The 108089-nt window shown below is 38.9% G+C and overlaps 2 protein-coding genes across 2 annotated transcripts in view; both read right to left on the bottom strand.

Moving 5' to 3' along the window:
- Positions 1-2839: 2839 nt before the first annotated feature.
- On the bottom strand, positions 2840-76835 carry LOC120543823 (glucocorticoid receptor-like). The gene is made up of 10 exons (XM_039777100.1): positions 76694-76835; positions 73256-74496; positions 29218-29387; positions 27876-27902; positions 20025-20141; positions 12717-12935; positions 10857-11001; positions 8672-8802; positions 6186-6343; positions 2840-5738 (listed from the first exon to the last, which is right to left on the bottom strand). The coding sequence occupies exons 1-10, from the start codon at positions 76697-76699 to the stop codon at positions 5586-5588; spliced, it is 2367 nt and encodes a 788-aa protein (XP_039633034.1). The 5' UTR covers positions 76700-76835; the 3' UTR covers positions 2840-5585.
- Positions 76836-107268: 30433 nt separating this feature from the next.
- The window catches only part of yipf5 (Yip1 domain family, member 5), a 7774-nt gene continuing 6953 nt past the window's right edge, over positions 107269-108089 (bottom strand). Inside the window, exon 6 of the mRNA XM_039778286.1 lies at positions 107269-108089. This exon is cut by the window's right edge and continues 426 nt beyond it. The gene's annotated coding sequence lies outside the window, so the exon portion shown is untranslated.

The raw sequence follows: 108089 nt of genomic DNA on the forward strand, positions 1-108089 counted from the left end.
TACTATAAAATAGTTTTTTTTCGACATACTATACTATGGCTTTTTTCGACATACTATACTATGACTTTTCAACCTACTATTCTGTGGCTTTTTTCATCACTTTTTTCGACATATTATACTATGATTTTTTTCGACATACTATACTATGACTTTTTTCGACATACTATACTATGACTTTTCGACCTACTATTCTATGGCTTTTTTTCGACATACTATAACTATGGCTTTTTTCTCACTTTTTTAGACATAATACTATGTCTTTAGTCATTACTTTTTCAACATACTATACTAGAACATTTTTATCACTTTTTTCGACATACTATACTATGATTTTTCTATTTTTATGATTTTTTTTTAATTTTTTTTTAATAATAATATATTTTTTTTTTTTTTTTTTTTTTTTTTTTTTTTATTTTTTTTTTTTTTTTTTTTTTTACATACTATACTATGGCTTTTTTATCACTTATTTCGACTTACTCTACTATGGCTGTTCATTATCACTTTTTTGGACATACTATACTATGACTTTTTTTGACATACCATCTTTTGGCTTTTTTATTACTTTTTTCGACATACTATACTATGGCTTTTCTATCACTTTTTTGGACATATTAAACTATGGCTTTTTATCACTTTTTTGACATAGGCCTACTATAGTATGGTTTTTTTCAACATACTTTCCTCTGGCTTTTTCAACATACTATACTATGACTTTCTTATCACTTTTTTTTTACATACTATACTATGACTTTTTTCGACATAATATACTATGGCTTTTTTCGACTTACTATAATATGGCTTTTTCATCACTTTTTTCAACATACAACTTTTTCATAATATCCTATACTATGACTTTTTATAACATACTATATTAGGGCTTTTTTATAACATACTATGACTTTCCATGACATTTTTTGACATACTTTAAATTTATTTTTAGCAAGTAATACGCAAATTTCCCAAAATCTCCAACTCTTTCTTTAAATGATCTGTCTATATACTTAAGTACATATAATTATCAACATTTCCTGGTCATTTTCAATAACTGAGATCTGAGAGAAACAATAAAACAACTGGAGCGGAGCATTGAAAAACAGGAAACTTTATTGTGTAAGATGTTGATAAATCAGTTCTTCTGAATCTCCAGTGATGACAAAAACATCATCCAAGTTGTTACCAACACAATGCCAAATCCAATGTCAAAGAACAACACAGATAACTCAATTCAACATTTAATCAAATAGGTGAAAATATTGACACTGACTACAGAAGAGGAGCAAAACAAACTATTGTTTTTTAAACAAACATTTTATATTTTTTGTTTGTTTTTACATTGGATTACATTTACATAACTGAAATACGAACAAAACAGACTTCATTGAAAGTCATAGCCATATGTACCAGTGAAACATGGTCTGCCCTTAATCTTTAAAGATAATATTTGCATGTATTTTATACAAAATAGACTTTATCAACCAGTATGAGGGTAGTGCAATTCCGTCAAGCTCTGGTAGATTTGCTTTCACACAGAGATTAAATTTTTTTTGTTTCGTTTTCTATTTTAAAGTGACCAGTAAATCCTCAGAGCAATATACATGGGATTCAAAGCCTGGACCTTTACAAAAGATACTTTTCAAATAAAATAAGAAGTACTAGAAGTTGGATAATAAGTGCTACTTAAAATGTAACTGCTTGAATACTTCTTTTTATTTGTTAAATCTTTTTTTCCTCCTCAGCTTTGGTCACTCTTATATAATGCAATAACCTCCTCCAGTTCGTCTCACCTTTCATCCTTCCCTCTCCATCGTTTCCTTAAAGCTTTAAAACAGTGAGCATTCATATAGACTTTCCCATTGACTCGTAGAATTTACATTTACTTCACAAGACAAACATCTTCAACACTTTCTAATGTATTCAATACGTCTACCTTTATCAAACACAAACAGAAAAATATTTACTTTCTTGACTCGTTCAATGTACAAAAAGGATTGGGTAAAATTATTCATATCAAAGAAGATCAAACTGATGTATTCAAAATCGCAGAAAATATTGTCTTTTTTATTTATTTTATTTTTTTTTTTTACAATAGATCAATCTCTAAAAGCATTGATATTTGTTAAGGGTTTTTCTATTTCCTGATTTAAAATTGTATTTCTATGGCTCTCGGTCTCCCTTTCACAAGGCCTTTACATGTAGTTGAAAGGTAAAAAAGAAAAATGTATATAGAGGTTATGTCCATGTAAAAATATTTTGTAATAATAGACACTGTTTACATTGCACTGGATATGTCGGCGCTGCTATATACAACTATGGCCATTTAGAAATGAGCAGGGATATGGTTACATCTACACGCTAAAGCTGGTTTTCTGAAGCACCACCACCTGGAAAACAACTGTATTACTGTATGCAAAAGTCACCCAAATAAATTTGACAGTTAAGTCAGATTTTCCACTAGAAAAATCAACATTGACGTGAGCGGCATCAATCCCCACAAGGCTGAGTTAGCGAGTGAAGCTGAAAGCCTGCAGTGTACAAGAAACAACCCTGCTGTGATTGGCCATCCTTTGGCAGAATGGCTGATTAAATACATGATGGCTCTTATTGAATAGTGGCTTGTATGCGTCCAGAGTCTACTGTGCTGTTAGCTGTAAGTAACACAAATGACTGATCTCTATGGCAACCTGCTTCCTGGTCTGTTAACTGCCATTCAGAGTTATGTGCTGCGGAGGGATGAGTACCATTCAGGGTAAATGGTTGAAAATCTGTACGGTAGACATTATAGGCAGAGGGGCCTGGCAGCTGCAGTTACAAGAAATACTAAGGATAATAAAGGAGGGGGCAATGTACAACTGCACCTTTAATGTACTTTGCTTTACAAGCATCATGTTCATATTAAGTGTAAACCAAATGTTGACCTCCTCCACCTGTTTGACAACAGCATATATTACTGCTTACTTTGCAATTTCAAAAATACAATATTTGTGCATCTCAACAACAAAAATCATCAATGATACACTTAACTTGGATGATAACAATCAGTACTTTTAAGCTGGTGTAGGTGTGACACTGAACAAAGATCTTTCTCATAAATGAGCACTCTGAAGCAAAGTTACAAAAAAAAACTAATGTTGAATCTTAACTGAATAATCACTCTTTTACATCTCCAGGAAAAGACTTATAAAAACTTGATATAACATTTGGCACTAGTGGAATACATACAAGTGATGAAGTCACTCATAGCCTTGAACATTGATTCACTAGTTATTGGGACCAAACTGCATCTTCTTCCAAAATTACTTCAATTTAGGAGGTGAAATCTTGTTCCATCAATTATAGGTGTATGTATTTTTACATCACATATACAAAACAAATGTATGTATGTATATAAATTAAATGTATTTACCTTTTCAGCCATGTTGAGCTCAACAATTTAATAACCCCACTTCCTATGCAATTTGAGGTGAAGCTGATTAAAAGGTATATTTTATCTAAAATGGTATTTTGAGTGAAACAATACTTTTGTCACAAATGTGTTTTTGTTTACCTTTTAGGAGCAGAACATATGTTCATGGTACCTTATTATGAAAATCCAACCAGTCTATTACTTCTGTTGGTTACAACACACACCATGAAATAATTTCCATTCCCATTTGACCTTATTGGGATTGGCCAGGTAAGTCCCCATTTTAAAGTAAAGTTGTTTAAACCATTTACTAAACTAGAACCCTAGCGTAAAAGCAGCTGGCAATAAAAGGACGATTTTAACTTTAAGCCAGGTTTTCTTGAATCATTACGGCTATGTATTAACACACAGATGCCTTGGATATTTCTTTCAAAGGCAATTTAGTTTTAAAAACCCATATGTGTGATTGCATCTGAATAAATTGCAAAAGTCAGTTAACAAATTTGATTCCAATTAACAACTCACTGATTATACTGAGATCTAAAAACATGTTAAACACCGCCCCGAAATATTACAAAACATCAGATAAGCCTTGTTTATTCCAGTAGTGTCCATTTAGCACCAATGTGGTTGCACTTTCTTATAAGCTTGTTAAAGTATGTGGCTGTGTATTTAACATTATATGTGTTGATATAATCTGGGTACTGAAACTTTGTATAACAATGTGATACTTTTTGGGAGATGCAGTATATATGTGTGTGTGTGTATATATATATATATCAAATATATACTCTACATGAGAAAAAAAGACACATAAAATATATTTTGGGACATGAACAGCATTTTTTGTTTTATACTTTCCCTGTTTTTTTTCTGTGAATTTGAAAATGCAAAATTAAGCTATGTCAAACTGCTCTATGCATTTCTAATCTGTACCATAGGCTGTGTTCCTTACATGCATATCTGGGGATCAGGACAAAAGAAACGGCTGCTTGGAGAGAAAGCTGCTAGCGTGGAAAAACAAAAACAGAAACAATATGTCAAAGTTAGATTCTTATGCAAAAAAAACACCGTTCAGAGAGGATGGCTATGAAGAGCATTAATAGCTAAAAGGCACTGTTTTTCCCTTCTCAGTTACATCCTGTGTAAACGTTTTGTTGAGTGAATATGTCTGTGAATACTTTGAATGTTTGTGTGTGTGTGTGTGTGTGTGTGTGTGTGTGTGTGTGTGTGTAAGCGTGACTTTTGCATGTGTGGTCAAAAATGCGTGTCTGCATAAAATAAATGAATAAATTCCTAGAGCGTTTCTTCCATTGGTCAGGTATATGAATCTGATGCATATCTTTTCAGAAATGTTATCTGATTCATAGCTTCAAACTGTTAGTCCTCAATGTCCTTGGGTCCAGAAGAAAAAATATTTTTCCAATTTTTTTGTGTTTTTGTTTATCCCCTTCATCACCAACAGCCCTCTGGAAACCACAACAAGTGAACACTCACTACATTCTCTGCGCATTGGAGCTAGGGAGGGCAAACAGAGACAAGCGGGGCAGGTGAGCAGAGGTACAGTAGGCTTGAACTTGGAAGGAGCTTCAATAGGTTTCTAATCCAGCGAGTTGGACAGTATATAAGGTGTCATGTTGAGGATGGAAAGGTGTTTCCAGGTGTTGGCTTGTCAGTAAAAACAGCAATAAAACACTAGAGTCAGGAGAGAGTAAGAAGCAGGCGGCCAACAAAAGAAACAGCATTAGAAACCTGAGGACAGGGCCCTGGACGGAGGAGGGGGTAAGGGGGCTAGAAAAATAAAAAATAGATTGCCTAAAATGCATCCTGCCCACAGGACATTCAGAGCAAACACATTTTCCCTGGAGAACAATTTATTCTTGGTTAGCCAAGAGGAAGGGCTACAGGTCGGTGGTAGGGTGTTTTACCGAAATTTGGCCCAACCTGGGACCAGATTGGTAGGTGTGAGGCCACAGGTATTGTGCTCCATGATAAGGCTGAATGGCTGAGGCTTGGATGGGCATGGCAGAACTCCTAGAGAGGGACCGGGAAAACAGAGGAATCGAATGCGATGGGGGAAGCAGGACAAGCAAAGGCTTAGGGCTTGGGGCGAAAGCTTGGGGCCCCAGAGAGGTACACGGGCAGGGCAGGATTTAAGGCATTGCTTCACATTTTAAGGCAGTCATTTCTGATGAAACAGCAGAGGCTTGACGCTCCCATCTTTGAATTTTGGTATCTGGTTGGTGATGATCTCTGCCAGCATCTCTGGGAATTCCACACTGAAGGTTTTATTCACAAAGGTGTAGAAACAGATCTGGAGAAGACCCTTGACCATCTGGAGGAGACATCCAGGGGGGACAAAGACACAGTCAGATTAGGATATAAAAAAACATGTTATGTTACATGCAGGATATTCTTAAATTAGCCTTGATTCTGCAATAAAGAGGCTTTACAGAGAGCAATTGGTAGAGAGTGCTTGTAACACATTTGACTGGAACATACAGTAATGCACTGGATCTATGTGTGTATTCTTCAGGGTTTTACTCTAATCAGCATGGTGCAGGGAACTCAGTGGAACTCCTAGTTATTGATGCACTTGAACCGCAAGATATGAAATAAAAAGCCTGGCTGAAATGAAAAAGAAGAAGCCATGGTAGACTTTTGCTATATAGACATCTGCTTTCCAATCTATAATATGCAACAAATCTTATATAAAACCAAGAAAAATATAAACTAAAGCATGCAGTATATATCAGTGAGTGTGTGTGTGTGTTTCTCTCACCTCCTGCATGGAGTCCAGTAGCTTAGTTAGCTGGTAGAAACGCTGCCAGTTCTGACTAGCATTCTCCTCTCTCTTGACGATGGCTTTTCCCAGCTCCTTAATGTACATCATCCTGATCTCGTCAAACACTGCCTGGCTCTTCAGGCCTTCTTTCGGTACTACACACACAAACATCAGCAGACGCAGCAACGTATAATACACACACACACACACACACACACACACACACACACACACACACACACACACACACACACACACACACACACACACACACACACACACACACACACACACACACACACACACACACAGAGATACATCAGTGTGACTTGTAAAAAACATGTTTTTTGTAGTTAGAGCACCTCACAACATCAGTGGATCCCTTATAACAGCAAATGAACTAGTTTAAAATCCTATCTGGACATTGTTGTCTTATATTAGGCTGGCAGGTAACACAGAAGCACCCAAATGTTGTCAAGAACAAGAACAAGAACAATAAATGCACTGTGTTTCTGCTGTTGGTGAGTAAAAGCAGTCTTCTTTATCTTTTTGTCTTATTTTAAATGGAAGAAAAATTTGATTGTTAAGTGCACTGAATACCTTACAATGTACCCATGTAATTTGCATGTAGACATTTATATATATCTGCTCTGCCATCTGCACAGCTGGTTATGTGAACAGCTGGTTATGCACATTTAAACATCTGTCTCAAACTGAAAATCCATCAGTACTTTGCTATTTGTGTTAGTCTGTCCTTTACTCTGATCTCTGCTGCAACAAACAGCGCAGTACATTAATACTTCATTAAAACTTACTGTGTGGGACCCCAACAGAGACCCTTAGAGACGCTGGCTAAACACACACAGATGCATGCACGCACCTCCTAACCAGAATGCTGTAGGCAGTGGAAAATATGCAAAACTAAAACGTAACATCAATAGATACTGTGTGTCCCGTACTGGTGTGGCCTGGATGAGAATCTAAGAGGAGCAGTAAATGTTTGGACACACACCTCATAAAAATCACAACCTCTGCAAGTACAATGTCATTTAAAGAACACACAGTGACGATTTTAACTGGGCTGGTCACTGCTAAAAAAAAGCTAAAAACCACAAAAACATAAATATGCAGTTGTCATAACAACCATGTCAACACATCACAGACTCCTTGTCAGTGTGGTGTCTGGCATTGGGCCCAGACAAAGCCAGAGTAACTGGCCTAGAGATTATGCAAAGCCACAGAGGGCAGGATCGGGGTGAAATACTGTCCGATTTACATAATCAGATAAATGGGAGATACAGCAGCGCAAGTGCTAACTGGCCTCTTCATTATGCATGTTCAGGTTTGGCCGAGTGAGTATGAGTAAAGACAAATTGCCTTTCCTGCTCTCTGCTCTGATTATTTAGTATAAAATAACTACATGTGTTATTTTTATTTAACAGAGCTTAGGGTGTTAGCAGATAAAGGCTACTATGACCCATTTGTGTGTGTTTTTTAAACAATTATTTAAATTATGTGGTGCAGATGTTAACTCTGCTGAAACTGAAGTCTGTCTTTTGAACTTAACACATATGTTTAACTGTAAATCAAATTGTCCCATCGACTTTAATTTTCACTCACATGCATGATAAATTATTAAAACAGCTCAAAGCAGTTAGTATTTCCATCACTGAGGGGAACAGATGGAAATAGCTCTCAGGTATGAAAATGCAAGCAGGGCTCAGTATGGAAATGTCATTTCCTCTGCATAACGAGCAAATCGCCTCTAAAGTGGATCCTTTTCCCTGTCATTCACAGAGAATAAGGTGGAAGAATGAATTCTCTCCTCCTCAGCGTAATTACATAATGGTGATAATAATACTTTTATATTGCTTTTATCATGCTGGAGATTTGATAGGTACTAATTACATAGCTGGACTTACACTGTCATTTTACATCAGGCTCTTCAGAAAGAAAGGACAGTAAGGGCTGCTGAACATTTTACCTGTATGCTCTACCGAGTAAGAGTCCCTTCTCTAACAACCTTCACTAATATATACATAGAGTACTTAGAGTAACTCAAGAAAAACACTGCCAACACATTTAAATAGATTAGAATCAGAGAAGTGTTGGTATCCACCTTTTTTTTAAACAAAATTCTGGGTCTTGAAGTAAACACACTTGTCATTGTAACCGCAGGGGTTACCAAATCAAACAGGACTGAAACCATAAGGATTGTAGCTCAAACTTTACTCACAAAGCTAAAATAATCACAGGACACCACACACGACATGTGAAGGCGTGTGTGGTAGACGTTTTCACTCAACATACTAACCCTCTATGACAAGCCTACCTCACAATGCAATAAAAAAGCTGAGCAGTGAAACATAGGTGATACAATGGAAAAGTGATTTTGAGATCTGTTTAAATCCCAGAATAATCGCATGTTCCTGACGTTTAAAAAACGCTGCTGTGATTTTTCAACGAGAAGTGTGTTAAATTACCTGTACTGAGCAGTAACAGGACCTTCATGCACAGGTACTCGTCATAGGACACCTGCAGTCTGACAAACTCATTACAGATTTTCAGCATCTGCTCACACTGGTCGTTCATGAAGGGCAACTTCATACGTTCTCTGAAAGGAGGGAGAAGTAAAGAAAGGGCAAGGGAGAAAGTAGAGATGAGGGAGAAGTGTAGAACATTGGGAGACAGCGGGGGAATAAACAAGGAAAACAAAGACATATAGATTACACTTAAAGCTCTTTCATTCATCCTGTTATTCAATTCTAAATAAACAGCCCCAGCAGGGACGCACTACAACCGAGCAGGGGGATACCAGACTGGTAAATGAGCCCTGATGGATTTTCACACCTCACTTCCACTAACACACAGCCCACATTACTTTCTACCTATAAAATATAATACAGCACATTCTTCTGATACATAGCCTTGGATTTAGAGCCGTCTATTCATTCTGACCATCTGCAGTGCTACCGGCAATGACGTCTTCACCTATCATATTTATTTTTACCCCTCTCTGAGTTCACGTGTCCGTTGAGAGTGGCTCTTCACAGACCAGACCTACCCTTTCCACGTATTTCCAATAAAGAGGATGAGCTGTTAGCAGATTGTCAGAAGCAAGAGCTCAGTGTTTGTTGCACTTTTGCCACTCACTACAAAGTGTAAAAACATCTGGGCAAAAGAATACTGCACTTCTGACAAGTTCTAAATGGTCCCATCAGAGTCTATTGTTAGTCTATAACATAACAATAACATATGTAACTTAAAAACAATAGTCATGACCAGAACCCCCGCCAAGTACAGTATTTAGCAGATCAAAGAAATGTGTCAATAGCACAAAGTATTGAAAATGATCGTTGAAATGTCCTTTGATCAAATATGTCTTGATTGAAATCAGAATTTAGCAAACATCATACTGCGTTTTATTTAGGCTTTCGTAGAAAAACATGTTTTCGTTCTCCAAGTAAGGTACTGGTACTGAAATTGTATCACATTGGTACCAATATGGAAAGTTTGGAATGATACCCAACCCTACATGAAAGCTGTAGTTGTTGAATATTAATAAAATAATCACTCTCTCTTGGTTAAAACGATAAGGTGATCACCAATGTGTGAAGAGGTTTGACGGACTAACATCAAAGATAATGGATAATGTTTCACCTCCGCAAGTATTTAAAATCTGACTGTGCTATAAGAACAGACAAGCTAACGAGAGATGAGCCTCTGCTTTATCCTCTTTCCTCCAGGGACTATAAAGACTGGTAAGCACAGAGACTTCTAAGCACAATCAATTTCTGCAGTCAGTGAGTCTTTAAGTAATGTGGCTTTGTAATTAACATATTGCAGTGGTACCTGAGCTGTCTCCCTGTAGCTTCAAGGTAGCACAAAAGGTTATTTACTGTATGATATCCATAACATCAAAAACTGTAAAATGAGAATTTCATTATCTGGGGTTTTGGGACACTTGGTATTGAAACAAAAACGGATACAATTAACTGGATGAAATTAACAATGTATTACTTTTTCTCCCTTAAACTTAAAGGAATATAATATCAATATTTTGGAAATGCACTTGTCAGGTTTTTTTTTTTTTGGGGAGTTAGAAGATCAATACAGCGGGAGGCGATTAGCTTAGCTTAGCATAAAGACTGGAAGCAGGGGGAAACAGCAAGCTGGCTCTGTCTTAGGTCAGCAACAAATACTTAAAGCACGTAACTCCCTGTAAAACCATAAATGTAGTGTGCTTCAATGGTGATTGTAGGCATCTTCTTAAATGTTTGACAGAGCCCGGCTAGCTGCTTCCAGTTTTTAGGCTAAGCTAGCTGGCAAATAAGCCTTCAGTTCCCCTGTACTGTACCACAGCCTTTGTCTCATACTGTAACTCCACCATTGGCCTGAGGAGGGTGCAGACAGCCATGTGCTTCCTCTGATATACATTGTGTCAACGACTGCTTCTTTTTATTTGATTTAACAATTTAATGCAAAAAACTGCCACAATTGCAATATACTGTAGATGCAGCGCCTAAAGCCAATGACGTGACTTCTATTCTAGCCAAGCTGAATGATGAACTGACGGAGGAGTGCGTAAGCCAAGTGATAAAGTGAGACCAACACCCTGAAATGAGCAAATATATGCATAAATATACAACAGCTGGCCATGGTACACACTTGTTGATGACGAGATCAGGGGCGAAGCAGAGCATGGTACCGTTACACTGCTCATAGGACCTCCAACCGAGACTGAAGGACATGAGGAAGAGCCAGGAGCATTGCAGCAATGTCATCTGGTCATCCAGGTGCAGGTTGCGGAAACCTGGAAAAGTCAGATAAAAGGTTAGAAATAGAAACATTTTTACATTTGAGCATTGAGTTGTTCTTTAAATATCATTGGTCAACTTATTTTTCAAAACATTGCAAGATGATAATGATTTACTGTATTAGGGTGAAGGCTGCCTGTAATACAATTCACCTATTCTGTCTGTATTATTAAAAAGCACAGCATAACATATTGATTTGAAAGAGATACAGAAACATTGAACAAAAGAAAAAGGAATCGCTCAATACATCATTAAAACATATGCCTTGCTTATACAAACACAAACAAAATAGGACAATCTAGTTAAATAGTTTCAAATTGGAATTAAATGCAGTTCAGTGGTTTCCACACTGTCAAAACTATAAAAGTAGAACATCACATGAAAAGTCCTTTCACATTCAATTTGTTTTAAGCCATGGCTTTGTTATATAACCACCCCTTCACTACCTCACTAGCTGCCAGCTGTGGACAATGCACACACTAACATATTGGAGCCAGATCTGTCCCCCATCATACTGTCACAGACAGAGAAAGCAAAAAAATAAATGCTAATGTTACAGTTTGTTGAGAGGTTTTCTCTGAAACATCTGATCTTAAATATTTGGTGTGACCAATAGCAACAGTGAGAAGAGAATATCTCCAAGCAAATACTTGGAGCGATTATCAAATCATGTGCCTTCTTTCTCCTGATTAGAAACTATCATGGGTGGTTAAAATTCCAAACTATTTGTTTCTATTTCAAGTTATTTGGGAAAACAGTAATATATATATACATACATACATACTGTATATTACTGTATGAGGAAAAGTCAATATTTAATGCGCACACATGCAAAACCATTACCTTTAAATATGTCAAGATGACACAGACAATACATGCAGAAATTTGAATTACTTTGAGATTAAAAAGGGAAATTAAACATTTTCTTTACAGAGATAATGATTTAAGCAGGTTGTAAGAACATCTTTATGCACATTCCAAAAGATATTAACCTTGGTGATGACCTGATCAAAATCAAAGTGCTTTGGAGAGGTTGGCTTTCAAAAGTAACTGTTTCTTTGATAAGCCACCATTGTACTCTTCTTCTGTCTGTAATTATGGATTCAGCTATTACAGAGGTCACACTTGTTATTGCATGGTTGCTCTTTGGCTCCACTGCCAAGAGGAATAATGTTGGGGGGGGGGGATAACCATGATCAAATCAGCTACACAATGGCTCCTTCTGTATCTGTATGATTCCACTTTATCAGCTGGAAGCTGCAGTCAAATCTAAAGAGCATCAATGTTATTCATCTGACTAGAATAATGTCTTAACACCTGTTCTAACCACTAGAAGGAACATTGTGACATTATGTTTCTTTCAAGATAACTTGCGGCCACTCGTGATATTATATATTAATATTCATTGAGGAATGCTAACAATGCTGACAAGCACATGACTGGTTAACTGAAGGGCAAAAGTGAAAGCTATGCCAATGTGCACTTAACGTCTCGTCAAACTGCAAGTTTTCCATTTGATCTAAAAGTGATGTAATTTCCTCTACCAGCTGCATGTATTAAAATCACAAATGACTTCATTTTCCATCAGTGTCTCGGCCCACTTTACTAGACAATAGTCTCAACTACAAGCTGGAAATACTACCAATGACACAATTTGCTTGAGCATCTAAATCAAACCAAAGGCAACACATGGTAAGGAGCTTTTTGTTACCTGGCAGGGACTTGGCCCACTTGACTGCAGAGATGACCTGCTGTCCCCCTAGCCTGTTGAGAGTGGTCATCAGCCGCGAGGAGGTGTCAGGCAGTGTGCTGTCATAGCCCGAGTAGATTACCTCTGGCTCGATGGCCTTAAGCATAGACAGCATGGTGGGGACGACTGGGGACGGGTGGGGGGGCCGCGGCACTTTCATCATCTTCTTGTTTTTCCTCGCTGGAGAACGGGGCGGAACAGAGGAGGAGAAAAGGAGGGGAGGAGACATGAAAACGGGAACCAGGGAGTAGTGACAGTGGTGTTTTCTTTTTCAGGCATTAAAGAAATGCTCCTGGTTATTGCGAGTGGGTCATTATTGGAGACTAAACTCTGACAGGGGAGTGAAGTCCTTGAATCACACAATACTCTTTGGCCCCGTCCACACGTACCAAAACGGTCTTTTTTTACCCGTCTTCCCTGGATTCGTTTCAAGAATAGTTGCGTCCAAATGAATCCACTTGTAAATGACTCAATACGCTACTTCATATGCCAGGCCTATAGGCGTAGCTGTTTCTGCTACAGAAATTCACCAAAAAACGGAGAAGAAGAGCATAGTCACTTCCACTTCCCATCATAACATGACTAGCTAGCTAGATTATCATTTTCTCTTAATACATCCGTGGACTATAATAACTTTCACCACTGCTCATTTTATAAAGGCTGCCGCAAGAAAATGTGTCTTTGTTTACGTTGAATAATGTGCTGTTGGATTGCTTTTTATTTTGCATGATTGCAGCGCGCTAGCAGCGAGCTAACGTTAGCGCGCTAATGTTCGCTAGCTCTAACATCGGCAGTCAAACAAACATAAATGATCCATGAATGATGTCTTTTTAATAATCTATACGTTTTTCTTGCAGTAGCCTTTCTACAATAAGCCATGGTAAAAGTTACTATAATCCGTTCAGGGAGTTGATAAGCAGACAGATTATCTACTTCCACTTTATAAACAGATAGCCATAGCAGCTAACGTTAACGTTACTTCGCTGCTGGAGCGGTCAGCTACTTTAGCAATGTTTAACGTTGGCTACATAACGTTAGCAATATATCTTGTGTAGAATCCAGAGGGAAGGGTCAGGGAGCAGAGACACAGTATTTAGATGAAGTGAGCTGCTTTGACCATGGAGATGGGACATGCTCGCTTAGCTTCACCGCAGTTGTGTGCGTCAGCGGCCGTGGGAGAGGGTGTAAAAGAGGGGTGTGGCGATGACATCATCAATACGGATTCGTATTCACCATCCAAACGAAGCCAAACGAGAGCCGTTTTCGGATTTTTTCACCCTGAGACTAGGATTCAAAAAAGTGCGTTTTCAGGCAGTGCGTTTGCAGGTCGGCGCCAAACAATGCAAAATGTGCGTTTGCACAAAAAAACGTTTCCGTGTGGACGGCCCCTTTAATTCGCAATAATGACTCACTCGCTCTACATTATCCTGCTTATGCTAATTACTAAAGACAGCAACTCTAACTGTATTTTGTTCTTAAAAATCTGCAAAGCGTCTGATAGCTAAAGGCTTTAAAGAGTACGGATGCCTATCAATACGCTGTTGCAGGATGGGTGAACGACACCGAGATATGGCACTAGAACAAAAAATATATATACTGTATGTGATAACCGCACATCACCCATGTTATTTTGGTTGTGGTTAAGTCTAGCTTGATCATGCTAGTAGCTTAGGGTGACCAAACGTCCTCTTTTGCCCGGACATGTCCACTTTTTACGTACTGTCCGGGGGGTCCGGGCGGGTTTTATAAATTCATGAAAATGTCCGGTTTTCACTGTTTTTCATGGGTATATTACGCGTGTACTTAAATTGAGTGGCGCTTTGCACAGTGTACTATGGTACTTTGTTGTGTGACGTAATTCCCGAGCGGCTGCTTTGTGGGCGGCTCTGCGACGACGCTTACAGGGACTAGAGCAGAAGCGGAGCAGCATTGTACACAAAATGCTGCAGCGTTTCCTGCTAAAGTTTTCCCACCGTGGTCAGAAAACACAGGGGAGACACTTTGTTTCTCTCGCTATGACTCTAGAGTCGTACTCGCTTCGCCGTCACTCTCCTTAATTCTCCCTCGCTCTATCACCACTCCCCACACACACAGACATGCCCGCTCGACACACACATCAGCGCACAAGTATTAACATCAGGCTACGGTAAGCTCTGCGTGGAGCCTGCGTACAACCATAAAACAAGACTTAGTGCAGCTTCACAGTTGAACTGCAAAAAAAATGTCCCCGACGTACCGTCCCGGTCGGGACCGGTTGATGGGGAGGCGGAGTGCACCGTGTGCAAAGCTGGCACATATGTTTTAGTGTCTTTATTATATATCTTATTACATTGAAAAGGTATTAAGACATATTTTGTTGTAGCTGGATTTTCTAACACAGAAGAGGTCATATTTAGAACATTATTTCATATTTATTTATTTTAAAAGAGAGATATTATTTTGTTACAGGTTGTTACAGATTTTATTTTATTACAGAAGTTATTTTTGCACCATCGAGGCATAATAAAGCATGTTCATTAACCATTAATTAAGCCTGTCTGAATGTCTCGAGGCCGGGCCAAGTGTCCTCTTTTTTGGAAATCAAAATATGGTCACCCTATAGTAGCTACCGAGTTGTTAGTTAAAGGGCTAACAGCTGGTTAACATTACAGAGTTGAATCAAAAAGGTATTTTTGAAACATTTGTATTCGTAGAAATGAATCAGGAACCACACTGGAACACACAGAAGATCTCAGAAATATTTATACAAACTGTTTTATCGGGTTAAATGATTTTTTACTTTATTAGAAATGTTGGAATCAAATCAGCTGTGCCGGTGACGTATGGGAACTAAATCTGTCTACTGAAAAATATTTTCTTTTTCACCAGATATCTTAGTTAACAGTAACAAGATTGAGCTAGCTAAGCAGTTTGGTGTTTATGTGTGCGGGATCTACTGAGTTTGGGAAATCCCACGATCTCTACAAAGCTAACGTTAGCTCAACTGACTGGCTGACTAATGTTAAACAGGGACAGGAAACCGTCTCTGTTGATTGAAGTTTGGATGTATAGTAGCTTCTTTTTTTATTTTTTACAGCTATCTTAGTTACAACACGATTGAGCTAGCAAAGCAGTTTTTGTATATGTGGTATTTATTTAGTTTGGGAAATACTACGATCTCTACAAAGCTAACTGGCTGGCTGACTAAACGGTTACCAGAAATTGACTCTGTTGCTTGGAGTTGGCCGTCGAACTTTCTCCTTTGGGATGGAATAAAATTGTAGTCGGGGTCTTCTTATACGAGCCAAATGCACAGCATATGCCAGGCATATTGTTCAAGTGTGTTTCACGTGTCAGTCTGTGGGTTGCTATGCTGTGACCGGACACAAAAATGGCGGCGACAAATCACTGTGACGTTAGGTGGTCCCTATGAATTCAGAAATAGGAGACCGTAGAATGTTGTGACTAAGCAATCAGAATCCAATATTCAACAAAGGTGTAATAAAATAAACACTTTGTCAAAGATTAATAGATGATAGACGTTTTCACACCTGTAGTTTGTTTGCTTTGATCCAAATCAGTTGCCGAGTTTGTAAACTTGGAGTGATATGCTCCCTCGGTTTGGTTTGGTTTCACACTTGGAAAAATCCAAGCGTACCAAAATGCGCCATTACAAATCACGCAAGAACGTCCACTCCTATTATTGGTCGGATGTGTCTGGGGGAAGGAGCAAGAAAGTAATTACAGGAAGAAGGTCCTGTGTTCTGGACTAGCGCTTATTTCTTGCATCTCAATGGTCAAACCAGCTCATTTCATTAAAATGATCAGACATTGTTTCGCAAGAGACGTTACTACATCTGCTCTGGTCACCGAGACTTCGCTCTGCTCTGCCAGTGTCTGTCTCCAATTTTAGCGGCAGCTGGTTTGACCACGGAGATGCGAGTGACGGACGGCAAGCTTGACCGCAATCTATTTCTGTGATAGAAACACTGCAAGCTGCTACAGTTTGCTGCTCTGCTGCATCACAGATTGCTGAACACAACTGACTACAGGAGACATTAGCTCAGACTTGTGGAGTATGTATAGTAGGTGCAGTTTAAGGTCAGATCACGTTCTCACCACAAACGAACCACTCCAGAGTTCGATTGAAAGCGTACTGAGACCACCTCTTCAGGCAGGTCTCGAGACGCTTGTTTGGTCCGCTTTTGGTGCGCACATGAGTGCGAATGCATGCATTCTCACTCGCCCTGACGAACCGCACCAGCAGGACAAACAAACTCTAGTGCGATTCAACCAAACTAAACGAGGCAGGTGTGAAAGCACCCTTAGATTATGGTTGCCACCAGAATGAATTTAATGGAGTCATGTAATTCCTCCAGAGAGGTATGTATTGTATGGTATAAATGTTCTGCCTACAGAACAAGGAAACAGCCAGATGTTTAACCTAGCAGGCTAACAGAAACTAAAACCTGCATCATAGGGCTGCAACCAAGTATTATTTTCATTACTAATTATCTGCTATGTCTTTTCTCAATGAATTGATTAATCATTTTGTCCATAAAACGTCAGAAAATAGTGCAAAAAAACATGTTTGATATTTACGACTTTAAATCCTGTAGTGTGAAAGGAACAGTGATGGAATGTTGAGCAGAAACCTGCAATGCAGCCAATGAGAGAGCGGACCGGGAAGCGTCACCAACCAGATGTTACGTACTTGTGTTGAACAGAAACATGGCTGCCAACAATGTGCATAGAACGTTTGCCTCCCGAGACAAGTGGACAATTGAAAAGGAGGACAAGCTTGTGGAATAATGGCAACAGTGTGAGTACGTTTTTAATGACTGTGCCAAAAGACGTACCAAAACAGAACAGACAAGGAAAAAAGTTGGGCAGATTGAAGACATCCACAGTTACTGTATGTCTGTGGTCTCCCACTTTTTTTTAAATTAGTTAATATTTGAAAATCCTCTATTGTGCACCTGGCATTACTAGATTAAATCCATTCTATTTCTTAGAGGAAAATTGTATTTACATTTTTTTGCAGTTTCTCTTGAGTGCAACAACAGCAGTAGCAAATTTCTGTGTTCTTTATGAGCACATGTAGACATCGTTTTGACATTTTCTCTCTGGTTGAGAGGTTACCATGACATTTTTTGTCTTTGTTAATTTCCTCTCCTGCCGTTTCTATAGCAACTAAGAGCTTTTCTGGTGGGAGTTTGCTGATGCGCTGATGTCCATCAAATCCCTCTCCCTGTCTTTCTGCCTATTCCTCTGTTTATTAAAGTACTTTCACCTCCGTCTGAAAAACACTGCACTGTTTACATGTAATTTCACTCGACACTGACAGCAATTTCATGCCCCAAGTAAGCTGAAATAACCCAACAACCAAGTTCAAAGCACTTAAGCAGTTGATGTGCTTCACCGGTTACTTCCTAAGTCCATTTTACTAAACCTTGACTCGCTTAATTGCTGCTCTGTGTCCTAAACATTTATCCCTTGAAGCAGAATTAGGCGAAAGATCACGAGATGATCCAAGGCTGTGGACTTTACAGTGGATTATGCATTTATCAATGTGTGTCAAGAGGTGGCGCTCTCATTACTGCCTCGCCTGCATGCCAGCACACGTGTACAGAACAGCACAATCGTAGACAATGGCGCACACAATGGCGCACACATACGCACATGTTTACAGTTGAGTGACTAACAACATCCGATCCACACTACAGCCTTTGTAACTTTATAAGCTATATTATTGTGGAATATCTGTACACATTCAAGGCTTTCCTTAAGAAGCCCTATTTTCCAGAAAAATATTGGCACTGCACTGGGCTACAGGTCATTTATTCACTTTCAATATATTTTATTTTAACTTTCTCTAATCCACAGACATCCAAACCACAAATTCAAAAAGGATTTAAAAGTCCACAGGTGATCTGCTTTCATCTCTGTCACTATCTTGAGAAGCATTGTCTTTTAACTAAAAGTGAAAATCACAGATTTTAGAGTAATAATACCGCCACAATATTCCTCTGGCAACATAATTATTACTTAAGAGGTAAGAGAGAGGAACAAAAAAAGGTAAAAGCTAAGACTTAAGGCAGAGAGCAACTTTTTTAGATCAAAATATCAATATAGTAAGTAAAAGAGGTAAAAGTATGTTTCAGTGAGAATTCACAGTGTGAATGTATGACTTACAACATTGCTGTAATTATTAATGTTATCATCTGACACACATCTGTTAAATCTGTCTTTTCCACTTTCATCCAAGTAAAAACATTTGGTGCACTTTGGAAAAAAAAATACAAAAAGCAAGAAACCAAAATAAAAATAAAACAGAGCATATTTGATTTAACATGATTAAACAAATCTCAACTTGATAAGACGTCTGAACAGACGGGGTATATAAAGTCAGTGTTGTAACGGTAATCTAAATGTGATATGATAGATGACAGAGTGATAGATTCATAATAGTTGGAATGCTACAATAACAAATAACTAATATTCACTTCAAGCAATCAGCATTGTGTTTATAGAAGTATTCTTATAATTAAGTACAATACAGTGTTAAGCAACAAGCATGATTCTAAACATTGCAAAGCTTAATTATTCCATGTATTGTGTTTCTCATGAGAAACTTCTCAGATAGTCATTTAAGCAGGAGGTGTGGTTGCTTACTTTCCATTAACTTGGGTGATGGTGGTTTAGGTAGAAACCAGACATGCACAAGGCCGTAGTGGAAAGAGTGGGTGGCAGCGCTGGATAGCCAATGACATGTACCCTCAATACAGTAAAGGGGAATTTCAACAAGCTACTACTTAAAGACACAGTAACATCAAAAAAGTTCTAATCCTGTCTCATTGTTACCAAATATACGATGCACTAATTTTGTATACAGACATTTATCAAATCAAATGTGGCTCCGTTCCTGGGGGCTTGAGTGAATCCCACCCATTATCATCTAATATCACACTTGACCAGTAACTCTTGGCAAAAGTTTTTGTTAAGGTCTATTTTTTTGTTTCTCCCTCATCCTGCACCTCCTGATGTAACGAAGTGGGTGGGGAAGGTGTGGGTGGAGGCTAAAAAGTTGCACCCCTTTTTGAGCAATCCATTTAAATCTGCAGGATTTGATCAAATCCCTGTTGTAACTACTCTACTCACATAATCTGTTTCAGTTGGAAATACCTCATATTATGAAAGCTAAATCCACTATAACTGCTGTGTCACTGTGACTTTAAAGTCTGTTTTAATGAAGCCTACTCTGATTTAAAGATTGGTCCAACTATTTACCTTCCAAGTTCATTCCAGCTTGAAGACATTTCCTGAAGCGGCAGGCTGGACAGTTCTTCCTCCGGATCTTATCAATGATGCAGTCATTTCTCCCTGCACACAGGTAGTTGTGCTGTCCTGTGAAGGGGATAGGGAGAAAAAGAAGATGGAAAAAATGGAAACATATTAGCTAGCTAAGAAGGTATGAGAAGGATTAGCCTGAGCACTACGTATTATGACCACACTAATCACCTGCTGATTCTATAGTAAGCCTGACAAGCCTGTTGCATTCCTCTGATGTTGACAGCTTCACTTCCTCAAGTCTGCACTTGAAACACATGGCATAATCCACGATAGTGTACAGAGCTCTTTCAGCCCAGACAGGGTCCACACATTCATATTGTGGCCCATGTACTAGAGTCTAAATGGTCCACATTTGTTTCCAGACCATGAACACTTTCCCTTTCTCATAATAACTCTTTTTACTACCAGAGTATGAAAGCAGTACATGATTAGGATGTGGGAAAACAAACCAGTGATTAAACTGGGATTAGATTAATTTAATCTGACAAAGAGGCAGCATTAGATATTTGAAAATATGGGTAGACTCCATCAAACATTTTTAGAAGAAATGTTTGTCAGTGACAGCAACGCAATTCACGGTAAACAGGCTCGACCAAACCTCTTATTGCATGGGACTATTATAAATGAAAGTTTTTACAGCCTTGACAGAAAGTTTTGACATCATATGCGGGGGATTATGTTAGTAAATTGAGTAAACTACAGACTTTGCTTATCCCGTGCGAATGCTATGCATGAAACACAGACGTGAGGGGGTAATTTCTAAATCGCATGAGGTCCCCTGGTAATACTAGTCCCATGCGAGTAGGGCTTTTGACTTTTAATATTTAGGGATATTAAAGAATAAAGCTGGTGATACTCTGCATTTCACAAATGTAATGAAAAGACCAAAACCAACAATGTCTGTTAATAGTTTCTGACTTTCTTACACTTCTCTTCGTTTTTAGCCCAAAGCCCTTTTGTTACTATTTAACATGTAAATCTTTATAACCTAGTCACAAATATATGATTTAATTCATAATCTTTTCTTTTTTTTTACACAACTGAACACTGTAGTTTTTAGCAAACATTACTGAAATAGGAGTAAAGAGTGTATTTGTTGCAGACTATTTTTTGTTTCAGATTCAATGTGCTAGTGAGTATTTACACGCTACAATACAGCAATGCTACAGTAAACTTAAAAAAACCCTACTACTCTTAACTAATGTGCAGACAGGGTAAAGGTTCAAGACTATGAGTAATTCATTCACTGAAGACAGGATCAATGTTATCTTCAGAAGCCTGGCAATTCATTTTGCTGTTATATGCTGATAGTGCCATTTTTGGGCAACACTTGTGTCATCTTTGTACTGATATCAAACTGTAGTGCTGTCACAATATCAAACAGATTTAAATTTGCACTGCTGATGAGTTGGTTGGACCAAAAGACATCCATAGTATTTGTAATAAAGGGAAAACATTCCTGAGAATAAATTTAAAAGGCATTAATATTGACAGTTAAATAAACACAATATCACAGTGTGCAACTTTTATTTTATTTTATGTGTGATGTGACCATGTCAGTTCAGTAGCATTAGCCTGGGACACAGTGCAACAGTGTCTTGCTTTTATCACATACTGTACAGTACTTGTGTGGCAGAGCCTGAAGAGTATCACGTGAATCTTATCTTTCCAGCGTCAACACATTCTTTTGAGTTCAAACTGAGACATAATCAATCTAATAGACAAAGTTAAAAAGATGTCCTGTAGCATCATGCTAAGCATGCCATGCTCATTTTTTAAGTTTCACTATAACAAATTTGATTCAAGCACACAAAAAATAAAATGCAGACTAGTTTTTCACTTCTACTCACGCACTGTTTAACAAATTGACAGGCGATCTGTGCTGCATTTAACCTAAAGTTGAACTATTTTCAATTTTTTCAGCTTAAGCTCTGCAACGGAAGAACACCAAATTGCAACGCTCCTCTATGAGTCACATTCTTCCAATAAAAATGTTGAGTTCACAAGCACTTCTTATTAAGGAGCATATGCCCTTCTGGGTGACTGGATAACTAAATTATAGCATACTCCCTCATCGCCAATTATTGTAGATATGGAGAGGTAAGATGGAAGGCCTGCTCATTAGTCACTTCTAGCATAATAGCATTACTCATTATAGAGCAGACCTACATAGCTATCACACTGTGAGTGGCAGAGGATGCAATAAATAACCGCATGGAAACCCTGCAATGTGCAATATTCTAAATAGATACAGAGATCATTATACTGGATAATACAATAACTAGTTGTTACTTGTTCTGCATCTGCCACTCTCCAGCAACCCTTCATTTATTGTACACACGCACTGAGAAGTTACTGCATGATCGCAAAAAAACACCACTGGCTAAAACAAGACCTTACACAAAGTCAACAGTGTCTTGACGAAATGCCCTTTGGGACCATACACATTGTTACTGATCTTTGAAATATCATGTGTTTGATGCAGCTTTTTGAACTAAAGGGCATTCAATATTACTGCTGGTGCCATTTCATAGAATGTCAAAATAATAAAAGATACAGTGTGTAATTGTTTTTTCTGTGTCACTCATCCTGGAGGTGCATGGACATGATAGCAGGATATTGTGCTATACATTTAAAATGATATTTCTAATAAAAAAGTAAGAACAACCTTTGAATTCAGAAAAGCCTTATTATTAGCATTGTGTTCATGTGTTTGTGTCTAGAAGTAAATTCCATAATAACAGTCTTGCGATCCTTAGCTATTGTATGACCAAGCAGTGCAATAATCAAAACCAATCTCAACAGCTGGCAATCATTGGTGTCAATGTTGATATTGAAAAATCTGATGGAAAATATTTCCTTTTCATGATGAAAATGAGATGACAACTTTGAACTTTTGAAAATCACAAAATGTATTACAATTACATTAACAAATAAAAACTACAGAGAAAGATGCATGAATAGACACATTTTACAGATTTTTCTTACTTCAGACTTTCTTATCCTGAATTATGCCACCTAACATCTCTTTAAAAGTGAGCAAAATTACTTGACCATGTTTGACCTGCTGTCCCTGCCAGCAATGTCAGCTGACACATTAATGGACCTAATTCATCTACAGTCCCAATGAAAATGAATTAGGCTGTCAACCGTCAATATTTTTTTGAAGATGTTAACAAAAAGATTTTTATTTTCATTAATGTTATCCAATGTTTAAGATACTTAGACAGTGAATAGTATTTCAGTAAAAAAGTGACCGAATCACTGCAATGCAGAGCACAAGTAGCTACAATAATGCCAAGCATGCAGCAAGAATAACGGTGAGTGACCGGCTATGTTTATACAGCCAGAGTGTGTTAGTCACACCTACAACACTGCACGTGTATCTTCATAACAACCAAAGACAAAAAAATGGCTAGTTAATACTTGAAAGCCTGGCAAAAACTTATTTTAAAACTATTAAATTGATGAAAGAAAAGCACATACAAGAGACCAAATAGAAAAGGTCCAGGTTTGTGACTCTCATGAATATTTCCATTAAGGCTGAGAAATACAGTTCTGTTCAATGTTACTACCTGTACAGTATTGATAACAACATACATTTTAAAAAGGTCCCATGGCATGAAAATTTCACTTCATGTGTTTTTTTAACATTAATATGCATTCCCCCAGCCTGCCTATGGTCCCCCAGTGGCTAGAAATGGCGATAGGTGTAAACCGAGCCCTGGGTATCCTGCTCTGCCTGAGAAAATGAAAGCTCAGATGGGCCGATCTGGAATCTTCTCCTTATGAGGTCATAAGGAGCAAGGTTACCTCCCCTTTCTCTCATGGCCCACTCATGAGAGAGAGACATCATGGCTTTCAAACAAGCAAAGTGGCAGTTGGTCAAGGCCACACCCCCACTCTCCACCTTGCCCCCCCCCTCTCTCCTACTCAATAGCATTTAAAGCTACAGACACAGAAATGGCACATACTAAGGAAAGCTCATTGTGGGACTGGCTCTAATGGCTGTAATTCTGCACCAAGGCTGAATTTTGGGAAAGAGACTTCAGATACAGTATTAAGGGAGCACTGAGGCCTATATAAAAGCATCCAAAGAGCACCATGTCATGGGACCTTTAAGTATGTATTTATGTCTGAGCAACCACTGTTCATACATTGTATAATGCTGGCTGTCAGACCTCTGTAACTCTGGCCTGTGTAGTTACCTTTGTAACAGTGAGTCAGCTCATATTCAGTTACCCTTTATCATGCAGTGCTTTACATTATTTTGCCCTCTTCCTGTTTGCTCACAAGCGAGTGAATACTGAGCCTAATACTGCAGCCTAAATGCATGTACTATGAGCACCAGCAAACACTGAATCTGGGACATCAAGCAAATGATTAGCTCAGCTTAATGATGCTTTAGAAGAGCAGCGCCCTATGTTGGTGTTGGCTGGAGCTAAATAAATTCTGTAATCAAGATGGAACATACATGTCTGTAAATGTACTGAACATAGTAGTGTAAAACTAGTACGGACTACTGTAACTGTAAAAAAGCAGTGTTAGTTATTTAATGCCCACTTCATATACTGTATATAAAAACTATGTTTATATTTATATTTGTGGCAGAGGCATTTTTCCTCTAGACATTTATCAAAATAAAAGAAAGAATCACCTTTGGAATTTAGGAATACTCATATTTCTCATAGACTGATAATTACTCTAATCTGCAGTTGGTAATGTGATGGCAAAATAGCAGCCTGTGGGTTGCCAGTTGCAGTCATTACTGATAACACAGGAAGTAATTGCAAACAATGGCGTAAACAGCCATCTGTGGTGTCAAAAGTGCCAGCTGAATCACGCTGATATCCTCTCTCCCTTATCCTGCCCTGATCTGCTAACAAGGGGCCTGGCAGCACCCATCAGCACTGGTTGGTGAAGCCTCAGGCTGGGTTTGTAGACAACACTAGCATGTAGGGCTGCAACTGATGTGCGTTTGCTCAGTTGGCCAGTGGTTAACAATGTCAACTCATAGCAAGGAGGTGCAGAGTTTGAACCTGACCAGATAATTTCAATTCATCAATAATTACTAGTTACTTAATCTGTCTGTAAAAGGAAGTTATGACCAGCAAATGTTCTTAATAATTAACCAAAACAGCATATATATAATTATGTTTAAAAATAATAATAATAATAATAATAATAAATATATTTATTTTTCCCCAACTACATTTTTTTCTGCCATGCAGCAATCACAAAAAACATAACTGCTTTGTAAATCAAGACATTTATTTTTGCATAAAAGTTACCATAAAACCACTGTTTCAACACCTAACAAAGGCAAGAAGATGAATTAATTTCTGTAATGTCTCCAAACCCAAACATAATGTTAGATTAGTTGAGGAAAAACACTGGGGAATATTGTGGCACACTGAGCTGTACAAACAACTGTGGAAAGGTATGTTGAAAAAAACAATTAATTATTCCAGATAATTCCAAGATAATTTTAGGTCAAATTGTTCCTTTGGGAAAAAAACTTTGAAATAAACACAACAAATAGTACTGTTAAGAGTTACTACTGAGGGCCCTATCTTGCACTCAGCGCAATTGCCTTTGTACACCGACGCATGTCTCATTCCTATTTTGCACCCGACGCACAGTGGACTTTTCCCTCCACAGACGCACGTCGGAAAATTAGGGAATGTATTTGCGCTCCCGGGGGCGGTTCAGCGAAAAGAGGAGGCGTGTTCCGGCGCAAACGTTACTTTGTGCTATTCTGCAGTTTCAGAAAACAATTCCGCCACTGACCAGGAAAAACCTGGTCTAAAGTCAGTCGTGGCTTAGTCTAAAGTCAGTAGCCGTTTATTCAGATGCTATTTTAGGGGCGCATGCTTGGCCATAATGTAGCGGGGTGCAATAACGCCGCATACACTTCTCTCATCTACAGCAGTTCCCCACATTTTGAAAACCATACATAATTACAAAGGAAAATATTACTGAAAATGCGCTTCATGTGTTTGGATAGATCAGGAGGCACTTACAGTCCTCAAAAAGTCGCAGCATTCTTTGTGGCTTGTTGTGTTTTACACATTTCCATGAATCATGGATGTGTTGATGACATAAATGAGGAAATATTAGAGGACTTAAGGAGACGTGATGTTGAACTACGGTGGGATTGGACACTCCGGCGGAATCTGGTCCGGGAGTAATAGTACGATGCCTCTGATGGAGCCGGGTGGACGGAGATGGAGTGGGGGAAGAGGAAGGGGCACAACAGGTGCAGGTGGTGTGTTTGGAGGCCCACGCTCCATTGCTGCAGCAATCCTCTCCAGACTTGAGGAGATGCGCCCGAGCGGCCGCAGCAACATCGCACACCGGCCAAGACGGGCATTTATTACTTTGCCGCATCTCGCGATCGGCAGCTCGGGCTGGGCGCGCCAGGCAACTACGGTCATAATAGCAATCCGCCATGGAACAAGCGCCCTGCTCTTAAAGGGAATGTGAGATGACGCTCTGATTGGTTTATTGCACGTTACGCCCAAACCACACCTAGCTACTTCAGACCAACCCATTTTAGATTTGCGTCGGGCGCAAGAGTCATTTATCCCGCCGGTATAATAGCAACAGCGCCCGAGATCCGCCCACAAAGCTACTTGCGTTTTGCGTTTCATACTTGCGTTTCAGATCGTTAAAATAGGGCCCTGAGAGTGCAATTAAAAATGTAAATACATTGAATTGAAAATTGTGCAGAGACAGGGGAAGTAATGATATTGAAGGTATTATATTTACTTACCGGCAAAAGCTAACAGTTACGGTCTTAGACTCAAGTGTGCTCCCTAATGTATATAAGATACCTCTGTTACTTAAGAGTGTTGAAGAGAGGTTGTGTTTATTATTCCTAATGCTGAAAACTATGGGCTGCAATTTATGTTTTCTTCTTCTTATGTTTAATGTGGGTCTCACTCATTGCTGAAACACATTATAGACTTACTTATCGTTGCTGTTCAGTAAAAACCACTTGATGTCTAAATTTGGTGATTTCAACATTTTCAGATATAAACTTACTTTTTAAATTACAAAAAAAATAACATTTTAAAACCAACTGGATATTCTGAAAAAAGCAGTCACAAAGCTGAAAACAGGGCTTCTGTTCTTAACTCGTCAACGTTTTGGAAATACAGGGTTTTTAGAGGACTACTACGTTATGGTTACTCTAGACTACAATTGGCATTTGAAGTTAAATGATATTGCTATCAGTTCCATCAATCCAGCAAGATGTTTTTTAAGCGCAGGAACCTTAAAACAGTTATCAGTAAAAACAGTGAGACACACATAGTAAATAAAACACATGAAAAGCACAAGAGAAGTTGAGAGGTGATTTTTGACATCAGATCTCAGGATAGGAGGTTAATGTGGGTCAAGTGCAAACGGCCTAATTAGAGACAGGGTGTGATTGCAATTACTGTATCTGCCACCCATGAGGATGATGAGGTGGAACATTCCAAGCAGAGATTGAAGAGCACAAAATCACTCACGGGCAATTTACACTGACTTGAATGACCAGATCAGAACATTTGCATGCATTGACAGATAGTTGGCAGACTAGGCCATGCATGAGTCTAGGCAGATTGGTCATATTTCAATGCTGAAGGAATACAGCGACATGGGCAAATCAAAGGTGATATTATTAACATTATCATCATCATCATCATCATCATCATCATGAACATCATCATCATTACCATCATCATCATTATTATAATTATTATTATTAATTTGTATATTATTAAAAGTGCATTTATTTACCATCTGTATTTTGTCGTGCTCTCCATCCTTCACCATAGAGACAATGACAGGAGAATGGGAAGGGGGAGAAAAACAAAAATAACAGATGTTAACAGAACTTTCTTAGTGCTACTGTAGGCAGCTCTTTTCAAAATACAACTTACGCTTCACTTTGAGCGCTTGACATTTACATCAGAGCCACATCATGAAAAGCTGATATGTAAGATAATGGTCAACAATCATACAACTCAACAGATTAACTGTAGCAGATTGTCGAGCTCAAATCAAGTGTTCATATCTATAATTTTACAATGAATCTGTATTATTGTTTTTACACATATTTTAGGAACAGTAGCCTCAGATAAATGTTTAAATGTACATGCATGAGGCTAAAAATGACTCCAAAGTTTCCATCATCAACCACTAGTCATGTTTTAGTCCTGAACTGTTCCAGAAATCACCTCAGACTCAGAGTAATGAGTTCACTAACTATTTGTTTAAGTAGCAGTGTTAGGTATACAGATATAGAGGCAACAGATAAACATAGTGAACGTAGCCGCAGAATGAAAGAAAGACACTGTTGGTCTGCTAATTGGGACTTGAAAACAAGAGATTAGTGACTCATTTATGTGCATTTAGTAGCAGTGTTTAATAATAAATAGAGTTGTTAATTTATTGATCACATGACCTGCATGACCTGACCATTGTTGATGAATGCAATAATCAACGGAACGGTAAGACACTCCTCAGAAAGCCTTTTCAAACTAATTACACATCTGTGGAGGCATCTTTAGAGACAGAAAATGAAGAACCAGAAGCAGAGAGGGAGATGGAATGCATTTTTTTTCCTAACATAAATTACTCTCCGTTTGTCAGATTCATTCCTGCCTCTCCCATCTCTAGAACTTGTCAAGGCAATTAGATTTAAGACAAGCCTCTTGATGCACAAACTGCCTGACAAGAGGGGAGGAGGTGACATGCAAGGTCAGGACTAAGACTCAAACCCACAATAATGCATGAAGATGATGTGGGTGTACTAAAGCTCAACAACTGTTACCCTACTATTCCACTCTGACCTTGGATTTCTGAAAATTATTTAATTTAAAAATGTTCTGCTGCTTAAGAGAAACAGCAGAGATGTTTCATTGTTGTGCAACAGCTTCTAGAGCTGATTATATGCAAGTCAAATGAATGAGAATCTTTGGGACAGAATGTAATTTATTTACATACTTGTTCTTAATCTTTTTTCTTACAAAGATTTGTGTAATAACCATCATTCAAAGCTAAATTTAGTTTTGGGCGTTTACACGTGTCATGTCTGAGTGACTGAGTGAGTGGATACAGGTAGGTTTGTGAAACCAACCTTCGACGGCCCTCTTGAAGAACACTTTGCAGCTGCCGCAGGTTACAACCCCGTAGTGGCACCCAGAGGCCTCGTCTGAACACACCAAACAGATCTTATGCGTCTGCCCACTGGGCTTGGATTGGCTTGGCACCACAGAACTGCTGGTCTCTCCTGCTCTGGTTGACAAGCTGAAATGCATACAGAGAGAGAGAGAGAGAGAGAGAGAGAGAGAGAGAGAGAGAGAGAGAGAGAGAGAGAGAGAGAGAGAGAGAGAGAGAGAGAAATATGTGAAGACCAGTGAGAAGCAACGATGTTTACGATAAAACCAAGGCAGGCTGCCGGGGGCAGGTTTATGGGTATATAGACAGCCTCAATGGTATGTTGTACTGTTGCTAGGAAACATGAAAACCCTGTGGACAAATCCGGTCGACTAAGGGAAAGATTTGAACGGACAACAGATTTTGATTGTGCTGCTATTTCTCTGATCAAAGTCTTTTCCTGTGGTGATCTGGACAAGGGCTTGAATGACCGTGGTATTGTTTAAATAATTAAACAATAATGTATTGGCATGTACAGTAATTCTTGCAAAAGATAATCATCAGAAAGGCACATAACTGGAACTTGTTCTTCTCTACACAGCACAATGATGCAAACATAAGATGTTCAAATTGACTTTGTGATATAGGCTAGTTGATGGTTTGTTAATTTCGATGAGCTCGCTGATCATTTTCTCATTAATGCTTAATGTCCAAGCAAAGAAGTCAAACCCAGAAAGCCTATCACTGGCGAGAGCTCTTCTGTATGGTAACTCAGCTCTAAATTGTGTTACTATGAACATTAAAGGCTTGTTTAAATCTTTTTCACAAACACACACACACACACACACACACACACACACACACACACACACACACACACACACACACACACAGTTATTATCCCCAACTGTCTATACTGTTATTAGACTTAAAGTAACCGAGACACCTGAACTGCAGTGTGAAGCTTAGGCCTAACTAGGCACCAACACCAATTTGTCAGGTGTATTGCATGCAAAGTGCCAGCATGTGCACTGAGAGTATTTTAGGCTTAAGGGGCGTGTTGTGGCCAAATAGACTCCAAGCTATGGTTAGACTGACACTGCTGTGTAATCCATGACAAGAATTTAACAGCATTAGAAGGGCTTAAATCTTTTCTCCCTTGTTTGTTTTGGCAGCACACTCATTGGAATGTATATGAGCAACACGTTACAGAGTTGGCTTGCAAAGCTTGATAATGATTTAGCATACAGGCCTATAGATATCTTGGTGCTTAAGCTGTATCATAATGCTCCAAGTGTTGTTGCAACCCATTTTCTCTACCTGGCTTTCAAGCTACAGAGCCATGTTTGCCAGACAGGAGTGGAGAGAGTATATAAATGGAAGATGTTAGTGTCCGTCTCAAAGACCAGGAGCTATCCCCATCCATTTTCCCAAACAAGCACGACCTAAATTCACAGTGACCAGAGCCTCATGGTCATTGGAAAGACGACACTTATGTAAATTGGACTGTGACCAAAGTCGGAGTAGAGGTGGTGTATCTTGGATGACGTCCAGCTGAGAAGTTTAGCCATAGCTAAACACTGAACTAGTCAAGATCATTCCCAACACATGCAGATGGTTTCAAATCATGGCGGATTCAGCCAGCTTAACTTTTGGCAGTGAACTAAAAAAAAAAAAAAATGCAATCACACTGTTTTGCAGATGGCTTAAAACGGAGGGGGAAGATAGAGCAGGTAGCTTGTTCAGTCTGGAAGAGGGAGCATGACCCTCACAGTGATGATTATCTGTACATGCATTTTGGGAGATGCTAAAACACATGAAGTCTAACTGAAACTAGAAAACAAGAAGTACAGCATGGTGCTGCTGCAATAACAATGAGAGGAGGATTAGCTTTGTGAACTCAAATAAAAAAGGTTTATTCAAACATAAAACCTAGCATGATGCACGACTAACACCTACTGTAAATGGTTATGTATGGCTCATTCTGAAACTTATCGAACCCACAACTTACTTACAGCCACTTACGTAACGGTTTTTAAGTCTCCAATAGCGGTACATTAACCAACCTCAACAACACTCTGAACTACATTTGACACCCAAATTGAATATACAAACCAATGTACCCAACAGTCATTTTCACCTTGTGCAATTGATTCTGTGCCTACTGTTAACTGTATGATACATCACAGACTATGTCATGCAAGGTAGATTGAATGGTTCATATGGTTTTCCATAATAATTAAAAGGATTTCCCACAGTAATTACATTGCTTGGCACTGAAACTCACTACTTCAGCCCCCCCTTTATTCTGACCAATACACACTATGGTTAGACTGTATCTGCAACATTGGAACTTTGCAGATTTTGGCAGACGCTTGTACGGGTCTTAACTCTGGATTGTCAGTCACGCAGCAGTAGGGTATTTAAAGAAACAGCCCTCTTTGAACCTCTGCTTTAAGGAGTATGGTGTCCTGCTATGTGCTCATCTTTCTGGCTCTCTTATCAACTTAAGGCCGCTATGGCTCGATTCAAGTAAAGATGCTGTGAACACTAATTATCGGGCAGTGCTTGACCTGTGATGGCTCTGTTGGGATTGCTCAGCCACCGGAAAAAGAATAAAGACTGCCAGTGAAGTGGGAGATCCCATGACACGAACCCACCAAGTGAAGCGTGCAATTGCTTTTTGTTTTTCAGATCATTAGACATTATTAGTAACAACTGCACTGCAATACTTTAATATTTTGTCTTAATGATCTTTTCTTCTTTCTTTTTTTAATTGTCATTTTTAGAATTGTAAAGTGCATTGGAGAGCTAAAAAATGTTGCATGTTACACTATTCTATTCAATCATGACTTAACATGCTGGTAATGTAAAATGACCACAGTGTGGTGTTTGAATGAAACATTGTTAACCCCCAGGCTACTCCTGCTCTAACGCACATGCTCCTCCCTTCGCTGAGCCAACAAGTGTGGCTCTGAGCCATGCAGCGGAGATTCAAGCCTCATTAGAAACGCCTCCATACTGGACTAGAGCAAAAATGAGTGCGTGCTGATAAACAAGAGCACATCACAAACAAACGCATGCAGCGATTAACACACAAACAAAGATGTCTACACATATGTAGAAGTCAGAAGCGTAGCAATCCAACAAACACACCCGATCATCAATACTTTCAGAAGATATGAATAAAGACAAAAAAACAGGTTGCAGTTCAATGCCCTTTGCCGATTTATCTCCGCTCACACTGCTCTTGTGTGTGTATGTGTGTGTGTGTTTGTGCGTTCCCAATCTAAAAAGCATGCCTCCAATCACTTTCGTTACTATTTTACTTCTACAATCACCTCTTCCTGTGTGTGAACACATGCTTACAATATGTGTTACTGAGAGGCTGTGCAGAAATGTTGGAGGGCCAATGAAACTCCAGAACAAAAACAAGAAATTTAATCCTGCTGCAACAGACAGACACAGCATGTGCCTGCAGGATTTTGTTAAGAATGCACAATCCTCTCTATCTCTATGCAAATAGTATATTTATAGAGTGCACCATGTACAACTGGAAATCAATTTTGTCCCCAATCTCTTCCCAACGACTCAGTTTGGAATCAAACAGTGCCTCCATTTTATTCCACTGTAGAGAAGTATAATTCAATAACCACGAACATGACAAGTGTTAATTTAATTTACATCACAATATAATTAAACAAGAGCATCTAGACAAGTTATAAATGTGTAATACATTTTCTTAATGGCACGTTACATGATAAGGCGGTGGAAAAGCACTAATGGCAGTCCACAACAAACAAAGTGTCCCAGCAACTATGGAGGGAGACTGTCAGAACTGGGCTAACCTGCTGTGTCACTGGGGAATCGTATACCAGTGGCTACAGTGGGAACCAATGAGAGGATTGTTTTTCCATTAACTTCAAAGCTTTTGTAGGCCAATGTGTGGGAGCAGAAAGTATGAGATGGGCGGTGGGAAAGTGATGTAGAATATGAGAACATTCACAGTGCTAAGGCTTGAAACAAACATGGAAACTGACTGACTTGGCCAAACACATTATATGAGACATTTGGGGAAACTAATGTAAGCATTAGTGTGGTTTCTTTTTTCTTTTATTAATATAGTATATATCACTGTTGAGTAAAAAGTCTTGCAGCTGTTCTCTTTGATAATGAAACGTCTAGATTTCTATGAGAACTACGTCTAAAACCATTGCATACCGTTAGAAAATATATTGTCTTCTAAATCTAGTTCTGCAGCACTTTTGATGTTGTTTGGATGACTAATTGTTTCTGAATATGATTAGTAGTTATTTTAAATTCCCATTGAGAAAGCCTGAGTGGGTAGAAAAGATTTCTTATTCATATATATATATATATTCCAAGCACATTTATCTTCAATGAATAGTTATGATTTCATGTTAGTTTCTGCAAAATATTTTGTGTCATCGTTTTATGGCAACCTTGGCACATAATGAACATCTTCCATGCTCTGCCTACTCTCTGATAATGAGTGGGTTCCCCTAAAGGCCATCCATTATCAGAGACCCATAGAGAAGGGGGGAGGTTGGGGGTGTAATCTACATTCAAAAGGGAAAACATGACATTACTTATGTTCCTCCATCTTAGGTGTACACACTCAATTTGTAGACTGGGATGATATTTATTGGACTGTGTGATTTAGTTATATAATAATCGATTAGTTGTTTTCTCAATAAAACATCAGAAAATAATCAAAAATGCCCATCCCAGTTTCCCAGAGTCCAAGGTGATGTTTGCAAATATCTTGTTTTTTCCAACCATGACTCAAAGATATTCAGATTACAATGATTTAAAACAGTCAAAAACAGCAAATCCTCACATTAGAGCTAGGGGTGTGAATCTTCACTGGTCTCATGATTCGATTAGGATTATCCTGTCAACGATTCAAATCGATACGATATCATGATGCATCACCTCCTTAATATTAATAACAAATTCAAGGAGTCAGATATATAAATATGTACTCCTCTTTTTATTGTATCTGCCCTTAAAAAAAGACACCTGAATGTAGTGGAGTCTGAACACAGCAGACAACAGACAAAAGGCAAAAACAAAAAATCAGGGACAAATTAACAAGTAACATCAGTAGGCTATAATCACTGTATCGCTGCATAATCATCCACGTCCGCATCACGAGGCATCGATGCAATGATTCATCAACACCCCTAATTAGAGCAGCTAGAACATGCACATTATTGGCATTTTAGCTTGAACAAATGGCTCAAATGAGTTATCAATTAAACAAAATTGTTTCTGATTAAAATAAAAAAAAAGAATTTAGGATAAAAATGTGACAAAATAAATGCAATATAATTATTTGGTAACACTGTGCAGCCCGATCGCATCAACCCATTATGTAAAAATCTGTTCTCTGACTTTTTCATATTTATTGTGCAATTTTACTGTACTTTTCCCTTCCTGCCTTTCCCTACTCTCACTTCCCCTCTCTCCATCACATCCGTCTCTCTCACTGACTCTTTCTCTCTCAGCCTCTCTCATTGCTCATTCCCTCTCTTCCTCTTTCCTTCACCCTGCCTCATCTGCCAAGGTTATATAATATTCGTATTACTGCTGCTAGGGCAGTGTCCCCGCCCCGCACTCAGCCTCTCAGCCAATCGAGTGTCGCTACTGGCAGGATGGAATAGGTCAGGCGAGTCATGGGATTATCCAACCCACCTACCCAGAGACAAGCATACACAGCATACAGTATGTGTATGTTTTCTGTGTGTATCTCTAATAGGAAGCTTGTATGTGCATGTGTGTTTGTATGTGTGTGTGTGTGTGTGTGTGCGTGTGTGTGTGTGTGAGTTAATTTGGTCTCTGAATTACTGAGTGGAGCCTTTGGTTGCTAGAGAGGAGCACAGTTATAAAGCTACCCTTGTTTCAGAAATCATCATGTGACTGTGTGATGGCTCCCTCTTTTCTTTTTCTCCCGCTAAACTCCAGTCACCCACCCACCCCTCCTCACATCTGAGAGTCTATGTCTCCTACACAGTGCTGTCACTTCAAACATCATTTCACAGCATCAGCCTATTCTTTTCGCTTCCTCCCAGGTAACTTGAACAGTTTTAATTGTTTTCAACTATACACAGACACACACAATTACACTGAGGCAAGTGCAGTTTATTAAAATTCTACATTTACCTGACTAGGACCTTTTGGCCATGCAATTTATGATTGTTGCCTGCCAGAAACAAAAGGCGGAAGAGCGGTTATGTTTTTATAGACCTGCAAAACCTGTTAGCGCGGAGGTAGGGGTGGATGGGTGAGTCAACAAATTGTGTGACTACCTAAGAGTCAACACTGGTTTCTTATGTCTCTTTAACCTTAACCAAGTAGTTTTTGTGCCTAAACATGATGGCTGTAGATCAGAAATCAACTGATAAACAATTCTGTAATGCTGCTAGCAGCTCAGAATACAATCATGTAGGTATATTTCAAAGGCAATGACAACCTACTGTAGGTACAGTATTTTGTCATTTAGTTTGGAGGGCTTGTTGATTGAGGCAGTAATTTGTCCCTTCCATTTCATTTGTCTACATTCACTTCAATGCCATCCAGCTCAGAATCATTCAGAAAAACGATGCAAATTGAATCGTATAACCCAAACAATTCAGTCATGAGAAGGAACCTTTTCATCCTGCCCAGCTCTTTTTGGAGCCACTGTGTGATAAGTGAAGGCCAGTGTGAGCGAGGCGAGTCAGAGCGCAGGAGAAGTGAAAGCTCAAATAGGGAAAAACAAGTTTACAGTTCAGCCAAGCACTGTGACTTCCTTTCAAGTACAAAGTGACAGTTGATATTTGTGCCATCCCACTAATGTTATTTTCTTATTTTATATTGTGCAGCACTCTCTCTCTGTGTCTTATTTGTGTTTTGTAAAACACCGCCACAGATCATAAAGAACCATTAGCATAGCAGCCACTGACATCTCATTTCCACCATGACTGGCAGTGAACCAGACAACTTTTTAATTCAGATTTTGAATTAAATCAGTAAATGCAGTCTGCTCTGCCCCATTCTTTTTATCAGGCCTGAACACAATTTTCTTACTTTGGATAAAACTAATGTGTACATGCATTGTTTACAGCAGAGCGCTCAAAAAGCTTACCTAAACTACGCTACAACTAGTCTATATTGACGACGTTCCACTTCCGGGATTGTTCCTGTGCCACTCGAAATTTCGCCGGATGACTGTCTTTTTAGGCTGGATGTCCCTCACCTTCCGCTTTCTTTGTGTTGGCATTCTAATCTCCGGTGGATTCATGAGGACTATGGTTAACTGCTCCTCATATCTCTGCAGGGTAAATCCAGACAGCTAGTTTTCTGTTGCACGACTAAAAACAACTTTTGAACGTACACATTCCACCAAAACAAGTTCCTTCCCCAAGGTTATTTTGCAGCGGCACGGTGGCTCCATCCGGTGCTTAGCGCCACCCATGACAATTGTGATTGGTTTAAAGAAATGCCAATAAACCAGAGCACGTTTATCTCCCAACCCGGAATGCTGTAGCCATACCCTCCTCCGCAGCGCTGTGGAGGAAGGTCTGGCAATGCGAGACTATGCTACAACAGTTACTCTGCAGTAAGATGAAGATTTGTTGCGGCTGAGTAGTGACTGCCAAATTTACTTAAATTTGCTTTTATGCAGAGTAGAAGTGCCACTCCACATATAAATAATTGACAGATTGACAAACTGCCATAGAGATCCAATATGTGCCTCTTTCTGGAAGCGGACAAGAAAGAGAGAAAATGAAGCTTCAAAACTGAGTGACCTGGCCTCAAGGCTGACCAATTAAATATCTCTGTTTATTTTCTTTCTGTGGAATCATGTTGTGTTGATCAGGGGATATTGTGGATATTGATTACAGATAATAACAAGTGTATTGTATTTAAAAACTGATAAAGCAGGGTTATGAAACATATGAGGATTGTTCAACATTACGCCTAATATTTTCTTCTGGTTTAATATGACGGGGATAAATGTAATAATTTAACACGTGAGTTTGCTCATGTTTAGGATATAAAAATCATATTTATTTCAGACATACAGCATCACCCAGCAAAGTCCAGCAGGAGGCTCATTTCTTTACACAAGCTTCAGTTATATATAGAGAGCCCAAGACAAGAATGTGTGTAGGCATAGCAGAGCAGCCCAGAAAACAACGGATCAAAAAGCTAAAAAGTGTGTTAACGGGACAAGAAGACAGTAATCTATAACTTTGATTTACAAGACAATGTCCGGAACAAAAGAGAGCAGTTGAAAGCAACTTAACGTGAGAGACAACTTCTACTGTTCCTCTCTGAGAAGGGTACGGTTTAGGCTAGATGAGGTCACATCTAAATCCCTGAAGCGTAGCTATGCTGTAATGGAATGTGGAGCTTTACAGGAAATTGGGCCACATGGTGTAGACCTCATGCAGCAGAGTGAAGGACAATGGCACAATCTTTCAAGTTTATCCAGGAACTGGTGTTAGTATAAACCAACACCAGTTCTGTTCTACAACAACACCATACCAGCATGTTTATCATGAAGTTTAACAAGATACAGATGGTCAGTCAAGCTGATAACATTTCAGAAAAAGTGTTTTCTAAAGTGTATACATTTCCTGTAACTATTTAAAGCTGTCGTGTTTACATTTGTTTGGATTTATGAGCAGTATTTCCTTCACCAAAATACCAAAAAAATGTGGATATGGACTGAAAGGATTGTTGTGAGCAGGTGCATTTTCTGGAATTTAGGACAGTAACACTGAACAGAAATGAATGACTGATTTGCTATAAAACTTTGACTGCAACTAGAGCTAATACAATTAGTTGTTTAATCAAATGATCAACACAAAATTTACTTTTGGTAATTGATGAAATTGTTGAAGTAACTTTCTACGTAAACATGCCACAAATATTCTGGTTCCATCTTCTCAACTGTGAATATTTGTTTATTTGTCTTCTTTTATATTAATATATTTTATTCTGAGAGCCTTATTTCAGTTGCAGCCCTAACTGCAGCCAACCATTATTTCCATTATTGATGAAGATATTGTATTTTATTAATCAAAATTAATTAAAAGCACCCATACCAAAATAGTGACAAATACCCATCCCTCTCACTAACAGCCAAATTAATACAAAGTCTAAGCAGCAGCAGCAGCTAAAATTTAGCATGAAGCAATACCCAGCATGTATTGGGTATTTTTAGGTCTTAAATCAATAAACGATCTTGATTTGATTATTAGGGACTGTAGGACAGAACGAGTTGGATAATCAATGAATTGACCAATCACTTTTCAATCATCATTTAAATTGTACTTTTCATTCATTAAAGCTAACATTTTCTGAATTGTTCCAAGACTATAAACCCCACCAGTCTGGTACAGCATTAAGATTTAAACAAATGCTCAGCATTATTTGAAGTCCATCTTTGAACAGTGTCTATCTTTCGTGTGTGTGTGTGTGTGTGTGTGTGTGTGTGTGTGTGTGTGTGTGTGTGTGTGTGTGTGTGTGTGTGTGAAGGGAACCTTCAATTGCTCCCTGCAGATTCGATTTGCTGCTGACACATTGTGTGCCTTAAATCAGATAGATGGCCAGGGCCTGAGGGCACAGAGCACCCATTTCCCCTGGTGCCCTTATGTAATAAAATAATAACTTAGCACCTTAATGCTTTGGCCCCCAACAAATTACCCATGGGAAAGTCTTTCCTCCCCCTTTCACCCACTCTTCCCCTGTCTCTTACTCTCTCAGTCACACTGACTGAATAGACCACTTTCTTTTCTCACCAATTCAAAATGTCTTACCACAAATGTATTACCTATTAATATCATAATGCAGTCATAATGGTATTAAAAATGGCAACCGTGACAATGTAACCAGTGGGGAAAAAAACGTTATGTTGGACACTGTTTTGCCACAACAACAATTGCAGCAGTGACATGCAGCATGTAAGCCAACAGCTATGACAAAACAGAAAGCTTACCACAGCGAAATAAATATTTATCGTGGTCATAAACATGTAAACTATAATGATATCAACATCCTGTTGGAAGGGGAAAGATTTCTTCCTATCAATTGAAGTCTAACAGTCTGGGCTAAAACTCATATCCTCACATGAAACAAGAAAATACATCAATGAAAAAAATACTTGGTTGTTTGCCATTGACGCTAAATAAAAAAAAAAGGAAGTGTAAAGGAGAAAATTGCTGTGCAGTGCTGTGGTGAGAAGAAAAAAAATGTTTGGCCTACATTTACTGGACCAAAACATATAAAAGGTTTAAACATACAACACAGCAGAGAATGATGGCTGGGGCAGAGCAAGTATTGAATGTCAGCCCGCTATACACAAAATACAGTAGAAGCCGAAACTGGATATGTGCACCCAGTATCACCCCTGAGCTCTGGCCTGAAACAGTTTATGAAAATAAGTGTTTTTGTCTGAGGAAATGGAGACGACAACTAGCTAACATTACTGGCTGTTAGCATCAAGTGAACGGACGCCAATGACTTCTTTCATTCAATTGACATTATATTGCTGCCCGCTAGCAACCAATGAATAGAATTGGTTCTAGCATCAACCAAAGCATGGTAGCTTTACAATTGATCTTTTTTCCCCTGTACCGTATCTCGGCTGAGATTATGTACTTTAATGTTGTTACATTCCTAGTATTTCCATTGGGGTTAGTGTGGACAGGCCTAAAGCCTTTGGGTGATTGTCTTTTCATTAAAACTTAAATTATAGTAAGGCAATTTAAGTTCACTGAGCCCAACCCTAGTGTAGTCAGTATTCTGGTCTCTGCTGAGTGATGATGGAAAACAGGTCACACATACAGGCAGGAAGGCATGCAGGCAGAGCTAGTAGGCAGTAATGCAGAGAAAATGTCCACAGCAGCAGTAACATTAGCAGAGGAGTGCATTGATGTCTTATGCTGACTAATGGAGGGTTACATTTGCATAGGCCCACCATCTCTTTACGCAAAAAAGATTACTGTAATGAAGTTGAAGATGCAAACTGAATGCTGCTAACAGACCAAAGACAGGCAGTACAAGCGCAGGTTACTATACAGGGTTGAAACTAGTTTCCTGTCACAGAGAAGTCTGTCTAAGATGACAACACAAAGCATGGAATGAGAATGCAGCGTCACATCCAGTCAAACAGCCCAGAGGCAGTTAATGCCAGCACATCCAGCTCGAGAAGTTGTGCATGGAATGACATATATGAGTATATTTAGGTTTCTCATCATTCATGTGCAACAGTAGCTATAACTATAACTATACTTTATTTCTTAATGGTTATCAGAGGTTAGCATGGAAATGCAATTCTGCTTTTGCAGCCAGCTCTCAAGTGCTACTTACTGTATTTATAAACAGTATATTCATATACATTATACAGTACATAATTGGCTTGTTAGTTCATGCGAGCAGCTGAGCGGTTAACAAATATAGCTCATAGCAGATCACAAACTGTACATGAAGGCACTGCTTTTCTAACATTTGGTTCATCATAAAAGTGTGTGTTCTCTTATGAGCATTAAAGATATAAGTCTAGTTTTGTGTGTCCAAGTGCACAAAAATAAACAATTACTCAGGTTTTTTTCTTCAATGATGGTGCTGCAATATAAAACTTTACTAGCTCATGTTTCAGCAAAAGGCATCGTGACACAAATTAAAATAATTAAGTAAACTTAAACAAGATTTTTTGATCCTAAAATGCAATACATTAACTCTCAAGCAAGCAAACATTACATACATGAGACTGACAGGAGCTTCTCAATGAACCCTGAAATCCTAACTTTGGCAGTATTTTGGCTTTCCGAAGAAAACATTTCAAATATGCAATGGACATAACCGATGTATTGAGATGCCTGCTGACACTGTGTTTCCACTGAGGTGTAAATAGGTGGAGGTGTCTTTTGTGGTCCACCTGTCTAGTGTAGTGTGATTTTGTTAACTCGTTTGGCCAGAAACTTAATGACAACACCTCAAAGTCCACATCATTGTTTAGATGCAATTAACTGTACCATATGCAAATTTGGGTAGAATGATGAAGGCATGAAGTGCCATTCTAGGGCGGGTCATGCCTTCGTCATTCTAAGAAAAGAAATATCGCATACAGCCTAGTTGCTGGATGATTAATACTGATGATAGGACATCAGTATTATTTCATTCTCAGCACAGAGTCCAAGAAACACATTACAACTTTAATATATGTAGAAAAATAGTTTGTTGGTTTCATTTAAGTAAGATATTCAATCTTTAGATCCATTTAGGCTACATGTAGTTGTTGACAAAACTAAGGAGTTCAGTGTTAGGTATATTGCAATTCACTCCCAAATATTTTATATAAAGACATTTTTAATCACCTTTTTAGAATGTGTAATATTAAACCCTGTTGTTCATTTTCACCTTGTAAATGATGAATGATTATTCATCTGTAATACACTTTTTTTTAAAGAAATCTTTATGTAATTTTAAAATAAAATAAATGTTAGCATTAAATAAATCTTGATTGTGTTTGGATGATAAAGAGAAAAAAATAAATCAAATTTTAATTTCCTTTCCATTATAAAAACTAAATTCTGAAAATTGTGAAGTTTACCTTCCTCCAGGCAACTTTAAAAAATTTTTTTTTTACTGTTGTCTCATATGCAACCGACGTATTCAGTGTTTCCTCTGTGTTGATTTTGTAGTGCGGCCCACCATGGCAAAATTTCTGCCACCACGGTAACAGAAATAGGGCTGTACAAAAAATTTGTCGCAGTTGCCTTTTAAATTATCCTGCCAACTTAATGCACACATTGCAATTTAACAACAAGTAGAACTATTCAGAGGTTGTTGTTGTTCGGACAGACCTGCCCCCACTGCTAAAACAAATCCTAAAGGAAACACTGCATATTTATATCTTACAGTAATATAGGCCAGAGTGGCTAAGCAAAACAGCGCTGCACAGCTCATCCAAACTGCAGGTGAAGCCGTGTGGTAGAAATAAAACTAGAGAAATCATAGGGTTTAGAAAAAAAACACACCATGGTTGCTCATCTATTAATTATATATACATTGTTCTGGACACCCATGCAAATTAATTCATGAATATGTTTGATTTGACTCAAACACATCCCAAGGCACACTGAAAACAGTACAGTCGTGTGCATTCCAACCAAACTTAAGTTAAATATTTATCATTTATTAGAAATCTGAAGCAATGTCTGTTTTTAATGGCTGTCAAAGTGCCTGCTAACACTTATAAGAAATATTTCTCTCATAATATTTTTGCAAATCCATTTAAAGGTCCAATATGTAATATTTGTACTGTAATAAATCCAAAAATGACACCAATGCCTCATCAGATATTAAGGAAACATGTTAAACTGAAATACTATCTTTTCTGACAACAATGCTAATTTCAGTATTTTTTCTTTTTGAAATTTACATTCCGTGACGGAATTTATGTTTATGTTTTGATCTGTGTGTTGTTATCAACGGCCCAGTTTGACAGCCAGGCCGGGTTGCCAGATATACCTGTAAAAACGTAAATCCAGCGCGCTACAGCTGTAACGTTAGTACAGCCATGAAAGCAGCAAACAAACAAAGAGGTTCAATGGAGATAGATTCTACCCGACCTAAAAAAAAGAAAACAGCATGTTTCTAACAGTTGCGTGACCAGAGACATAACAACCCCCTGGTAAATAATGGAGATGTATTTGAAAGATGGAGACAGCTTAGAGCCCAAAAGGACGCAGAGTTGGCTTATTTTCTCCTGAACCGGTAAGCATTAGCTTCAGGCTAATTTATCACAGCTACTAGGGACGGGCATTTTTGTCATTTCAACATTTGTGTTCTCACATTGAATTATATAGCTAGAGTACCCGAGTTGGTTACTTCGCAAAAACAATTGAGACACAGCCAGTAAAGTGATCCCGACTGGTCCTACTAGCGCCGCCATGCTAACCCTGCTACCTGTTAACGTTACGGAGAACCAGGCAAGCAGCCCACGGCTGTTTACAGCGTGTAGCCTCGTCAGCGGCTGGAGCCGACAACGGTGAGTTATTTTAAGCCCGCGAGGGGGCTGTAAATCGGAAAGAGAGGACTGTGAGTTTGCAGTGTGTTTAGCGATTTTTGCCATAATTCTAAGCCAATGAAGTGTGTTCCGTCGGTAAGGTAGTGGTATTTTTAGCGTTTGCATTGTAATTCTAAGCCGAGGAAGTGTGCCTGACTGGCGTGTGGAGAGGACAGTGAGGTTGTTTGTTTTTAGCGGTTCATATACTGTAATTTTAAGCCCGAAAAGTGTGTCTGTCAGTTGGTTACAGAGCTCCGCGTGAGCACGGGCTTTATGACTGTCAATATAGCCAGCATCTACCGTTAGCTACTCTGCTGTGCTGTGGAGTAATGTCTGGCTATGTGAGAAAAGTGTCTAGCAACGTTGTTGTGAATGCTGCGGTCTCAGCCTGGCAACCCCGTGAACTTCGAGTCTGGGCAGGAGGGGGCGGGGGAAACGACTCTCCAGTATTTTGAATTGGTAGTGCAGTAACTATTTTAACCGCTAGCTGCCAGTATTACACACAATATTACATATTGCACCTTTAATTTTTATGTTTTTGAGTTTGATCCCTGCTGCCTTTTCTCTCCTGCCATATTCCCGTGGGTGACATCACAGAGGCAAAGGAGATTTCACCTTAGTCCATAAGGGCACCACGCACGCGCACACGCACACACACACACACACACACACACACACACACACACACACACACACACACACACACACACACGATGAAAAAGGCCAATTATTAACCCAGAGAAGTACACTAAACATATCTTCATTAAGCCTCTCATCCATTCCTCCCTCAGGTGAAATACGAAGGCAAAAAGCTGTGGTGTGATCCAAGCACTTAATGAAAGGAGAGTAAAAGTGAAGGTAGTAGAAAGTAGAGAAAAGAAAGCACACTTACTAAGATAAGACTAGATAAATAAATTAGGGGGAAAAAACACATTTTGAACACATTTTTCCCAGATTTCACAACTCAAGATTTCATAAACAGCTCTCCCTATTCCGACCTTATTTAAAGACAGCAAGTGAATGACGATAAAGGTAAACAGAGAAGAGAAGGAAGAGGAGATAAAGAAAACTGAGTGAAGACAACATTAATCAAAATGCTAATCTCAACAGAAATTGGATCATTTAAGACAAGAACCCAGGGCCACTGTCCTCCCTCACCAACATTTCAGTTTCCAGAGGAACATGAGCTTCAGCACTGATCTTTGGCCTGCCTAAGGGAGACAGGGGTCCTCCAGATGTTAGCTTTCACTCAGGTGAACTCATTGACTCATGTAAAAAAAAGAGCAGGGAGGGATAAAGAGCTTGATAAGAGCTCTGGAGAGGTGATTCAGTTGGCTCTGCTCCTATTATTGTAATCCAAACAACGACAGATATAGCACCAACAACAAGCTCACAGCATGTAAGGGGGAAATTACCTCTGCCTTTGTCAACAGCGCTGATAATAGTGCATGTTTGCTAGAAAAGAATAAAAACATTATTGGTTTGTTTTTAGATTCCAAAAAGATTGGTGCTTGCTCAAGAAGCTAATGTGAAGAGCTTTTTTTGAGAACATAAATTAAGGAAGTCGTTTAGAATTTGTTGAGAAACAAAGTATTGGACAGGCAGCTTCAAAATTGTAAAAATTAAGTATTAGGTACAAGTGAATCTCCACAAATTTCCTCCTGCCGGCACAGCACCAGCGAACACGTCATCTGCAGCATTGATTTAATGGAGGTAAACAAAACAATTAGTGGTTAAAGTAGCATTTTTCACCATGGGTCAACATTAATGGAGCAACAACAATAAAGCATGGACTCCACAGAGCAGTACATCAGAGGTGAGCTACAGAAACTAATGGCCTCTGAGTGTAACCATAGTCACATACTATTACTTTGTATTTTGTTGTTTATGTACTGAAAAAAATAAAATTAAGTATTTTTGGCAGAATAATTCAACTAAAGGATATCACATTTCGGTTGTGGCTTCAGTATTCTCACAAGGCTTCAGTATCACAACACAGACTTCCTCTGGAACACACACACACACACACACACACACACACACACACACACACACACACACACACACACACACACACACACACACTCTTCTTAACTGTCCATCGTGTTCGATGAAGACGCTCCAGGGGTGGGGGTGGTGGGGTGGGTTCAGCGACATTGCCGCTGGTGCCACTTTTTGTGGGCGTAGAGTCCGATCCTTGAGCCGCACACTCGTCCGCAGATGGAGCAGGGGAAACCAGATACCAGTGGGGTACCAGCCGCCCGCTGGTGTCTCTTGATGCGCCTCTCGGATCGTTGGTCTTGGCTGATTTGGTGTATTTGAGAGACTACAGTAGCACAGGTGACCTGCCAGGCTGATCTATCGAGTGCCAGAGATTCAAGCTGCGTGAGAGGGATGTTCGCTCGCTTTAGGAGGTCCCTGGTGTAGTCCTTAAAGCGCCGCTTTTGCCCTCCAGCGGAGCGTTTAGCGCCCATTAGTTGACTGTAGAGGACTTGACGGGGGAGGCGGTGATCAGGCATGCATATGGTGTGACCTATCCAGCGCAGATGTTTTTTGGCCACCGCTGCTTCCATACAGATTGAGTCAGTATTGCGTAGTTACAGTAGTTACGATTTATCCTGCAGATATCTGAGGAGCAGTTAACCATATTCCTCATAAATCGGCCGAAGTTTAAAATGCCAACACAAAGAAAGCGGAAGGTGACGGACATCCAGCTGAAATGAGGGACATCCGGTGGAATTTACGTCGGCACCTGAACAATCCCGGAAGTGAGACGTTGTCAATATAGACTAGGGCATAGTCCACACATGTCAACAGCCAAGCAAATATATTTTAAGAACACGGCCTCCCCCTCCAATACGCATTGCATCTGAAAAATGTTTGGAGAACTGGCAAGCACTATGTTATCGTTTTATAATTTATTTTTCCATTTGACTGTACTTTAATGGATTTAATGGAAAGGGTGGGATGGAAGTTAAGATCCCTATTCTTCTTTCAAACAGCACTTCATTTTCTGATGTCAGATCACCTCTGTTAGCACAGGTGGGTGTTGTGTCCGACTGCTTTTGCAGTGTTTTCTGGGAGGATACTGTACATCAAAATAGATGATAAGGCAGCCAAACAGAGGTTTAAAAGACAAACCTAATCTTAACCATATGCTGACGCCTCAAAAGGGACCAGACGAAACCCTTACAGTGCACAGAGACAGTGTTTATCCAATAAAGTGTGTACAGATGATCGGTCCCAAAACATTACAGACCTGTTTCCTTTCATTTACAAATAAAAGCCTGCAAATAAAGCTTATCTACTGACTGCAAGAACTCAAAAGGCACTGTGGCCAAATGATACGGAGTAATCTGTGTATGGAGGTGTTAAGATTGGTTAGTTAGAAGTTAGTAATTATCAGCCTATTTACAGCAACAGTGTTAACATTATTGAGACAAGAGTGGAATATAAATGAATGATTCCCATTTTCTCAGCTCTATCAAAAACCTATTTTCCATGCCATTAACCCTGTCCATCACAGCTGTATAGAGCTCAAAACTGATTAAAGTTTAAACTACACTAAAATAAGCAATAGTATATGCCCAAGTACAATGACATTTTACACCACCACCTCTTAAGGGCGAGTCAACACTTTTACATTCAATAAAAAAAAAAAAAAGTATAATAATTTTGCAAATAAATATTCGGTTTCAACTTATTTTATTTCGAAATAAATTTGACATCGAAAACAGGTTTTTTTTTTCCCCTTTTTTTGGTTATTTTTTTTTTCCCTTTTAAACTTTTTCTCCTTTTTTATTTTTTTTTTTTAGCTATGGAAAGCCGGGTGATTTCTTTAACACAGAGCCTGTTCCAACGCTAACTGAAAACACGAATTTGTATTTAGCGAAACTGTTACAAGATACACAAACAACATAGCCTACTGCATTTCAATGTTATTGATGTAAAAAAATACCGTACTGTCAAACAACAATGCTCTGGATGGATATAAAACGCTCCTAAATTACCAGTGCAAAAAATGAACGATGTGTAGAAAATATCAGTTTCTTTAATGAAAGGCAAAGGTACACAAGCCTGTGTACATAAAAACTTAAGTAGCAAAATTAACAATAACTCCCTGGGTGCATTTCTACGGACATGACATGGAGGAAAAAATGAAAAAAATAAGTACTGTACTGTTTTGAGAGATATCAAGTTTTATTTGCGATATATCAAGTTTTATTTGCGAGATCTCGCAAATCCAACAAACAAAGGCTAACCTTATTAGCTAGCTAGCGGAGCTAGCGACATAATGATTACATCTCCTTGGTTGTCTAAATACATCCTTCGTTTATTTTGATAAGCATTACTAATTACTACATGCCAACGTGAAGTGTTATAATGAACATTGTCGTTGACTGCGGCGCTAGCCTGCAGCTAAGGCTAACCTTAGTAGCTAGCTAGAGCTACTAGCTAGCTACTAAGGTTAGCCTTATTGTTTGTTGGATTTGCGAGACCTCGCAAATAAAACTCGAGATATCGCAAAACAAAGTCAAGATCTCGAAAAAGTGTTTTTTTTCCTCCATGTCACCTCCGGGGCTCCGTACATTTCTGATTTGTGTCCTACTAACGATACATGGAAGCTAAAGATTATGTATTTTAGAAAATTGACAACTCAAACTACAGTTTAAATGAATTAACCTTTGAATTCTGGGTTAATTTGGGATAAATCCATTAACTACGGCGTTGTGTTTTGTTGCTACAGCTACCGGTTCAAGCCAACGGCAGCTGAGGCTTATGGGTGTTAGAGCACTACTACTACTCTAACACAAGAACAAATATGTAATCTGTTACAATCAGCCAGAATTCAAAATCCACAGTATGTGTGACAAAAATAATCTCAACTCAAAGGTCAATTTGGTAGTTAATTAGTTAGTACTCAGTCAGTCATTTATGATTTAGGAATTATTTATGTAATAGGTATTATGGTATTTAGAATCACAAACCATGCACAGAAACAAATAATTAAAAGTGATGGCCATAACATAAATCAATACTATGTTAAGGAACATTAGGTATGTCAGTAAAAGAAAAATTTGCGATGGGATTTACAGTGCGGAAAACTATTTCTGGAACCAGGAGCTCCTTTCACTTTGTAACCCTATAGTGACCTTTAACATTTTGTCAAACACCTGTTCGTTTACAGCAGCCCGGATATGATCAAGCCAGCCAAGCACTGAAGGATATTTATGGCTATAATCAGTGGGCCTCAACAGGTCCACATTCATAATGTTGTATGCTTGCTGGCCTGTACGAGTAGCCCCAAATTCCTCAGACATAAAAAAATTATAATCTAATCAATCTTCCATTTTGGACGGTTCACTGCTTCACTTCAGAATGATAGTTAAAAACTTGACCCTGGAGATCAGTTCCATAGCAACGGCACTGAGAAAACAGCATGACTAAGTGCAGTGGAGCTGTCTCACTCACAGTGTTTTTACACCAGTATCAGCCTGCTGACAACCAGCTGGCTGTAAGCAACATAATAAATTATTGTTGACTACAAATAGGGGTTAGCCTTGGATTATGTAGAATATGTAAATTTGCATTTAAGTATTGAAACCAGGGACTTTATAAATTCAACTTTGTTATTAAAGGGGTGATAGAATGCAAAACTGATTTTACCTTGTTTACAGTTTAGTGGGCAACTAGGACATACATAGAACCTCTAAATCCCACTGACACCTCTTTCCTCCACAAATCTCACTATTTGAAACTGCCTCTGAAAACGGGCAAATCTCAACGAGCCCCATAGTTGACGTCAACTATTGCGGCTCCTCCTCATTTGGCTCTAGTCTCTGTGTTTGTCATGCCCCAACATTTGCATAGGCTACACAACTGACCTGAGATCAGTTAGTCTTCTGAATCTAGGTCATGCAGATCTCAGAAATTGTATACATTGTTAATCTGTTATTTTACCATTAAATTCACTTCTGAGACTTTTTTATAAGAGAAATCAACTATGTAGAGGTCAAATATGGGCCGTTTTACGAAAATTGATGTCTAATTGCAAATTTTGTCCGACTGTGTCGGAGTTCAGCGGCCAGTGCTGCCTGGGTTGTTGCCTCGCCGCCCGGCCTGCCTTCCTTCACAGACCCCGGCCTGTTGTGAGCTTGATTGAGCTCCGTCAAGGCTGGCAACCCACAGCACTCCATACCCGTGCAAAGTCACCGTTTTGGGCTAATGGACTACGAAACGCCGCTGCTCTGACAGAGCGCAAGGGCCTGCAACTCTCCTCTTCCTGCTATAGCTAAATGCCCGGTGTATGTGAGTGAAAGAGCGGTCAGCGAGCTTGTTACGCCAGCATTCTCTTACCACATGTTACTCTTTTAATGTGTGTAATTATAATGTGTTGAGTTATTTAAACAAACGATTGGGGAAATAAACGCCGCTTGTCCGTGAGTCTCATTGATAGAGCCTGCGGTTGGATGGAGCTCTATCAATGAGAGCTAGCTAGCCTCCTCTTAGAATTCCTCTGGAATTCACAAAAATTCATTAACTTGAAATCGGACACCGTTGTTAGCTTTATAAGATATTTAGCTAGATATTGTATATGTGGCGTGACAAAATTCAAACTGTAAATATACTCGAATTCCGACCAAAAATGAAGCTAACTAGCCGCAATCTTGTACACATAGGCTTGAAGGGACAGTCGCAGCTAACGAAACCCTTACAGTTCACAAATATTCATTAACTTGAAATCGGACACCGTTGTTAGCTTTATAAGACATTTAGTTAGATGTTGTATAAGCGGCGTGACGAAATTCAAACTGTAAATATACTTGAATTACGACCAAAAATTAAGCTAACTATCCGTGATTTGTAACTACACAGATAGGATTGAAGGGACAGTCGCAGCTAACGAAACACTTATTCTTTACAAATATTCATTAATTTGAAATCGGACACCGTTGTTAGCTTTATAAGACCTTTAGTTAGATTTTGTATAAGTGGCGTGACATGTGTGTAACATGTGGTAAGGGATTGCTGGTGTAACAAGCTCGCTGACCGCGCTCTCACTCTCACACAACGGGCCATTTAGCTAGCAGGAAGATGGGAGTTGCAGGCCCTGGAGCTCTGTCAGGACAGCGGCGTTTGGTAGCTAGTCCATTAGCCCAAACGGTGACTTTGCGTGGGTATGAGGTGCTGTGGGCTGCAAGCCGTGCCGGAGCTCAATCGAGCTCACAGCAGGCCGGGGTCTGTGGAGGAAGTCAGGCCGGGCGGCGAGGCAGCAACACAGGCAGCACTGGCCGCTCAACTCCGACACACAGTTTTACCAAATTTGCCATTAGCCATCCATTTTCGTAAAACGGCCCATATTTGAGCTTAATATAGTTGATTTCTCTGAAAAAAGTCTCAGAAGTGAATTTGATAACGAAACATTGCAGTGTCTGGAATATGAGATTCTGTCGCGTCTCTAATGTGTGTGATAGAATGTATTGGGGATTCGCTCAACCTATCAGCACGCGTCTCTAATGCGTGTGTATGGCGATTCGCTTAACCAATCAGCGTGCGTCTCTACGTGTGTGTACGGGGATAAGGCTCAACCAAGCAGCGCGCAGCTCATCTAAATATTCATGACCATACCATATTTGGAAGAAAAGCTCTTGTTACAAATAGGGCCAAAACACAGGGATGCATAAGGGCCAATAAAATATCAACCAGGCCATTTTCAGCCCAACTAATGTTACATACCCCATTAGGAGACCATAAGGAACAGTGTGAAATGCCCTATATAATAATTATATCACCCCTTTAACAAATAAAGCAGAAATACCAAAAAATATTTTCAACTGTAACATCCACCACAATAAAACCCTACAAACCATCTAAGATGTTATTGGCTAAAATCACACAGAATAAAGCTGACCAGAGGCTAATGTACTCTGACAAACACCATTCACCATTTCTGTGCAAGAGGGAGATGGAGAGAGAGAGAGAGAGAGGAGAGAGAAGAGAGAGAGAGAGAGAGAGAGAGAGAGAGAGAGAGAACAAGTGACGAAACAGTGGTGAAAGAGCACAGAGAGAAAAGGAGAAGAGAGTACAGGGGAGAGCAGATTGAGGAAAAAGGGAGAGTGTCGGCTGTAATTAATGGATAAAAGGCTGATCTACCAGTGAGGAGGGAAATGTGGATGAGAGAGAAGAGCAGCCATTAGAACAAGGCCTCTGACTGTCACAGGAGTTTAACTAGTTTAATGTGCGAAGGCAGAGGAGAACATGCAGCAGCTGAGCAGGGACAGCATTAATCACATAAAGACACAAAACAGCAAAGTCCAAAGCTGTAAAAGTGGACAGGACATCTGATTAATGTTTGTTTTCTAGGGAAGAGAGGGAGAGTTTACATGATGTGAGTTTACATAAAGTATATGCAGCATCATGCAATTTAGGCCCCACTGTGCCAGACTTTCAGCAAGGATCAGTAAAAAATAATACCTTTTTTCACCAAAATTAGCGAGTTCATCCAAGTTTTTTAAACATGGGTAAACTCACTAAAATTACCTGACAGACTCCTTTCCCGTTGTTTTTATTTTGGTGTGTCCAGTTCAACGTCACAAACAAAAACAGATTTTTTTTTCCTGTGACAGCTTTCCGATACAGTGCACACAACTGCAAAGTGCCGCATAGAGGCCAGTGAAAATGTTACAGTGGTTACTTCTTTTTTTATAGCGGTTACATGTTCAGTCTCTCTTAAACTTGGTGCGGTCTAATGTGATGCTCGAGTGCTGCTTAGGCGGAGATGGACGGAATTTGTGGCTGAGATGACAGAAGTTACAGATGTCACAGCATCGCACCGGGAAAGGGTTGAAAATTAGCGTGTCCACCTGGGTGTCCTGTTTCCATCACTGCCGATCGGACCTAGAGCCGATAAATACCCATGCCTACTGCAGTCATTTGTCACAGGAGTGAATGCCGATTGTAACATTTCCCATTGCAGACAAAAGTCGGACGTTAGTGGATGTTTTCTTGCCAGTGGGACAGGGGTATCATTGATATCACTGTATAAGCTGTGTGGAGTTTTACATAGTACAGAGTTTATGAAACAACAATTTTTAATCGAATAGTAAAATGGAATGAAGATGAATTGACAACAATTGATAATAAAAACTATTATTTAAGTTAATCATTTATCAAGCAAAAATGCTAAACATACATTGGTGGAAACTTTCTAAATATAAGGACTTGCTGATATTTGTGTCTTACCATTGAAAATTTTATATCTTTTTGTTATGGACCGATCATTGGAAACAATTTTGGCTTAGGGGAATTTTGATCAACATTTTTCACTATTTTATATGACAATAATAATAATAATAATAATAATACATAATTGTTTGCTGTATAGGTCTGTAGTACTCACTGCAAATGTCAACAATCAATACTTTTTGTACTAATGCTTCTCCTGGACCACCAGTGTTATGTCTTGCCTCCTTTTTTTTTAAACTTGTTTTCTTTTAACTTTTAATCACCTGAGCAAGGGCACATTTTTTGTCTTTTTTGTTTGCAAAAAAAAAAAAAAAAATCAACCACCAAAAAACACAAAAAAAAAAAAAAAAAGGTTTTAGCCGACATTTAGCTACTGAGAGATCAGAGAGAGAGAAAGTTCAATAAAAACAGTAGTACAGTTGTTAAGCAATTATGCTCGCTGCAAACAAACTGAAATGACAGAGGAAAAACAGAAAAACAACGAGAAAAAGAGGGCTGGAGAGCAGGGAAAAAAAGAGAAAGAATGAGGTGGGGAAAGAGTGAGAAAGAGGAGAGTGAGAGAAAGCATCAAGGAAAACGCTGCAGACAGATATAGAGAGAGGCTTGGGCCCAGCTGCGTTATGGCCCATTTACAGTAGAGCTTGTCGGGCTCCTCCTCCTCTTCCTCCTCTCCCAAAGCGACAATGGTCACAGAAGGAACAAGGAAGAATTTGTCATTGTTGGAGCCAGAAAAGACAGCGGCAAACTGTGTCCACTAGCTGGGTCATGTATGTGTGTGTGTATGAAATGTAACCATACCGTTTTATACCAACCGTTTTTATGATTACATTTCATACACATGTACTTTCTTATGTTTTATTGACTAGTTTTCATTAACTGTGATAAGATGCAGTGTTGTAGTACTCGAGATCGGTGTTGGTCTCAAGACCGATCTTAAGACAAATTTTTAAGGTCTCGGTCTCGTCTCGGAATCGACCACATTTTTACTCGGTCTTGTCTCGAATAAAGAGGACTCAGGAAAGAAGACCACAGCTGCAGGGATTTCGCAAAATTGCCTGTGCATTGTCTGGTATAGGCCTACAGTATGTGTTAAAACTTGCAAATGCAACCCATAACTTGACATAAATAAATTTGTTACTGTAAACTCCCCTCTCCCTGCCCCCTTTGCACACATTCCCAAGAAAGTGTGTGCAGGAGAAAGGAGAAGAAGCTCTGGCTGTCTAACACAAATCTGGTCTTGGTCTTGACTCGGTCTCAAACCCTCAAAGTCTCGGTCTAGGTTTAGATGGTCTCGACTACAACACTGATAAGATGTGGTAAGAACACGCACAGCTAAAACAGTGTGTTTCTAATACTATGGTATTAATATTTAATCTGACTGAGTACTATTGTACTTAAACATTGTTGTTCAAGCCACATTGGAGAGGAAATGAAACCTGCATGCTTTAATTGAAATAATTCAAATGTTAGAGAACTGATGAAAGAGTAATACATTAAGATATTGTAATATAACAAAATAATTAGACTTTAACTATATCTGCTAAGCAGACAAAAAATATGTTTATATCATGAATATTTCTTAAGTGTATTACCAAAAAATAAGTTAGTTAAGTTTAGCACAGACTAACTACAGTCTGAGCTGCTGCTGTCAGCAGTCAGATAGTCAATATACATAATCCAACTACTACTACTGTTTATTTATGATCTATGTAACTTTTTGTGCTAAAGGGCGACACCCATGACTCAGAGTAGCTTCATAATGTCTGTATGTGGTGAATTCAAGGTATCCTTGACACGCTGACGCCAGACTTCCAAAGATTTGTTGCTGCAGTCTGCTTGAATACAACTGTGAAAGTTGTTACATAATGGTGCTGGCGAGCTTCCAAGTCAGAGCAAAAGGACATAAAAAAACAGATATGGAGGAGGCGTACTGTAAATTGCCCGTGAAAGAATTCTTAGCAAACAGATCCAGCCAATCAGTATGTAAGGCAGGATGCTATTTCTCAGTATCCTAAATCAAAAAGCCCAGGGGGATTCTGTAAATGTGTGTTAGTCATGACAGATGAATAAATTCAGATTTCATTTACGTTTATATCTGAATGTGTACACATTTCCAAACCTATTTCCTCCAGTTGTTGCTTTCTGTTACAACTGTCCACAAGGATAATGGTGACAGTAGGACGCGAGAAGATCAGACCTAAGCCTATAAGTTCAGGAAGTCGCTGAAACCGTTAGCTATAGGGTGCCAGTGTAAGCAGTCTAAATGCTACTTGTGCAGAATTACAATCACACTGGTGCAGTGCACTTTTGTAGCACATATTGGCATGCATGGTACAACTGCCTTCTGAGCATTCAAGTTCAAGTAATACCATACCCTTGTTAAGAGTGGATTCAATTCCCAGCTGTGTCTTAAGCAACAATATTGCCAAAAATGAACCTGGTTCTTGCACATGAAGCTACTGCTCAGTGAGGCAGTTTATTAAGCACCCAAGTGGAAGTAATGCAAAGCAACTGATTGAGAGTCAAATAACATTACATCCAACAAAACATGTATCTTGCACTCTAAATGATTAAGGGAATAGCGGTCATTCTAGATGATTCCCATTGTAGCTTAGGGAGATTGAGTTCCTTTGGAGGTGTCACCAGCTCTGGGCTACCCAAGGTGACCAGTGCCAGTCTAGCTGCTGTATGCCTGAAATTATTCCAGTTGCCTGGCACCACTTGTAGCTCAGGATATGTTTTCTTTCATTCAAACAGCAGCTGCTATTTCGCCGTTACAGTTTGTTTGTCGGAGCACAATTGTACCAATAAATAGGAAATATAACATGTAATAATAATAATACCTTTATTTATATAGCACTTTTGTACCAATAATAGAAATATAACATTTTAATAATAATAATAATAATAATAATTACTTGATTTACAGTATATAGCACTTTTAAAAATAACATGTAAACATGTAAATATCGTCAGGGAAATTAGGCCGGTTCACTGTCGGTATCTGACCCGAAAATCCCAATTTTAGTTGTGCCCTACTTAAAAGTCCTCCACAGTACAACTTTCTCTCACACAAGCTCTCTTCTTCTTATCATTAAGGTAAGAAAGCACTGCACAAAGGGCAGCAGAGGTTAAATTGTCTAAACCTTATGCCTAGGTCAAGCGACTGATTTATTGCCGGCAATTAGTAAACCTGTTCAGCATGTTTGACAGAAAGAAAGTACTGTATGGTAAATGAATGTCTCAGTGCCTCCTCCCAAATCGGTTTTGACCACATCGGTTTTTAACCCTAACCCTACCTTGGAACAAACAATCATCTTTAATTAATTTAATAAAATAATTATTTTTCAATTTAAGATTAAATGTTTGGCTTGTAATAATGACAAAAGCCCGCCACACATTAATAGAGCCATATCTTGGTCTGACATCTAATAAACAAGACGAAGATTCTACTAAGAGTAACGAAGTAGAACTACTTCACTAGTACTTAAGTACTAAAAGGCTGTATCTGTACTCTACTCGAGTATTCTTTTTTTCTCCTACTTCCACTTTTACTTCAGTACATATTTTCGATGAGTTTAGTACTTTTACTCTACTCTACTATTTTTTATGTGCTGCATCGTTACTCGTTACCGTTGTGAATTCCTCACGCTACGGAGATGGAGCGTGTGTGGGTTACAGTGTGTGTAGTTACGGCTACGTTAGTTATGTACGCTAAACAATATGATATTCAAACTTTTGACTGATTTCTTTAATAACATAACACAATACTTAATTTTTTATATATATACATACACACACACACACATACATACACACAATAATTTTACTTTCAGTACTTGAGTAGTGCATTTTAAAATAAACTACTTGCAATACTTAAGTACAAAAATTTTTGAATACTTTAGTACTTCCATTTAAGTGTGGTGCTTAAAGAGCACTTCAACTTCTACTCAAGTCTGGGTCTCTAGTACTTTATACATGTCTGGTCTTCACAATGATGGTTTATCTCGCTTAGAAATTACAGCTTTGACCTCAGCTACACTGTGGGCCGGATGTACGTACATTTGCGAATGTAGCATTATCAGCAACATGGCCAACCCGCAGAAAGCGCACGCTGTGATACTTCAGCTCATGACGTATTTACCAAACCTGCAGTTCATCGGGTAATCAGTGCCTTTCTCTTCCTACTATACCGTAAATTGCGCGCATCTTTCTATCATGGATCAGCCACCAAGTCAGTCAAAACAGCGAAAACAAAGATTTAGCGATAACGAAGTTGAGCTGCTGGTTCATGAGGTAACAGCTTGATGCGTGTTATTTTGGCATTAGTGATAGGCAAACTTATACATACATTGACTAGTGCGCTGTAGCAAAGCGTTAAGTACTGGTGCTATGATACGGCTGAGTGCAGACTGCGATATTCCCACTGCTGATGCCATGACTGTTTGAAATGATCCTGATGTCAATATTTGTAATGTAGCGAGGAGTTTAACAACTGCTGGAATGGAATGTGAACGCTTGTCGGAGATTCAATGTCATCTTTGATTTCTTCCAGTAACTGTAATATTGCATGGCTGCTTAATCTGTAACGCTAAATGATTTTGTGTTCACTCAACTGAAAAAGTGTGATCCTTGTGGCAAAAATCTTTTCAGTTCGTCTCCTTGGCCTATCCTGTCTTGCTCGGATTGCTGCTGCCATTTCACCAGGAGGCATAAGCGAGGAAACCTGCTTGCGGCTGGTTTACACCTGCTTTTAAGAGGCAGAGAATTTTCACAGCAAAATAGAGGCGCACTTTCACAGGCTTTTTTTGTACATACCACGGAATACATAATTAGGCGCACTTTACGCTTCTCCTCCTATCTCTTTATGGGAAACTCCCACTTTCCCCTTCACCCTCCCATGAATGCATATGCATGACACGGAAAAGCACAATTTGCCATTTTCAGTCCCCGCGACAGGTAGTCTGCGCTTTTACCTCAGTGCGGCCTGTTTGTACATACCTCGCCATGCTTTTACGTGCACATTGCGAAACAAATATGCCTGAAGTGGGCGCAAAAGTGTTAGTATATCTGGCCCTGTGTGCAGTATAGAGGTGTTGAAATTAATCAAATAATCGATGCATCGAATCGTGGACATGGACGACGCTGCATCGATAATCGGCAGGCTCATAATCGATTATTTCGGTTTACAATTTAATGTAGGTCTAACAACATTTCTGTTTACATATTCTGTTATGTTTTGCACATTCAGGAAGTGCCATGTGCTCAGTGCTGTAGTTTTATGTATCCACTTTAGTATTTGTTTTTGAAGCTTGAAAGCTATGAATTAAATATCCTACATGGCTTTAATAGAAAAATGTATTTTACGCATCGTGATGCATCAAGGTATCGAATCCAATTGAATCACTGACATGATAATCGTAATCGAATTGAATCGGGAGATCAGTGAAGATTCACACCTCTAGTGCAGTAACAGTGGCAACCATAACCATAACAACAACAACAACAACAACAACTTTGAAGCAGCACATGCTTTAAAAGCCACAAGTGTTATCCCCATATTTAAGTGATGGCAAACTCATGTCAATAAATAAGCAATATAATCTGGCTGACACATTACTTCTTCCACCACGCAGGTCTATTTCCAACCTCAATTTGGCAAGACAAAAATTGGCACACTGTACCTCACAGCAACATATTATCATCTCAAGCTACAGCGCCTTTAAAAATAGTGGTGTGGCCTTAGTACTAGCTGCTCTGAAAATAGACAAGCTCCAGACACAGAAGGGGCTTCTATTTTGAAGAATGACCGCATTGGTGGCTGAGAGGTGGGTCAATATTCCCAGACAAATGAACAACTCTAAGTAGCAAAGATCGGGGAGGGAGTGAATTTACATTCACTTCAGTCGATGCAGGGATTGATAAGCTCTTCAACGAAGAGACATTCATTCTGCAGTTATTATAGTAATATATTAGATGGCCCAGAATAAAAGCTCTACCGTTGTTGTGAGGTGAACTGATGTTTCTTTGTTAATATGATTCCGCTGAAACTGAATTGATCCGATCCAAACTCTGGTGGTAAGAGACAAAGAATGAGAGAAAAATGGACAGAAAGAGAGAAGGGTCCCACCGTATCGCCCCTGCAGCAGACCCCGTGTGTCCTGCACAGACACCAGTCAGTGATAAACACAGCCACCAACCAGCCTGTCAACCAGCTGCTTGCTTAGTCAGGATGATAAACACAGTCTACGCCTGTTCTACCTCAGCCAGTGTTGATACCGATACATGCTGGTCCAGCACGACACCACCCATCTAGACAAATGGGGCAACACAAACTCTAGGCTAGCACTGCTGCTGCATCCACGGTCTGGGTTTTCTTAAAACCCTTTCTTTTAAGTCTGTTTCACTCTGTATTTCATCTAATTTTATGGGCAGCAATCAGATGTACTCAAATTGGAATTAAATTAGCCTAGTTCTGCTCCAGTTATATGCCTTCTTCATTTTGTGATTTTGTAGTATGTTTTTTTTCCTTCTATTTTACAATACGTAAAATAGATTGTTGCTGTTATATAGCTACAGCGGGATCAAGTGGACAATGTAATACACTGGAGGAGCATTATACATTAAAGGCTGGTCGGAAATAAAAATGCGCTTTCACAGCAAACCACAACATCTCAAGTGCTTACCAATGTTGTCTTTGGAAAACCAAAATGTAGCCTGGATGTCCGTCACACCCAGTGAGATAGATTTTAACCAAACTGCTCACTGGCCTGGGAAAGGCCATTTAGTTGAAAAAATAAAGTCCTTAGTGATGACAAATTCAAGCTGTCCGAACAACAGAGACAAATTATTAATGTAGCCTATATTTTCCCTGCCGCTTTACTAAGAGGACGTAGCCCTAAAATGCTAAATGTTTCTTAAAAAAAAATTGGTGTACATGAACATTTTATTAAAGCAAAACAAAATGTCTGGTTAAGTCATTGTGAATTATGTATCTACTGAAAGGATTGTTGACTACTCTGACAGCTTACTATCTGGTCCACATCTGAACAGACCCTGCCATCAGCTTTAAATAGCAGAGTATATCAATTTCTGGAAGGAACTTGATTTAAGTGTGCAGCAGAAGCTCAGCAAACATACAACAAGAAGTGGGTCACCTCTGACTATAAAAGCCAAGGCAAAATGAGGCCATTATCAGGTTTTCCCTCAAATTAGCTGACAGGGATCATGAGATTACACAAATCTGATGACAGCTTCAGAGGGTGAATGTTTGCCTCCACATGTACAGTAACCTTGGTCAGGTAAATCATTGACCGTTCTATGGCACAAGGTCCTCTGCGTTGTCTAGTGACAGCCTATGGCATTGCCAGCTGTACACATGCAGCAATCAGGGCTGCAACTGAATACTAAGGATTTATTGCTGTTCTTGTACGTGGGTGCATATCTATACATGCTCAGGCAAGAAAATCACATGCAAATCTGGTCTGATGCAATAAAATACATTTCTGTCTGACATACAAATTAAATACATTACATGCATACATATACATAGATAACATTCTTATGTTGTTGGAATTTTTGATGGATTTCTGGAACAAGAATTTCCTTCGGGATTGATAAAGTTCTATTTTTGTATCTTATCTTGTCTTTCACTAGTAATTTTCCTTAAGCAATTTTTATCCAGCTAAACTTGGCAGCGTAGCACTCCACCCACTTTCACATCATTAGCATTCACAACTAAAAAAGACTCCACTCCCAGTCTCCAAGGACAAGCGTCATATTACACCAGCTGAAAAAAACTCTTAAAGGCAGCTGAATAACAAATACTAATATTAAGGGGCTTTACTCGATATTCAGACTATGAATATAGCAGTAAAGAACACTTTGCTATGTAACGATATAGTGGAGTAATGGCGCACTGAGCAGAGAATGAAGTCAAACTCCCTCTGTGCATGTTGTAATCCAAGCTTCTCTGTTCTTTGTTTTGATAGCTGATCCGTGCATGTGAGTGCCTTGTGCGTCTGTATCAGACACCGAGGGCCATGACAAAGCGCTGGTATTAGATGAGTTGGGGAACTGTCTGTAAGAGCTGCGTGGAGGCCTTTTTTATTTTGAGTACAGCACCTTTAAATAAATAAAACATTAATAAATAGCTCTTAGTAAATATTAAGTGACAATTTATTGAGGCTTTTCCGTAGTAAATGAGTGCTTCAGGACTCCATCAGGTGTTTTCGATCTGTAAAATCCTTTAAGTTACTGATGTGTAGAAAAAGTCAAAGTTAACATGGTTTCAAGGTTGTCTTCAACTCTTCATCCATTGACCACCAAAGATCACATCCAGTTGTTTTTACACTCTGTAGAGACAAAAAAAAACTCCTTTTCACCTTTTCCAAACCCTGGCTTTGAAAAAATTGGCATTGAGGAAATATTTCTTGCAATCCAGGCTGATTGGCAATTCCAAACAAACAACTACGACCTAAAATATATGATCTCTGGAAGGATTAATCAAGTTGCTCACACTTCAACAAGTTTGATGCTGCTAACAGAGGGGTCTGAACCTGTGGCCTCCTGCTGACAGTCTCCCTGGTTACTCTGCCACCCTGCTGGCACTGATCAGGTGGAGGAATAACTCCTTACACTCTTTAAAAATAACCCATTATAGAGAAGCAAAGGAATCACATAGCCCTATTTGTATAGACTCCTATTTAAAAAATGACATGAAGCCTTTATCAGAGATTCTCAAATATTATTAAAATAGGATTTTTAATTTGCACTGTTTTTACAGTGCAAAATAGTAGAGGTGTTAAAATTAATCAAATAATCGATGCATCGAGTCGTGGACATGGACGATGCTGCATCGATAATCGGCAGGCTCATAATCGATTATTTCTGTTTACAATTTAATGTAGGCCTAACAACATTTCTGTTTACATATTCTGTTATGTTTTGCACATTCAGGAGGTGCCATGTGCTCAGTGCTGTAGTTTTTTGTATCCACTTTATTTAGTATTGGAGCACTGCAGAATGTTTTGTTTTTGAAGCTTGAAAAGCTATGAATTAAATATCCTACATGGCTTTAATAGAAAAATGTATTTCACGCATCGTGATGCATTGAGATGCATCGAGATATCGAATCGAACTGAATCGCTCACATGATAATCGTAATCGAATCGAAAGATCAGTGAAGATTCACACCTCTAGTAAATAGCTGACATTTTCTCCAACTGAGAATCCAAACTCCCTTTTAAAGTATCCTGCTTCTGTTTGTGGGGAAGATGAACAGATTAACAAACAGTGATCCCTGAACCTTGGCAATCAAAGCCAGGCACACCCAGACCACTTTTCCTTTAGTCTAATCAGGAAACTCAAGAAGGCAAGGGAGGTGTAGACAAAAAGACGTGTGTATTCCTTCCTTCAGATTAGGGACATTCCCCTCCTTGCTGGCTCAGGAAGGAGGGATTAAAGAGGATTGCATCGGTGTCAGACAAGAGAAGAGGCGATGATGACCCACATTCAGGCAGACAGCGCAACGCAAAAAGACGCAAATAGAGCTACAGAATATCTCACAGTTTAGCAAGCACACAGACAGACAGTAAAGAGCAGCCTACAGAAAAATGGAATGGCTCAGTGCCCAAGTGCTCTGAGGGTTTTTACAGTAACAGGCAATCATCACTGGAAAGCAGCAGAGGCAGGAAATTCCACCAACTTGATTCATTGATCAGAAAACAAGTCTTGACACATTACACTTTACAGGACTTGGAGTGAAACAGGGCACTAACAAAGCCCTGTTCTAATTGTTTGTGTTAACCTGCAGAATGCTTCCATTTGTCTCGTCATAGAGACAAAATTAATCAATATTTTTGCGCTTGTTTCTAAATCTGCTCAAACACAGATAATGAAACATTCATCACACAAAGAGGAACACAGAGGTTTCAGTAAGGCAATTAGTTTTGAGATTGTAAGACTAACAGCGGAAGAAGTGTGGGGTGATAATCAATATAAATATTTTGATAAAAACCATAAAAAGATATCCTGGATTTCTGGATTCATTGTAAACATACAAGGGATTTTTTTCCATTCAACTTTTATCACAAAAATAGAACATATTGGAGAGTTGTGATTAAAAAAAAGTGTTTTAAGATTGTGAGTTCTATCTACATATTACTATTGCAAAATCCCAGAGATAAAATAGTATCGATTTATTTATTCATGGTTTACCAGATTCAACTAAAAACTGAATAAACCATTGTCAGATGCAGAGATTCCTGCAGCGTATTACAGCAGAGGCTGACATTACACTTTTATAAAAGATAACATAACTGTTCAAATGTAGGGGAAGTTATGTGCATGCAGGAGACAAGGATGGAAGACGTTTTTTCTTTCTTTTTTTGGTGTTGGTGATGCATGGCATAGCTAACCACCTCCACTAACCGGTTTCCTGGGGAAAACCCTGAGACGTTTTACACTGTTTCTAGTTTATGTAAATTTCTCACACCTTATTGATCTGGTTTGTAATGTTACTGTTAATTTTGAGGAGTTGTTGCTTTTCACTTTCTGAAGAGGTTTTTTTTTATTTCTGCCAAGCACCAAATTTCCTTTAACAAAAAAGGTATTTGGTGTACTGTCACACATCTTCGGTATTAAACATTAAAACTGTTCGAGAAAGGTTACACCTACAACACACTGGCCACAAAGCAAAAGACAAATATAGCCGCGGGGTGGTGCGCTGTGCGCTAAGTAAGGGATAATGTAGAGTGAGGCAGTCATAAATACATTTCTGGCAAAAGCCACAGGTCCGGGCACGCATTTTATCCCCCCCATTACAGGCTGTGGTAGTAGCCGTATATTTTACCGTCAAAATGAGTTGGGATGGGTTGCTGCCCTGGTTTCTCTAGCTAGGTGGACAAATGTATTCAACCAGCTTCTGTATTAAAGCTATAGTGTGTAGTTTCTGCCGCCCCCTATGAGGAATTCTAAGTAATGACAACAAAACTGTCTGCGCGTCCACGTGATACAAGCCTTCCGTGATCACGCACCGCCCCCTCCAGCTCCTCCACGCAGTTGCTAGTAGCCAAGGAGGACACGGAGCATTAAAAGAACATGATGAACTCTTCAGAAGAGGTAATTATCTTCACTCGAGTTTCTGCGTGGGAAAGTCACCAGACGCCACAATCTTCTGAACATAGTCATACTGAGAAATACAGAGAGAGTTGCGTGGAACTGATAGTCTTAATTAGCTTTGTAGCAACTCATTTGGCAATGGCTTGAATGTAACGGACGTTCATTAATATCAAATACTTACGCACTAAAGCTTTAAATCACTGCGGGTTGACACATTAGCTGAGGGGTTGTTAAGTGAGCTAGCGGGCTAACGGCTGCTGTAATTCACATTAAACTATAACTGTCCTCCAGAGTGAACAGAACTGCGTCCACGGCGACGCTCTGCGCATGGCAACGGTCTGTTATTCCAACGGTCTGTTACCAAGAATTAGCCAAGGGGGTAAGCTTCGCTTCAGAACTAGAACCTCCTATGGCGCCATTTTGAAGCTACAAAGCGATTACCTTCCGTTATCATTCCACTAACTTGCATTCATTTTGACGTCACTTGACAGTGAATAACTTTACATCTGAAGTGTTTAAAGACTATTTGTCCATTGTTTATTTCTACAGAAACACGACAATGTATAAAAGGCTCCATTACCTTGCACCTCACGTTATGGCTCCGTAGCAGACGCTTTTATAAAAATAGGCTAACGATTGTGTCACATAGTAGAGGAATTACCGTATAGTACAGGAGAAGCTCGCAGGAAGTTTTGACTTACATGAGCTGTTTAGGTTTAATTACTAATGTTAACTAGCATTTTAGTTAGCAATAATTAGCCTGTACCTATGTTATCTCCTTAAATATACCTACGCTCTCCGTCTCTGCAAGATTGGGAATGATTGAGATTTCTCTTGGCACAGCTACCAGAACACTTACAACTTTCAGACAGGTTGCTCACGTCACATTTACGTTGTCTCTCTAAGTTGGAGGCTGCGCAGTAAAGCTAGCGATCACCGGAAAAGTGCTTCTAATAGCCTTCACTGGTCTCTGTCCAGAGCAATGGGATCTGTTGATCCATTCTTATATACTGTCTATGGAATTAGCAGACCACAGAATGCTGTCGAATTCAACCAAGCTGTGCAATAATTATGATTAAACCATTGTCTGGGTGAATACTAGATTCTGATTGGCTGCAGGGTGTCCATAAAAAAGTGATGTAGGACACCTACTAAAAGGAGTTCTGGTGAAACTGACTGTTTACTGTTCTAAATTAATCCACTACATAAAAACAAAAAGGAAATGTGAATCTGTTAATTTGAACACTGCTTCAGTGCCTCGTCCTCTGAACACCACAGGATGGCGCTAACACACACGCTGTAAGAAGTAAGTTACACTGCCCCTCTGAACTGACTGTTTCACAGCGAATAACGTTATCTCGTATCCTGTTCACTGTTCAGGTCGCCACTTCAGGCTGCGGCCGACAGTAACGTTACACATCGCGGATAAAATTGTTCGTAAAAGTCGTATTGTTTTGGGGATAACGACATGGCTGGATAGCTAGCTTGTCTTGTTGTTCAACATACTGTCAAATTATTTTTACTGATTGCCAACTGTACACAATGCGATTGACTTCGGATCTTGCTAGCATAGCGTTAGCTTTCTGGCTCGTAGCTGAGCGGACTATAAATATCTCCCATTGCTAAGGGAGTCAAGTCGTATCTAAGGTCCTTCCTATTTCCTGGAGGAGTGAACATTGTTTCCATTGCACTGATTAGTCAAATCGTCAGGCGTAACCAGGGAAACAGAGTTATTGTTTGGATAAACTTTAGATTTCGATTGTAAAATATAAACTAAAGTTTTAAAAATATGTTATTTGGTAAGTGACCATGGTATAAGCGGGTTAATGCCCTTCGAGGTGTCCATTGTCGGACGGTTCGCGCCTCGCTGTCATCCATTAATACCTGACAATGGACACCTCGTCGGGCATTAACCCTTACTTAATTAGAACTAGCTATGAATGAAACATACAGCACTTTGTGATTTCCTGTAAACACAAATTCTGAGAAAAGTACCTAAATAATAATAAAAACAACAACAACAATATCTGTAATCTTTAACCCAAAATGGCACTTAACCCAAAAAGGGAAAAGGGGGCAGCAGCCTGAGCCATTCTAGACACTGCACTTCCTGTTTCCTAATGGAGTTGTTGCCAAATATAACAAACACAATCCTCTGTTCATGAAGTGCAGTGAGTCAGTACAGTCAGGGCTATATTTGATCCTGACATACCCAAGCACAGTTTGCTTAAGGACTGTTCGTTATTTATTTCAGGGGCCACCGGAGGAGTTTTGGGACGTTTCGTCAAAAAAGACTTGACCCTCCCTTCGCCGGCAATACATTTTGGTATGGCCCTCCAAAATGATTAGGAAAAGAGTTGTGACCCTCCAACATATTATTGAGGCCTTCTGTACTGGTTTGCGCTAGGTAAAGACGTACTGGTGCCCATTGTTTTTTTTACAGCTATGAGATACGTGGTTTAACCTCTGCTTTCTCATCTTACGCATCCCACTCCTCTGTTATGGTGTGGTGGCCATTTCAGTAGATTTACTCACCAACATTGTTGAGGAAACACAATAAGCATGAAAACTAAATGAACACTTCCTGCATTACTTCAAATACTAAGTTACTCATCTAGTAAAGTAGTATTCACATGAAATAAACCAATAAAACATTGAGACCATTCAACAAAGCACACATGGGTAATAATCAATCGCCAATCGCGGCACAGCTGTCTTGGTACGCAATAGACAGACGGTGGCGGAATAATTAAACTAAAATGTAACAGTGAACAATCAGACCTACAGTCTGTTGAGATTCCTCTTCAAACGCAGCGCAATCACACCATAAACACATTAAGAAAAAAGATCCGTATTTTGCCGTAATCCAATGACACGAAAAAAAAAGTAATACACAGCGATCAGTAGATCCACAAAGAAAGTCACGAAGTATCGAGCAAGGCCTACGCATGTCACATTCACCAGCCAGCTCCAAACAGGTGAACGAGGCCTCTCCACTTTGCCATATAAACAAAGCGGAATAAACGTATAAAAGTCCAAATCTACACAAAACGCTCAATCAAGCTGACATCAAATTTATATACATGGTATTTAGCAAATCTTTATGGCAACGTTGGCACGGCAAGATGTCCAGATAGTGCAACGGTAATTTTCGTTTACGTCCTGTTGCTCCCATCGTCAGCCAGGTAATATTTTTTTTACTAAAGCAGTGTATGAAATCAGACATATTACCTACCACCATTTAGTTGTTCTGTGTTATTTAAAAATATTTCTAAAATGTCTGGTCATGCCAAACGTAGGCCTAATTATTCCACTCATTTTTTAAACAATGCAATTACCCGTTTCAGCCACAGGGGGCAGTGCTCCTCTTGCCCCCAGCAAACTCCACGTATGCGGTCAGACCCATCTGCTAGGGTGCTGATGGGGGGGCCGAGACTGAGAGCTACATGGAAAAATATGCACCAAACAAGCCACTTTGAAATGTTGTTCTTTTCATGAATACAAAAGTTGGGTGACCCCCATCCCAGAGTAAAAAATGTTGGATGACCCTCCCCCCCCCGCAAAGAATAAAAAGACATGACCCTCCCCTATTTTCCTCCGGTGGTCCATTCCATAAATACCAAACGGTCCCTTACCGAATTTCATGTAAATGTAGCTGAGGAAGCATTGGCAGGAAAGAAACAAACTGACACAATTGCCTTCAAGCGGTCAACTTCAAGTCCAATTGTTGCAAGCTGAGCTAGGTTACACTGGTACGCAAGCCATCAAATGTATGACATAGGGAGAGATAGGCACTCGCAGGAACTTTAAAGCAAAGTCATGATGGCCATCACATAATTCCTTATACAATGATGGCTTTAGAAATAATCCTGCTTGAGTTATTCACCAAGGATCTCATAGGCTATTCTGAGTATTGGTACTGTAATGTAAACCAAGAAATGCCTCCCAGATAGCTTTGCCAACTATCCACAGCCATCACATGATGTGCAATGAGGCATTTATGAGTGCATATGTTTATCTGTTAAGTAACAGGACAATTTCTAAATAACACTAAAATCTTAGTTTCAGAATTTAACTGATGATTCAACACCTTACTGAAAAGCTTGGCTAAATTAGTACTTATTGTAGGGCTATTTCTTTCCATATTTTGCAGTGAATAAAAAGACTAGCTTTGTCCTGAAAAAGAGGTTAAATCCGTCATGTAGACGGTAACGTAGGCCTTGGACATGTTCATGACACCTAACACCAGCGTAAACATGCCAGCAGCCACCAAAACAGCCTTAAAAAGAAACAGCTTGGCTGCCAAGAGGCCTAGGCGTCCTTTTACTCTCTGAACTACAGTGACCCCAACCGAAGCCTACATCAAAGACTCAGTACAGTAGAGTTCCAAAGAGGGGAGACAGAGGGAAGAAGAGTGACGAGAGTGAGTGAGTGAATGAAAGAGCATCTTGTTGAAAAATGCGTCCTGGCTAATGATCTGAGCCGACAAGTTCGCTGTGAGTTTGGGCTGCATGTATAAAGCCTCTTTAAGATAGAACACCTATATGGAATCAGTTTGATCTTTCAGTTTCACACTGATGACCAAGTTAGAGACACTGTCTTTGAAAGTCTGACTATACACAAGACTTTAGGGGCCTTTAAAGGATTCCAAAACTGTTTTTCAGCAGGCTTCACTCCAGGATATACAGTAATAGCATTATGGTAGGCATTCCCACACACTCAACAACATGTTGCATAAATGCTTGTGTCCCAAATGAAAATGTAAGGCCTGTCTTTGCAACTGATGAAGGATGGGGGAAATAAACTAGAAAGTAGTAATTAAACAGTAAGATGCAGTGATAGGCAAAGAGCAGTGAAATGTAGCCATGCATACAACATCTTAGAGAATACAAGTCAGGAAACTGAGTCAACAGAGATGAGTGTGACCTAGTTTGGCTTTAGTTTGTTTTATCTGCCTGTTGTGAAAGGACTATGGAGGACACTTACAGTAAGACATTACATTCTCTGTTTGCAGCTTATATTTTTTTTTTTATGCATGACATGTTAAAAGAATAGCAAAAGCAGTGTTATTTATATCTATGTTGTGAAACTTTATGTAAAATAATGTACATAAAAATGAGTGACTTTGTATTACGATATAGTATACATCACATGTTAACAATCAAATTGATGTACAGTGCAATCAATTGTTCCTCTTTTTTTTTTTTTTTTAAATAACATCAGACAAAAGTCTTCACAAAAGTAAAAGAAAACTTCTTTTGATAGTGTGTAATTGCAATTTGTTTAGAATCATTCATTTGGACAACAGAGTTTAGTGAAATGATGATATGATCATCACAATGCAATTATGATAATGTCAGCCAGACCTTGCATGTTGTCTCGTGGTTTCTCGTGGTTCACAAACCGTCACATAAGTGACAAATTATGATTCTATTCAGTCACCCAATTTTGCTTTAGGGTGTGATCACTTCAGTAAATTAGTACCCACAGATAGAAACAAAACAATGCAGTCACAATGTAGGGTAACAACAAAGACAATACTGTATCTCTGTCACCTGGCCTATGTTCGACAAGCACAAACACGTAAAAAGAACGCAACTGTATTGAATTAAGCCGGTCAGACATCGTCACACATTAACACTCATGCCAAGCTTTGAGTATAGCTAAGGAGCAATTAAAATAGCAATCATTCATCATCACCCAATGCATACATCTTAATTATCATTATTAACCTGCTTATTCTCATTTATGGTACACGCCCAACTACTGCCGAAATCCCTCACTACAACTTGTGTTTCAGTTTCTGCTGAATAACGTCTACCTTCTATTGGCCCCTTGATCTGTCCCCATAACTAATAGACTTTGTTCTGAGGCATTATTCCGAGGCTTCTATCCACAAGGAAGGCCAGATGTTTCTCAGACAAGCGGCAACCTGCAGTGATGAAAAATTAAACCAATGCGGAAGTGCCAAAAACTGCAGTTCACTGAGTGGCCACTTCGGTGTTTGGTGTTTTAAGCCCCCAACGCATTCAAAAATTAACGTTCAAAGAAATCACATCAACTAACTAACTTTTAGGTTTTTGCTGTGTTATCATTTCAGTATTGGTATTGAGATATTTAGGAAGGTACCAAAGTCATAATTTTGGTATGATGACAACACTAGTCCACAACAGGTTGCTCTGCATGCAATGTTCTAATGTGTAAAAAATGTGTTCTTAATTTACATTTGCAAAACAACAAATTTAAAAGATATCTATTGAAGATATTCATTTTAAAGTGAAATGTCTACCATTTGGGAACAGTGTAAGACCATAGACTGTATAAAATATGGATGTAGCCTCCGTGAATTCACCCATGAGTTTCTGAAGAGCCAAAATTAAGCTCAAAGTAGGCGGCTCCCGGTGGATCCTGCCGTCGTCATATTGGCAGTGCCTGATGTTGGCTCATCCAAAAATGGCAAAGAGGTTGAGCGTGCAGGAGCTAAGGTGGCCTACAATACAGTAGGTAAGCCTACAGGCTATGCTCACCTCCTGTGATGACAGACTACCTGTCACTCAAAGCAGAACAACCTTAATTATGCAGAACAACCCACAGCTGTCAAAGGTGAACTTCGCTATAGAGCCAAAAACCATTTTTTGTACCAGGCTGTAAATATGTTAAATTTTGCTGTAAAGTTCAATTTATCAGACTCCCTTTTGGAGCCAGCCTGAAGTGGCCGCTCAATGGTGTTTTAAGCCTCCAACGTCGACTTCAAGGCAGCGCTACGACCGTTTACTTCAAGTCACCTAACCATAGCCTAATCCTAGTGTTGGGGGATTAAAACACCAAACACCATTTTGAACCACCACAGCTTTACCATCAGCAAACCCCAGTTTAGCAGAACACAATACTATGTTATGATGCATTGGGGCAGGGACGATATGCTTTTATCCCAATTCAATTTGTATTTTTCATTTATTGCAATTCAATAGTATTGCAATTTTCTTTTCCTTCTTTAACAAAAACAAAAGTTTAATACACTTATAGAGATACTATATCATTAGACATTTCTAAAAACTAATTGTTGAATAATGCACATCACATGTCAGTCAGTCAGACATTTGTAAAGAAGTAGGCCAATATAACATGTATTTTCTGCATTTTCTGCTTTTGCTCTGATTTGCTGAAAACGAATATGATGTAGTCAGCGGTACTGCATAAACAGAAAATATTTAGGTAAATCATTGGTAAAAAAGAAATAAAGAATATCGATTCTGGGGAAAGTAATCAATTTTAACTCAAAACTTTAAACAAAAGCACAATTTTCAGATTTAAAAAAAAAGATAGGCGCACGTGTGGGTGGAACGTCTACAGCTTTTGCATAACTGTGTGAAAAGAGCTCTGAGGGGCCCATCAGGGAAGAGTAGGTGAGAAGAAAAAAGTGATTGAGTGACAGTTTAAGCAGTCACTTAATTCTAATCTAAAAATAAAAAGCATTATCATTTCAGAGAACATGATAATTTAAGAAATGAGAATACTCTGTCAGTCGGTAAATCGGTTTGTTTTCGTCATTAATTTACTGTAATGGTTTTTGCACTGCACTGTTTAGACCTTGCAGAGTGCCCTACATCACAGGAACACTGTAGGAAAACACACACCATGCTGGTGCAGTGAGCATCAACGTACCAGAAAGTCGCTCGGGTAAAACAGAAATGTGGCACAGATTCTTGGCATTATCAAATTCAGTTTTTCAAAACAACACTGTTTGTTGTTTGATTGACTTAACAAGTGCAAGTGAAGACACTTTTTGTGGCCTGACCAGAAAAGCAAAAAAAAAAAAAAAAACAACAGAAAAAAACCCATCATGAACTGATTAAAATGCAGCTTATCAGGATGCCATATTTGTGTTTTTACAAAGCTTTGTCATCAGTGTTTGTGGTAACAATCAAGTCCACTATAGAAAAGATGACTATGACTTAAGAGACTTTTCCACAGTTTAAATTGGCTAACAGCACAACAACACAGGAGCATATCAGTGTGACAGCAGGGAGATAACAGAAGCTGACACCCATGTTCATCTTTGACTTGTTTACAAAGCAGCCTGAGCCTCTCACACCTCAATGGCTCTTTCAGAATGCCAGTACTGACTCACATTATTAATCAAACACATCTTGTGATCTGCCCATTCAAGCTGACGATCACAAAGAAGCGCATAAAAAAGCAAATAAATCTCTTTAGTTCAAAGTTTTCCTCATGCCCAATTCAGTTAAAACTTTGATAGAAAGCTGAAGTGAGGGCGTGTCCCCCAGACACTCATTTATCTCACATTAAAACATGACCATACTGCATCCTCAGAAATGCACACATCATGTTTTCTTAATGAGTCATTTCCTGTAGGAATGACACATTTACGTAACTCTGTGGTATCTTTAAAACAAGCACTGTGTTACAAAACCACTTTGGAAACATTCCAGAAGGTGGAGCATGGTGAAATTAGGATGAGTTACTGTGTATGAGAACAATTTCACAATTGGGCCCAAAACATATTTTCAACATCTGATTCTGAGCTTGTAATCTGGCAACTAACGCATCACCTTTTTTCTCTTATCTGCCTTTGACGATATGCAGGTAAATCAAGAAGAATGTATTCCTATATTTCATTTGTCACGGCATTCCTTAAATGTGAGGTGAGTGATGTGGATGAATTGGAGGAATGTGTGTCCTGCTGTGTCTGCCAATTGGAAGCAATAAGATGCCAGATGCCCTCCACCCCAGGGGTGCTAGCACTTCCCTCACAAAGAAAAAATGTCACAGACAAACATACAAGAACACCTGAGTACTCTTTTTTGGGCCTTATTGAAGAGTTTTTCTTTTGTGTTAGAATCTCAAACCTAAATGCTGTGAAACGCACCTAGTTTTTTTTTTTTTTACACTCAAGGTGTCGTGCAGGGTACTCAGGTGCACTAATACCTCACTTTGAGCTTGATTTGATTTCAGGAGCATAAACAGAGACAGGATATTTTCTGTGGGGTTGCAGGAAGTGCAAAAAGATTATTATTTTTTGAAGAGAAAATAACATTCTCTCGACTGTCAGGTCTAACTTATGATTCCCATATTTTTAAATCAAATCAATTTATTTCCGGCTAAAATGATTTACTCTAAGCATTGCAGTGACACAAACAAGTTGCATCAAAAAAGGGCATTAAAAGTCCAATCCAGCGTGTTTGGCCTTTAGGCTCATACTACTAACAGCTTCTGTTCTTAATGTATCTTCCAGAAAGATTTCTTTTTCCTGACACAGAGAAAAAGGTGGCAAAGATTTCCAAAAACAAACAGGTCACTGAGTCTGGATCACAGTGCCTACTCTGAGAAAACGTATGACCGCTAAGACTACAGTACAGCATGAATAATCTTCAACTGAAATTTGCACTGAAACTTGTAAATATTTTGACATTTAACAAGCTCAGCAAATACCTTCAGAGCACACAAATACAAAGTCAAGCATACCATGAATGAAAGCAAACACCAAATCCGCCACAGAGAGAAAAGTAAACAGGACAGGATAAAGTCATTCCATGAGACGTACCTGGAGAAGCTGACAGAAAAATTTGCCACGGCTGCGGCAGAGGGGATCCCATCGTCACCCCTCTGTAACCCGGACAACTCTCCAAAACTGTTGCCCCTGGCCCAGTTCTCCCCCACCAGAGGGAGGTTTGGGTAATTGCCAAAAGGCTCCTGGTCTTGTCGGGACACTGTGGAGGACGGGTTGGCTCTGTAGTGGTAGCTAGGTCCTGCACTGAGGGCCATAGATGAGGGCATGGCGCCTCCTCCATGGAGAGAGCTCATGCTGCTCTGGAGACACTGCGACTGGCAGCAACCAGCGCTGTCCTGCTTCTCCAGTTTCACAACACCGGGAGTACGGATGTGGGTGAAAGAGTCGCCGGGATCCTTCTCTTCCTTAATCATAACGCTGGAGAGAAGTGATGCAGGCTGCTGCTGATGGTGAAGCTGATGTTGCTGGTGCTGTAGAAGGCGGTGCTGCTGGGTTATGGGGGGGTGGTGCTGGCCCGTGCCGTTCACATTGGTACAGTTTACTCCATTACCCACGAGAGGCTTTGTTTCCTTTAGCAAGCCACTGACCGAACCACCACCACCCCTGCTGTAGTTTAGGATGTTATCCAAGTGGGCCACTTCTGAATCCAACTCAAAATCACTGATTTCTGGCAGAGAATTAGAAAGGTCCAGGTCCTGCCAAATCTCGGAATCCTCGATTAGGCCACTGCTGTTGCCATCCAGATCACACGGAACAGTGACTGTGTGTCCGCTGTAAGTTTCCAAGTCTTTATCCAGAGAAAAATCCCCCTCCTGCTTGATGTGCTGGGAAAAAAGGTTGGGCAGAGGGAGGTTGCCAAGGATGGAGGAGACTGAGGTGCTGATGACAGAGGTGGACATCTGGTTGAGATCGGAAATACTCTGTTTCAACAGCGGCAAGTTGTCCTCCATGTTGAAAACACCAATATCCTGGTGTTGTTTCTGCATTTTGATGATTTTACCCTCCTCTACGTCCGACCCCTCACACAGGACATGATGCTGAGGGGACTCAAAGAGGCCTCCAAGCTCCCCCTGGTCTTTGGTTTCACCCTGTCCATTTGGGGCCACTGTGGGCTGGGGCAGCGATCCGGGGCCAGACAGGTGCGTTGCAGACTGGAGCCGTGAACCAGCTGTGTCATCCGTATCTCTGCCTACTCCGGCTCCTGTCACCCCAAATGTCAGGCTGTCGTCTTGATTACCGTTGCGCTTTAGTCCACCCTGATCCATTTCTTTATCCTGACAGGACAGTGAGGGTGAGGCAAATAGTGCACAACACACACAGAGTGAGAGAGAGAAGAGACAAGGTTAGGCTAGAGAACAGAGTTGATGCTGGAGATATATATATATATATATATATATATATATATATATATATACACACACACACACATTAATATTGATCGTTCACAGTGATAGGTGTCTTGAAATATCTCCATTAACAATTTGTTTGGTGCAGTTGAAAAGGCACTAACAGTGCAAGGCTCACAGCTACTATGCCTCTGCCAACGCTTATTCTCTTATTTATTTATTTATTTATTTATATTTTTCAAGAAATGACAGCAGCTGTATCAAACAGGCCATCTCCTCCTCTCACACCCACACTGGAGCACTATGGCAAAGGCACAAATGGCACATACCAGGCTGAGCAAAATCAGACCACAGCCATTACATACCATAAGTAACTATAATGTTCATGTTATTTCTTTGAACTGTGCCCTCCCCTCAAATCAAGCAAGAAGTGCAAGGCCTGCCCAGACATAACTTGTGTAACAGGCAGTGCCTCTGACAGTCCCACATACAGCCAGCATGTGTGCAACAACATACATCTGTCCAGAGAGATTAACCCACTATGGGCCTCTGGGCATTTGTGGGAGTCACCAATATTCGGTCTATGATGGTTTGCAAGATAGACAATTCAGTCAAGAGTCCGATTACAAAGTAAGGGTTAGGGTTATACATTTTAAATTAAATGAATGCAAGTAGTGCATGTGGCAAACATATCTCCAAAGGAAAGCTCTATGCTTGTAAGTATTCTGCAGTTCACCAATTTAACTGCAGATCATTAACAACGATAGCTGCCATATCTGGAGGGGCAGAAAAGAACTAACCAGGCAAGCTGTCACTTGCGGCAATTTGTCTGTTTCAAAGTCAATGCTTCTGACTAAACATTACAAAACAGGCCTGACATTCATCTGCCATTTAAATGCAGTAAATGTCAAATAAAAAACCTTGTTACCTTGATATAATGCATACTGAGCAGTTAGACGATTGGATAATTTCCTGAGAATTTCTGATCAATACAATGCAGCCGATTGGCTCTATTTTATCTGTATGTTGCCTCAAGCAGCGGTCGTGACATTCTTAGAAGACATGACTCCATACAGCACATACAAAAAGCGGTTTGTTTGCAACGCTTCCTTTGCACATCTGCTGATGCTCAGTGGTGTTAAAAGTTAGTTCCAGTGACTTGTGCGGTCCTAGTAGGTCTGTCAATGGTTTCTTTACAAAAATAAGGGATGATTTGCCATTTGTATAGCACTCCCGAGTCCCTGGTGGAGAATTAGGAAGATTTTATATTTTGGTAATTTCACCACTTTTCCCCCCGCCCACACACAAGGCTCTGTCCTGTAATCAATAGCCTACTGCATGCGGTCACATCTTCTCTATAAGATAGCTGGTGTGATGCATTTTAGAGAAGGTAACGATGGTCCTTGGTATATCAAAGTAAAAAAAAAAGTTGCTTGCTACCTTTCTCACCGAACAGCACAAAACATCATTACAGCATTAGTGCAACCTGTTGGCTGCGATGAGAAATTGCACTGATCACACGCCTACACAGACGGAGAGGCTGATAAACTGCCGTTCTGTTGAAGTTTGTGCAACATTTACTCTTTCTTACACAAAAATAAGACAGTTCATCCGAGCGCTGGACAAACAGTTTTCGTTAGTGGGGCGCACGGTACAGAGCTGTCAGTTCGCCCACGCAGCACCGTGGACGCTCATCGTCGGCCTACCCCGAGGATCTCTCGATATTTCTCCACAGCGATATAATGACAAGACAAGTAGTTGCATTATTAACAGACCGTACCTGTAGTGAAAGAGGAATGCGCTCCGCCGGTTAGGTCATCTCCCGTCAGTCCAAATTGGGGGAAAAAAGTGAGAAATAACGCAATTTCCACACAGTCGAGCTCTTGACTAGCACTCCTTCCTTGCAATAATATTGCGTGGTGAAATGTCAACTGAATGTATTGCCATCAATCTCCCGGTACGGCAGAAAACATCGTCCGCAATATCAACTATTTTATAACTAAAGTCAACAACGTCGTTGACCTAGCTGGAGCTGGCGACGTGCACCGTGTGCGCCGTTTCGCAGATCTGTCGATAACTTTTAACGCACGTCGTCGGTAGGAGGAAAAAGTAATCGATCACTCACTCGCATGCGACTTCAGTATAATTCCGCAATGAATCCACAGATGTGCGGCGCGATATTCTGTTCTTGCGCCATTAAACCCGTGAGTACCTTACAGTTATATAATCCAGCCGTGCTGCCCTGGCGCACTCAACTGCAAACTCAGGCAGGGCAGGGCGGACAGTTAGTGAAATGGTGTCAAGCTCAATGGAACAAGTGGAGCGCTTCCGCTTTGTCTTTTCAGAATAAAAGCGTTGTTGCTGTAACGCTCACAATGATTGTTACACGATTAGCCTACATATGAAAAAATGTTCGGAGCTTTTTTAAAGAAGATAAATGTACAACAATGGCCATGTTTTCCAAGACAGATGGTATCCTTATAGCTTTTTGTTCAGTTCTGTTTTTCAAAGCGAGCTATTTTGCTTTTATTTTAAAGCAGAATAGCTCAGCTTCCTGTCAATTTGTGACTATCTGTGGCTGCTTGACGCAGCTGTTGGTTTGACACTTGCTGGTGAACGCCCCTTTCCCTACTGAAACTCTCTCTGCTGAGGAATCTGTCAAAACGTGTCTCCGTAGGCCACCGCAGGCCACCGCGTTACCTCCTGGCATCCCCTGCCCCCCCCCCCCCCCCCCAAAAAAAAAAAAACTTCCCTCTTTTCCCCGTGTTAAATCAAATTTGAAAAAAAATTCTAGGTGGGGGGCTTCCTTTTGAGGGTCAAATAAGGTTCTGAGCAAAGAGGAGGGCGGTCTATTTTTCTTCAAACGAGAGCAATCACTATTTGGCTATTAGAATCCAGGTTTCATACTTCATCGTTATATCCTCAACTATGAAATTAATTCTTAAAAATAAAAATATCTTCCATATGGAGTCCTGAAATGTATCACAATCGAAATAGCTAGTTTTTGGTAATGTGAGGTCTTGATCTACCGTAAAGCAGGTACTTGTATTTAATTACTTGAGTATTTCCATTTTATGGTAGGCCTACACTTAATACATCCACTCCACTACTTTTTATGTAGAAGCCAATATTGTAATCCACTATATTTATTTGACAACTTTAGTTACTGCAGATTCAAATTATCAATAAAAAGGATAAATCAACTAATAAATTATGATGTATTATTAAAGGTTAAGCTACCATGTCAATAAAGTAGTCAAAATGAGCTCCACCTTAATCAGCTGCAACATTAAAGTGATGAACATGTTAAAGTGTCAATAATTATAATCCAGTGATATATTATTCTGAAATGGGCCATTCTGCATAATGAGTAACTTTTGGTAGGCTACTTAAAGTATATTTTGATGCTAATGTGAAATACAAAGACAATTTACAGTACTTGTAGAGGTGTGAGAGGCCAACATTGTTCTTTATAAATAGACTTTGCTAATTCAGTTATGGTGTTATAGGATATAGTGCCAATCCTTTTAATGCATTAAAAGGGCCTCTTTGACAAACTGACCTTTGACCTTTCAGTGACAATAACACAATTATACAGTTCTATTGGTCCCCTTCAGCAGAGAAGGTCTTCAGTTAGAAATTCATTTTCCTGATGGCACCTTAGTGGACCAGAACAATGGACTAATTTTAGTTATGTGTTCTGCAAGTGTCCTGAGTCAACCTAGGTTAGAAATGATGAAGAAGAAGAAGGAGAGGATAGGAAGGGAAGTGGACGGTCCATGCTGTGCAGACAGGCACGGACGCCCATGCTGTTCTATCTGCAAGAAAAGAAACAAGGATGGGCAGACATAAACCAAAAGGGGCAGGGGGAAGGGGGAAAGGGGGGTGGGGGGGGCAGGTGTGGACCTCCATGCAAGTCATTCGATTAGAAGGAGCAGAGTGTGTCCTGTGCATGTGGATGTCTCATTAAGAGCTTGCATGGCTGGAGAGAGGCAGGAGCTCCCCAGGGCCTGAGAAAACCACACTGTTCTCAAAACATCACAGGGAACACTGTGAGTTTTTAATGCTGGGTAACAATGGGTGATCCTATTTACCAATACATATTAAAAACACTGGACGTGTGGTGCTTCATGTGCATGTATGTATAACTTAGAATTCATGGAGAAATACAGTATGTTACTGTGGTTGTGTAATACACCTTGCTCTGTATACATAGAAGGTTACACTTATCTGCTTCATGTGAATATTTATCGATTAATGTACACTCATCTCCATTAGTACATGTGGACAACTTGGACTCATACTTTTAAGTATTTGACTAAATTACAGGTAAAAGACATATTTAAAGGTCAGCTCATTCAATTCACAAACAGTTTCTCATTGATCCCAGTGATGTCTCGTCATGTTGATGTTGCAACCCTTTGGTTTAATTTGCAGAGGTTTTGAGATTTCTGCCACCAACCAAATACAATGGAGGTAAAGGGAATTTTGTTTGCGGTGCTCACAGTATTAAAAAATGTCCTTTTAAAAACAATGTCCCATTTACACTGAATAAACTTAAAATGTCACAGTGGCAACATTTTTATTGTGAACTGTTTACAGTAACGTAACGTGAAAGCTTTACATTATGGAAGCAGTGGATATCAGTAGAAAAGTTCTGCAAATAAAACCAAAACCAAACATTTCTGCATAGAGACACATCGGGGTGAGTGGATAAATATATTGTTTGTGATTTAGTAGTGATTTAGTAACTCTGAATTAAAGGGAAACCTAAACATAGGTTTCCCTTTAATTCCAAGTATTTCTCGGATATGTTCTGCCTTTATTAGACTGTTGATAGGAAATGAGGACAGAGATACGTGGGGAATGACATGCAACAAATGTGTGGCTGCTGGACTTGAACCTAAGAGGCTGGAGGCAACCAGGGCATTTAATCCTCAATATAATCCAAGGGGGCACATTTCCAAACTCTGAGTTTTTAGTTTATTGTCAATGAAAATAATTTGAGTAACAAAGAGCAGACAAGTCTATCGTGTAAGTGATGAAAGCGGTCAGTTAGCTAAACTTCAAGCGTGCATTACAGATGTAAACTCCTGGATGACCTACAATTTCCTGATGTTAAACTCAAACAAAACTGAAGTTATTGTGCTGGGCCCCAAGCACCTCTGAACTTCATTATCTAAAGATATAGCTACTCTGGATGGTATTGCCCTGGCCTCCAGCACTACTGTCAGAAATCTAGGAGTTATTTTTGATCAGGATATATCCTTTAACGCCCACCTAAAACAAACCTCAAGAACAGCCTTTTTCCAACTTCGTAATATTGCCAAAATTAGGAACATCCAGTCGCAAAACGATGTTGAAAAACTAGTCCATGCATTCGTTACTTCCAGGCTGGACTACTGTAATTCCTTACTATCAGGTTGCTCAAATAAGTCCCTTAAGACTCTCCAGCTGATCCAGAATGCTGCAGCATGTGTTCTGACAAGAACTAAGAAAAGAGATCATATTTCTCCTGTATTAGCTTCTCTGCATTGGCTTCCTGTAAAATCCAGGATTGAATTTAAAATCCTTCTCCTGACCTACACAGCTCTAAATGGTCAAGCACCATCATATCTTAAAGAGCTCATAGTACCTTATTGTCCCACTAGAGCACTGCGCTCCCAGAACTCAGAGCTACTTGTGGTTCCTAGAGTCTCTAAAAGTAGAATGGGAGCCAGAGCCTTCAGCTACCAGGCTCCACTCCTGTGGAACCAGCTCCCAATTTGGGTTTGGGGGGCAGACACCGTCACCACATTTAAGAATAAACTGAAAACCATCCTCTTTGATAAAGCTTATAGTTAGGGAGTGAGGAGTTGTAGTGTCCGCCTAACCCGGCCTACCTGCTTCTCTTCATAGTCATCAGATTTATCTATCATATAATCAATAATATAGTGATAGTAGAGGGAGGCAGGCCAGTACAGCCCGATACGGTTGAGGAGAGTTCTAGCCTGACCAGGCTCCTCTCCTTAACCTGCCTCTCTTAGTTATGCTATTATAAATTCTCAACTGCCAGGGAAGTTCCTTCCTTCCTATGACACACTGAGCTGCTCTCTCATCTCTCTTTTCATTTGTTTCCTTTTGTGTGCATCCTTGTCCCAGAAATGCTTGTTACTAACCTAGCTCTGGGGAGTTCACTCCTTATGTTCCTTCTTCGCCTAGAATATTGCCTTGGATTAGGGTGGCATCAAGATCTGGGTCTTGGGTGCAGCTGTCGCTGTGGATCTGCTACACCCTGCTATGCTCTGTGATTCCCTGCAATGTCCGGCTGCGTCCTGCTGCGTCCTGCCGCGTCCACTGCATCCCCCCATGCTCTGCTGTGCCACGCTACATCCCGTAACGCCCTGCTGTGCCCTGCTATGACATGAACTACTACGACTACCATTATAGTCACTGGTCCATCATCTTTATTGTGACTATTATTGCCACTGTTCATCACACCCCCAACCGGCCCCGTCAGACGCCGCCTACCAAGAGTCTGGGTTTGCCAAGGTTTCTTCCTAAAAGGGAGTTTTTCCTCGCCACTATCGCAATAGCCACTGCTAATGCTTGCTCTTGAGGGAATTACTGGAATTATTGGGGCTTTGGAAATTATAGAGTGTGGTCTAGACCTACTCTATCTGTAAAGTGTTTCGAGATAACTCTTGTTATGATTTGATACTATAAATAAAACTGAATTGAATTGAATTGGAAACAAATTTGTTTTTACTCCCCCCTCTGCCAAAATCTCTAACCCGAACACTTGCCAAATTCTGTCCAATGAACAAGCAACTGGCAAGTCCACATAGGCCTTTTGTGCTAAATCCTGATTTGTAATTAGGCTGCAAAGTGAGTATTGAGGCTCAAGCTATTGACCCCTTTTCTTACATAAATTACCACTCTAGAGCAAATTAATATTATTATAGTATAACAGTACACAGCATTATAGTTGTTGTTGCTGCTGCAATTATCCTTAAAGTTATACTTGTGAAGAAAGCCTACTGGGGTCCTGTTTAATGAACAATAATATCAGCTTCAGTGTCCTATAATAATGAATCTTCAATCTGTGTAGTGTTATAAAGTTTAGGGACATTTTTCATCATAACTGATAATTTTTAACTGTGGTTAGCAAAGGTTAAAGCAGCGTTAGAAATAAAGCTTCATATTTGATTTTGTACATTGTTTAGAATGCTCTCTAAAGATAGGTGCCCTGTTTGTTTGTTTTTAATTGAACCATAAAATGTCAGTGCATGAACCTACATAAGCCAAATATAAGTGCAACAAATGTCAACTTTAGAGTCAAGGTTCAGGTCAAAGAAAGAAAGCCAAAAAAGCAACTAGATCAAAAAAAAAATTATGCTACAATTATCTTGACATAAAATGTCTGTAATTCATCTGACACAAGTATAATCAATGCCTTATGAGAGGTGATCTATGAACTATATTGGATAAAGTATTTGGTCAGCCACATGCTTGATTAAGGAAAAAACTGAAATGTGAAATTTACCAAGGCTTTGAAATAGACAAAACAAAGGACTTACAAAAACATGCATTTTCTTTAAAAACATTTAGTTAAGGGACCACAATGGAAATAAGTCTTTGGGCTTTATTGTGTTATCCCTGACTATTTATGTATTTTAATGTATGACACAGAGTACTGTTTCATATTTTTATGTTTAAGTGGTCAAATCAAATCAAATAAAAACAATCAAGTAAATTTCATTTATAGCACAATATCACAAATCACACATTTGCCTCAAGGGGCTTTGAGGAGTGTCATATTTGTGTGTATCATATAAAAATGTGTTTGAGTTGCTTGTGTATTCAGCAGATTTAGTCTTAAATCAGAGCACATACTTTAATGTAGTTACAATATAGTCGAACAGGGCTACACTGCCCCTGTTAGACAGGAAGTCCGGATGATAACTTACTATTGCTGAATGGCATTGGCACATCGTCCATCTTTCTGCCTTTCTGTTAAAAAGAATGTGTATGCATATGTAAACCATAAAAGGTTTTTAATTGTGAGTAGAAAGATCACAAACTGATGTCTTAAATGTGCTGGAATAAAGAGGAAACAGCTGCAGTAATGTGCAGCAAACATGTCAACATGATGCACATTCAAATATCATAATAGGGGGTTCAAATAATTAAGGCTGGAGACAGTTTGCATTCATATTGCCACTGTGTCACTTTATGGACAGTTCTTTTTATGCACAGCCACTTTACTTCACATTAAATATATGTATTGTGAACGTATTTAATAAGTCTCCGTTTAGATGAATATGTTTAAAATTTACCATTACCATCAAACCATCAAACCATCAAACCATCAAAGGTCGGAACAGCGTGATTGAGCCAAAAGCACATGCTTTTAAAAGCCATCTATTGCTCAGGCTGTATAGATAGCAGTTTAAAAAGACTATATTCTTGGTTGCAATTAAACTACATGTCAATCTAGAGCTCTGAAACGTCTGTGCTGCAAAACAACAAACTCTCCAGCATAGAAAACTGGTATAGACTGTGGTTAATGGCACAAAAGCTCTCAAATTTTACAATAACTGTAGCATACCCTGAGTTATTCTGCGTTACTATACATTAAGTAATAATACTGTATAGACTGGTGGAGCCCAACTAGCAGATTTAGCAAAAAACATGCTTTTAAGAATGATCCGTATCTGCTTTGCATAGAGAGAAAAGCATGAAGCTAACCTTTAAGTCAACTGACCACTGTGACCTTTGGATTTAATAGCTGACAAGGCAATATGATCTATTAGCAGCAAAAGAGGGTTTTAGAAGAGATCAGCCTTACAAACACCAATTACCACCACAGCCTGAATTTGCTAGCATTTTGCTGCTCCAAAACTAATGATAAAAATTGCTCACAAGGAGAATTACCTTAGAAGATGTTCTTACTAACTGAGTTGCTGTGTGAGTGAATCCAAGCCAGTGCAGAAACTGCATTTACCCGCAGTGTGTTTCTGTGAGCGGTCATCGTTCATCAGCTCTTGGCTTATGCACAGGAGTACCACAAGGATCGATACTTTGCTCGCTTTTGTTTAGTTTATATATTAATTATTTGCCGTCTGTTTGCCCTGATGTCAAAACACTAATTTATGCGGACAACACCGTAGTATATGTGCATGCCAAGACAAAACATCTGGGTGCTGCCAAACTCACCACAGTCATGGATCAGATCACCAATTGGTTATATTTTTCCTGCCTTCAACTTAATGTAAATTAAACTGTAGGAATGTTTTTCACAAAAAGAGAATGTAACATTGTGTCGAATATAACCATCTCGGGTCAAAACATTAGTATTATGCCACAATTTAAGTATCTGGGCATTATTATTGATTCTAATCTTTCTTTTAAAGTACATATTAAGAAAGTGTGCAATAGGGTCAAGTTTAGCCTAGCCAATTTTAAATATATTAGAAATGCACTAACTTTTAATACTGCCAAATTATTTATGGATGCCATGATTATGTCACATCTAACATATTGTCTGACAAGTTGGGGACAAACTAACAGCTCATCACTAAAGCCACTAGGTACTCTTTACAAGAAAACACAGAAGCCTAACAGTTCACATGACCGTATTATCCTAAATAACTATAAACTGCTGAACTGGGAAGATGTAATCAAATACAAAAACATCTGTCTCTCTAAGCTGCTCCTTTTACTGGACAGTGAATTTAAGGGGATCTGTCCATGACATTATAAACTAATAAACTAAACTAAACTAAACTAAACTATAAAGTTGCTCTTCACGTGTTTTATTAGGACACCCAGTCAGTGAGTTCACTGCAACCAGGGAATGAGGTTAGCTGAGGTGGAGGTGCTGTTTACATTCCCCATGAGCAAACCGTTGAATTCACTGGTAGTGTAACTTTTTTTAATCAGATATAGACTACTGTACAGCCAAAAAGAGAGAGAGATACTGATAGTTCAAAAGAAGGACAGAAAGGCAGCGACATACAAAAAATAGGGTTTCACTCTCAGTGTGCGTCTGCATCACGATGCCAGTAACAGTTTGTGACAGACAAGGGAAGCCAATTGTTGCTGACATTCCCAGTAAGAACTCAAGTAATGACTGTCTCCTCAGCATAGCACAGGAAGACAGCTTTGTAAGAGTTATATTGAATGCAAGATTAGAAGAACAAACTGTTCTTCTTATTCTGTTCTGAAACCAGAAAACTAAATTAGCTATTATGTATATCTGATGTAAGAATGGAAATGGTGTTGCATGTGATTGTGCAAGTTAGTATGTGTGTGTGTGTTCCTCATGTTCTAAACAGTAAATTCTAACAGCCTGAAACCACTTTTGTACTTGCACTTAGCACCAGTTCTCGCCTGCATCTACCCAATAATCTGGCAACTCAGCATCAATCTAAACAACAACAAACACATCGACACAAATGTGACGCACAGGCTTACACACAAACACCCAGTGGTGGATGAGATAAACCAGTAAATGCGTAAGCAGGTAAACACATAAAAAAAGAAATGAGTCTGGTATGCTGACTGTACTATTATAAACTTCAGGCGGGGAAAAACAGTCAATTACTGCTGTACATTCAAAACAGTTGTGTTGAGTAACGGACCATAGGATCTTGTTGTGGTATAGTCAAAAGAAAGGCAATACCTTCTTACATCATTTAGGCTTTATTAAGATGTAGCTACAGTCATTACAGTTACGAGTACTCCAGATTTAGCATTGCACTCCTATACTATTGACAGACTCACAATGGACAGTTAAAAAAAGGGTCCAAAATCGATGCAGCAGAACCAGAGATATTGCTTTTTTATTCCATGCATTCTTCTTCCTTGTCGAAATTTGGTGCTTACAGTACATTACCAACAATGCAATGCCCCTGACCGATGTCACCTCAGGTGAAATAACTTGAGGCAATTTATCAGACACAGCACCCTCTGGAGCCACAACAGGCTTTATACAACTTTTATTTTCATACAGTATGCAGCAGTACTCTGCAAGAGCTGTAAACACAATTTGGTGTTTAAAATCAGTCTTCAGAGTTCTGCTCTATTGCTATTAGAGCTGTTAGCAATCCCCGTTTCCTCCATCTTCTCTTTCCCTTTGTGATCAGCTGATCAGCGGTATGAGCAAAAATATTTATTTGAAAACTATTATATTTATTTGAAAATAGTCCACCAGAGTCTATGATCAGAACTCAGTCCATGGCAACAGTCTGTTATACAGAAATAGAAGACTGCAGAAGGCCGTGATTAACCATTCAGAATCAAGTAGGCCTATTCAACCAAGCTGTGTAATAAAAAATGATAAGATGGTTTTGGAATCAGTTGCACTTCTTGGCAAAATAAACAACTGTATCATGTGGTTTTTAGACATTTCATAAATATTTTAATGTTCCCACAGTTTGGCATATGTGTATTTGACCTACATTCAGGCCGCCTAAGTAATTACAGAGTCAATAAAACACCGTTTGGTGTTTTCAGCATTTTGCTTATTCTAAACACAGCTACAAAAATTGTGTGCACAGGGAAATGAGCCAAGTGATACATTTTAAGCATAAATGAGGTCATAAATGTTCACTTTTGATGACAGATATGCTAAGTTTAAATGGCCTGGGTATACTAGGAGTGTAATTTTTAAGATTGTTTTTTTTTTTTTTTTTTTTTTTTTTTAAAAAATAAAAAAAAAAAAAACTAAAAAAAAAAAAAAAATGTTACCCTCACTCTCTTTGCATGTCTGCCTTATTGTAAAGCTTCTGTAACTTTATACTTTTGTAGTTGCTTTCTTGATTTTGATAATCTATTTGGACCAGACTTTCTGGAAAGAAAACCTGAATAGTTGCACTGAGTTTCCTTCTCACTATGACAAGTTTTTCATAATTTCGGTGATTGGGCTGGGCGATAATTTGATATTAGCATTTTATTCAAATATGTTGTCTTAAGGAATAATTCCAAGAAATTTGTAATGAAAAACTAACAAAATTATTTGTTCTTGGTTATTACAGCCCACAAATTACAATGGAATTAAAGGTAACAATACCAGGACAAATGTGTAAATACAAGGTTTGAGAATAAAAGGGTAACAATTTTGTGTTAAAGTACGATTTAGAGATAATATATAAACTTTATTGCAGACACAGCTCCATATAACAAAATACAATATACATAGTATAAAAAAGAGATACAAAAATACATAATTGCATATTAGCCTATAGGATATACAATAATACATAAAAATTACATATTAACCTATAGAATATACAGGCTATTGCACCAATGCTGTCTTAACCTAGAAGTGTATCTATAACAGCTTTTCACAGGGCTGACTAGAGCTTCAATTATGTGGTTCTCTGACTTGTCCAGGCGACACATGAAACTAAACATCAGTTGTCTTAAGAGTGCCTCACAGGTTGGCACTCTAGTGGACACAAACAAATGGCTGGCACTATGCCACCTCGGACACGGAGCAGCAGCCTCATTGCATCATTGTATGCTACCTTGAGCCTCTGCATACTCTTTTTCTTATAGTTAGACCACAATTGAGCAGTATATAGCGGTTTGATGTAGGTTCTAAACAGAGAGCACTTCACAGAATCAGAGCACATAGGGAACCTCCTTATATGCATGTTAGCTTGAGAGTAAATTTTACAGCATTGTCGGTAGAGGTCTTTGTCATCCGTCCAGCCATCAGATATGACATGTCCTAAATATTTAATTTCCTCACACACAGCAAGAGGACTATCAGCCAGATAAAAGGTCGGAAAAATTGATTTCCTTTCCTCGTCGCTTCTAACTATCATTATGTGACTTTTCTTAGCATTATACTTTATGTCATAATCAAGGCCATACTGAGAACACACCTTCAGCATCTGCTGCAGTACAGCACTATATGGACAGAGCAGGACCAGATCGTCCGCATCCATAAGATGATTAACAATAGTGTTGCCCACAAGACAGCTGGTTTTTAACCTATTTAGCTGATTTGATAATCCATCCATATAAACATTAAATAAAATAGGAGACAGAATTCCTCCTTGCCGCACTCCCTTACTAACACAGAATGGAGCAGATACAACATTATCCCATTTAACCTGAAATGCTTGGTGGGCATACCAAAACGCTAAAATTCTCACTAAAAATGTAGGGGCACTTCTATCTAGCAATTTTACAAACAATCGTTCATGATTAATTCTATCAAATGCCTTTGACGCATCAATAAAGCATAGGAATACAGATGAATTTAGGCTTGTGTACCTGGACACAATCTCTTTAAGAGCATAGATACATAGGTCAGTTCCATGTTTTCTTTTGAACCCAAACTGACTGTCAGTAGTAAGGACATACATTTCTAGCTTTGTTAACAGTATTCTCTCCAGCACTTTCGACAAGATGGTGGCTAATGCAATTGGTAAATTAGACATTTTCAAGTATGGAGTACAGTAATGCTATCACTAGGTATGGCAAAGACAAATGGGAAAACTGGGTAACAGTGTTATATTGGAATGAAGTAAGTTATGCTATAATTTATTTAAAAGTTATGACATTGACAAAAAAATTTTTGGGAAGTTACATATATATATATATATATATATATATATATATATATATATATATATATATTTTATTATTATTATATATATATATATATATTTTTGTTTGTTTTGTTTTGTTGTTGTTGTAATTTTTAAAAATGAATTAACTTAATAATGAATTATTATTAATATAGTGTACTGGTGTTACTGGGGAACAATAGTTGTGTAACGCAACAGGTGTGGGACAGTAATGTAGTTTTGGGTTCTCATGTGGGATCCATCTGAAAAGCCAAACTGATGTTAGAGAGGAACCTAGAACAGCTTGTATGTCATGTCATATCATTAGATCCTAAACAATTACGGAACCAAATTCATATGCTTTCTGTCACAAATACAATTTTTTGAAGTGAACTGGACAACCTACAATAATAGGTATACAGTGGCAAGATATTGATACAGAAAATTATGCAAAGATAAATTTCAATCTTCTCTGTTTTACTCTTATTTGCATGCGTGAGTAGTTACAGCCGAGGTAATGGGTGTTAGATGTTCTGGTAAAATGGACCAAATATATTAAAGTAGTAATGACTGATAGCACAGAAAGGAGCCAGGTACATTTATTGAGATTTTGTTTAATAAGCCGAGTTTTCTATTACGAGAGCAGCTTTCATCAGTAAAAAAATCCATGTGTGTGAATATAAGGTCAGGAGGGAACGTCCAGGCTCATCTGATTTATGCAACCCTCATTAGGTTATTTGATTATTTTCTTTTTAGGGTTTAGCCAGCTGTTGTTGTCACAGCTGATATGTGGCACACAGATGTTGTATTTAACAGGGTGACTCATTCACCTGGCAAGAGTGACATCCAGACAGACAGAGAGAGAGAGAGAGAGAGAGAGAGAGAGAGATCGATCCTCTTCTTCTTTTATGCAAGAGAGAAAAAGAGTGAAACAGGATCAGATGACAAATCCTCAGTTCAATGTAAATGGATTATAGAGGTTTCACAGCCACTGCATCTAACAAAAGACAAACCTTTCAAAACACATTCCTAAAAAAAATTATAGGGGAAGGGACATTTGTTTGAAAGGATACCCTCTAGATGCAGATGCATCATTCTACATATTTAGTGGTTTAATGGCAAGAAGAGCTTGTGTGCAGTTAAAGAAAATGGTTAAATCAAGTGCATAGCAACTCTTGCTGACAAATGTGTCTGTCTAAAGACTATTGCCTTCAATTCCAGTAATCTGCATTGTTTTGCCCTTCTGGTAGGATGATGATTTTGTTGTCGTAATTTAAAGTATTTCCTGTGTGAACTTGTATATTGATACACACTTGTCAGCTTTCTTTATTAAGGCATAAACCAAGGCAATCTCTTGGAATATGATGGGATTGATTGTGATCCAGATTCAGTGAGGAGAGCAGGGACTTTGGTTAATGTGTTGATAACTAGTGAGCTACGGTTCAACTGCTGTCATTTATCCACAAATAAATAAATACAATTCATGGAAAGAGAAGACATATATTTATATAATCTATAAAGTTTTAATTAGGCACCATAGGCAGGATTTTAAATGAATCTAAACATGAACATTTTGCAAACAGATCAATTTTTCCTGTAGTGGGATTAGCTTTTATGTATGTTTGGATTAATAATTGGGACCTTAAAGGCCAAAAAGTTAATTGTAACCATGATAACCTAATGCACGTTTATTTCAAAAGAAATCTTGAAAAATGTGTCTCTATCTTTGTCTCTTTGTCTCAACAACCATTTATAATATTTATCCAGTCTGATGGCTAAGCATGCCCGGTAGCCGAGATTATAAAGAGGAACAGTAAAATCGTTTTGGAATAAGAGGGGTTTAACAGTTGACACGTCTTTTCAATTACCAAACTCTATAAAAAACCATGTGAACTATGAAGCGAACATGTCTACTGGTCTTTCCGCTCTTTGAAGCCCAGTAAGGATATAAGTAAAGAATGAATAGAGGAATTCCCAGCAAGGTTTAAACTATTCCCTCATCCTTCCTCCATCTCGTTCTATACCTTAACTCACTCTCCTCCTTCATTTCCAACATCCTTCTGACAGCAGTGTGTATGCATGTTTGTGTGTTTATTTGGTTGCACAGGTAGATTTGTGTGCTGATTTAGTTCAGTTTGCAGCTCTGATCCCAGCTCGTTTTTCTCCTGGCAAAGCTGTCACCATGGATACATGCTGTGTTTTGACCTTTTGGGGTCGACCTATCATGTGCTAAGTGGTTGGTGTACACTAAGGGCTGAGGACATGGCTTAGTGTAGAGTTGTGTTCACACAAAGGAACACATGAGCACACACTTGCTCACACGCCCAAAGTCCTACACACACATGCACTGACAGGCCAGGCTTTAACCATTGTGATGTTTTATTAGCGCTTACAAATTCAAGTCATGAAACTACAGCAGCATCTTGGCAATAAACTATTATCCGTGTATTTTAAAATGTTTACGGTTAAAACAGTTGGAAGCGACAGGATGTTACCTGAAAAGCTGGCAGATGTTGTTTTAGAAGTACCAACCTTGGCTTTCACAGATTTCACAGCAACCAAAGGATCTGAGCTGACTGCATTCTGCCAGAGGCGCTTGTCTACGCATTCTGAATCATAAAGCCCTGCATGGCTGCCAAATGCGGCCTACGGCTTCACAACAACCAAAAAAGAACCAAAAAGAAAACGAGTTCAGTGAGAAATAAAGAGGGAGAGGGAGGTGTGTGTGTGTGTGTGTGTGCACAGCAGCTGTTAGCACTGAAACACTGAAAGAGAGAGGATTGTTTTTTAATACTCATACCTGGAGGAGTTTTGAGTGGACTGCTCAGCGTCAGCTGATTGTGGGCATAAACATGGATGCACTTAAGGATAAACCCACCTGCACTCAGTTTGGACACCATTCATCGTTTAACTTATTGTAAGTGGTATCAGACTGATGTGTGATAAGTTGCAATAAAATAATAATGCTTTTTATTTTTATTAACAATGAATCAAATGACCATGTGTACTGTAAGGGGGGGTCACTTCTTGTAGTGATGAGCAGTTTTAGCATCTTTTATCTTGTTGTTTTGGTTTTATGGTCCGCAAATTTACTGTTTTGGTTCAGTATTTAGCATTTGAAAAGCTAGATATTTCTCGCCGAAATTGGTGGAGACCTAAACAAAGCTGAAAGGAAAGTGAATATTCAACTTCCATTCAGCGACTTCAAATGATTGTTAATGTTGCTCTGTGTCTGTACAATGGGTAAATCTTAAATTTATACCACTTTAATTATGTTGTGTTGTATGGCCGGTTGTCGTCTGTTCCACTACATCACTGACTACACAATGCTAGGAGGATGACAGGCAGTTGAAAGAGTTCAGTGCATTTGAAGGATCTATTGAAATAAATGAGGTGGGTGTTCACACGCATTTGCTTACAAAAGGTCTTAAATGAGTCAGCCTTTTCCCAGCAGTGTATCCAAATGTTGGTAGAGAAAAACCTTAAGAAACCAAAGGATGTGTCAGTCATTTTTGTGTGCATTAAATATGCACACCTCACTTCTTGTTACATTTCTGTAATTAGATTTTTATTGGACTAGGTTTCAAAAATACTTAGTTACTTAAGGTGGTGGACCCACACATGGACACACCCAAAATGGTGATATGAGTCACACAGCGGCAAACCCACCCCAACTGAAACTTTACACCACAATTTCCATCATCGACCAAACTGCTAGTTCTAGTCAACTCCACTAGTACCAACACATTCACACATTCCCTTCATCTGATGCTGTGGATCAGTTGTGAAATGATCACATACGTATATGAATTGAGTTAAACACAAACGTGTTGCTCAAGTTTAGACATTTTCAACTTTGCATGAACTTTATAACCAATCATGCTGCCACAAAAAAAAAAATTATGTTCAGGCTGTAAAACAATTTTACATCTCCAGGGGTAATTGTTTTAAATTCCTGAAAAGCATTTTTTTTCTTTCATGAATGCATAATTGTACCAAAAGACAAAACAACTGTTTCAACCTTCTACATTCTTCAGCTTAGAGAGGAACTGACCTTTCACAGGGTCAAAGGATTGCACGCATAGTAATAAATATATTCAGTGATATCCAAATTGCTTGCCTCAGTACAATTATGATTTTGTCTGTGCATAATAATAATTATCAGTGAAAAATATTGTGATTTAAATAAATAAACAAACATTAATTCTGCAGCTGGCCTCTACAGTATTTCTTACACTTATATCTTATGCACTGGACATTCAGACACAAGGTATTTTACATTTTAATTTTGTATATGAAAACAGTAAACCGCCATTATAAAACTGAATTGAAAGGGTCAGTGCTGGTTTGTAACTCTCTCGGTGATAATAACATATGTGACACATTTCTCTGTGGTGCCCTCTCTATGGTGATTCACAATTACCTAACGCACTTGTCAATGAACTGTGCATGTAAAGACAAAAAAGACACTCAAGACAGGAGAACGAGGAGGCTTAAAAATTTGATTTCAGTTTGTTCTTAGATATATCTAAGAACAAACTGAAATCAAATTTTAGCTAACAACTCAGAGAAATAAACACATTCACACAAATTAGCCACATTAGAAAAGCCAATGTGTGTTTGACTGTTTTTAAAATGCAGCGCGCAGCTTCCTGTTGACCAACAAGCAGAAAAAACGTTTTTACGTATACATTTGCCAAAATGTTGCTATATGTCCAAAGTTTGTTCCTTTGAAATCTTCTAGAAGATGGAATTTACATTGACATTTTCCTCATGCGCCCTTTGTTCAGAGATGTCCATGTTTCCTAAGTATTGCATCTTGATCTTGTCCCTTCCCTTTTATCATTTATGACATTGAGAAGTCATCCGAAAACAAGGGGTTCATTACCTGGCTAATTGCTGCACTAATGAGAAGCTTGTTTATCTAGAAGGAGTAATTAGTTGTGTTGATTAGCATCAATTAGACCCATAGTGTTTTAATCTGCCATTAGGATGCAGCCAAAGAGAATGTTCCCATGCCTACTCCAGGTTGGACACAGTTATTATGAAGGATGCGTTGCACAATTTGCTCCAAGATAGAAGGATGAGTGCTTCTAATCTGAGTGTTAAGTGGACAAAGAGGATATTGTAGTGCTTAGTTCAAATATTAACAGAGAGGAGGTTTTGAATGTATTATGTGAATACAGAATATAATATGTATAGAGTTGATATTTGCTGTCTGGGCTCTGACCTTATCACTTAGTGCAAACATTCACACAACGCCAATAAATGTGTCTGGAAAAAAACATTAAATACAGAGCCCAACTCCAGCTATTATATGAAATGTACTATATGTCGACTGAACAGCAGCTGCCGTGTGGCTAGTCTCTGACAAAGCACCTCCAACAATTGTGGGAAACACCCTATCTGCTATACAGTAGGGCAATGACATATTTATTTTCTCATATTTATATCACACAATTATGTTTTGTAGCAGACAGTCTCTTCTCATGGATTAGTATGTCACATGCAGTGTAAATGTGATTAGCTTTCCTATGTGTGACGAAAGTCATACTAGTTTCCCATGAAGGCAAAATTGCAGTGTATGAATGGACTGTGTGCAAGACAACGGCCATGTTTACGTTACTATTAATCCAATATACAGTATTGTAATATATGCAGAACAATTACAGAACTGAATACAGTGTAATTTAGAAATAGGATAGGAACAAATAATAGAGAAAGAAAGAATACATACAAATCAAAAGCTTTATAAAAAAATTAGTCTTTAAAGAGTTTAGATGATATTGAAGTTGCCTCTGTGATTCCCAATTGAAGGCTGTTCCAGAGTGGTAGATCCATGAAATTACCCTCTAATAGAATTTTGATGAGTCAATAGGACTTACCATTACTAAAACAACAAAAACAATCAAGTCGGAAATGAATCTCAAAAAGTCTCAGCCCATTTGACATATAACACTGAAACATTCATATTTCACCACAACAACCACGTGAAAAAAAAGCTCAGCCAAGAACTACAAGAAATAAAGACATTAAATGAATGTCAATGTAAATGCACAAAAAAAAAACATAAATATAGCAGCAGCATAAGAGCCAAAGACACCAAGACTTTGCCAAGCAGATAGATAGAATAGATAGACAGATACTGTATTCATCCCAAGGGAAATTTTAGGATAATATGCATAATACACCAAAAATATGCATAATACACCAACATTGTAAGCAGCTTGGTGAATTAACACAGTGGTCCCTGGGGACTCAGTGAAAAATTACCCTTTGGCATTGCGGCCCCAAAATGCCCACAGCAAAACAGAAAAACTTTGCTTCACGTTGCTTGAAGAGGCATTTTAGGCTGACAGCTGATATGACGAACAGAGTTGAAGAGCACGAGCTAGACAATCTTGTCCACAAAGCCCTCCCGAGGTGACATCGTCAGACAGTTGGCAGGCGAGCTTGCTTATGAAATGCATATTCCTTAGCAGCAGCAGTGTAACAGCAGAGCTAGCATTCCATAGCAGTGCGGCACGGAAGAGCAAAATACTTGGCAGGGCCTTAACGTCTAAAATAGCCCACCCCCACCTTGTAGTAAAGGATGCATTGGATATATGTCAGAACAAGTTGAGTTTGTAATGTGTATGAGTGTAGCAATGTACTGAACTTGTTCTCCTGGATCCTAAGCCCCCAGGCTTCCCTTAATTTATGTCCATCCATCCATCCATCCATCTTCGTCCGCTTGCGTCGCGGGGGCAGCAGCTCCAGCAGGGGACCCCGAACTTCCCTTTCCCGAGCCACATTAACCAGCTCTGACTGGGGGATCCCGAGGTGTTCCCAGGCCAGGTTGGAGATATAATCCCTCCACCTAGTCCTGGGTCTTCCTCGAGGCCTCCTCCCAGCTGGATGTGCCTGGAACACCTCCCTAGGAAGGCGGCCAGGGGGCATCCTTACCAGATACCCAAACCACCTCAACTGGCTCCTTTCGACGCAAAGGAGCAGCGGCTCTACTCCGAGTTCCTCCTCCATTTATGTTCACTTTAATATAAAAGTCCAATAAAGTACATAAAAGTGTATCATAGGGTGGCCGGATTGGCTCAATGGGTAGAGCAGGAGCAGATATACTGAGAGGTTTATGCCTCGACGCAGAGGTCCAGGGTTCAAATCCTACCTGTGACGATTTCCTGCATGTCTTCCCCCCCTCTTTCACCTAGCTGTCCTGTCAAAATTAAAGGTGGAAAAGCCCAAAAAATAATCTTAAAAAAAAGAATGTGTATCATAGGTTCAACATTCACTGTTCACTCAAAGTTTGATGATGCAGTGAAAGTACATCACGTGGCCAATATGTTATAGCCTTCTTTGCTCTTAGAGAGGCAATAGCTCTCTGCTCTGTGTGAATCAGAGCACAATGATCTAATTTGATATTAAGCTGTGCATCATGCATGCATGGCTGAAGACAAAGAGAGGCACTGCCTGTACAGTACTGTGAGGAGAGAGCAATGAGAGAGACAGGGAAAATGATGAGTAATCGAGACAGTCAAATGATTACCATAATTGCATTATGATGAATATCCAGAACTTCAAAACTAAGCTTGTTACCTCGTTTATTATGCAAATAGTGAGCCTACAAGCATCACAATGCTGGTCGTAAATGTTTTCTTAAACTTTGTGCTATTAAACTTCAGGGTACCAACTCATTATCTTGTGTGATATTAGACTATATATTGTGGTTACTACTAGTCAGTGCATGCTGGTTTGCAATTTGGAAAAAACATACACTCTCTAAGTTAGCCACAAAATAGTACACGTGCATGCTTTAAACAGTGTGTTTTTTAGTTCTAAGAGGAAACATTTTCAAGGTGTGTTGAAGTGTTAATGTATAATAACAGTATATGATTAGCTACCTGAATAGCTAATCAGTTTAACATAATTTAAAGTTCCAGGTTTCCTGGAATTAGAAAAATGGAAACAGTGATTTGTGAGATTACAATGGGGATATACAACCAGTGTAGGTGTTCAGGTTATTTTGTTATATTATACCTACAACGGTCTGGATATGAGGCACATACTGACGTGTAATGGGGTCCTAATTGCATAATATGCCAAACAGACTTACCAGACTCTGGACTTTGGACCCCATTGTAATGACTAATAAAGATAAGGCTTAGAAATACAAGTATATTATCAGGCTAAATGACAATGAACAAAACACACCTCTCCAGAAGAGACCCTATTTCTTCTCCATGTTGATGCCCTAAATGAATTTTCGGTGCCAACAAAGGTTACGTGCAGGAAACGTTCTAGCTGCACTTGATTTGACAAAATAGAGCAGTGATAGCAGGTCTATCTACTGAAAGTTGGACCTTGCTACAATGGTTGACTCTATAGTATATATCTTGACATTTTTGCTGTATTCTGTATGTGCATAGGCTTGATTTTCAATTTCTTTAACGGAGTGTCTATTTGCACCCCCGGTACGAATAGCCTCGGCCACACAGCTGATTCCCTGGTGAGGTGATCTTCTTTTATTCATTTTGGATTAGATCATTTGCATGCAATTACGTCAGGGCCCGCGAACGCAAATTTATTTTTTTTGCAGGGTGGTAGGCTCTGGTTGGGTTGGTTAGGTTTAGGCAAGAGGAGTGGGATTGGTTATGGTTAGGCTAAGAATGTCAGATGTAAATGAATACATGAGTAGTATGGATAACTGTGAGTAAATATATGCCAAGGTACTGTAAATGCACAGGATGCAAATAGCATACATTGATATTTGTACCAGATGGGGTATTAATAGAACACATTGCTGTGTGCACCGGCGGGGTACGAATAGCATTCATTTCTAATTGCACCAGGGTACAAATAGCACTTATAATTGCACCAGGGTACAAATAGCATACACTGCTAATTGTACCCGGGGTGCAAATAGCCTCACCCTTTTTTTAATTGCATTGATTCTTTCTTTCTTTATTGTTTGTGGCTAGTCTGTCTTACTCTGTGTCTTGGTCCATATATAGTTAAAGCCACAAGGTTTTACAAGGCCCTGTCAGAATTTCTTTTTTCTGCTTGAGCTATTCCCTTTGAGTTGCAATAAGGTCCATAGGCCATTCAGGATCCTGGAGGGAGCGGTTCAAACTACTGCTTCTGCCATTGCATGTGCTACTTTTAACTGCTGAGCTGATGACTCCTGAAATAATCATGATGTTATCCTTACCCCACTGAGCAGCACAGAATACATCTGACTGTTATGATGGGTAGGCTATGACAAAAAGATAAGTGATAGAAAAGAAGAATTTCAGTAAAAGCTCACCCCTTGGGACAGAAGTCACTCATCCAGAGAATAAAAAAGGGCTGTGCTCTCTATTTACTGCAGAGCAACATGCAATGTGCCCTCTTACATATTATTCATAGATGAGGTACAAGTTTTTTGAAGGCCATGTTTACAATGCCCTAGATGTGCTCAATACTTATTAATTATTATTAATTATTTATTAATTTGTGTTAACGTTTTTGACATAGTGTAGGTTTAGTGTCATACCACTATGTGATGCATTGCATGTTCATAATATATTATAGCATGTGAGGAATGCTTCTAAAACTTTGTAGAGTTACCAGTAGAGCAAGTGACTATGCACCAGGAGTGAGGCAGTTCAGCATGAACACTTATTATTATTAGTTAATTCTTCTCTTTGTTCATATAACACGTATGTGAGGTTTTGATCGTTCAGCTGTAATGGTGGAACTGTTACATAAATAACAGAGAAACACAGCCCTGTCTATAAATAGGCCACACTAGCTTTCATTAATAAATAAATAAATAGGCAAGATGATTAAGTAAATTTATATTTTATTACGTTGGGTACTGCAGGGAAAAAGAGATACCGGCATACGTAATGCCCACATTTGTGGTTTATAAACTTAAAATATGGATGAGCAATGCTAGTTTTCAATATGGAAATCTATTATACATAAAATATACAGTCAGGTGCATTTTTATGTACAGCACTAATTCTCATACAAATCGGCTTAGGTACGGTTACCATAAAAGTTAGGGGAAAAACGCAAGTACAGAATATAAATGATGAGTCACATTTATACTAATGAAAGCACAAATATGAAATGATGTCAGCTGAGTTGCTGCTTGCTGTGGTATGCTGGTGTTCTGAATTATTATGTTTATGTCATGCATAGTGAATAAGAAAACCCCCAGCAAGACCAGATGAGTTTCCAGTCTTTGTAGTTGCTCTAATCTGAAGCTGCACACGATTTCACTGCTCAAAGTCAACAGTAAAATCCTTTCAGGCAGAATAATGAGAGGCTGAACAAAAGGTCTGTAATGACGGGAGAATTATTGTCATTCATACTGAATTCTGAGCATGTCAAAGCTAAATTGTTATGGGTACAAATATGACATAATAATACAGCTATATTATACAAATGATTATGTAATACTGTGCTTAAATTATTCATTTGTCATCCACCAGAGGCTGCTTGGCTCACTCAGCATCCGTTGCTAGTTTATCTTTTTTTTTATTCATCTGTTTGTTTTATTTATCATCATGAGTCATTCAAAATCTCTTCAAGCTCCCTTCACAATTCTTTCCTTTCCTTTGCCACAGTGAAAACCTTCTTTGGTGGAGAGGAGACGCTTTTCCCACACACTAACACAGAGAACAAGCGGCATACTGCAAATGCCACTTTTGTGAAGAATCAAGAGTAGGCAGTGGCGATGTTGGTTAGGGAATCAACTACTTCTTTCAAGAAGGGGAATGATGTTCTACGTTATATGTGAAATCTCAAACATTTTAATTCCTCCCTTGGACTGTGAATAAGCACCTTAAAATCTGTCCAGGTGAATTAATCGTGGCTATTGATGCAGACCTGAGCGATTATATTTTCCACGAATGTGTTTGCCTAGTTCTAAAAGCATTTTAATTCAGATTTGCTCTTGATAATTAATTTCAAATCTAGATATAGTTATTTCAGTTACACAAATTTAATCCATAATTTATCCCAAGTAAATCCATAAAATCAGTGACACACTGTACTCAAGAGAATTGGGAAACTAAAGCATTTTGAACGACTACTGGTGTAGTGGAGATTTTTCTGTTTAGATTAGATTAGATGTTGTGGCAAATCAGTAATCATATAATCAATGTTTTGTGTTACCTGCAATGATTCTTTCTCATATAGGTGTCTAGTAAAATTTAGATTTTCTCTGCCCAGTTTTGTCTTATTTATGTTGTGGCTTTATTGGTCAAGAGCCCCTATTAGACTTTTTGGGATTTTTACCGTCTTTTATATTTTTGTGTGTATGTAACTGATGTATAAAGTACAAAAAAAACACATTTCACTGCTTTCTCTCCCACAGACAGCACTTTTTCTCAACTGCCTGAAAACTTTCCTGTTTGAAATTCCTCAATTAACGCTGTCATTGATTGAGAATGAGTATGAGAAACATAATATGTTTTTTGAACATTTATAGAACGTAAACCTATTCTAGACCCCAAGAGTACAAATATGACGCTGAAAAGGAGTATAAATGGGACTCTTTAACCCCACGTTCTGAATCCTGGGCCCTGGATCACAGAAACTGTAAAGCAGCCATTAGTACAATTATCAGTAACACCTTAGTTTTTCCTGTTATCACACGTCACACTTTCTATACCTAAAGGGAAAATCCAGTTTGCTGTCTATGTTCTAAAGTGTGATGAGTTAATCTATATAATATAATAAAAATCTGGAAAACACCTCCACAATTTCTTCACTGTCAATTTAGAAATATAGAAATATAATTGTGATGACATTTCTTCTTTTCACATATGGAAGTTTTTTTTCTTAAAGATCCATATGTGAAAATAATGTAGAGTGCAGCTGTAGTTAGAGTGACATAATGGCAGGGTTGGTTGGGGTTGATGGCAGCATGCAGGCAACTGCACAATAATGTTTTAAAATCAATGTGGCTTGAATTCTTGTGCTTATTATAGATCCTTTTGTGTGTATGTCTGCACATGCCTGTGTGTCTGTTTCTTTGTGTTCCCATGTGGAAAATCACTGAGGGCTTACGTGTATATGTGCATTTGTGTCTCTGTGTGTGTATTTATGTACTCCAACATGTTTATTTTATGCACATGTGTTGTTACACACTGCAATACGATCCACATCTTTTATATGATTTGTAAAGCTAAGCATTATTATGCTCATTATTATTATTTCCTGCCTGCATCGCCCCCAGAAACACAAACATGCTGTATGTACACAATCACATACAAAACATGTAATGCCTGTACATACACATCTACCCATGAATACACATGAGCATGCATTTGTGTACACACACACACAAACACACAGGTTCCCTCAGCTGTCCGTCCCTTTTTGTTAGTGTTTGTGTTGTTAGAAGAGGCCACAGTGCAATGAGGGGAGACAATTAGCCTAATGAAGTGCAGGAGCAAGTCACACTCAGTGCTGTGCTAACAGTTGCTCAGTGAATATTCATGTGCTGCTGGCTTTGCAGATGCATTAAAAGGCGGTGCTGCGTTGCTGAATAGCAATCGTTACATTTCCACCTGTCGCTTGTCTGTTCCCTCAGTGAAAATAACATCCTAATCAGCCTCATTGCTGTGAGGCTTTTTGGAGCGCATTGCGTACACTGGCCACATTTATTATGCTATCCAGCTACATCGGCTGCTGTCCGCCATTTAAAAACAGAAGCACATTTTCACCTCAAAATAATGAAGACACATCCCAGTACTTAGATGATGTCGGACCAGAGAATTGTATTTGAAAGGATTGTATGCTTTACTCCTGTTGAGATGATGTTTTTAATGTCAAAGCCCTTTTGTGTAGTATTTTTATGTTATTATAGCATATTTAAAAATATTCTGATTTCATAAGTGTGTAAAAAAATTTATTATTACCCCAATGAAATTGGTTTAACTGTGTTTTTTGCCCCCAACGGCGCCTTCCAGGCTGCGCTGCCTGGAAGGCGCCGTTGGGAGGCACTGGTTATGGTTAGGGTTAGTGTTAAGGTGCCTTGCATTTTATTTTTATATTATCACTAGGAGTTACCAAAGTCACAAATATTATACATCTGAGACATAATGGGCTTTACCTAGTCAACGCAGACATAATTTAGCAAAACTGTTCCTTGTCTTTCTTTTTTATTTTGAGTGAGGAATTTCTATGCAGAGAATTTCGCTGGTCATGCCAACATGCAACTGTTCTTGGGTTTATTCTAAACTATGTGCTGCATTAATGTAATAATATATGTTTTGGTCACTTGGAAGCAGAGGAACAACAGTTTATGCAACATCTGGCTGGAAACAAGACTGATGAGAGTTTGCAGGCCGGGAAACCAAAACAATGGGCTAAATTAGGCTAAAAAGCTCTGTACAGCTGTTGGACAATGAAGTTTGGTGATAATTCCCTGTGGGTTTATCAATACTAGTGACATAATTCACATTAAACGTAGTGATTTTAATACACATGAGCTTGTAACAAATATTGCAGCTTTAAAATATTCAAGCCCTCACCAGTAGCGTTATATGCATGCATTCAATTAATTTTATAACACACTGTTTGCAGATCTAAAAACCTGAAAATATTGTGTGCCTACATTATATAAAGTATTTTAAAACTCATATTGGAAGTAAAATGAGCCATGGCTTGTATGGGGCGCCAAATGTAAAAATTCAGGTACAATTTCATAGCTGATATATTTTGATTATTTAGCTCACTTTAGTGTTCATGCCACATTCACAATTCATCGGTGTTAAACTCATTTCATGCCGTTTTGTAACTAAGAATGTATTATGGTATGGGTTTTTCTTCTTTTAGTATTTAGTACAATTCCAGTCTGTTCCCCTCCTCTCTTTCTCTCCGCCTCCATCCGTACAGCTCGATTGCTTAATGCATTACTTTCTAGCAGAGCAGGCAACGCTTTCATCATTAGCTGCTACTCACCAGTCAGCAGGGCCAGTAGGCTGGCCAGAACAGACTGTGGCTCAGGCTGGCCAGATGGAGGTGAGATTATCCTCCTTTAGATAATATAACAGTACGGTGGCCCTTATTCCCCGGAGACAAGCAGACCAGTCAACTAGTCAGCTCCTCCTAAAGCAGCTTGTAGGTAATAATGAGGATGCTGATGATTATTTATATGATTATTTGCATTGTTAACAGTATTAAGAAGTAGTGACAGGAAGAACAGTGATAGCGGTAGCAGCGTTATTTGGGTATTATACTTATTCCAGTGATCACTAATATTAATCAGAATGTTTATTGCCAAGTAAGTTTTTAGTTACAGGGAATTTGCCTTGGTGTTTGGTGCATACATTAAACGTATTAAGAGGAAATAAAAATACATTGCAAAAGTCAAGAAAATAAATGGAAAATAGTGAAATACAAATATAACATATGACAAAGATTTAACTTCTTCCTACTCCTTTTTGAACATGGGAATTTCTTATTTGAATCACTTACAATAATTTTGGAACAATGTGCTGAGATGTACATATTCTTATTTATCTGTTATTTAAATATATTATATATATATATATATTATATATATATATATATATATGTATATGTATATATTATATATATATATATATATGTATATATATGTATATGTATATATATATATGTATATGTGTTATTTTAAAAGTAAGGTTTCTGTATTCAGGATACTTTAAGCTTAAAAAAATGCATCCACCAAATGGCATGTTCCGCTATGTTATGTAAGATGTGATTAATCTACAAACTATAATCAAACAAGGAGCCAACCAAATACCCATAAAACAGTCTGAGCAGTGAGTCAGTTAGACTGCAGCTCCTGATCCAGAGTGAGCCATATATTTCCTCATAATGACTGTAAGGAAGTTTCAAAAAAGATGTGGGGATGTAGTCATTGCTCCAGGGGAAATATCAGGCTGTAGCCAATGAACACAGCAAAAACAATATTCAATCAGCCAAGAGGACAGACTATATGTAACTCAACACTGTCCTCTGGAGGCGGTTGGGTGTAAATGTTTCAGGAGGTGACGAATAACAGGATGACGGCTCTTCTCTCGTACTTGTATTGGTGCTGATTTTATCATTTCAACAGCCATCTGGCTTCCATCAAGATTTCCATAACTTTAAGTCCAGTAAATACTCCAAATAGGAAAAGAAATAAAGATCCCAAACAGTCAAGTGGCTTGAGATTAACTTTTCTGGTTTAGAGCTTTTTTTTTTTATTACATCCACTATGTGAACACAATGAATCGTTGACTCGTCACCTGTTATAAATGGAAGATTATGCACGGTCAACTCGATTAAATCCGGCTATGTAGAACATAAACAATCCAAGTTTTAATGGTTATATTACATTGTGGATAGGAATTCCTGCAGCTGTTAAAGCCAGGCTTACAACAGCACATTCTGAAACCATATTGGCCCTATAGAATGACAAAATACTGAAACAGAGCAACAGCTGCATACACGAGTAATCAAAGTTCTCTATTAACACTGACAATATGATTTGATAATCATATATATTGCATTTTTCATTCAAACATTTTCTGTACACAGTAATGTAAGGATTTCTGTAAATTTTGTTTGGCCAAGTCAGTGCGCTAAAATAGTCCAGTATATTTTTGAATGCATCAGACTGAAAACTACTTAGTGTTAAAAAAGGGTTTAAACCATGGTCTTGGCACACGATCAATTACTGTAAGGCATTTTCTGCTCACTCTGTACTACAGAACTGTTTCTGAGTACAACCTGTATACGTATTTACATGGACCGTCAAACCAGTTTGCTGGTGGTATACGTTAGGCTATTATTTGAGAAGCAATCACATGTACACAATAGAACATAACCGTACACTGTGTAAATAAAAATGTTTTTTTCTCTCTTTTTGTTGTCACGTGACCAGCCGATCTTAAACAGTAATGCAACATGTTAAGATACAACTTGTTTTATCCAAAATGGGGGCTTTTGTCATGCTAAACTTCTTCAGCTGATAAGTCTTCAACTTTGAGTGCGATACGATTTTTACAGCTTAAAACTATTTTACACAAAGGAGAGAGTCACACTCTCAATGGCCTTTGGTTGCTCTTAGAGGTTTGTAGCATCTTAATATGATATTGTACTGTAGTTTTTGCATTTATTGTTTTTTGATTGCTTGATTTTAGTGCTTGTGTTGTGCACTTCAATTTGTACAGCACTTTGGTCAACTTTGGTTGTTGTAAATGTGCTATATAAATAAACTTGACTTGACTAGACACTAACTTCTTTATACCGAAACATAACCACAGGAATGCACAAAGTAAATGTATCTATAGTTAGGACAATTAGATGGTGAAAAGGATAAAAAATAAGGACTTGTTTAAAGGAAAATATGGAATTCTGGAATGTATTCCTTCTCTAGGACTAAAAGGGAAAATGTGAGAATCTGAGATACCCCTGAGTGAATCCAGATGCAAGATATTGAAACCTGACAGGAAACTGGCTGAAACCAGATACTGTACATACATGAAGGGTGTGTGAATGTCAACATCCTGCTCACTTCGCACCCAGTGTCTTCAGCTGTTTCTGAGATCGCCAGAGCTGAGACGACGCAGAACTGCAGCATCATTTAAAGCACGCGACTCGAGACACCCACCAGTGTGTCTGAGTGCATAAAATGAGTTCAAAAAGCAATCCATGACATATGGTACAAGCAATGCTCTTTTTAGACAGAAACCATATAAATCCCACGTGTAACCCTGAATCCTTTCATAAATAAAATAATATATTTGACACCAAAATACAGGTGGATTTTAGCCCTTTTTAAAATCAACATACCAAACAAATTATACAGTACATACAGAAGATGCATATATAAACACTTGGCTATATGGAGAACTGCCTGTGAGAGCAGACTGCTCCGGTTAGATTTGCTTGAAATGCTAAGTTTCTCCTTGATGTTGAGTTTGTTGGAATAGGAAAAGCACTCAGTTTTCTCATTTTTGAATTATTCATTCCTCCTAAGTGGGTTATCGTCCATTTAAGGAGCCCCTCTGTGTATACGTTTTGTGTATGTTAGTGCAAGGACAATCCAGAAGGGAGAAGAACAAAATAATTGTGTTCTAACCATAAAATTCAATATTTTTTCTTAACCTTCTGTTTAGGTTATGAGAGTTCTTGCATTTTAAAGCTTTACTTAAAATAAATGTGTCAGTGCTTTTTTTTCTGCTGTAGGCTGACCAATCTCCTCCACACACAAGCTCATGAATAGTTGGAGTTGTGGTGGTGGTTTCTATTCCCTTGAGGGTATGTAGTTTCACTGATCAAGATGACAAAATTAGACAACTTTCCAACAATAATCCCTGCAGAAATCTGATCTGCAATTTTCAGTCATATTTTCTTGGCAACACTCAAGCAATCAAAATGGCCGAAATTACATACAGTTGTGCATAATTACATATAATGTATTTAATTGAGAAGTGTGGATTTTTAAAAGTCAAATATCACTGTGCACAGTTAATATGTGGTATATTACAACAGATGTTCCGATGCCAGTATCGGAAAAGCCGCCAATACTGCCTAAAATGCTGGTATAAGTATCGGAAAGTTCATGGACCGATCCGATACCACGTAACTTAGCCATGAAATGAAAAGGAAATCTACTTTAAAGTTGATTTATGTTCTCTTTCCGTTATGACTGACTGTCAAACTGAATAAGAAAAGAAAGTTCTATGACATTCATTGTTTGTTCAAGCCAGGCAATCAAACCCCATCCATACTAGGATAGTAGTATACAGCAGTTATGACATAATAAAATATGACACACTGGTATCGGATCAGTACTTGGTATTGCACGATACGCAAGTTCAGGTATCACAACAGGTATCGGGAAGCAAAAAATGGGATCTCTAATCACAACCACATATTAAAACCGGAAGATACAGAGGTGTGATTGAAGATGAAAGAATTTTTGTATATTGTGAGCTAAATCAGGTGAACAGCATTCAATTTAATTTATATTGTCCTTCATATCATGATATTGTAAAAAAAATGAGATATGATAGCCAAGTTCCTTAGACTGGTCAATACCTTCTGCCTAGTTGACAAAAAATTCAATGATGCTAGCCATGAACTGCTCAGCTGAAAGTTTAGAAATGAGCCAATCACAATAATCAACCTATCCTGAACATGTGAAAGGTAGAAAGCCTTGAGTATTTGAAACTGATGACTTAAAAAGTAGAAATGTTCTTAGGGGTGAAGCAGGAGAGGTGATGTGTGGATAATACTGCCCACCCCTGACCAAATTCTAGTGCTGGAGGTGTAAACATTAGGGGTGGGGGAAAAAAATCGTTACAGCATTGTATCGCGATAGTTTCCGTAGCAATACTGTATTGATACACAGACTCCAATTATCAATCTATTATTATATATGTGTTGGTCAATCCCATTTTGCAGCAATAAAATTGAAGTGAGATGAACAGAGAAATTTATCTTTTTAGATAAAACAGATGTTGACAAAGTTTAATTTAGGAACATAAATTGATATTTGGAAAAATGTGAAGTTTGAAAAAAGGTAATAAATTGCAATATAATCGCAGAATATTGCGTATTCGTATTGCGTATCGTATCATGAGGTCTCATGGTGACCTCTAGCTCACCCAGTAAGAGCGTTAGCTCCATGTTGGCCGAGTCCTGCAGTGGCGTGAGTTTGAATCCGACCTGCTGGCTTTTGCTGTGCGTCGTCCCCCATCTCTCTCCCCCTACCCACTTTCAAAATAAAAGAAAAAGCCCCAAAAAAATAATCTTTAAAAAAAGTATCACGAGGCCTCTGGTGATTCCCACCCCTAGTAAACCTGTACTTACAAACCTAATTTTAAATTTCCCAGACCGAAGTATGACAAAGGTGTAATTTCAAAGTGTGCAGATTATTTCCTTTGATCTACCAACCAGCTGTGAAATTATTATGTCATTATGCATCATACACCCACTTCTTCCAGTGCACAGCTACATTTCTTCTGCCACACAGCAAACAGCTATAGGTGCACAGGCCAAATAAAAAAAAATAAAAAACTGTTTCAGTCTCTTTAAAAGAGGTTATACCACTTCTAATATTCATCTGCTTGGCCATAAAATGTACCTTTTAATATCACAAGTCAGATAACTTTCAAGGACAACTTTAATGTACATGAGAAGACATGAACAACAGATCATACATCAAAGCATACAGAGTGAGTCAAATCTAAAATAAAGATTTAAGACATAGGAAGGATGCAAATTAAAGAAACAACCTATAGAGACATGTCTGTACCTCGAAATATACAGTATCTCTCAGACTATCATTTATCAATATCTAAACAAATTGGTTTTGTGCAAACTATGTTTTCTCCTTGAAAGGCATCAAAACTCAAATGAATCTCAAGAGAACATAATAAAACAGCAATACATCAGAATATATAGCAGAGCAACTGTTTTACATTAAAGATCAGATCACTATTGTGATGAGCAAATGATGATGATTCATGACAAAAAATAAGATGCAGAGGAGGGTATCCCGCGCCCCCCCCCCCACCCCCCACACACACCTTTTCTGGGTGGAGAAGTAGAATGAACTACTGTAGTCTTGTGCAGCAGGAGAATGTTTCCCCTAGTCTTGCAGCTGTAGAATCTATAGGCGTTTGTCAGAAAAGGCTCACAACAGCTTTTGCAAAATTCATGATGAGGTTTGCACTGGCTCCAAATTAGGCTGAAGGGTTTGCGGAGGGTTGGTTATCAGTCCTTTTTGGAAATTGAGAACCTTTTCCTGTCTATGTCCTAATTAAAATTGTCTCCTCAGGCTTCCATTGTGTGAAATTATTGCTTCCCCTTCATGTCCTTAAAATCATAGGACTGTACTAGGCCATTCAAGGCTCAACATGGTCCACAGGAGAGTTATTTTTCACCTGGTTTATTTGATAGTCCTCTCCTTTAAGTTGTATGAGG

Source organism: Perca fluviatilis, chromosome 16 (assembly GCF_010015445.1).
Source record: "Perca fluviatilis chromosome 16, GENO_Pfluv_1.0, whole genome shotgun sequence".
NCBI lineage: Eukaryota > Metazoa > Chordata > Actinopteri > Perciformes > Percidae > Perca > Perca fluviatilis.

Excerpts from the sequence above, each read along its gene's own strand:
- LOC120543823 (XM_039777100.1), bottom strand. Across the intron at positions 29,388-73,255 it reads TTTTCTGTCAGCTTCTCCAG|CTTGTCAACCAGAGCAGGAG; the intron begins GTACGTCTCATG and ends TATGCATTTCAG. Across the intron at positions 8,803-10,856 it reads CCTGATCTCGTCATCAACAA|AGAACGTATGAAGTTGCCCT; the intron begins GTGTGTACCATG and ends CCCTCCTTTCAG.